The sequence below is a fragment of the Aythya ferina genome, assembly GCF_964211825.1.
Source record: "Aythya ferina genome assembly, chromosome: 7".
NCBI classification, from domain to species: Eukaryota; Metazoa; Chordata; class Aves; order Anseriformes; family Anatidae; genus Aythya; species Aythya ferina.
Window position 1 is genome coordinate 18,251,613 of NC_140302.1, and position 123,557 is coordinate 18,375,169.

Genomic DNA, 123,557 nt, shown 5'->3' on the forward strand with positions numbered 1-123,557 from the left:
AAGTCTTCAAAAGACGTTTAGATGTAGAGCTTAGGGAAATGGTTTAGTGGGGACTGTTAGCGTTAGGTCAGAGGTTGGACTCGATGATCTTGAGGTCTCTTCCAACCTAGAAAATTCTGTGATTCTGTGAGGCAGAGACAGGTGTTTTCTTCTGAAGTAGCAAGGCTTCTGTTTGAAACTGGGATTTGGCACTGATAGGGAGCATTTGGAAAGGAGTCCCCTTAGCATGTGGGGTATCACCAAGCGTAAAGCTTTCCATAAAGTCTGAAGTAAAGGTGGAAGTGTCAAAGCTAAGCAAAATGTTCAGGACTGTCTCAGCACAATTCACATCACCTGTTTCACACAGACAAAAGAGATAGGAGGAAAAAAAAAAAAAAAAAAGAAAAAAAAAGAAAGTGAGCTTTGAGAACTCTGAATGAGTAAAAACTCATGACTAATACCATTAAAGCAGAGCTGAGCTAGCTCACTTTTCCCTTTATCTCTGATCATGCCTGGCTTGATTCCTTTTGCTCGGGCATTAAATGAATTCAGTGGCTGCAGGCATTTGTGGGCTCAGAAAGTACCACAGGCTGGGGATCTTCTTTTGCTCTCCATGTTGGGTGCTGGGCAAAAAAGTGAAGTGCTTCGTGGTCTGCCTGAAGCCAGCTGATAATTGCAAATATTTGCTGATTGCAGCTCACTTGGGCTGCCAGAACTGGCTGCCCAAACTGAGAAAGCACTCACAGCCAGGACCTAACCTGGGATGACGGTGGTGGCGGAAAAACAGCAGAACAACACTGCTCCGTGTCTTAATAAATCATGCTGTTGCTCATATCAGCTTGGTGGGGTTGAAGGAGCTATCAGAGATGACAGGAACCACGCTTGCTGAAGCAGAAAGTTTTGCCTGAGTGCTGTTTCAGCTAGGCATGTGTTAGCACCGTGCTCACAAGGGTCAGGTGTGCATGTGAAACTTCAGTGATCGAGCCTGGAACGTCACCAGGAAATCTGGAAGCATGTTTCACCTGTCACAGCCTTTGTCTCTTTGGTTCAATCATTCCCATCATTGTTTAGACAGATGGTTTAGAGACTATAACCCAGGAGCCAGGCTCAAAATACCGCGTTGGGTTCTCAGCTTTGCCATGAATGCCTTGGGCTGCTTAACATGAGGCACTTCTGTGCCTGCATCAGAATTTGGGGTTTTGCCTCTTGGGCTACAGGCTCTCTCTAGGGCTGGAGCCACTTTTATGTGTGAGACTGTGTGACCTGGTTCAAGCCTTTCAGCACTTAAATGGGAGGAGTGATCATCACAGACGATGAGACTACTGGTAGTCATTAAAAAGAAGGGTCTGGATGTAATATGACTGTTCTTCCTTAGGCCTCTAAGCATCTGCTGCTGGCTGTGGTTAGTCAGAGGATGCTTCTGGTGTTACTCAAACTCATTTTGTTGCAACAGTGATTCAAACAAGCTCACGTTCTTTATGTATAATCTGGAGAAATCTGTTCCTTAAGTGGAGGCACAGACATGACAGCCCTGGAGAGATGGGAACACAGATTACCTGGAGGCAGATTCGGGGGAGGCTTACAAGGAAAAATGTTGTTGCGCCTTGCGACACTTGTTGTTTTTCCGCATTAGAAGCGCTGAATCTGCATAGTTTCCCTGGACATCAGTGGCAGCCCTGAGACATCACCTGCGGAGACACATGAAATAAGCACACACTGTAGAAGAATTGCAGGCTGAAGTGACAGGCTGCTTCTGTAGAAAGTCTAATGGCGAGGTTGTGTCTGACAGTCTGGGGTCCCCCGCCATGCGCTGAAGCATGCAGAGAAGACACGTAGGTGATGGAGCAGATGGCAGCTAGCTTGCTCTCACGTGGGACCTCCTCCCTTTGCCCTGACAAATATGCATGTGGTTCCTGTCAAACCCCTCTGCAGGGCTGGTTTTGGCTGAATTTTTTACAGCACGTTTCAAGGGGAGGAATATATTCCCCACACCCACCAGCTCCCTCTGGCAAGGATTTCACATGGATTTCAACAGACCATTTCATGGCCACTGGCTTGGTTGGTCAAAGAAGCTGCCCTATGATAACACCATCAGTCCTACCTGTGTCTGTAGGACACACCACTGATGTCTGGGTGCCACACTGTCTTTAATATGTTTCTTCCAATCAAGTGTTATAAATTCCTTTTTCCTTGTTAGCAGGAGACATAGATCACAACTTCTGTTTCTTAAAATACTTTTTATTAGCTGTTGTTATTAATAGAATCATGCTGTTATGTGAAGAGTTACCTGCTATTACTAATAACACGTTCACTTGCATATTCATTCATGCTCACTGTTACCCAGCTGGAGCAACTGTTGGGAGGCCAACCCCAACATGCACACTTGGAAGCAGAAGGTCATCCTGATGCACCAGTGGTTTCTAGGTAGGTGTTTAGAAATCCCTTTGGAGGGCACTTTGCTTCATCAGGTGTGCACATAACTCTGTAGTCTTCACCTGCATATAGCAGCCAACGCCCTCCTGGGTGTGTGAACAAAGTTATACAACCTGTTGTAGATGCTAATGTCTGCTGGCAGCTGTGTGCATAAGTTTAGACCACCATCAGGCCCTGGTGGTCTAAACTTATCAGTTCTTGCAAATTCATCAGGATTACTGGCCTGCAGAATTAATCAGTCCTTGGGAATCTTTCACATAGTATCTTCTTAGCACAATTCTTTCTTTTTGGCTTGTGATGTTTCCTTGTCGTTATTTCTCCATTCAAATGTATAGGAACATATAGAACTTACACACAAAATTGCACAAAAAGGGCTTTTACAATGCCAGAGGGCATTGCTTTACTGGCATGGTGGAAGGCAAACTTACCTGGCCAGGAGGTGGGACTAGGGAAACATGCAGCCCACTAGAAATGAAATCTGTGCTGTCAGTCCCTGTAAAATCCCCATGCCTCTGAGCTGAAATCAGGAGCATCATTGCCCCTAACAGATACCAATATGCATAGCAATCAGCCCTTGCAGCATGGACTTGTTGCCAAAGTATGTCCTTGGCAGAGTCCATGATATTGTGGCATGAGGTAGGCTTGAGTTCATTGGGAATAAGGTGGATGATAGGTAGATAGATTGGTACGTGGGCATGCCAATGCTACCATCTCCATCTTTCTGTGGATGGAGTCCATATTTATCTATTCCAGCTGGCCTCAGAGCCTCTATGCCATACCTCCTGACTCAGAAAAGCCTCCATGCCACAGCTCTCCTTGGTGTTTTGCAGACTGTTTGGGTTCCACCCACCATCTTTGCTGCCCTTTGCAACAGGGTTTTTTTTTTGCCCTGGATCTCTCCATCCATGGGGATGTAATTCCCTTCCTGTTTTACAGCCTGTACTTGGGCTTGTGACCAATCCTACTAACCTTCCTGTTTCCCCTTCTGACAAAAACTCTTTGGTTACATACTCTGAAGATGTCTAAACAAAACAAGTTCAGGTAGAACAATGCTGGTTCCTGACTTTTTATAGTATCCATGGATTTTTGTCTCCTGTCAGCATTTCAGGGCATTCCTTCTGATGATTGGGGACATGCAGGGGTTCTTACAGGTGGTCTGGCTGTCTCATATATGGAGCAATGACTTTCTTCACCAGCTGTGTTCTGTGTTGTAACGTATGGGTGCCCAGCCTGGATGCGGGTTGGATAAGGGAGCTCCTTGCAGGCTCTGGAAGGGTTAAGAGGAGCATGGTGACTACGTGGCACAAAGCAGCCAGCAAATTACACACCTGCCCTATGTGGGAACCTGGCAGAGCGAGATGGCCCAGGCCTCCAAACCCGGAGAGCTTTCTGGGATCTTAGCCATATGGCATACTGCACTGGTTCCTCGTGAATAGGTTCGCTTGGGGCTTTCCTATACGTGTGGTTAATGAAACCGTCTACTCCTTCAGCAGGTCTCAATTAGTCTGGCTGCTCTGTGAGAGGCACTGGCTCAGTCTGGCAGCTTCGCCAATGGTCTCAGTTCGCTTCTCTTGCTTTCGCCCAGAGGAGTCTGCTGCTGAAGGAGGAAACACCTTTCCTGGCTGCACAGCGAGGGTCTCCAAAGAAACCTGGGCTGTAGTTTGTGAATAGTTGGCAAGATTGAATATAATGCCAGCCAGCAAACCGGGAGAGAGGAGTTATCATCTTGGGTGTCTCCACAGTGGAGGAAAGGGGTGAGTGCTCTGCAACTCTTCTTTATTCAAGCCCTACCTTTTCCCCTCCACGGAGTCTGAACCTCCAAGAGGTTCCTGGCCTGAGCAGCCAAAGTGGCTGGGAATAAGTGTTGGGCTATGGCACACTGGAATAAAGAAGTCTGTGAGCTACCGAAGAGGCTCCTGAGCACCATCCCATGGGCCATGCCCTCACTGCTGCAGGCTAGCTTTCAGGGCGACTCAAGCAGCCAGCAAAGAGAGGAGGAACCAGCCTGCCTGATCGCTCAGCAGCTTGGTGCTCTGCCCCCTTTCATGGTCAGCTGTGCAGGAGCCACAGGGGGACCTGCATGGTGTAACCAAGAAAACGGAGGGAGTTGGGTTTTTAGAAGGAACTGGTACCGAGAAACAATTTGTGCCTCTATCAGGCATGTTGTGGTGGGGAAGGAATGACTACAGACACTTTTTTTTTTTTTGAGAAAAATGAGAGGGTGTGCTGCTGTGCTTGGCAGATAGCTGTGTAGGTAGCTGTTACCTGTGATGGTGGAGGAGAGGTCAACAGTGTGCAGGTTAACACACATTGCACATCTTTACATGGATGGCATTTTGCGGTAGATTTCAAAACTGTTCAGAAGTTCCACACAATTAGAAGTTAAAAACAGGTGGTGGCTTGCAGTTCATATGATAAAATGCATAAACTAGGAGGAAAGTGCGAAAAGGCTAAGCTGACGTGTCAGTAAAGCAGAGCCACTAGCTGTGGATTTAAGTGCTAAGATAAGTGCTGGTTGTTTCACAAAGTCAGGTTCCTTATCCAGTTATTGCTGAGCTTCCATTTGGGAAATCAGAGCCATGTGCAGCCCTTATTGACAGATCTTGCTTTGCATGAGCTATGCTAGAGTTTGCAATGCCAGGTGCTTTGTTTTTTTTTTTTTTTTCTTTTTATTTGCCTATGTCACTGATTGCCATTGCTGGCTGTGTCTATTGTGCCATTTGCTATCTGTCAAGCTCCCACCCACGCTACCCTGATGGCTCAATCAAAAGCTCTCCAGCAACTTGGTTATTTCTTGTCCTCTGCTGCCAGTTTCTCGTAGATGGTACTCTTGTAATGACTATCTTTCAGTAAGAACAATTTTGCACCAACATCCCCATCTCCCTCAGCACGAAGAGCTGCCTAGCCCTGTCCTCTCAGCCATGAAAAAGCTATTTCCAGATGCAGTAGAAAGGAGGCAGATTTTCAGTAGCTGTAAATCTGAGCTTCTGCTGAGAGGTGCTTTAACAATTCAAGCTGGCCTGGAGCATCTCAGGATTTTTCACTGAGGATGGGGGAATTATCTTGAAACTAAAGGGGTGAAGGGATTGTATTTAAACTAACACACTGTCTAAATGAGCACTGCTCTCTTTTACTGCTGCACTGGGGTCCTTCGTGACCATGGACCAGCTCTTCGTGTTGAGGGAAGCAGCCCTCTCTCCACAGTAGCTGTTTTACAGAGGGGATCTGAGGACATTTAACAGGCTAATGTGCTCTGAAGTGGGGTTTGCATGAAAGATACAATGCCTGATCCCAGCCTGACCTTGTAAATATTTACTATTTGATATGCCCTGAGCAGTCCTATACATGTGAGCATCGCAATGGGCAGCAAGAACATTTTTAAGTATGTGGGTGTTACTGCCCTTTGTGCTCAAGCTGGTGCCAAAAGGCCAGAAAAGCTATATCTGCCCTGCCTCTTGCAGACCAGAGGTCAGAGGCCATTGGCACGGACACCGTATGCTATGCCCAGGCAAACATTTGGGTTAGAAATGTCTGTATGTGCTGGCCATGCGCAATGGAGATGTATCGTTATTGTGCAACTAAAGGGCAAAGAGACTGTCCTCAGCATTTGCTGAGCTTAGCATTCGCCTGTGGCACAGCTCAGTGATGTGCTGCTGGGCAGTGCAGGAGACAGGAGGATTTCTCCAGCCACGGAGCAATCTGTTACAGCACAACACGATACCGGGACTGAATGAACCTAATTCAGCAGGGCAGGTAAATGCAGCTGAGATGGTTACTGACAACAACCTGCCAGGCGTGTAGTGATGCTTGCAGTATCTGCTGTACCTGCTCAGGTAGAAGGGGCTGGCAGTAAATGTGCTGCTGAGGAATGAAAGGCCTCCAGTTCCCGTGGCAGAGGCATTTACTGTGCTGTTCTGTTAGCTCAGGACATCCAGATGAGGATGCAGGCACTGAAGAAATATTACGAGAGCTGTACCTTGACCCATCTACCATTCAAAAGCATTAAATATTTAGATATGCAGTCAGAAATGATTTGAATCTCTCGACAGAAAACCTCCAGGGAGAGGGTGCTTTTGTTTTGGTGCTTACTGCAGTGCCCTCTTGTTGCACAGGAACTCAGTTCTGGTAAGGGTCTAGTTTAAAACAGCAAAGGATGGGATATTTTTTGAGTCCAGTTTTCCTCGGAGGCTGAGGGATAGCCAAAGGCCCTGCCTTGTCAGCATCATATAACAGAAGCAGCTGAACTCCAAATGCAGCAGATAAGGCAGAAGTTTCATACCACAGCCATAAACATCCCTAACCAAACTCTGGCTCCCCTGTGCTAGATGTGAAGTCTCTTCTCCAGAGACCACAGCAGAAAATCTAAGCAGCAGAAAAGCAGCATCTGTGCCAGTTCATGGAGGATGAGGAGACATACCCAGTGTCATGGAAGAAGCCAATGGCAGAGTGGGAAACAAATAAATGCATTAGTTAGTGACTCAGACTCCAGGCTGGCCCAGCCCAAGGGGTGTGAACCTGCGTCATCCTCCTGACCAGCTAAATTCCACCGAGGGGACCTCTTGCCAGCGGATAATGTGGTCCCATCAGAGCTGAAATGTTGCCAGAAACCAGAAATATCATCTTGAAGAAGAAAGAAAAAGGGAGAAAATCATTCTGTCCATATTGAAATGCTGTGGTTTGGGTATTTTCAAAATGAAACGTTTCTAGTTTATGCTTGGAAAAGACTTTCCAGCTGTATTTCTGTACAAAAGAACTGTTTGTATTTATTATAATGGAAGGAGTCAAAATCTAAAATTAAGGAAGGGAAACACTCAAAACTCTCTCAGAAGACAGAACTCTCTCAAGAACAACCAACCAGACAACAACTGGGAAATCCCATCTCTTTGTCTGTAAATCAATCTGAAAAGACTGAGAAGATTTTCCTTTGATTTTTCACTGTCAGGTTCATCCTGCATCCAAACGAAAGCTCTTACTGGTATATGTAAATTCTGCAAAGCAGAAAGGTCCAATTTTATGCACTTTTCACACATCCCCTTATGCTTTGCCTTCGTATGACTCAGCTGAATTGGAATTGGAGAGATTAGAGACAAAGAAAATTCTCACAAACACATAAAATAAATTCCATATGGATATTAAAACAAAGCTAGTGCATTATTAGCAGTGCTTTTAAAGAGCCTTGATATTTCCTGAAAACTCCCATGTGTCTGCAATATCTTCCACAACATCAATCCTAGCATGTTACATGGTCATTAGTCCAAAGAACATACTCATTCATTTATGAGTTTGAATTACGAGCTCTATTGCCAAAGATCTAATGTTTATTGTGTACCATGTTGGTAATTTGATGGCTTGACTTCTCAGAAGTTCGGAGTATTAAGGACAAAGCCTGGGGTAACTGAACTGGAAGAGCTGGGAGGACTGACAAGGAAGGATAGGAGTGCTGTCTTCAGAGCTAGGTGGGATCCTGAGGCTGGGATTCCAGCTCTCTGTATCCCCATGCTGTGGCTGAGGCCATGATGAGAGGAGAGGTTACAGCACTTGATAGTGGTGTGAAGCTTTCCAAAAAACCCTGTACTGTGTCACAGCGATGGTCCACCTCACCCCATGTCATTGGTGGCAACCAGAGAGGCTGTGCAGGGAGAGGGCGCAAACCTGGGTCCTGCCTGAGGTCTGCACCATCAGCCCCGTGTCCAAAAACCACGTGTGTGTGTGTCAGAGGGCACCTCTCTGCCCTTAGCAGCTGGTTATGGACCTCAGTGCCCATGAGTCTCTCTAAACTCCTTGTCAACACGCTGGTGTTATCTGCTTATTGGCAGGCAACTGGCAACATTTTCCAGAACTTTATAAATCTCCTGTGTGAAAAAATGTACACTTATCTGCTGAGCACATCTAAAATTTCCAGTTTCCTGTAATTCTTGGGGCATTTAGGACTTCCTCAGCTCACAAACAAGGGAGGTGAGTCACAGACAAAAGCCACCACTTTCAAGGGACGCCTCGGATGACATTGCTCACGCTGAGCACAGAGCCCATGTTTTTGGGGATCGCTGCTGGAGAGCTGAGGTCTCTCCGCAGCTAAAATACGGGAGTGGAACTCATCACACCAAACTCATTTAAAAGACAGGCATCCCGCAACTGAACTGGATGTCTGGATACAAAAGTTAGAGATGCACCACTAGGGGATGATTCACCCTCTCCTAACACAGGTATCTCAGATTGCTGGTATGAGTCACCCTGGGAACCGCCTCCCTGTCTCTCTTGACTATAGAAGATGCTTATTTAACCAGCGTGGATCTCATACATAAGGCTAAAATTGCTGAAGTTTGTTGAAACCTGCCCCCGCCATCTTTGCCCTGTGAAAAAAGATGCCTAAACTCCAGTCACCTTGGAAGAATTTTGGCCGAAGGGGAACACTGGGCGGGTGAGTGCAGGGCAGCCTGACGCTCCACCACCTGCTCAGGGTGGGAAAACATCCCAACCTCTCACAGCTGTAATGCATCAGGATTTTTTAATTAATTATTTTGGTTTGTGGAATGATGCAGTTCCTGGTGGTCACCCGAGAACCATGCATCTAAGTGTAGTTGCTTTGGGATTCAGGGTCAGGCTAAGCCCATTTTAGGTGACAAAACGGCAGTTAAATACTTGATATTTGGATCATCACCATTTAACTTGGCACCTCAAAAAGACAATGAAGAAGTGCAATACTATGACTGTGTAGGTCTCCTTCTTTCTGAGTGTTAAAAATCACATGGCAGGTGTCACCAGAATTGTGTCGGTGGCTTGTAAGCCATGTATTCCATATATCCATGTAAATGCTACAGCCAGAATGTGAAAGCTCTCTGTATATGAAGGAACAAGTATTTACAATTGTTCAGGCAAAATGACAATTCGGCTTAGTCAGCTTATAAAGTGACTGAAGGTCACAGGCATTTTGAAAAGGGATCGGCATTTTTTCTGTTTGAGGGCTAAAGACCAGGGTTTTGTAAAAAGCTATTTTAGGAGGGCTGAAAAAATGTGAAACAAGCAGATGTGTTTGTTACAGAGCCAAATTGGCATGTAACAGCTGTCGTCACGCTGGTCTCTGTTATGAAATACTACTTATTCTGAAAAGTGCTGTGTTTTTGCATATAATTTAAAAAGAAATAAAAGTTTTACAGGTAGGTGTTGGTTTGTTGTTTTTGTTGTTGTTGTTTTGTTTTTGGTTTTGTTGGTTAAGAATTCCAAGCAAGGGGTTGATTGTTTTCACGAAAAGATAACTTTAAATATGCAGTAACAAAAGGACCAGAGTCACAACACAGGTGGCGTTTATGTGTATAAAATCGTGATTTTGAGCCTCTCTCCCAAATCCAAGGTGTCCTGCTTTGTGACCGATCCTTGTGAGTTTATATTTATGTACGCAGGCTGAAGTATGGCCACGCGTGCCCGTGCGCACACCAGGCTGCATTTTCACCTTCTGGGCCGCGTGTGCCTCCTTCCCCAGGCTGACCCTAAAGCTCACTTTTGCAGGACAAAAAGCTGCCCGTGTTTCCCACGGCTGCAGCGCCGGGGCCGGGGCTTTTCGGTCTCGGTTCCCCCGGTACCACTCCCCCCCGGCCGGCACCGGGCGCTGGGGCCGGGCCTCCCGGGGAGGGCGCGGCGACGCCCCGGGGCCGGGGCCGGGGCTGGGGCTGTCTCCATCTCCGTCTCCGTCTCCCCGCGCCTCCGGAGATGAAAGGATTGGGCCGGGCGGCATCAGACAAGGCTGCAGAGCCGCGGATTGGCCCTGCCCGCGTCAGGCGGCTGCACACACACGGCCGGCACGCTGCTGGAGGCCGGCCTGACCGGCAGTAACCTCCGCGGAAACCCAGCCTCTTTTTTTTTTTTTTTTTTTTTTTTTAATTTTTTTTTTTTTAAAGCACCGTCAGCCTTGGAGGGCGGCCCAGCCAATGCCCGGGAGGGGTGTGCGCAGGGGCCGTGGTGGCATCTCCTGCGCGCTGCGCCCGCGGAAAGGGCTGCGGAGCCTCCACCTGGCCGCTGCCTCCCTCCCTGCGCTGGGTGCCGAACAAGCAGCCGCTTGTTTCCCCGTCCTCCCCTTCCCAGCAGGGCTGGCTGCCTCGTTAACCCGTCCCTTCCCCGGCCGCTGCGAGGTTTTTGGGGAGGCAGTGCTGGGGCTCATCGGCATGGCAGCCCTAATTCATAGATTACACGGGGAACCAGGAACAGGAATCGTGCGTGGGACACTTCCAGGCAACCAGCTCAAAGTGCTGAGCTGGCAGTGCTGAAGGGCTTGATAGTACAGGAAAACATTCTGGGCAGGGGATTTAATAACAGCCTTCAAGAAAGAGGGAGAGGCAGAGATCTGAGTTCCACTCTCATGAAATGCAGGCAGAGGGATCATTAACTTTATTTTTAGGCTTGGCTGAATAATCAAGGGGTTTGAAGATTTGCCTCCTCTGTCTTGCTTGTTTTAGAAGGGGTTGTGCGAGCAGAGCTCAGATCAAAGGAGCACCAAGGCACCAGAAGCTGCACCTCTCACACTTCAGCAAAGTATTTCTGGGACCAGCTGAAGAGCCAGAGCACTTCATGTGCTTGCTGTTACAGCTCAGGACAGCTGCACAGTACCACACTGCTCGAGCTGGCTGCTCACCTCCGGCTGGGGGAGCGCGGAGCAGCCCAGCCCTTCCTCCCTGGTGACCCCCTGCTCCCTGCCGCAGGCACCCGCTCCCACGCTCTGCGGCTCGCCAGGCTCTGGCTCTGCCCTTCCCACCCAGCGAGCTTTCAGGCAGCAGGAGCTGCAGCTGGAAACCCAAGCGTGGGCCCGTTTTGCCGAGGAATTCAGCACGCTGCGTGCAAGGGGCTGCCATTTTGCCCAGCAGTGCCTCAGCGCTGCACCCCCTTGCATCCAAAGGGAGCGTGCAGGAGCCATGCGGCGACGGCCTTGTTCACCGCTTCTTCCAAAAGCAGCGGGTGGGTGGGGGAGTGGGGAAGGAACATCAATTACAGCAATATCTGGTCCAGGGATTCCCCCCTCTCCTTTTGTTTCCCTCCAGCTGTGAAAGGGATGGGGAGAGCAAGGGCGCGTGCACTCGCAGGAGGAAAATTCCCCCTGGCCGGGGCTGACGAACCCGTGTGACGCGCTGGCGGCTGCACCCGGCCGCAGAGACACGCTGCCGGTATTACGTGTTGTGCTGCATGTACATCCGTCAGCCACGGGCCCTGGCACCGGGCCCTGACTGGAGGTAACCTGCAGTAACCCAGCGGCGCGGGCAGTTGGCTCTGCAGCAGCAGGCGTGCCCAGCCACCACCGGGCGCTGGAGTATGAAAGCCATCATAATCCGCTCATTCACCGCGCTTAAAGAGGCAGAGGTTTTTCTGCCCTTTCCTGCTGCTTGGGGAAGGGAGGAGGCGCTGAGAAACGGGATCGCGTAGCCCAGCCCGCCATGTCATTAGCCCAACACGCCTTAAAGTAACATTTTTATTATGAACAAATAAAATTTCAGATCAGCACAACCAGATGTCTGTTTCCGTATTAGTAGAAATTATTTCAAAAAGTTTTTGTTTTTTTCTTGTCCAGTACACAAAACAGAGATACTACTATGCAGAAATCCCTAAGCTGTGAAAAATCGTATCCTACTCTCATTTCAACAGTGACAGAGCTTAGACAATGTGCAGATTCAGCTTTCCAGTCCTTCCCCGAACACCCAACGCTTGGACAGCTGCTCTTCACGATACCATCAGGACTGGGAACGGTCTTGGAAAACAAATGCTTCCGCCAGCATCGGTGTGCGTGTGGTACGCCTGCCTCCTCCTGCTCCCTGCGCCCTGGAGAGGCAGGGTGTAGCCCCATGTTTCAGACAGGGAAACTGAGGCACAGAGAGGTTTTGGTTTTTTCTTTTTTTTTTTTAAGTGACTTTGTCCCAAAGCACACAGTGAGCAAGTAGCTTACCTGGGAGCAGAGCCCAGGAGAACTAGAAGCTCTAGTCATGAGGTCCCGCTGCTGCCTCATCCACTACCACCTCTCACAGACTCATTTACACTAAACATACAGACAATGCGTCCAGGATACAAACATGCCACCAAAAATATATATATATATTTATAGGTGTATATATAGATATATATATATATCAAACAAAGTTCTACTTAAAGTGTTGTATCTGTTTCTTAATCTAACAAAAATTTCTAACTCATACATTCAAAATCACCTGCACCCACAGTTCAATGTAGGCAATTAAATAATTAAGAAACCCCTCAAATGTTCATAATTCAGCAAAAAAAAAAAAAACGGCAAATAGCTGTCAATACTCCTATGTATATTAAAGAAAGATTTAAGGCACCCAGAGATATTTGCCAATCTACCTTTAAAGTGACTGGGCAAACACCAGGACTGTTTGGTTACTGCTCCTCAGCTTCCACCCTAATTCCAGATTCTGGACCCAAATCAGCACTTGAAATTTGAAAGGAACCCTTGATGTCATACCTTGCTTCTCTGCTGAGAGGATGTGGGATATTGCAGCATGTCACAGCACGCTTCTCTACTGTAGGGTACTATCACACAACACGCTAAGGGCACCAGGAGCAAGGACATTGTTCTCCTCACCTTCTCCCCCCCCCCAAAGCCCCTTTCAAATTACTGGCTGGAGCAAACTCATCCTCTCTGGAGACTTCCAGGACCTCACAGGGGTTTAGATGGAAATGAAGTTAGCCCACAGTTTCAGAGCTAACTATTTCTCCTTTTTTGAGTTTTGTTTTGTTTTTTAATGGTAGGATACGGTTCCAGCCACAGCCCCTTTGCAGAGCAAGGGGGCCGTAAGGATGCTGCCTCCAGCCAGCTGCTGCCTGCCTTCAGGATGCCAGAAGCCAAGGGGCTCCCCTGCTCCATCCTCCCATCACATCTCTCAGCCAGAGACCACATCTCTCCCGATGGCTCAGAGCCCTAAAGGGTCCTGGTGATGAGCAGTAACAAGGCTGTGGCAGGGAGGCAAAAGGAGAGGAGGACTGCTTTTCTGAGTATCAAGCTAAGGAGAGTTAAGGAGAACATCACAGAGCTGTCCTGGTTCCTGATGTGTATCACAGCAGCAGGAGAAAGCAAAGCTGCAGAGGCTTGCTCCAGCGAGGCTTGCCTGGCTGCTACGTGGCAGAGCAGGGCAGGGAACTGGGCACTTGTGCCCCTCTGCCCTGCCTGCCCCCAAAATATGGGAGATGCCACAAACCCCACTCCTGCATCACCCCTTCCTGGTCACCTCTCGTGCTTTCCTCCAGCTCCATTGATGCGTTTAAGCAAAACAACAGATACTATTGCTACAACTAATAGCAAAAAACTAAAAGTGGATAATGATATAGGGAGTTAAAAGGGGAAAAAAAAAAAAAAAAAGCACATTCAGCCTGGTGAGGGGCTCAGGGCCACTGCACCCACAGCCCAACCGCCTGAACTTCTCTGCAACTTGCAGGAAACAACACCCACAAGGACTTCTTTTTCCCAACACACCCTTCAGCTGCTTGCCCACACTGTCTCGGGGCCCTGGTGATATAACCGACCTTTAAGCTGCCTCAGCCGCCCGCGCTGCCCACGCGGCGGACGAGTGGCTTGCTCTCCAGGCTGAGGAGCGAGGTGGCGGTCGCGAGGGTCTGGGAGGCGAGCTGAGGGACTGAGGAGGAGCTGCTTTCTCTTCCCATGCTCTCTTGGGAGCGCACCCCCATCCCTTGAGGAGCTGGGGGCTGCAAGCCACCTTGGTTCCTCACCGCCTGGCTCCGTCTCAGTGTTTGTCAGGCACTTGTTAATCGACCGAGCAGAGCCCACGTGGACAGAGAGACCTGCTCCATCGGTCCTCTAAGACGTCCTCACCCCTTCCTGAGCCCACAGGCGCTCCCTCACCACGCTGTCCATGTTCCCTGCATCCCTGCACGCAGCACAGGCATACCCACAGGACACGCACGGACACCAGGACATCTACCTGCCACCCTGTGGGGACCCTGTTCCTCCAGCACATAAAGCAGCTTAACACCTTGGTGGAGCTTTGGTTTACATCCTTCTCCCCCTCTCCATTTTGGCACAGTCCCGTTTGCTGGCACAGTCTCGGTGGCGCCCAACAAAGCCACCTGAGGCTGGTGGCACAGCCCTCCATCCCCTCCGCTCTGCGGCTCTCCAAAGGGGCCGCGCGGTCCCGAGCCAGGCTCTGCCTCCAGCCCCCACGGGACATGCCAGAGGGAGGAGGCCGTAAGGCCGCTGAGGCTCCCCTGGTGGTGCCCACAGCCACCAGCAGACCTGCCTGGAGCTCTCAGAGACTCTTGGGGCTCTCCTCCCACCTGCCAGAGAGGCTGAGAGGCAGGGAGGGGAAGGCAAACTCCCCGCGCTCTACACCTGATGGCAAGGGAAGGGGATGGGGGTGCTTATCTCAGGGAGCGGTTTGGCCATGCCAAGCATCAGCAACCCATGAGAAAAGAGGAGGGACAAAGGAAGGAGGGGAGGGAGTTTTGGGGAGAGGGTCACTGACTTTGGCTCAACTCTTCAGCTGGCTGATACGGGCATCCCTCAGCTCCGTGGTACAGCCGGCTGCGATGGCCGGGCTGCTTCCTACCGGCTCCTCCACCGGGGGAGGCAGGGACAAAGTAAAGCAGAGGAGAGGGCAGAGGGGTTAGAGAGAAGAACGAAAAGGGGAGGAGGGAAAGGGGAGGCCTTGCGTTACAAAGGCAGAGCTCCAGATCTTAAATACATCACGTAAAATACAGTGTGGAAGGGGGTTAAAACTCATTATCATTATCGTAAGCAAACTGGTAGCATTATTCAGTAGTTAGTAAACAGAACATTAAACCTTTGTCCAGCGTGTTCGGAGGGGTCAGGAAGGGAGAAAGGGAGAAAAAAGGAGGAAGGAGAGGTGTGGATGTGTGTGTGAAGGGGAGTAGGAACTCAGCCACTCTTGTGACTCCCATCTCCAGTCCGCATTTTCCGAGCCAGGATGACTTCCTTGGAGACCTTCTTGCGATCACTGGCCAGCCCCAGGAGGCACATGAAGTCGATGAAGGCTGTGGTTAAGTTGAAACGCCAGCCAAACTCACTGGTAGAATAGTCATAGGGGAAGGTGTGGTGGTAGTTGTGGAAGCCTTCTCCTGCAAAACAAGACCATGGAGAGGATGTTGCAGGGCTCTAAGGTTAGGGGTTAGGGCCCCTTTCACATGGCCCAAAGCACTACGTTCCTGGAACAGACTCTGGATTGACTCTAAATTGCTTTTTCCTCTCAGCCAAATTTCTTCTCCCTGTGATCTACCCCATCTCATTTGGGCATGGTCCAGCACTGGGAGAAGCCTGGGCTGGCCCAAAAGATGCAATGACAGCCATAGAGGAGCAATGGGGCTTTGGAGGAAAATGAGCATGTTGCAAGGAACCTAGAAAGGCTCTGGTTCACTGGGGGAATCCTAGTGCCTTTTCTTCTGCCACAATGAGAAACCTCTTAGTATAGGTTGAGCTACCAGCTAGACCTGCAGCAAGTCCATGACAAGCCGGGAGAGGCCAATCAATAATCCTACAGTACCAATAATCCTAATGCCAAAATCCAAAGGGCATTTCCAGATGGCAGTAATGCAGACAGACTTCTACCAAGCAGCCTACCCTAGACAGCTACTCTCTGCTCTGGAGAGTGTCAAGGCAGGCTTCAGTGCTCACACCTTCAGTGACACTGCCTGGACTCCTGTTCTAACCCCTGGCTCTCTGCAGTTCAAATTCTTGCCTACTAAAAATCCATGAGCAGATCTTTCAGTGGTGGTAATCAATGCAGACCCACTAATGTACAAGGATGCAAAACAGTTTAGGGTTTGGGAGAACAGATCAGGGCAAATGCTGACTCTAGGATATACTTTCCTAGGTTCCCAAAACTTCAGAAAACATACAAGATCTATCTCATCCCATCCTCAAGTACCCCAAAAATCACCAGCTGCCCTAAGAATATGTCCAAATATGTGCCTGCTGTCTTTCAATACAGTAAGTCTAAGAGAGATAAGCAGAGACTGCAGCACAAGTTTTTCAGTCTGGTAAACAGGGCGGGGAGACCTTGGAGCAGGGTAAATAAAATATTGCTATTGAGATAAGGAGGTGCTAAGTGTAACAGAGCCCTTTCCAGGCTGCAGAAAGGCTGGTGGAAGCTGATAACCCCACTGCCCTTATGTACTCACTGACCAGTTTGGGAAACACCCCCACATGCAAAAGCTTCAGGGCTGGAGGGGAAGATTGCAGAGGAAATGGGGACACCTGGATTCACAGAAATTCCCATAAACACCTGCAGCACCAATGAAATGAAAGACATGGACGCTGAACGTACCTAGGGCCCCCAGGCTGACCAGGGGGTTCTCCCGTGGGTTGATGTTCTGATCATATGGCCGGTTGCCAAACATGTGAGCAGCACTGTTCACTAGCCAAGTGGCATTGAGCCCTATGGTGTAGCGCAGGATGGCTGGAATGAAGAAGCTGATGATGATGGATTCGTCCCAGAAGTACCAGGGCACTACAGTGGGCAAGGTGAAGCACAGTAACACCACCGAGGGCTTGTAGTATCTGGAAAGGAAGGGACCAGGAGAAAATGGTTCAGTGACAGAGGTGGGGCTGATTCAGTCCTCCATTTGGATGATTCACACTTGCCTGATCTATACAGGGAAAATCAAGTGCAGAAATACCTCAGCCCTGAGCCCTGCATCTTTTACCCTGAATGCACAGAAGCCATTCCTGGAGACTTCAGATTCCCATCCCTGCAGACCTGGTGACAGGCTCGCCTCCTCTGGGGATGAGCCCCAGTACAGCCGCAGACAGCTGAGACATCCCACACAAGAGGCATGAGTGAACCAAGACTGTCTTTCCCAGTGACTGCCCCTCTCACATCCCTATTTTCAACTCCCCTTTCACCACACCATTTCCAGCACACTGATGGGAGAGAGGCAGAGGCATGACCTGGAAAGCATACCACAGCTCCTCCAAGGATGGCCTGGAGGCACCCGTGGGTGGGCTCTGGGCCAGCCAAAGCAGCAGCTGGGCTGGGGGCAAGCAGGTGTGAAGGTGCTTTGTGGTGGGAAACTCAGGCTGCTGCTGGTAAGGTACTACGGGAGAAAGGGGTGTAGGAGGGCTGGCAGCAACACCAGCTCCCAAATACTTCCTGCAGGAGACGCACGGCTGATTTCTCACAGAGCTCATCCCACAGCAAAGGCTCAGGCAGACCAAAGACTCACGCTTCTCTCATGACACCCTCAATCCCCTTCATGCTCCAAAGGTGCTTGTGCTCCCTGGCCCACCCCATCCCACCCCACACACCTCCGTGCTGGGGCTCCCCCCAGAACTCACTTCCGCTGGAACATCACCACTTTGTCAGCCTTTATGTCGCTCAGGTCCAGCTTCTGACCCTTCTCTATCACATCTGGGTGCTTGCGCACCAGCAGCCAGCCGATGTGGGAGAAGAAAAAGCCCCGCATGGCGTTGTGGGGGTCTGCGTCTGTCTCGGAGAACTTGTGGTGGACACGATGGTCCCGGACCCACTCGTAGATGTCATTCTGCAAGGCAAGGGGAGCAGAGACTTAGGGCCAGGGCTAGAGATGATCCCTTCAAACTAACAAAAGGGCCTAAAATGTTTAGACAACTAAATCCTGTTGACCTGAAATTGTATTGGCCATGCTATCTTTCTTTTTTTTGTTGTTTTGCTTATTTTTTTATTTTGTTTTCTTTGACTTTTAAAGCAGGCATTGGATCTTCTTTGCTCAACCATTTTACTTGTCTTCAGAATTAGTTTATGTGGTGGGTCTTCTTTTCTCTCTTTTATTATTATTCAAAGTGATTAACTTTAGGCTTTGGTTTGCATATTCTCCACAGCACCACAGGCTCTGATGGGTCCATTTGTTCCCCCACCCCTGCAATAGCCGGTCCCAATTGGGCAGTCAATGCCTCCTCCCTCACACACTCAGCACTTATTGGTCATATGTCCCTGTCCCTACACGCTGCCAGCTGGGATTGACCAACTTGCCCCTTCCCTCCATATCGACACTTTCCATGGGTCAACCTGCCTTACTTTTCCTGGGATTGCCAAATCTGTTTAATTTGGGGGGCCTTTTTTAGTTTTCTTGGAAATCAAATTATCTTAAAAGGCAGGTCTCACTTTAGAAATAGAATAAACACACAGTTTCAGTGACAATTACCAAAAATCATCGCTTTTGGCTCCTTTACCCATTCAGTTTAATCTGCAAGATCAATACAATTTGGAAAAGGTCAGTTTTCATCATTTGTATTAAGAAATGTTTGTTATGGCCAGTTTTAAGAATAGATTCCTGTATTTATTCCTTTACACCAAGATTTTGATGTGCTCAAAGCTGGCATTTTTTTTCACAGTAAACTAGGAAACAAGAAACAGATCCAAGCACACATCTTATTTCTTCTACTACACAACCAGCTCCTTAATCTCGTAAGTGCGTAGGACTTCTATGTACCTTGCCTTCTGCTGGAGGCAGCAGGCACAAATCTGGAAAGAGATCATGTACCCCAGCTGGAGCATGGTACCTCCATCACACCATGTACACAAGCATACCAAGAGGCTCAAGGCTGAAACATCAGAATCTTGACACAAACTTTAGCTTATACCTTTTCTGCAGATCTTAGCTTGTGGTGACCTCTAACTGCAACCTTGGCTTTCTCAGATCAGCATGCGAAGCCTATGAGAACCCTCCTTGCTTGAGTGTCCAGCTACAGGTTATAACTACAAGAGCTTTTACTGTGCTGCAGCTGCCTGGTCTTGCAGGTGAAGCAGCTGACTAGATGTACAAGTCTCAAATTCTCTGAAACCACAAGTCTCTGAACAGCCAACAGGCATTTTCTGGAGGACCTCAGATAATCTGTGGTCTTCTCTGGCCTTAAAAATTATCAGTCTGATCTTGGAGCTGCTGCCACTAACAGGAATGAGGTAAATTGAAAATAAACTCTGTGTTGAGCTCATTGAAAACTACAAAAAGAAAAATTCAGGAGGAATGGTAATGAATTTTCTGTAGAACTTTGGATTAGTTCCTACTGATGCTGAAATATCTGTCTGTCTCTCATCTTTGTCTATTCCTATCCTCTATAGCAATAACTCAGCAAATTCTTTCTCCCCTCTGCCCTATAACCCTGTGAAAGATGTTTTTTTTATGGGACTGGCCAATACAAAGCAACCCATCCTGTTCCCATGCTGAGTGCTGGGCCAGCAGCTGGAATCAACAGCTTGGTCCTTCCTCTTCCACATGGAAGACTCTGGTTTGGTACTAACAGAGAATAGGAGTGTGAATGGTGTTTTAGAATGTTTTCCGAAGCTGGAAAAAAACATTCCCACACTGTTGCGTTCACACGTCAATGAGATCATATCCTTTACAGCTACACAGTGAGCAAAGAGATAATGGCTTTAAAATAGGTGGTCTCACTCGGGCTTTACTCTTCTCCCCACACCTCGACTGAAAAATTATTTAAGGGCACGGCACTGGCACTTTTCTGTGCACTGTTTTCTAGCAGAAAGTACTGCACCCTGCTGCACTACCCAGTACTTCCTACACAGTAGCAAGCCTGTATGAAGTCATTTTGAGTACAGTTGGAAGATGGAGTGCATTAGAGCTGCATCACAGCAGCAAACAGGAGAGACTGCCACGCTTTTTATGTGCCAATCCAATTGGGGTTTTCTCTCTAACTTCTTCAGGGCCATCTCTGCTACTATTTACAGTCCCTAAGGACTTCCCAATTTGTTTGCTTTGTGGATGGTGAAGTGCTCCCATGAGTGGTTAAGCAATATCCTGAGAAGCTTATCAGCTGCCTGCAGTCACTTGGGCCACTCTGAATAGGCCCAACCCTTCTCTCCTTGAAACATCACTGCCCTGGGATGACTCTCTGGAAGCCAGTGGCATGACTTAATAACAGGGTTATTCCTAACCATCACTCTTCTGAACCAAAGAAGCATCCCCCTAAATGCATAACCTCAAGTTCTTGCTCTTTCTGCAGCAGCAAATTCCACAGACTGGCTCCCCAGGCTGTGCAGATGTGTCTCCCCTTGTCAGCAGTGCAACAAGGGGAAGGTGAGGCACCAAGAGAGTACTTAGCACTTCCACACCTCCTTTACTTCACAGATCCTCCCAGGGCAAGCACAGGGGACCGCACTTGACTGAAGGGTACATTCCTGCTTTGGAGAGGTTTCCTACCCCTGGCCTTGGTGAATAGTCCTTCTCCCACCTCATTAGCAAGGTTCATTTCACAGTCACCCTCTGAAGGGATAAGGTGAAGACAAGATGGACTCTGGCACTACAGTGTTAGATAGAAAAGGCAGGTTGTTTGCTAGATTCCTCTCTCCTACTACATCTTGCTATCTTAATCTTGAACCCTGTGTCCGAGACACAGATTCAGGGGAGCACTTCCTTCTGAGGACCAGCAGCAGCACATGGAGGAGATGCTTACCTGGAAGGCCACAGAGTTTGCAATAGTCAAGAAGATCCGCAGGGGCAGCGTGGCTTTGTAGGACCGATGGCTCCAGAGGCGGTGAGATCCAGCTGTTATCCCCAGAGCGCTCACCACGAAACACAGAACGGCTGGAGAAGAAATTAAAGTGTTGGAGCAGTTAGAGCAAGTAAGCCTGCAGCAAAGTTTCAGGCGGAAAAGCAGGCCTTCCCCCACAGCTATGTATGCAAGAGAAAAACCCACAGAAGGAACAAACTAAGACAGTTAAAAAAAAAAAAAAAAAAAAAAAAAAAAAGCACTGGCCAGAGAAAAGATCTAATCAACCATTCCATTGATGCTTCACCTTCACCCCAATCACAGACTTAAAACTGCCCACAGGTTCCCATTCCCAGGCTCTTTCTGATCCCTCTTCCTCAAGGCTGCTTCATGTATTCCCTTTCCACACAGGTCAGGAGGGGAATTTCTTGCCTCTCTGAGAGCTGGTGAAAAACCACATTCTTCTCCCTCCAGATCATGTGTTTCTCTCTCCTGCCTTCCTTGGGCTTCTGGAGATTAACTTGGGTTCCAGCATTTGGTCCTAAATGGAGAAATGATCTTAATAGGGTCATAGCAACAGTATGCTAGGAAGCTGGGGCTAATAAAGAAACTGGATCTGAAAAGTGACTCTCTAGGAAGGAAGGGTCAGGAGATTTGGCAGAAAGATGGAGGGCATTCAACAGCTGATTTGCACTCTAAGCTCAGGAATCGAGAGGGAAGGGTGCACATCTGTGCACGTGTCAATTGATCCACCTTCAGTCTGCTAGGGGAAGGGACATCTTCCCAGTTCCCGTAGGAGTAACTCTGTCCCTGGTTTAAATTTGCAGATTTCAGCCATTTGGCCTGCTGCAGAAGGCACTGCACATCTCAGGTCAGCACACCTCTGCCTCCTGTCTTCCAGGGCCTCTGCAGTCCCTCGGAAGTACAATCACTGGCCATAACTGACTTCCAGGGCATGAAAAGAGATGAAAAGGAAAGCAAATGCAGCAGGATCTGGCCTTTGCAGAAGATAATGGAGCTGAGCAAAGATCACAAAACTGGTCAGACCTGGAAGGAGAGAGGGAGGGATGCTGGAGCAGGGCATTCTTTTCAGGTCTACCTTCAGCCTCACTGACAAGAAAGTACTTATTCTGGACACCTTGAAGGCCTCCTCTAGCCTGGTGATGCTGACTCAAAACCATCTCATGATTAGTTTACTGTTGGTTTTAGATTTCAACTCATTTTAAATCAGTCACTATCTACACAAATTCATCCAGAAAGCAAACCTTGAGAATGCACCTAACATTTGACTCCAATCTGAAGAACCTCAGACACTGCAGTAACAACCTAACCCACTCCTGGATGGGTCAGACACATCCTAGTGGCAGTAGGAGTGTGACACACCACCATTCTCCCTTGGACATAGGCTGCTATACCCTGCAAACCATATTTCATGAGACCTCTGGGCAACTTTATACCTACTCTGCACACCTCAGCAGCTGAGGTAAATTTTGAAGAGTGACAAGAGGTTTATAGCAAAGCTGAGAGCAGTGTCTCTCAAACCTGTGCATACTTTGTGTGTATATACTCCATGAGAAACACCAAACAGGAAGTCAATGGAAAAAACAATGGCACCTTGCAACAGGTGTTGGATCAAGGATGTGGGAGGCAACTTTCTAGTGAAGGAGCCCAGCTCTCCACTGCGGGGTAAGTAAGTGAGAGTTAATGGTGCACTGAGGACAGAAATTGAACTATGCAATCTTTCATCATCTTTAATGGCACTAGAAAGTAAATGCCAGGTTAGGAGAATACAGGCCCTATTTTATAGCCCTGAGTTCAAGCTTCTCTTTCTAGTTAACCCTCACATGCTGACCAGGAATTTTTTGATTAAAAAAGGCCTCTGGGAAGATGGGTCTGGCTGAAGGCTGTGGTATTTCAGTTTTGCAAGAAGGAAGCTGTCCAGCATCTCTTTGACACAGGCATTTCTCAACATTTGCCTGTGGATATCTCCATCCCCCAGCAAAAACTGACGCCAACAATGAACACATATCAGTCAGCACAAGGAAACACAGAAGAGACATGGTGGGGACTGAGACAGACCCAGAAACGAGATAACCCAGTACTTTCTCTGGGTAATCTTAACTGAAAGACTTTGTTACAAATCTGGAAGAGTACCCGCAGCTTTCAGGTGCTCTGGCATGGAACAGTCAGAGCCTTCATCCAAAACCCACAAGCAGCAGCAGCTCATGCTGACTTCTTAGATGAGTCCCACAACTCTAAGCCTGTGCTGCCCTGCCTCTTGCCCCTCTACAATAGCTGCAGTTTGTCTAAGGAGCAGACATATCCTGTGGGAAGGGACCTGATTCTCAGGTTCTGCATACATGTCACTCAGCCCCACAGAAACCTGAACTCTACTTGGGGGCTTTTAGCTCCACCAGACATGTAGGTCATGACAGTGAGAATTGCTGCAAAAACAGGATCTGGAATCTGGAACAGAGAACCCTAATGATTCAGAGGGTTCATTCCCACAAACAGATAACCATGGCATAGCCAAGGAACGAGTATCTCACAGGGAATGAAGAAGTAAAGCTTCTCTAAGATCATTCACTAGGACAGGAATTGGAAAGAGAACAGAGAAGGCAAGATAATGTAGCCCAGGTTTTCATAGTAGCCCCATGATGTTGTCCCAAACTGAAGGACTTGGGCACTCCATCAGCTGAGGTTTCAACATCATGTTCTGTACCGTGACATGACTGTGGCTTTGAAGTGTCCAACATCCAAAACATTGTCACCTCACAGGTGATGTTGTCAATGACCCCTTCAACTGGAATACAAAGAGTTATGACCACTAGCAGTAATATGCACTTGGTGGTCCAAAAAATGAATCCAAAAACATTTCAGTTTCAGTCATGCCTATGTGACTCAATAGGCTTCACCTCTTTGTGGCCTCGATTCAGACCTCAAGTTATGATAGGAAGCCAGGAATGTGCTAAAGGCATTGTCACCTGCATTCAACACTGAGGATGTTTACTTGAAGAGGTGTCCCTGCTCCAACAAGTGTCCTTGGGCTTCTGCTCACTGGGAGGGAAAGCCACAGCTCAGGACTGTTTCCTCCTTGCCTCCCAGTCCTCGCTAGCCAGATTGTTCCTAAGGATAACGAGACAGCTGCTGCTCTCAGGAAAAAGATACAAAGAGCAAAGAAATGCATACAGGCTGCATAAGGGGAACAGTGTTTAGAAGGAGCAATAGGAGCTACTGTTGCTAAATTTTGACTTCCCTGTCTGGCAAAAATCAGAACTTCCCCTCCGTGCTAGTAAAGCCTGGAGAGGACACTAAGAGAGGTGTTACCAGTAGCGGCCTTGATGGGAAAGCAACAACAGACTTCTGTAAACATTTTGCTGGACACATTCCTGTGGCTAGTGCTCGCTGAGATTTTCAGGCTGCCAGTTACCTAAATTATCTAGCAAGACTCTCCTTGGTCCAAAGGTGATGCAGCAGTAACAAAAACCAGTATCAACCCATGTTTCTGTCACCACTGGTGCTGCAAGAAGTTATGGTATTGTCAGAGCACCAAGCCAGGAGGATCTGTCACTGTTTTATAAACACTGCTAGCCAGACCAATAGGGGTTTACACATATATTATCTCTCTGCTGCACCTGAGGGCCAGGAAGACACCCTACAAATCGTATTTTGTGTGAGGCCGAGAGCAGTGAAAGAAGAAGCTGTCAATCACCTTTGCATTCTGCCCTTCCAGGTTCAGTCTGGCAAATGACACAAAATCTGCTCGTGATCCCTGAAGAGAAAGAGAATGAGCCAGACTTTGTCAAGTGCAGTGGAGATGAGAGTAAATAAAGATGGGAGCTGGCTTTCTAGCCAGCTTAGAGAGCTCTCGATATGGTGAGCTTTCACCTGATCAACAACCCCAGCTCGTTCTGGGAAGCTCTGTACCAGAAAGAGATCAGGGGATACAATGCACACAGCAATGCAGAACAGCAAACAATGATGAAGGCAGGGCTGGAGAGCTTGAGAGACAAAGAGGAATTAGCACACAGAGAAATGAAAACAAAAGAGGACACAGTCACCAATATAACTGGTTTCAGAGGGACAGAAACATCAAGGAGACAGTGGCCTAGATGAAGAGGATATAAAGCAGGGAATTGCTCCTTATAAAAAATACAGTAGGTAGATCAGCTACCAGGCACTACAGCTGCCTGCAGCATCACAACAGAGAACATCTGGGGCCATGTTGGTTTTACATTGTATGTACACAGCCTAAGGAAGAAATGGTCTGAACAAACAAACAAAAACAAAACCAGCAGCTCCAAAACTACCACTGGGAGAGCTGCTCTGCCATGAACCCATAGCATATGGTCAGGAGCAAAATAAGTCCCTGCTGTTCTATCCTTGTGTGTTGAATGGGAACTGTAGTCCTCTTCTCACTAGCTCAAATGGGAACTGCAGTCCTCACTAACAGGGGGTGCTGGGAAGGTAACAGCAAGTCACTGAAAAGACAGTCACAGAGGCCTGTATGTCCCAAAGAAAGGAATCAGCTGAGAAAGCTGTGTGTGTGCTAAATGGTGGTCCTTTCCCAGAACAAGTGACCTAGGACAGGGAGCTCTCTTGTGCTACTGCAGCTCTGTTAACACAGGATGGATCTTCGGCCAGTGCAAGACAATGCAATTCCCCAAACTCCATTTCCTTCTCCCCATCCCAGGGCAATTGTCACTTCAGAAACCACTGAAGAATCATGCAGTGCCTCACAGTGGCCAGACAGCCACTGGCACTTCACATCAGATTTGGCTGAGGGAGGGGAGTGGGAGGGACGGGAGCCAGGAAAAAAAGCAAGGCAGATTCCCAAGAAGTGCCATGGGATGCCATGCAGATATCCCAAACTTGCACGTGATTGCAAGGACACTGCTTCAGAGATCATTTTTTTTTGGGGGGGGGGGGGGGGGGGCGTAAGACATCACTAATCTTCTGGATCAAGATGCTTGAGCCCACTTAAGTATCGCTGGGGAGCTCAAGAGAGAAGCGTTCGATGGATTTGGAAGTTACAGAACATTTCAGCAGAAATAAAACCAGTATGCCCATCTTACCCTCTGCCTCCTCCTTGCCCCATAGCCCTGAGGATATTTGGCTGGGGGTTGGATGACCCTGGCTGCCAGCACAGTGTGTAAGACAAGTCAGCAGCCCCTGCCTGAAGCTGTGAGCCCGGGAATGGGACTTCCCACCACACAGGCAGCCCAGAAACACTTTTCCAAGGCTGTGCTGAGGCTGAGTGTTTTGCCCAGCCTTGCCAGCCCCAGGGAAGAGCACAGCCCGTCCTTGGAGCCTGTCAAATTTTCACAAGGGAAAGGTCAGCAAAGTTTTCTTTCATAACGGCCCTGTGAAAGGCCACAGTGACTGTGTGGGAAGAGGGAACACTGCCTCTGTCCCCGCTGATGCTGTAGCCAGCATCTGGGTCCCGTGGCCTCCAGTGATGCCCATCCCCAGGCCCCTGTCTGTGAGATGTTCTGGTGGTTGGAGAGGAAACCACCAGCTCTCAGTCTGGCAGCCCAGAAAGCCATCTCCTTCCCGGCCCAGCTGCAATGCTCCTAGCTCACAGCTGTCAGGAGGACAGGCTTTGAGACCATGACTGTCCCAGGGTCCCATCCAGCAGGGACACCAAGGCAGAGCAAGAGACTCCAGGAGGACATCTCTGAGGCCTGTCACCACACCAGGCTTCAGCTCAGCACTTTGCAGGAACACCACTGAAACTAAAATCACTGCTGCCATGCCAGCAGGTCTCAAATGTGACTAGGGCTTTTTATTTCAGGATGCCCTGCTTCACAGAAAGGCCAGGGCTGGATGCAGTCTCTAGACCTCCCCATTGGGAAGAGTTTGGCTTATTGAACCCTCTGGGAGTCCACACAAAGCCTCATGGAAAGTGAGGCTCCCCAGCAGCTCGGGCCCTGGTCCCAGCTGCCATTCAAGCAGTCAAAGGAGAATTTTGGTTCCTGCCCAGGGCAAGGTCTCACAGAAAGGGGAGCTTCTCCTAGCTACCTTCTGCTTGGTTGTGCTTTCCATTGGAATTTGCTGCCTGGAGAGCCACTTATTTTTTGAAAGTTGTCAGCCTTAATTCTGGGATGATGGGGGCCAATCTGTGCTTTTATAAGAATGGTACAAGACTGGACTTCACACTTAATTCTTGACTTTTACCCTCAGTATAACTGTATTTTTTCCTCTTTCTCCTCACACACACATGGAATCTCTGCAGGCTTTATATCCTCCCTTGGTAAGGGCAGGAATGGGTCTTATTTGTGGCAGCAACCTCTCACCAAATTCCTTGTATCTTGCATTCCCAGACGCTCTCAAAAGTGCTCTCGCTAGTATCTTTCTTCCTAACTTTCTGGGACTGTCACAGTGCTCCATCAAACATTTTCTGTGCTTCACCTTGGTAGTGGCTGCATATTCAGGTATGAGCTACTTCCAAACCTAGCTGACCAGAATTGCTTCATGTCAAGATTTTTTTTCCACTCAGTGTCAGGAATATTCCTGAGAGGGCTGCATGTACCAGAAAACCAGGCCCCCACCTCTGCCAGCTCCCATTGTAAAAGCCAGTCAAGCAGAGGACCTCCATGAGACTGCAAGGATGCTGTAAAATAGGAGGAAGGATCTTTACCACATCTTGTCTAATGCCTATGCACCAAGTTTACCCTTTATGCAGCCAAGCAGTCCCCTGCCGAATTCTTCCCCCTCATGACCTTATAGAAGACACCAATATGCCTTCCCACAGCTTGCTATGAAGCTGTCTGAGCACCTCCTTCTAACAAAAGACCTCCAATTCTTTCTCCTCCCTGAGTCCGCAGGCCTGGAGGAAAAAAACATCACCACCCAACAACAATATTTGCAGATGTCAAGAAACAAGTGGAGGAATGTGCTTACCCCATGCCAAGGTCTGGATCTTTGCAGAAGGTATCAGTGTCAACCCGAATATGGCCCCTAGATGCAGCAGGCTCATGAGGATAATATTCCTCCAGACGTATCGCAAGGGAGGCTTGGGGCCCTCCTTCTCACGGTAGGTCTCATCAAAGATGTCATCTACCATGCCCCGGGCTGCTGCCAAGTCCTCATGACTGAGTAAGTCCTTCTCCATGACAGCATCCCCATTCTTGGTCACCCGGGAGGTGACAGTGCCGACGGTGGTGGTGCTGGAAGCGGAGGAGAACTCCTTGGAGAGGTGGCAATGGATGTGTTTGAGAAAGGAAAAAGGGGAAACAAAACAAGAAATCAGTGGTTACAAATGCAGGAAGCTGAAAGGTGGATGGGTAGGCTGGCAGTACCATGACTCGCAGCCTGCAGTTTCCCTGGCAGGTTCCATTTGTTCAGCTTAGCCCCTGGCACAAACAACAGCCACTCTAGCCCTACCAAGGGATGGCCTGCAAAATGGAGACAGCCTGTTCTTTCCTGGGGGAGGAGGTGAACAGCAGACACCATGCGGAAAGTAAAGAAAAAGTCTTGAAAGCCAGTCTTCTATCCACCAGTTGCTTTGGTGAGCTCTTTTGTAGGCTGCAAGGATTTTTATTTTCCTTCAGTTTTATTAGTGGGCGTTTTTAAGGTGGGTTTGCAGTCTGGGCATGTGCACAAGCAGACAACAATAAAGGAAACCTTGTGAATGAACAAAGAGGTGGGAGAGAAATATGATCTGAAATATGATTTTATTTTCAATTGTTGGGCTGCTCCTGCCCTCCCGTGTCTTTGTGTCACCCCACTAGGGATCACAAAGGAGCATTGGGAAGCATCCATGGAGGGTTTCTCTGGGGGGCTCTTCACATCCACGTGCCTCACCACCCGGGCTAGGATGCGGCAAGACCTGTGCATGGAGACCAGTCAGACCTGCAGCTCCTATTTCACAGCTGCCGTTGAGCTTCTTATCCCTCTCCCGTTTTTCCACCCACAGGCAAACTGAGGCAAGGGAAGGCAACCCCGTGAGCCAAGGCCACCAATGCAGGGATAAGAAGTTTTAAGGAGCAAGCTCGTTGGGTCTGGCTCCCGGCTCCCTCCTGTAACCATGACACAACATTCCCTCTCCACATGCTTGTTTGCCCTGGCGCAGTGACAGCCCGCCCGAGCAGGCACGCATGACGAAAGGCGCAGGCAGGACTGACCCTAATGAGACAGGTCACTGAACCCTGAATCACCGATTTCCATCTCCATCCTGACAGCCGCGTGTTTGCTGGCGCTTTCAGCCCTTCCTCGGGCCAGAGCCCAAGCACACGCCTGGGCTCGACCCCAGAGGTGCTGGGCATGTGGGACGTGGCTGGTAGGGGCATGCTGCCCCAGCCTGCCTCCTCCCTGAAGGCCACGGCCCTGCGCTGCCTGCTTCTTCGGGCAGCCGGGCTGAGAAGCCCCCCGGCAAGAGCAGGAGAGACAGGGTGGGGGGGGGGAGGCCGCGGCAAAGCCGGGAGCCTGCAGCCAGGGAGCTCCTTTCCAGACAGAAACCTTTCCCAAATCAAAAGCAGATTGAACCCCAGGCACTCGGGATTCGTGAAAGACCACCGCTCTGCCATGGCCTAGTTTCCTGAGGGAGGCATTAAAATCAGGCCAGGCAGCTTACGTGGCCACCCCAACTCCTCCCTTTCCCAAGGGTAGAAACTAGAGGGTTACAGACATACCTTCCTACAGGGAGGAGCTGGTAAAGCTGGGAGATTCCCCACATTTGGGAAGTAAAACAATTGCTACACGAGGAGCTCTCTAAGTTTTTCCTTCTGGAATCGAATTTATCCCAGTTAGAAAGGAAAAACCCTGGATACTACCAGGCATCCTGATGTTTCCAGTGAACTCAGGCACCGCTGAGCGTGGGACCAGCCACCTCGGCATCCCAGCTACGGGCCGTCCCTCCCTGCTTTTCTATTTAACGTCGGTTTGAGGGCGTGATATCTCCAGCTGCTGGAGAATTCAGCAATCGCCCCAAAAAGAGCCATGAGAAATGGCTTCTAATCCGGAGAGCATAAGTCCTGCCTATTCCAAAGTGTCAGATATTCTCGTCTGACGTTTTGGCAGGAAGGCACAGTTTTCTTCCTTGGCTGGGAGACAATCTACCAAAAAACCTAAGGCTTGTCTATGCAGGAAAAATTCCCAACAGAGAGCTGGTGGTATAATTAGAAGGGTAACGCTCCCCATATGGACATGCTGCTTCCAGAGTAAGAATGTGGGGTTGGAGATGCATTTTTTCTCCTCCGTGATAGCTTATGTCACTGTCAGAGTTACACGGGAGCAGAGGAGGAGGAGGGAGAGTGCAAAGGAAACAGCAGAGAGGAAAAAAAAATCATTCTTCCAGCATCGCAGTAGCCACATGAGGAATTTTACCAGCATGCCTTTGCTGCTAGAATTACCCTGATATAATTGAACTGGTCATTTCTCACATGTAAACTAACCTTAAATCAAAAGGGCTATAAAACAGCTGTGAAATACAGCTCTACCTTTACAGCCTTGATGAGGGGGGAAAGGGAGGGAGAAGTGGGCAGCTATTTAGCTGGAGACCAGGGAAACAAGGAGAGAAGAAAGGATTTTTATCCCCTTATGGCCACAGTAGCTCCAGCAGCTCCTACCAAGGAAAACGGGATGGGAATTGATCTGGGGTCTACAGACGAGAGGGGGAGGGAGCCAACTAAATCATTTTCATGAGCTCTCCCTCCTTTCTGAATGACTTGGCAGCTCTCATCTGCAGAACAGATGTGCTCCCCCATCTCCACGCCTCCCCACATACCCTACCCAGCATCAAACACTCAATAGGTGATCCTGGCAGCCAGCCAGCACTACAACCAGCTGCAGCTCAAAGGCTCCAGTGCTGGGTTCAGCCTAGGGGCCCCAGGGCACTGAATCTCAGGTCCACTATATTTAAATATGCCCAACGTGACCCAGGGACAGGATTCTTCCCAGCCTCTAGGATATGCCCCAAAGTACACGTCAAGACCAAGGAACGTGGTCCAAGCACACTGTCCTTGGCATCCATTTCGGGTGGTGAGAAGAATACAATTATTTACATCCCAACATCCCTGGAAGGTCACAGCACCTGCACAAAAGGATGGGGAGAGACCCTGTCTGCTGGCGACAGGCAAGGCAGCGGGGCTGTGGTTTACCTCCCACTCTTTGGCACAGGCAGAGGTGGAAAGGATGAGAACACAAGAGCAGGAGCATCAGGATCAGCCCCTGCTTCCCCTCGGGCAAACAGTGATAGCCAGGAGGCAAAATATAAAAATAATAATACAAAAAAAAAAAAATCTCTAGAGATCCAACAACTCTACATCTCTTCCTGTTGCCAGGTTGTTATTCAGCCTGTCTTATGCCAAAAATGGGCTGTCTCCCCATTGTATGTTTGCTTGGCTCTGGCACTGCAGACACAGTCATTCATTTCATCTGGGCAGCTGGCCACTTTCACCTTGCGTCTGTCCTAGAGACGCTCCCTGCTGCAACATTTGGCTTAAAAACGCTGTTAAGTAAAAGCCCTTTCTTTCAGAAAAATAAATAAAAATCACAGCCTGAGCACTACCACGACCTCACGCCACAACGGACCTTCCTCAACAGCCCCGACCAGCAGGCTTGGATCGTTGTTTTTAAAACAAGCCTGTATTTTCTGCCCACTTCATTTGAGGGTGCTCCCCATATCCTCGAGCCCCCTGCGAGGAGATAACCCCAGCGGCGGATGCCTCCGCTCCCCCCGCCACCTCCCCACGAGCCTCAGGCGCGCACCGATCGCCTTCGCCCGGCGATGGCCCCGCACATCGGCGCCCATCGGAGCGCGCACGGACACGCGTGGCTGCCCACGCCGGCAGCAGCAGCAGCGCAGGAAGGAGGCTGCGAGGAAGGAGGCCGGGGCGAGGCCGAGACAAAGCAGCGCAGCGAGGCGCGGGGCCGCCCGCAGCTCCGCGCTTACCTCCTCCTGCAGCAAGTGCGCAGGCATGGGGCAGGGCTCGGTTCCTCGGCGGCGGCGGTGCGCGGATGTCCCCGGCGGCTGCGGGACTCTTGCCTCCTGTCGGCCCCCTCGCCCGGCGAGCTGTGCGGCTGGGGAGGCGGGTGCGGAGCTATTTAAGCGGGGCCGGGCTCTCCACGCCCCGGCCTCCCGGTGACCCCCTGCCCGCGGCGGAGATGCGCGGGGTCAGCGCGGCGGGCGGCGAGGCGAGGCGCAGCGGGGGCCCGGCTCTCGGCGTGCCCGGCAGGGGAGGCGCGGCGGGGCGGGGCGGGGGGCGGGAGGAAGGATGCTGAGGAAGAGGAGGATGGCGAGGGCCAGGCAACTCGCATGATGCCTGGCTGCTTTTTTTTTTTTCTTGCTTTTTTTTTTTTTTTTTCCTTTTCTTTTTTTTTTTTTTTTTCATCCTCCCTCCCCCTCGCGAGCCGATTGGCTGCGGGAAATTTGGTGCCACCTCGGCTTGCCCTCGCCATTGGCTGCCCGCAATCTGCTGTTCGCTCCCCGCGGCGCGCACCCTGCGCGCCCGCTGCTGCACGGCTCCGCGCACGGCTCCGCGGGGAGCGCGCCCCGGCCCCGGCCTTACTCGGGGGATGCTGCGGGTCCCCCGGGGATCTCAGCGCCTGCAGCCGCCCCCCTTTGTGTCCCTTCCGCTGGTGCACCCGAGGGGCGCAGGGCTCCCCCGTCATCCCCGGCCGGCGGCAGGGTGCCGTGGGGAAAGGGGCTTCACCCCAGAACAGCTCCTCGGTGTAGGGATCTCTGCGGGGAGCATTATGTGTATATATATATAGTATGGTTTTTGCAGAGAAAAGCACATTCGCAAATGTGTGTCTGGATGGGCATGTATATTTGTATGGGTGTTTGTCCTGACATGCACAAAGAGTCGGAAAAACGTTGGCTGTAACCTTTAAGATGAATCCTGGCTATTTTCTGCCAAAAACAGTCCCTTCTGGTGGAGGGTGGAAAAAAAAAAAAAAAAAAAAAAGCGCTCAGTTTCTATCAGTTATTTTCCATAACAAGTTTCTCACCAGCCCCAGTAATACCAGTAAGAGGGAAACCCAGGCTCTTTCCCAGGGAGACCTTCCCCATTAAGTGAAGAGGAGGGCAATTCAGATAAAACCTTGGTGGCAGGGCTTGGAGGCAGCTCTCCCAACCCCACCAGCTGGACACCATGCCAGGCTCCCTGAGATGTTTAGCAGCAAGGCCTGGGGTGCTTTAGTGCCATTACCCCAGCCAGGACACGCTTCAGCTCCTTCCCCGAGTCATGGTGTGTCCCATGCTCAGTCACTTCCCACCCGTGGCACACGAGTCACACTGGAACAGAGATGTCAAAAGCCATACTGAAGTGTGCCCATATCCCCTGAGCCACGTCCTATGCAGGCAGCTATCCTGCGGCCATGGAACCGACCACACAAGGTGCAGACACAGCCACGTCCCTGCAGAGTCCATCCCCGGGCTGATCCTGCTCACACACAGTGGGGCTGATTCAGTGGCAGCTGTCAAAAGTGAGCTGCATTGTAATTACTGGGAGGGAAAAGTGACGCTGAAAAATAACAGTAGGCCAGTTGTTCTCCGTTCTAGAGGTGTCCGGCAAAGGGGAAAAATGTGTCTCTCCTTTTTCATTTCACTGTAATGAATGTAGAGGTCTGAGAGGGGTCTGTGGTTTAGTTTCACATTAGAAAATTGAGTCTTGCCTACCCTCAGACACAGGACCGAAAAAGAGAGCCCACATAAGAAGACACTCCTAGACAGTGAAAGCTGGCATGAGTCAGAAAGGGAATTGTAACCATGTCTTAAGACTCTCCCTTAAATGTTTGGTTAACAGTGCTGATGGTTACTGAACACTGGGGAGAAATGATGTTTTAGTTAAAGATTCTGCTTTCTATATGAGTGTTGGAAGAACCATAAACAGTGATAAAAACTACCCTAAGGAAATAAGACTCCTACTATCGTCAAGGGAAAGAAAACAACGAGAAGAACAATAAACAACAAAACAATGAGATAAATATAGAAGAAATGAAAAATAATAAGGTGGTGCTTGTTGATTAAAAAAGTATATATAACACCTCATGCCCCGTGGTGAAAATAATCTCAATGCCACGAAGCAAGGAGAGAACTGGAAATGCTGCTGGTTGATGAAAAGGAGGCTTCTGGGGATTCCAGGGTTGTGATTTAGCAGATACCCGGACCCACTGGGGCCTTTTCCTTTCCCACCAGTTCCGTTCTTCAGAAGCGGACCATGGCTAAGGGGAATTTAACAGGGAGAACAGACTTTGCCTCTAAAATCAGCTCTGTGCCTGCCTGCTCCCAGCCGGCAGGGCTAAGTTATCTGAGCAAACCACCAAAATTATCCTTGCCAGATGATCCCGGGAGGTGACCATCACATCCTTTTCTTGCCTCCCGATCCCGATGGCGAGGCTGGAGCACGGACACCTTGGGGGGCAGATTGCCCTCTCGTGCCGTGCCGAGCCGAACCGTGCCGAGCCGTGCCGGCCAGGCTCCCCCTGGCGGAGAGCTGCTGCCTGGAGGAGGGGGGGCGAGGACAGGGAGATGGGGCTGGGGGTCCAGCTGGGGGTGGAGGCCCCCCATCCCCTGCCCAGTGCATGTGCATCTCTGCCACACCGAGCTGCGAAGTGGCCACACGAGGCTCATTGATGGGACCTGTTGTGCTGGAGCAGCTCCGCTGCCTCCCTGGAGCGGGGTCTGGGGGCAGGAGGGTCTGGGTCAGGGAACTCCCATCCATCTACAGGCTGGTCTCTGCTGCAGGTTCTGCCTCAGCTCTGCTGCTCAAGGCTTGAGACAAAAGGGGTGATCAACGGGCAGCCCAGGTGGTAAAACAGACTTTTCTAGCACACGTGCAGCAATACTGCGTAAACCAGGCTTTTCCTGCACCAGTTTTGTATCTCTTCCCCCCTCCGAGGGAGAGCTGCCCAGCTGAGCCTTCAGTAGAAGCATGTCACTGGTGTTCACCAATGCTTCAGGAAAGATTCAGCTTTAGTCATTGTCCCCAGGAAACTGATTCAAATCTTCTGCATCTGGTGACTGCTGCCTAAGGTCATGGTCTTCTATAAACGCGTTGATGCAATGCCAGAGCTGGGGCACTGGGCAGTGAGGAGCAGCAGCTGTACCACGGGCAGCACAGACCCTGAACTTCAGCACAGACTTTCTTCAAAACTGTGTGGTGCTAACGTGAGGCTGCTTGCACCTTCCTGAGAAGTTCTCCCCATGGAGGCCCAGTCAAGGCATTGTACTAGGGAAAAGTTCTTGCAGAGTACTTTTTGTCAGCAGGTCTCAAAGTGGGTTGTCAAGGCTGGGGAAAGAGAAGCACAAACCATCAGCAGTGCCACCAGTCACAGTCTGTGAGCAGTGCCCTTATGAGAAAGTGATTGCATCTCTCTCATGGGATGCGCTATCCAACCTGATTTTCCTACCACAGTGCCACTGGCAGGATGCAGAAAAACATTTCGTCAAAACATTCTCCTTTCCCCTCAAAAAAATAAAAAATATATATAAATGTATTGCTTTTCCACACAGCAGTAAATTTTGCAAGAAGAATCTGTCTGGTGTTGACATCTTGGAAATTTTGGTGAATCTCCTCAGTTACCCCCTCCAAATGTGTTGAAAAATCCACACACAGCAAAACTTGCTGCAAGGGCTTTGCTTTATTTCATGTTGTTTGTTTATCTTCTTTTACAGCATTCCCTGCCCCCCACCCCCTTTTCTTTTCTTTTTTTTTTTTTTTCTTTTTTTTCTATTTCATCACTGGAAGTTGAAAAAAAAAAAAAAAGGAAGAGAATCAAAGAAAGAAAGAACAAGCTGAAAACTGGGGAAGAGTTGACCCATACCCCTTCTCCTCTGCCAAAAATAAAGGTTTGCAAAAATTATCCCAGGACTATTTTCTGCATCTCTTGCATTGTTTTCCTGAAGAAGTGTGAAGCAAGCTTAGGAGCTTTTTTTTTTTTTTTCTTTTTTTTTTCTAGGGATAGGAGAATTATGCCAGGGCCTTTAATCCAAGGAGAAGTGCAGGGGTTGTTTATTGTCATTTCATCAGTTCTGCTTTCTTCCTTCTCCCTCCCCTCATACAGAATCTGCCCTTCAAAGGCATTGAGCCTTCCATGCAGAATGGATGGATACCAGTGTGGTTCACTACCGGCTGCCAGCAGTTTCATGGGTTAATTGTTCCCCAGGTATTGACAGGGGTGCGCAGTTATGTGTTGCTGGAAATGAGGTAATGGCCCCCAGCTACAGAATGAGTTGGGACAAGAGTCCAGTGTGAACACCTGTGTGAGGATAAGGTGGTGGCAGCAGCTGGTCTGCCAGGATTGTCAGCTCCAAGAGCTCAGAACCAGGAATCAGACCCAGCTCGTTGGGTTGCCATCCTGGTTTAATGTTGCTCTCTCCCCATGTGCTCCCTTTTGGAATCTGGTGTCCCTGGCTTGTATTTACACATACCTACTCTTCCTTGGCCAGGAGAGGTGGCAAATGGCCTTCTTCTTTGAAATGGAAAGCTAAGACTGTGTATTCACCTGGCTCCAGAAACAGGGAATTGAGGAGTCTAATATCACGGCATTCCTCAAAAGTGAGATTTATGTTTACATGGGCTGGCATCACCTCACTTGCTTGCTTTCTGTCAAGTTTGCCCTCTCCTTAAAACACCATCTGCTGCTCCATAAACTCAGTGGATCCCACAGATCCCTGAAGATCCCCTGCTCCATCCTCTCCCTTCAGGCATGGCAATGTTCAGGGTCTGTTAGCTGGGCTCTTTAGCTAACAGCTGCTCTTGGTAGCTCCCTGAAGAGAAGCAGTGGCCAAAGCTCCAGCTGCTTTCCCACTACAGCCTGCAGAAAGGCTGGGGCTGAAAGAAGCTGGTGCTCACTTTGCCACCCTGCTGTGGCTCAGTGGGGGATGTGAGGTTAGCGGGAGGGGATGACGTCCCAAAAATCGCTACTGTCTGATTGCCAGGGTCAGAAGGGAAAGCAGATTCAGGTGCTTTCAGGTGATGGACCATGCCTCCAGGCTGTGACTAGGTTGGCTGAATTCCCTGCCATTGGTGCAGAAATCTTATCAGCACTGAGAATTAGGCTGATAACAGGATGATGACTGTGATAGGGTGCTTATCTCTGCACTTTGTCCCATCCCTTGCCACCCGCCTTGGTGCCAGCCCCCCCGCCCATCCTCCTCCCCTCCTGTTACCCCAAACAGGCTTTGCTCCCAGCCCTCGGGCTGCCAGCAGCAAGAACCCAGCCGGTATTGTCTAAACAGGGCCGTACAATGGGCAGCATTGTTGACACTGGATTTTTGCCCTCATTAAAGATGACCTCACAGCCCACCCCTTGGCCACTTCAGCCAGCCCCTCGGGACTGTAAGGCTGTCTTTTGAACTCGGGTAAATAAATTGGGAGGGGAGGGGGAGAAGGGGATGGGGAGCAGAGGAACACAGCAGCCTTTGTGCTGCCACCCTCTCCTCAGCACTGGTGCTCTCTGGTGTCTTTCTACCCACACCACACATGGCAGGCCAGGTGCCAAGGAGCCAGCATGCTGAGCGCCCTTCTCCACCCTCCCCAGCCTGCGTTCTGGGCAGTGACACCCTCTATGATCCTGCAGCCTCCTTTCTGGACATTTTCCGGACATCTCTCCTTGCCCTGGTCATTTCAGCTGTCCTTTCTCCTCCAGCCTTTCCGTGCCTCCCTGCCCACACCTCCTGCCTCTTCTCTTTAGGGCGAGACCATCCTCGCAACTATCTCCTGCTGCCAGCACTGTGAAAGTGCCAAGAAAGGACCGGGAAAATGCCACCTACTAGTGGCAGGTCTTCTGACCCAGCTTAGGTAGCGTGGGCCACATTGTCTCCATGGTCCTTCTGGAGACAGACTCCTGGCAGGGGAAGCAGACATACTCTCATAAAGTGAAACTGGTGGGCTGCCCTGAGAACATATACACGCTGCCAGGATGAGGAGCAGGAATGACAGGGAGTGAACCTGCTGGATCCTCATCCCATTCTTCCTCACTCTATGCTTGGAAGTAGCACTCGAAAAAAAACAAACACCCAAACCTCAAAGATGGGGTGTGCCTCTTCCTGTCTGCCACCCTCAACTGCCTACATCTATATTTCAGTTTCCTTTAAAGTGAATGTTTTGTTTCCTCTTGGGCAATGGGACTAGAGCAGAGACCTGCCTTTATATTCCTCCAGTGGGCAGCCCTCATGCCCTTCCTCTGTCTCTCCATTTATCCCGGTGAAAAGCTATGTCTTGGGAGCAGAGGTAGGAAAAGCTACTGTCTCGACACAAACTCTCCAGAATGCTGCATTTTCCCAATATGTGGTTTTGTTACCTAGAGTTGCCTTTCCTGGAATATTTACACACATACAGCATTGTGGCTAGAGGAGGAATAATCTTGGTTTATCCCAAGAAGATATTCAGACCACAAGTTTAATGCTCTTCCTTTCCCCACCCAGAGGATGAGGGCCAAAATGGCCTTTAGACCATTATAACATTATTTGGTTGTGAAATGTGACAGCAAGTGTCAGCATTTGGCCACCAACTTTGCATTAACCCAACACTAACAAAGCTATGGTGGGACCCCACAGGTATTTCGAGGATTAGAGAAGTGTCTTGATTTATGCTTCATTATCTCTGTCCACACCAACTCTTTGGTAAAGCAGGATAAATAAAAGGCATCATTCCTCACAGCCAAACAGATGACTGTTGTTTCAAGGTACAAAGTCCTCATCTGCTTCCAACTGGTCAGCACTAACCAGGCTTCAACCCCATGACTAGGGTGCAGCTGGCCTTCTCCACAGCCCTCAGCTACTCCCCAAAACAAAGCTTAATATTATAAGTAAGGAGAGCACAGATGAGCCCTGTCAGAGCAACCCCAAAGTTGTGCTCAGCCAGCATAGGCAAGTGGCTGCTCTCATCTTTTCTTTTGCTATTTTTTTTTTTTTTTTACTGCCTATAAAACGGAGGTGGTACTCATGTGCTTTGTCACATTCACAGCTGAAAATCCCTGACAGTTCCCACCTGAGCAGAGTGCCTCCCCACTGTGTCTTATGTCAGGCTGCAGCAGTGTGCACGACTGCCCACGGAAAGGACATTCAGAGTCCTGAAGGAGAGAGGTGCTACAAGCTGCTACATTTCTGTCCGGGAACATTTTTAGGTTTGCTTGCTGGGAATGAAGCCCTTACCTGCCTGCCTGGTTTTGCTGCCTTTCCAGGTCTTTGAAGAACCTGTCTACCCTGTCTCCTTTAAAGAATGGAGCTGGAAAACACACTCTTCCCTTTCCACATTCATTTCCTCACTTAAAGAAAAGGGCTGCAGACATGTGGGATCATGTCAGTTTTGGAGGCTAAAATGCCCCAAGTTAACTCGTTGATTGTGTTCTGAGTGTTAACAGGGGGAGAGATCTGTTGCAAGTGTAAAAGAAATCCTCAACAAGTAGCACTTAAGTGACTCTGCAGCCCATTATCTACTCTCAGTTATTTCTGATCACCTTTTTAAAGCCTCCTTGTTTTGTCTATTAAGTCTTGTGACAGCATCAAGATAGAAGTCCCATTCAAAAAGTCAAATTTACAAATACCTCTCACAAAGTCTGGACCTTATGGCACTGGAGAGCTGTGGCAGATGACGGACCACCACATGCATTCACACATTCACACAGTGTGCATTTGGCACGTTCTGGAATACTTTCTGTTTACTCCATGCTTTGTTTGGGTCATGTTTCCATGGGATTCAGGTATAAACTTCAAGAACCCATATGGGCACAGAAATTACTTTAACTTTCTCTGTTAAGGACAGGCCTTTTTATCCATGAGTCTTTGACAAAACACAGCTAAAGGCAAAGTAGCAGAGTTGCTCTCTTCACTATGACTTTTGATGTAGAGTTACACAACATTGTCACAGCTATTCTTTCCCTTCTAGCTTTACCTAAATGAAGATGGTTTGCTGAGGTTTTGGGAAAATGTGCTACGAGCCTACACTTACAGGTTGCTGGAACAGCACGGGGATCCCAAACCACAGTAGGGCTGCTCAGTTTTCCTACTGACGTATGTGATAGAAGATAGATCAAGCTTCCTACTTCTGTGGACTGTACTTAACTAGGAAGAGTGCAAAACATGTTGGAGGTCACTCTGCTTAGATTTCCAATAAGATCTTGGCAAATGTGATATGTGAACTGAAATAAATAGGATGAAACTCACTAAACAAGTACAAAGTTCTAGCTTGAGGGGGAAGAGAGTCAACTGCCCAAACCTACACTTAGAGGGCAATTTGGTGAGGTAGCAGTTCTAGAGTCAAGGGTCTGGGGCAACAGTAAAGCATGTGTTCAAAACCTCATGCAACTGGGAGCAGAGCAAACTGTAGATGTAGAAATAGTGGCATAGGAAAGACACGTGGAGTAACCATCTGGTTCTGCTTAGCACTGGGAACACCTTAGCTCTGAGGTTTTGCTCTGTTTATCCATTGTGTCACTGCTCTTTTTCTTTTTAAGTCTGCTGGCTCTGCGCTGTGTCTTGGGAACAACAACTCTGTAAAAGGAATTACATATAAAGATTAACCTTCCTGAACACACACACACAACAAACAAACAACAACAACGACACATAGACAGAATTCAGGCAAACTTACTCTGTCCTGCCCCAGCCAATCTTCATTTGCACATGAGACATTGACATGAGCAGCTCTGGGAGATGCCTGTCACGATGGCACCACTCAAACCACTAGCAAGGGACTGCAATGTTCCCCCACTGAGAAAGTTCCCATCTAATCACAACTTCTGAAATATTCTGAGACCACCCCAAAGGGACCCTGGGACACCAGCTAACAGGTCTGAGTGCTGGGGTAGGAGGAGTCTGGAAAATGCTGGAACACAGATAACAACCAATTGGTGTGCCAACATGCAGTGTTGCCAGTGCTAGGACCCGGACTCCTCTTTCACCACCTCTTTCTCAATCGGTCAAGAGCTGGCTCAACCAGGTGATTGGCTTATCCCTGAATATTAAGCACATGTAGCATCTAAGCCTAACAATGATGCCAGCCTCTGGCTTATTTTAAAAGGCACTTGAGCCCTTCTTATTTTTCTACCTATAAAACAGGATACTTATGGATTATATGGAATTACATGATTGGGAATGAATAAACATAGAGTACTGTGCAACACAGGACTGTGAAGGTGGAGTTTATGTTCTGTGGAAAAATGATCTTAATCTAAAAAATATTTTGGTTAGAGAAATGGGATGGACAGAGGTAGAAAGGTGGTGAATCATTTGCAGCTTCTGAGGAATCCACTCCTCTGCTCTCTCACCACGACTTGGCCAGCACCATCAGCTTGAGAATCATGGGAGTGAGCTCCTCAGGACATGCTGGGATAGGACTAGAGCAGCTCTTTGGTGCCCAGAGTCCCTGCCTCTGTTTCCAAAGGTGCCCGGATTCCTCATTCTGTATTTCCATGCTGGGGCTTGTTGCTGGATCTCGGGATATCACTGTACCTTAGGTGCAGGGACCCACCTCTTCCCTGGTGCTGCTGGATCAATAATAGCCATTTCTTGCACCCCTGGGGACTGTCTGTTACTCATCTTCAGCATGTGGGTGCTAACATGAGTTTCAGCAGGGGGGAATAAACAGCACCAAACTGTCAGCAGGTGACACCTGGAGGAAGAGGAGAGAGACAATCCTGAAGCAGGTGTCAGAGACGCGTGAGATTTTGCTCTGGAGGTCCCTGATCTCTGCATATCTTATCTCTAAAGCTTGCTCTGGGCATGACAGGAACAGGCAGGGGTGGGTTGCCCTAGCCAGGTGAGAGTTACGCGATAGCTAACCAGTGCTGTGGATGTTAGTTTGAATTCTTAATCCAATTTTATCCCCCCAGTCCCATCCCTTGTGCTACAGTATGTGAATGACGTGCAGGGAGCAGTAGCCTGCCAGAGAATGTTTTCCCAGGTGGAACAAATTGCATTTGCTTCACCCCAAACACTTGTGCTGATCCTCAGAGACTACTGATAGCCAAGTGCTGTGCCTGGCTCTTGCATAGGATTTGCTGCCTTTCACATCGTTGGCAGATGTCTCTGTAGCTCTGTCCAGGCAGCGATAGGATGGATTTTGCTGGCTCTGCCCTTTATTAACCAAGGTGATAGAGTGGGTAATAATTGAATGAGTTTGGCAGAGGACAATGCCAAGCTGATTTGGGGAGTGAGTACTAGTGGGGTCGTGGTTCCCGGGGCTTGTGGCTGCTGTGAGCTGCGGTCCCAGGCAATAGGAGCCAATTGAGAAGAGGGCCATGAAGGCAGGAGCAACCAGCTGCACAAAGGGGACAAGTCTGCAAGTGCACAGGCATCTGTTCTGTGCTGCCTGGCCCAGGAGGCCTTGTGGAGCCACAGCTGAACACAAGTCAGCAGTACCAGAGGGTTGCTAAATAAGATCATAAAGCTTGGGCTGTGGCACTAGGACCACCAAAGGTCACTATGTGGAGTCATTCTGCTATTGTGAAGGTACCAGCTGAAGAAATGTGTCTAACAGTGGGCACCACGCCCTCAGAGAGAGTGAGTTTTGGGGACAATCCAGGAGGGAGGGAGGAAAACAGGAGGGGATGCAACGTGTGTGGTTAGCCTGAAAGGGCCAGCAGGTGGTACCCAAGGCAGAAACGAAGGAAGGCAAGGACAAGGAGGCAGAAGGAGACAATAATCAGCCCATCTGCCCCTTTTCTTTACTGAACAAGAGGGAAGGGGGCTATGTTGCAGCACAACAGGATTGGACTGTCCGTGCTAGGGCGGCCTCAGGTGCGGGGCAGGCGGCCGGGGCCCTCAGAAGCTGCGGCGGCGGCGGGAGGACGGAGCGCGGCTGCCCCCTGCTGGCCGAGCCCCGGCGGTGCCGCCGCGCCCGACCCGCTCCGGAAAGCCCCTCAGGTCAGCTGGGATGCTCACAGAGAGCTTCAGACTTCGGGGTGGTGGAAGGGAAGAAATGGAGAAGCGTATTTAGCCCATTGGTTCTGAAGGGTTGCCAAATCCCAGCAAAAAATGGAAGTATGAGAGCGCAGCTCTCAGCGTCCCGTGGGGATTTCAGTTGCTGATTTGCACCCCGGTCAGGGAGCAAGTGTCTCAGGTAGTCTGGACCCAGATTGCTGAGGGATTTGAACACCATCCTTGGAGAATGCATCCTGAAGGGCAGAAAAGGCCTGATGCTCCCACTGAGCTTTCTCAAACAGGGCAGCCCTGTGAATGTAAGATGGTCTCCTGGCTCAGCACGTGTCAGTTTGTAGGCAAGAGTTGCATGCCGTAAATTTTTTTTAGGAGCTGCCCAGCACAACTAGGTTGTCACAGTAGTGAGTATGAGAGCTTTACTGAACTCTCAAGCATGTAATCAGTGAGCACTATAAAAACAAATGAAGTGCAAACAATAGCTAATGAAACTACACAGTGTTTTAATGTAAGTTTTACTGTAAGTAAACTGAAAAGAGTAGAGGCCTTACCTGTACCTCAGACTAAATGCTTGAGTACATCTGAAGGTGGAAACACCAGCAGAAATGCAATTGAATAACAAAGCGAACAACATCACAACAGAGATGTTTTTACTAGTTTCTCATGATGTGCATTACTCCATCAGGCAACTGGATGTAACCCTGTTTTCTGTCATGCTAGCAAAACTGATGGCAAGTCCCAATCCCAGCTCTTCCTACCTCTGTAGATTTCAACTGCTCCTTGTGCTACCTTATCATAGAAGCATACCACATCCTATTAGGTCTTACAGAAAGATGTAAGTCTTCATGTAGGAGCTTGTTGATGTTGCAGTATTACTGCTGGTCAAGTGGCCTTCTTTGTGGAAGCTTCCCTGTGTGATGAAGCACAGAGAGTAAGACAGCAAGTTGATGCAAATGGGTGGGATCTGGTCAACATGCAGGTAGTTTTCGGGCAGCTTTTCGATTATCAGAAGCACGGAGGCAATTTTAGCTTTGCCTGTGTGGTGCAATTTAATTGGTGTAGAAAGCTAATCAGCAATGGGCTTTTGCAAGTGTTACTGCCGTACATTTAGAAGTAAGAAAGATGCTAGAGCTAAACCATCAGAAAACACACAGTCCTATAAGCTACGAGGTGGGAGGGATGTGAAATCTGCTGCCTCACAGCCTTTGAATGCTCTGAGTGCTTCCCCTCCCAGCCCCACAACACAGCAGATGGTCAAGACTTGTTCAAAAGTAAACGCTGAAGTGCCTCAGAGAGGGTCGGAGGCAGGAGGGTTCCAAAGGGAAACACCGAGGTACCTCAGAGAGGGGATAGCGTCAGGGGTGCTTCAATGGGAAATACTGAGCTACCTCCGAGAGGGGGCAGTACCGGGGCGGCATTAGCTGGAAGCACCGAGGTGTTTCCACAAAACACAGAGACGGGATGCCACTGGAGAGGGAGAGTTCAAAGGGAAATGCAGAGGTACTTCAGAGGGGTTGGTGGGGCAGAAGCCCTGAAGCACCTTAGATGGGTCAACAAATTGTTTTGGATAGAAAATACTAATGTAAAGTATGGGAGAATGGCAAAACTCTGATTAGGCTTCCTAGAATGTATGTAGAATTGCAGCAACTCTGCTTTGGGAAAGAAACTTTGAGGAAACTCTACTTTGGGAAAAGAAACGCACACCTACAATATAGCCCTGCACATGCAATTTTAACTTTGCAGTTCTTGTAGCAGTGTTTGGCTTTGGTGAGGCTAGTGTGTGTTCGTCAGCAGTTGCTGTAGGGTGGACTCTTGAGGAGAACGTGAAGCTTTTCACGCAGGAGCTGGTAGTGTTGTTCTGGAAGTCCTTATGCAGGTGTTTGTGGATGTTGGAGGAGTACTGCAGGAAGAGTGGCTTACTTTGTGACTGCTTGTCTATGAGATTCAGTAGAGGGTGTAAGAGCAGTTTAATGCGAAGGAATGAAATCTGGTGAGTTCCAAGGTAGGTCTTGAACTGTTGTTGGTTGGGCAGTTGTTGGTGTGCGGGTTAGGTGTAGCATAGGGTGCAAAGTTGGCTTTGCATGTGTGGTGTAATTGTGTAGGTGTGGAATGCTAATCAGAAGTGGGCTTTTGCAAGTGACCCTAAGACTTATAAATCATCTGGCTGCTTCAGACCTTTTCCCTCACTGTAGTAGGGCTGAGGAAGCCAAGGCGTGGTTGTAGTGTTACCAGACCCCATTGGAGTACCACACTGCAAACTTGAACATCTCTTTCTGGAGAAAGAAAAACAAAGGTGGGTAAACCTGGTTTCAAATGATAACATGCCTATATGGATGGTGAATTCTCCTCTGTCCAGGAAGACCAGAGTACACATGCTATTTCACCTATTTCTAAAATTACATTTTTGACTGTATTGCACATTATCAAAATAAATCTTTTTTTTTTCTTTTTTTTTTTCTTTTTTTTTTTTTTTTTTTTTTCCCATGCTTAATTCTTATCACATGATAGTAACTAGAAATAATAGAGACACTCAAGTTCATTCTAGCTGAACTGAAAGACAGGTAAAAGGGGTGTGGACTATATAGTGAAAACAAAATCAAATGTACCATCTCGTTACCTTTGAGAGTGTTTTAGTCTGTTTAATTCCTTCTCAATGTACTGTGTATAATAAGGCATTTATGTTTAGAATGTCCCTCTCCTCTCTGCCAAATTAAAGGAATCCAATAAGTTTCCTCCTTTTATCATCTTAAGCCTACATTACATTCTCCTGCTCCCAATGTTAATGGGCCACCTTTCTCCCAGTGAAAAAGACACAGAGATTGTTGTGTCCTTGGGTAAGGAGGGGTGTGGAGTTGACAGAGGGGCTGGACTGCAGACACCAGGCAAGGGGCTCTTGAGGTGCCCTAGAATCGTGGTGTGAGGTACGTAAAACAGGCCACCACAAGCCAGGAGTGGGGCCAGTTCCTTCCTTTTGAGGTGGGGGGGCTGTGGCCATAGTATTTTGAGTTGGGGTATGACCTCAAGCAGTGCTGCCATGGGAGAGATACTGTTTTTATTAATGTCAGCTTTAAAGTCAAGAATGGTGAGAACCTGACATCCACTGCTAAAGTGCAAGAATCTAACACTGATAATTCAATAACAGAAAACGTTCTTTTTACAAAAATTGTTCGTTATCTTGGGTATCTGCTATGCTGGAGGATTTGTTTTTTAGGGAAAGAGAATACCAGGAAATTAAATAATAATTGAATTGTGGTGTTACACGCATTCACTCCTCTTTTCTCTACTGCATACTATTTATAGTTTTTGTTGTTGTTGTTGGTTGGTATTTTAATTTGGATTGTTTGAAAATGAATGCTATTTTAGCTCTACATAGGTAATCTGTTATTCCTTTATGAGGTCCTTCTATTTCAGCTCACTATCACGTATCTGTGGCAGGATGTGATCATCACAAAATTAGCTGTATTAGATGTAATCATGGCAAAATTAGCTGTAGCTTATACTTCTATAAAACAGTTCAACAATATATTGATTTTGGCAGAAAATAACTTCACGGTGGAAAATTTGAAGGAAACTACTGCTGATAAATTTAATTGTTAATTGAATTATTTAGGGACAGCAGAAATCCCTACTCTTTTATCCTTTGCTGTGCAGAAGGTGGTTGGACTTTTGCTTTGCAATGAATGAATGTTATAAAAAAAAATTATCCCCTGTGAAGAAGCAGGGTAGATTTATTTATGCCATATAAACACTTTATATTAGCTATGTAGAGAAACAGCATTTTTTAAAACAAAACAAAAACCTTCAAAGGTCCCTGCATACCTCTTCTGTATGTGCTATGATGCCAATTTTCTTGAGAGCCTTTGACAGCTTATTTCCTTTTAGTAAAAACTAAATAATATATATATATTTTTAAAGAAAACTAAACTGTATTGTGCCAATGAAAGAAAAGTATTTTACTACCCAAATCAGCTTAGTTCACAACTCCATGAAAAGCTAATGAAAAAGAGGAAGTTTGGATCAGGTTCAGAGATTGTTTATGGGCTCATGGTAATGCACGTTTAGTATCCACAAATTTGCATTGCAATTGCTAAGATAGTCCGTGAGCACTAGAACTGTACCTGGCATGTGTGTTCATTTCCTACCATCACAGTCTTTTCTGTTTCTGGACGTCTTTGCAGATGATTGTTATATAACTATTTCTGAGCAGAGTTTCAATGCCTGCCTGGCTGCTGCTAAACTACAACTGTACTTAAAGTTAAACTGTACTAAAAGTGTTACAGAATTTGATGGTGTTGGAATAGTAGTGATAGCTGTTGATGATCCAACTGATGTTGTTATAACCAAGACAAGGGATGCAAGGAAAGGCAATAAATTGTATTAAGCCAGAAGACATTATTAGGAAAGACATTTTCAGAATCATAAGCCTTTTCTTGTGAGACTTGCAGGAATATGAGAGAGGGTTTATGCATGCAGAAATAGGCCAGTTGTTTTCCAAGTCCACCACGTGGCCTATTAAAGAACCTTTAATAGGTTCTTACAGACTTTTTTTTTTTATTAGCAGCAGCATTAATTACTTGAAGTATCTTTATATTTTATTTTGTTTAGCACTGATCTTCAGTGCTCTCTGACAGGAGTTGGTGGGGATCTCGACAGCAAATAATAGTGGTATGTGCAAGTGTACCCCAAGGTAACTAGTCTTTTTTTCTTAATCATTTTGTTTCAATTTATCATTTAAATTAGCAATATAAATAAAGCCAAAGCACTGACATTATTCAAACAATGCACCATGATTTAGAAAATCCAACAACTAACAATATTCTTCTCCCTCCTATGATTCATCTTTTAATCTGTTTAAATAATAATAATAAAAAGGAGGAAGTCATATTTCTTGCCCAGACTATGTGTGTGCGTGTACATGCCTGGCAGCGCATATCAACAACACCCAGTGTTTTACTTTGGTCTCTTGCCAGCCTTCTTGCTAGCTAGCATTGCTCTGTTATTCATTGAAACCGGCCTGTGGCCACAGGCTGTTAAAGAATGGAAGCTGTGGCAAGGCCAAGAGAGCATATTGCCAGTCCCATGGGGGAAGGGAAGCCAGCTGAAAGGCACTGGCCAGCAGCGTGCTGCTGTATCCTGCACGAAGACTTGATGTGCCAGGTAGGAATAGCTCACGGGCTACCCAACGAAGCAGCTGGCCAGCTGACAGAGAGCTCATCTCTGAGCTTCACCTAGCCTGCTCTTAACAAATTATCCAGCAACAGAGAGCTTATCCTCTCCCTAGGTGAACATTTCTGTGGCTTTGTTCCTCTCAACTGCTCAGTGGAATTGTGTGCAGCGAATGAGTTCAGGAACCACTCTGCCCCACAAGGTGTTTTAAGGAAAATTCTGGGGCTGTGCTTTTTTGTTCCCCTACCATGCTGAATCCCACTGTGAAGATGGTTTCTGGGTTTAGGAAGAGACTCTGCCTGGGTACCTTTGAAATGCTTCTTGTAGGGCTGCTGAAAAACAGACTTCACCAGAGAAAAGGAAGGAAGGAAGGAAGAGAAATCCCATTTGCTGGCTTTCAACAAGATTGGCAGATTGGTGAATAAGGCCCAAGGTCAGAAAGGTGCCATCAGACAGGTGTGATTCCAAAACCAGCAAATACTGTACCAAACTCAGCCCAAGGATCCAGCCCTGACCAACAATAAACTTCCAACCTACTAAACAAATTACCAGTTGCTGCCCTCTCACTTCTCTGTAGCAGATGAGGTCCTGCCTCACTGTTATTCAAGCATTCTCAATGCCATCGTCACGTAGGTGAGCAAAGGGGACATCCATGTCCAGCTGTATGAATACGATAGTCCAGAGAAAATATCCCTATTTGTACCTTTGAGCCCTGTGGTCCTACAGCTGCAAAAGTCATGTTGCTTCCCTGGGTAATGTCAGGAAAAATTGCTGTCACGAGTACCTGTGGAAAAACACCTGCTGAAGTTATGTATTCAGTCTTGAGGAAGGGGCAGGTTCAGACTACATCTTCCTTTAACATCTTACCACAGCACCTATGAGGCCTGGGACTATTTTGCAAAAAGCGGATGAATATTGACACCCCTTAGCTGCTATTATTTCCAGTTTTGCCTGATACGATCCTGGTTTGCCTCTGGGCAAGCAGACCCTGCAGGGCTTATGGAAATCCTACGGAAGCTGAAGAGCTCAGCCTCTGGTTTCCAGAGCAAGCACGGAGTTTACTCCTGCTCACTACTCCTGCCTTTAACAATAATGTAGCAAAGAGAAAGCTGGGAAAACTCTCGGGGATCGCGTTTAAGGCCAAACCCCGGTGTCTAACCGAGAGCAGAGGCGATGCCTCCTGGTTTTCCAGAGTCGCAATCCCACAAGCTAGGCTCCAGGGGCGAGCTGCCAGCGCCACCTGGTGACCTGCCCGGCCCGGGTCCTCACCGCCTGCTTTGAGGGGGGAGAATTTCTGCTCTCTGACCCTTCGCTGGCCACTCGAGCCATCCCTCAGCTTCAGAGCAAAGGCTCCGCGCTGAGCCGAACGGTGTTTGCTCGGGCATCCTGTGCCAGCTCGCTGCTGGAGCTGACCTGGGCTGCGGGTAGCCCGAAGGGTCCAAATAAATCCTAGCCTCCCCTCGCAGCTCGGGGGCTGTCTCCTGGCAGCCTCCCTTTCCCACAGCTCCAGCTGGGTCTCTTATCTCTGGAAGCAGAGACAGTGTCCTGGCCGTGTTGGTGTAACTGGGACTGATAGGGCTGGTGGTGGCTCTTACAAAGGGCAGTGCCACCCTCCCATTCGTGTCACCAGCTGAGCTGGTATAAAGCAGGGGGAGGATGCATGCTGTCTGTGGGATGCTGCTGGTGCACCCTCCTTCAGGCTGCTGAGGCAGACATGCTGTTTGGCATTGACTGATTCCCTCTCCGCTAGCTTACAACTCCAGTCTGAGCAGGCTACATCTACAATTCCAGCTAATTAGCACTTTTGCTGTCAGTGAATAGCCATGAGCTCTTCTCACCTAAACAACAGAGCTGAGAGCCACTTTCGAGCCCCAGAGGAACACGAACTGGAGACTGTGGGGAAGAAAGCTTGGGATAATCCTGTTTACAATGGCTCTCCCTCTACCTCCTTGAAGATTCGAGCCATCTACAACCCCAAGTCCATCCTGGAGAATCCCTATGAGAACTTTGAAGAGGTGGGAGATCCACTGCCCTACCAGACAGAGCAGAACAAAGCTGTGGATGGAAAGACAAGTCCTTTCCTCAAGTGCTGCTTCTACATCTTCAGAGGCATCCGAGGTAAAGTTCTGATATTTCAGTAGAAAGGATTTACTAACCATTGGGAAGATATATCTTATATATAAACTTATATATCTTACATATCCCATTGGGGCGGGGGGGGGGGGGGGGGGGGGGCGTTTGTGTGGACTGCAGGGGTGCAGAAGGTAGAAAGTACATAGTATCTGTGTAGTACGGGAACCTGCTCACTACAGAGCGACATTATTCTGAACATCATCTTTAGCTGATCTGAAAGGATCATCCTCTCGTGTGTCTTGCTGTGCCTCCTGAGTCTGTACTGTCATCTTTGCTACAAAGCAGGAGGTACAGAGAGAATGGGACTATCCTTCAGTCCAAATGTCGTGTTCAAAAGAGATGACTTTGACTTTCCAGGCTTCCAAGGTTGGAAGGTGCCAAAGGAGACACAGACGGGTACATACTTCATGTATGAGGTGGTATATTTTTCATGGCATGTTTTCTAAAGAAATACCTGAAATAAAACCTCAACTGGTATAGTTTCACAATTACAGGGTGCAACCTGAATGATACTGGACAAGACTCGTGGTCCTCCAGGTATAATTTTGGTCCAGTTTCTGAACCAAATTTTCAAGGATATTTGAGTGTTGCTGCATTCAAATATTCCTAAGTGCACTTTTTTATTCCTTTGCCTCTTTGCTCAACATTTGGTACTAGGGGTTCCCTGCCTCATGGGGTGTTCGTTCACAAGGACATAGTTCCATTCCTTTAAAGTACATTTGTTGCACTGGAGTGCACTAACATCTTATAACTGTGCTTATAACACAAAAAATGAGAATAAGATTCAAATCTTCAGGAGCCCAATGACTACAATGAGCTTTGTGCCCTTCTCTGAGCAGCTGGCCTTTACTATATACTGAATCAGCCTTAATGTTACCACTTGCAGTAATGTCTCTGCTCTGTTGTTACCCACTGTTTTTTGTTTGTTTCTGTTGTGGAGTTTTAACACCGGCCACATGCTATCCTCCTGCACTAGAGTAAAGCCACATCTTCTTTAGGCTCTTGTTTCTGTTTCTGGTCTATTGCATGGCCAGAGCAGTCTGTTGATTTGTCTGTCCAGGAGTGAGGGTGGATGCCATCATGAGTGAGGGTGGCAGCCATCATGGCAGCAAAAAAGCTCTCTACTTTGTTGAGATGCCAAAGAGTTATCATTAGGACAGGAGTGAATGTGCGCTTTGGAACAAGCAAAAGCAAAAAAGCCTGTCTCCTTCCTCTACCTGTGATGACTTGAGATGTGTGGCCTTTGATCCCGATTTGCAGGGGGATGATAGTTGTGCACCAGTGGGGATAGGTATCAGGGCTGAGCTCTCTAGGAGGTGCAGAAAGCAGGAAGATTGTGGGTATTATTGATGCCAATTCCATCACTAGGCTTTCAAGTGGAGTTTCTTATGCCTTTCAACTTAAGGAGAGATTCTGAAAACACAACACAAAGCCATTACAGCAAGAACAAGTAAACAAACTAATGGTGTTAGGCGGTTCATCAAAACCAAAATATTGAGGCTTCTTTTAAAGAAAGTGTTCCTGTCTTTTTGATCAATCCTGATGACATTTAATGAGTTGCTTTTACTTTGTGAAGGAATCAGAACATTAGCTGGTATAAATCTGCACTGAAGCCAGCAGAGCTCCATTGATAGACATCCTGAACACGATTTGGCTCTAAATTATATGCTGAAAATATTGAGTTGGGCTATTTGATTGAGTCTTATGACATATATCTTCAAGTATGTGAGTAAGCAAGGGACAAATATTTGGAGCTTGATAGCTCAGTATACATAAAAAGAACTAATAGCTGTAAAGCTAAAATCAGATGCAGTTCTGCTATGGAAGTCCTTATCAGAAGGTCAGATGTTGGCACATGCATGACTGAGATGAAACTATGACATTCCAGGAATGTGACAAAGTCTTGTGACAAAGACTGAATTTCTGCAAAAAGTAAGCTGAAAAACAGAAATAAATAAATAAATAAATAAAATCAGTCCATATTGAAGTCTGGCAGAAAACTGAAGAGTGATTTAGCAAAACATAATGGTCAACAAATTTCAGTTTTGGCCAGCCTCAAATCTTTTGTTCACACTGGAATTTTTCATTTTAGAGGTTATTTAACAAGTTTTAGTAAAGTTTTGAGATGAAAAATAGTTCTGTTTTGAAAAGTTACAAAAATCTAGCAACTCACAAGAGTGTTCTTTGGGAATGGGACTCCTCCTATAGCCTTTGAGAATGGCCATAAAACTTCTCAATTTTTTTTTCTTTACATCTCTCAGGTCTGTGGGGTACTACGCTCACTGAGAACACAGCTGAAAACAGAGAGCTTTATGTGAAGACCACACTGCGAGAGCTTCTAGTCTATATTGTGTTCTTGGTGGACATTTGTCTATGTAAGTACATATCATATCTCATAGCTGTCTTTTCACGCTACATGAGGGGAAGAAGGTGAGGTTTTATTATTAGACTTCCTCACCCTGTTGTAGGTGTTAAACTGATTGTACATATAATCACTGCAGCAAGCAGGTGTGCTGTTGACTCACAGAATAGCTGCTGCACACACAAGTAAAATGGCTGACTATTGCCCTAGACTGAATTGTTACCTGCTAGATTTACGTAAACCACGATATCAACTCTGTTGACATCACAGTCCTGGAAGAATCTGTACAGCAAGATTATTTTCACAGCAAATGTTCAAACATCAGACAGCAGCTCTAGAAACTTCTTGGGATCAGAGACATGGGGTTCAGAGAGATTTTTTTCTCTGAGGCTGATGAGGTGCCTGAGGTGATAATGCAGATGGCAGCTTGTGTTGTTCTTGGGTAGATTTAATGCAGCCCTGTACTGAATGCTAATGGCCTTTGTGTGGTTAGAACAATGACTGTTTGTTTTTTGGGAAGGTTCATTCACTATCACAAATGAGCACCTGTGACATAGAACAGTGAAGAGGATTATATTTCATGGACCCTGTAGTAGGAGAGATAGACAGACAATACCAACCCAAGTTACTATCACACTGACCCATGGAGACCGTCCTTCCTGAAGAAGCAGGGCATGCACACAGACGTACATGCAGTCTGACTCATCTAGAAGTCTTTGGGAGGTGAATGTTGAATATCTGCTGCTTTATTTTCACAGTATCCTTTCAACAGTAGGACTTGTTCCTAGTGATTGCCGTGATGGATGCTCTTCTGCAGGGAGGAGCTCTGGGTAGTCGAAACAACACATATTTATTTGATTTTTTTTTTTTTTGGTAGACAAAAAATTAACTGGAATTTTCCACTACAGGTTAGTCTCTATACTTTCATAGCTTTATATCAGAACAAAGTGCACACAAAATACAGCTCATGAATTTTGTTATGAGAAAGAAGATTTCTTTTCCCCCTCAGAAAGACAAAATTTCTGAGAGAAAATGTCACCCAGGATGTTCAGTTGCATCATCCAGTGGTCTTCTTTGGCATTTAAACTCCTAAAATATGTCATTTTGACAGTTTAAATTCTGGAGGATGCAGAAAATAAAGTTGACCTCCCTAAGCAATCAAGAAAGTAATGTGATTAGAGGTTTCAAGGTTTCTTCTCTTCTGCCCTGCTCAGCTTACTTACGACAGTAGAAGCTATGCAGAAAATGAATGTATATACCAGGCTTTGATATTTAGGTGTAAGAGAGGACCTTCCTTTTGTCTCTTCCCTTAGTGACATATGGAATGACAAGTTCCAATGCCTATTACTACACCAAAGTGATGTCTGAGCTCTTCTTGCAGACCTCTTCAGACAGCCGTGTTTCTTTCCAGTCCATTGGCAGCATGTCTGACTTCTGGGTGGTGAGTACACATCTGGCCTGGCATGGGGAGCCCTGGAAATCTCAGCTAGGGTGGGATATTCAGTTACCTCTGAATGTGCTACCTAGTGCTTTCAGCAAGCCATTCTGCTGCTTGCCAGCTACTAGCAGTAGATATGGTATCATTTACATGCAGAATACACACTGATTTAGAACATTATATATCCCTTTGAGCACTGTGGCCAGAATACTGACTAGGCTAAGTATTGTGTGCGTCCAGAAAAGTCCATTCCAGGCTTTCTTGTGACAGACATAGCTTTGAATCCTGCAGTCTAATGTCTTCATGCTGGTCTCTTAGTAATAATTTTATCTCCATTTTCATGGGCAAAATGGGATCAGTGTAGTTAACTTGTAATTTATGCATGGCCTGGCCTGACCTGTACATTCTTTATGGAGAAACTGGATTCAAATTTGCACTGACTTTTACCAAAGAAAATAAAGAGGGGAAAAAATGTTGGGATCTGTCACATTTTTATTAAAGAACTGGAGAAGGAATAATATGGTCCACAGTGAATGTCGTTGAGATATTGCAACCACATACCTCTAATGGCCAGCCATAAATTAATGGTCCGTTAGCTTTGCCTTTTTTCTGATATATTAAAAAAGCACAATGAACTATGGCACTATTGTTTCCCCCACTGTTTACATGGAACTAGTCCACCTTGTTTTAATAATTCATACCTTATACCAGGACAGTTCCTCCAGACTTGTGTTCCCTGAAAAGGAAGGGACAAAGAGATTGTAGGGCCCCTGTCTCCTTGTTAGCATAACGAGGTGCAGCAAGCACATTACAGGCCTGAGAGGAGCCACCACACTACCCTGCTGCCCAGCATCCCTCTTCTACCCTGCAGCTCCACCCAGCTCCATATGGGGGCTCCCCTCCTTAGCATATACGCAACGCGAGCTCTACTAGTAGAGCAGTGTGGGTCAGGTCTTATCTCAAGCCCAAACTAACAAAATTCCTCTGATATGTAGGCTATGAACCAGTTGCTTTCTTCTCCCTCTCACGCAGTATGCACAAGGTCCTCTTCTGGATAATCTTTACTGGACAAAGTGGTACAACAATGAGTCCCTAGCAGCACACAATACCCAGTCGTACATCTATTATGAGAACCTGCTGCTGGGTGTCCCACGGATGCGACAGCTGAAGGTGAAGAACAATTCCTGTGTGGTCCATGATGACTTCAAGGAGGAAATCTCAGGCTGCTATGACGTATACTCAGAAGACAAGGAGGAAAGAGTCTCCTTTGGACTTGTCAATGGAACAGCGTAAGTACATCTTCTGCTGTTTGGGATTAGAATATTTGTGATTTTTACATTTTTTAAATTGCCCCAAATTAGTCTCTTCTGGTTAAAATAAGATATGCTGAGCTGCAGAATGAATTAGTAGGGGTGAGTTTCTCACACAAGGCTGGAATTCCCCTTGCAGTTAGAGGCAGCAAGTCCTTTGCATCAAGACTCTTTGAGGAAAGACGGACTGAATGCTGGAGTGGAACCTGCTGAGAAAGCCATGAGAAATCCAGATGAGAATTAGGTAGACATTGTTTGTCTGTTTTTAAAGGAGTGCACCTCTTTCATCTTGAAAACCTATTCCCAGCTTTTTTTGCCTTTTTTTTTTTTTTTTTTTTTTTTTTTTTTTTTTTCTCCAGACAGAGGTGTCTGAACTATTTTCTTAAGACCCAGATTTCTTAACTTCTAATTCTACACTGAGATGGAATATAACATGTAAAATCACCGTCACACTTGGTTATTTATTTATTTATTACTGATGATTCATGTAACTGATGTGGATTTTCCTCTATAATAAAGTGAGGCAGCTGCCATTTAATGACCCCTTGCTTGCTGCTTGAGTCTTGATCTGTGAAAAAAAAAGCTATTGTTCATACGGAAATTTGTGTGCAAGAGCGAAGAGCGTTCTAAGCAGAGAACTGCGTGCAACATGGTAGGAGGCAATACAACAGACCCTGTGAATAACCTTAAAAGCAAACAGGGCCATGGCATAGCCAATGAGCCTGCAGAATTTTCCCTCCATTTGTGTTGTGTCACTGCTGGGAAGCACTAGATCAGAAATCTATCAACAATGAAAAACTGGTGTAAGCTCAGAACTGGAGTAGGAGCTATGTGCCAACTCTTTGATTAAACTGCTCTGTCCTTTGAAGATGAAAGGTTCTGACTGCAAGGTTCTATCCAAGGCTGTGGGTGGTAAGTGATGCCTTTTCTCATGGCTTGTCTGTTGCAGGTGGAGGTACCATTCTGAGGAAGAGCTGGGTGGCTCATCTCACTGGGGAAGACTAACCAGTTATAGTGGGGGAGGATACTACATAGACCTCAAGTTGACCAGAGAAGAGAGTGCTGAAGCCCTGCAAATCCTGAAGGAGAAGTTGTGGCTGGATCGGGGGACACGAGTTGTCTTCATTGATTTCTCTGTGTATAATGCAAATATCAATCTGTTCTGTGTTCTGAGGTAGGCTGAGTCCCACTGGAAATTCTTCTGCCTCTTGCTTGTTTCTCAATGTCACAGATTCTTAAAATGCAAAAATAATCTGTTCCACTATGGGGTGTAGGACTGAATGGCATCAGTAGATATTGTATGGATTAGCAAGAAGACTTGGTCTTTCTGACACAAGTAGACACACTTCTTTTGAGCTTTCATGCTTTTCTATCACAAGTAGTGAAGCAGCAGAGAGAAGAATGCATAAACACACGCACAACTCTTCCAGTCGCGATTTGGTGGATAGCTCGTGCTCAGGTTTGATGCTTCCATCCCACTATTTGTAATTAACAGTGTTTTCTCATTCCCTTCAAGGTTAGTGGTTGAGTTTCCAGCCACTGGTGGTGCCATCCCCTCCTGGCAAATCCGGACAGTCAAGCTTATACGATATGTCAGTGCATGGGACTTCTTCATTGTTGCCTGTGAAATCGTCTTCTGTGTCTTCATCTTCTACTATGTGGTGGAGGAGATTTTGGAGTTGCGTATCCACAAGCTTCAGTACTTCACCAGCATCTGGAACATCTTGGATGTGGTTGTCATCCTGGTGAGGATGCTTGCACGCTTTTTTTTTTTTTTTTTTTTTTTTTTGGGGGGGGGAAGGGGAAGGGAGGGAAAAGGGCAAAGGGGTACAAGACACAGCTAATGAAAGAATGGGGAAACTGGTCTAGATAAGACGAGCTGACACGTGTTTTGCTCCAATAGAAAAATGGACTGGCAGAGTAAATGGTCATATGCTTTTCTATCAGGTATTAGAAGAAAATTCTTCCCTTAATGATGCTTGAGAAGCTGTGAAGTCAGGTCATCACTCAGTCCATTAGGGCCTTATTTCCATCCCCCACCAGTAGAGTGTAGGTATGAAGTGTGATACCACGTAATTCTGTGGCACTTTAATATCTGTGGACACTTCTACACTCACTGCAGACCCTTCTTTTTCACAGCTCTCCATTGTTGCTATTGGATTTCACATCTTTCGCACCATTGAGGTGAACAGACTGTTGGGAGAGTTGTTGAAACACCCTGACACCTATGCAGACTTTGAGTTCTTGGCATTCTGGCAGACTCAGTACAACAACATGAATGCAGTCAACTTATTCTTTGCCTGGATCAAGGTATTGTAGGGGATCTGGGGGGTGCCTGGGCTCCAGTCTCAGACCTGTTCTGTTGGATATCCTGAGGGCTAACTCCTCCATCTCTCGTAGTGAATGAGGATAACACCTGTAGAACAGGGAAGGATTTCCTCAAGTGTCATGTGCTCTGTTTTGTAGTAAATCCAGGCAGCTTTTCACCTTCATAGCACTCCCTCCTTTAAATTTTCATTTGACTCAGGGAAAAAAGTCATATATTTATGACCCAGTCATAAAATGGTGGCACACCCAGGGCAAACAACCTGAACTCTAGGCCTCTATTCCCCCAGCTTGGTTGTCTCCTCAGTGCTTTGGTACCATGGAGAAACTTTGTCTTAGTAAGCAAGGACATGTAGGAAAGAGACTGATCTAGCTGGTGGTTTGGCCTAATTTTGTCCCTGTTCTTTCTTCTTGCAGATATTCAAGTATATTAGCTTTAACAAAACAATGACGCAGCTCTCCTCCACACTGGCACGTTGTGCCAAGGACATCCTGGGCTTTGCCATTATGTTCTTCATTGTCTTCTTTGCCTATGCCCAGCTGGGTTACCTTCTTTTTGGGACACAAGTGGAAAACTTCAGTACCTTTGTTAAATGCATGTAAGTGTATTAGTTGTAACCACATTTTCATCATTACCAGCTGTCGTCAAAAGAACTTTAACTGCTTTCCAACCTATCCACAATTGCAAATATGGATGTCATTCAGACACCTGTTGTATTTCATGTGATAAAGTCACTATGGCTAAAAAGTTGCTCACAGTTCCACACCTATAACATCCTCGTGGACAAAAGAATGTAGTGAGAAAATGGAAGGTTACAGACAGATTTTTGTTTGTCTGATATTTGTAAGCAGCCCGTTGGGTCAAAGGAAAGCCTAGCCTTTTCAGGCTGAGAGTTCAGTTCTGTTTTGTTGTAGTCTAGGCAGCTTTCAGCTAATGTGGAGTTGTTAGGCACACCAAGGACGCTTTGCGTGCAGTGTAGCATATAGTCATTCTGCAGAAAATTATTGTAGCTGAGCTGTTAATATAGTTTGTGTTCACCAGATCATTATGTCTTCTTCTCATCTGCTGTGAGTCCATAAAAGAGGTAGAATGGTTTTGATTGCTGCTGAGACCTTGGCAATTGTGTTTTTATACACCAGCAGGTGGCTTTTGGTCTACTTAGGTTCAACTTCTCTAATTCTGGGAGTAGGAACTAAATAACTCAAAATAAGTCTTCTGAGGTAAGCTCAAAGTGTTTTCTCTTTAATAAGGAAGAGGTCTAGATAGAAGCTCTGGAGCTTTGAAATTCTCTAGCTTCTAGATAAAGCCACAGATCACATCATTTCAGTGTACAATAGCTGCTTGAAAACTTGTCCATTTTTCCTCAGATAGTGCATTTTAATAAAAACAAAGATTTGATACAAATATTGTTTCTTGCTTCAGGGCTTTCAAAAGAAAGATTGGAAGTAATGCATTTATCAATATTTAGCTTTAAACACCAAAATGGAAAAAGTCAAACTGTTTGTTATTTTTGTTTTATATAAAACATTAAATATAAAAAATAAGAGTGTTGGAATTAATATTGAATATATAAAATTAAATATAATAGTAGTTGATATTTCACAACTATGCTTATCCAATTAAAATAATTATTTTATATTTGATATATTTTACATTTATATCTGATTTTAATATAACATTTCTGCCTCAACATAAGAGGTCATTCTGAAAGTTGGTAGTCATTTAATATGCCAATTATAACACAAATTTAACACAATGCTTCCTAAATTAAGCCATATAGTATCTTAAAGAAGGTAAGATAGACATTTTCAAAGGAGAACAAATATAAATAATTTCTTACCAGAAGAAGACATTTCAACATCACAGAATTGGCACAACTTGAACCAAAGAGGAAGCAAAACCCTATTCTTCTCTCTTAGACATGAAAAACATTCCCAGCTCTCTCAATAGATGAAAAGTAAGGAATCCAAAATGGAGCTTTGCCTTTCCTAGACAGGATTTTCAGACTCCAGGATGTCCAGACCCTTTTCTCTGAGCTTCATGGTCTGTGTGTCCCTTTCTGTCTCTATTTTCCTTTTTTTTTTTTTTTTTTTTTTTTTTTCCTTTTTAATTGCAAAATATTTGTTTGTTGGTTCGTTTGTTTAACAGAGTCACCTCAGTGGCCAATTTCCAGAGAAGCCCCATAAATAATGATCAGGATACCTTAAATGGGGGCAAGAATAGCGGGTAGATGAGTACCCTAGTAAGGGTGTCAGGGAAGCGAGTTAAGAAGGACAATCCTTCAGTCCACGTGCCCAGTCAGGCAACACGTGATGCTAGGGAGGCATATGCTATAGCAGTGTTTTTCAGCCTGTGCTCCATAGTCCTCTGGCATCTGGTCCTGTGAGAGGTTACCTCTCTCTCTCACAGGCTTCCGCCTGTGACCATTCAGGCTGCAGGTGGGTTCAGGGTTCTCCTCAGGACTATCTTAGGAGGTAGAATAAATGTATGTGCCTTTGTGTGACCTTGTGCTCTACCTCTCCTCCAGCTTCACCCAGTTTCGGATCATTCTTGGTGACTTTGACTACAATTCCATTGACAATGCCAACAGGGTCCTTGGGCCTATTTATTTTGTCACCTACGTGTTCTTTGTCTTCTTCGTGCTCCTGGTAAGTAAGAAAGGCCTCCTTGCCTCTGTTTTGACAGCAGTGCTGGAGATACCCGTCATAGCAATCCCTCCCCTATGTTAGGTGCAGTGCAAATGCTTAGAGAGAAAGAAAGTTTCCTTTACAACAGCTTTGTGGTACAAATAGTCCAAAATAGACACAGAGCACATCATTGCATTTGGGGATTTGATTGATACTCAGGGAGATTAAGGGCCATATTTCCATCATTTATCTTGAAGACTAAAACTGATTGGGAATGCCACTTGTGTAGTACCTGAACTCAAGAGGATCAGTTCAGCTGTCTTCCTAGGCAGTGGACCCAGAGGGTTGTTCATTATGTTAAATTCTGAGTACCAGGGATTCAAAAGTAACTTAAGATCTTGCAGGAGAAGCTAACAGAGAAGGTGTTAGACCTGGCAACAAATGTATCTTAGGCCATTGTTCTAGCTGCAAAGCTTTCCTCCCTGGTCCTTCCCTTTGCCCACTTTAATTTGCACAAGGTATGCCCCATGTGAAAACAGATGCTTGTTTAACTAAACTCTGCACATAGATGTCTGTCTCTTGCTGCCTCAGCTGCTGGAGCAGGCAAGGTGACTCAAGCTAATTCATCTATTTTCTTCTCCTTTCTCTAGAACATGTTTCTGGCCATCATCAATGACACCTATTCAGAAGTCAAGGAGGAACTTTCAAGCCAGAAGGATGAGCTGCAGCTCTCGGACATCTTGAAGCAGGTGATGAATAGCAAAAGCTGTGCTACTTTCTAGCCAAATCCTGAAACATTTTCTTGGAGTTCTTGACCTATGTGGAATGTATTAGAGAAAAAAATGGTTGCCAGCTCCAGGTCCACCTTTCTAACATGCACAGTAGCAACAGGAGTCACAGTTCCCTTTGGGATAGATCAAGCTTACAGGTGCTTTGGCAATTGGATGACGATAAAGCAAAGGTTGGGGGAATCCTGTTGCTTGAGAATGCTGGTAGAGTTTTTGAGTGACTTCCCTTCCCTGGATAGTCTATTGACAAAGCTTCTTCAGTCCTTGATATAGTTAATATTGTGCACTTTGATCAATAACAAATAAAGTGACAGGTTCTGCTTTGATGAACTGAGCATTTTACAGTGATGCAAATCTGGTGGGTTACATCTGGATTTCCCATGGACAAATTCCAGAAAAGGTCCTGAAAGTTCACAAGTGTCTATGTTTTAGAACCAGTATTTTGCAAAGAATGGTATTTGAGACATTATCTTAAGCAGTGGATGAGTGGAAGGTCAGGTAAATTTTCTCATGGAGACTGGGTACCATGTTGGTGTTGCTTTGGAGAAGTGAAGCTAGTTTATACTTTATATATAAGTATATATAATAATATATAACATATATATTTATATACTTTATTACATTGTATCTGTACTTCTGGAAAGCTCAACAGCTCCTTGCATTACTCAGCATCTGCTCCACCCATATTGTGTTTTCAATTCTTTCTTGTTTTTCACTCTTCTGCCTACATGATTCCATACCCATTTACACCTTTATTAACAGAGTTACAACCGGACACTCATGAGGTTGAAGCTGAAAAAGGAGCGAATTTCCGATGTGCAGAAAGCACTGCAGAATGGAACTAAAGAACTGGACTTTGAGGACTTCAAGAACAGTTTGAAAGAGTGAGTGAGTCAACTTGAGGGGTAACCATTTATCCCTTTCAGTCACACTTGTAATTTAAATTCTGTGGTACTCAAGACCTAGAGAGCAGTTAGCTCAGACTGGGGCAATGCCACATGCATGTGCGCACACACACACAATAGTTCTTATCTTTCCTCACATGTTTAATCTCCTGATCTAAGTGGGGTTGCATTGCTGTCTCCTTCCTATATGGGATATATAACTATCCCTTGCAAGAGGCAGCAATACACTGATTTCAAAAGGGGTGTTCCTGTACAGTTAGAGCCTACCTGTGTAATTCAGTGCCTTGAGCTTTCCCTTTCTGTTCTTCTGCAGATTGGGCCATGCAGACCATGAGATCACAGCAGCTTTCTCCAGATTTGATAAAGATGGCAACCACATCCTTGATGAAGAGGAGCAGCAGCAGATGAAGCATGACCTAGAGGCAAAAAGGGTAAAAGAAGGGCAAGGAAAGAAACTTTCTGTTTGGTAGAGATCATTCCTAAGTGGTCACAGGACTATTGGGGTTAGTGGTGTAAATGAAGCAGGCAACACAGCTCCAGTTTTGTCTGAATAGCAGCTGAATATGTGACCTGCCTGTGAAGCCGTGTGTTATTCAAAGTGAAACTGTCACGCAGCTAATATCCAGTTTTGTAGGAGTAACTTTATCTATCTTCCAGGTTGCTCTGAATACAGAGATTGAAAATTTGGGGAAGTCCTATGTTGGCAACAACTTAGATGAGAGTCTGACCTATGTGGAAGCAAAGAATAACCGTGCCAATAAGGCCAGCTGGGTCTCCAAAGAAGAGTTCCAAGTGTATGTTGGTGCTGGTATTAGTTTAACCCCTCTGCAAATAAAAGTCTGATCCCTGCTGCTTTCTCCCCTGATGTAACTATTCACACTGGTGCTGAGCATTTGCAGTAAGATCTTGTCCTTTTTTATCTTGCACACGTGTAACTGCTCATGTCAGGAAATAATCAAGGCATTTCTTGTAATATGTTTTGCTTGCTCGCGTAAAAGATCAGGCTAAGATTTTTTTTTCTGCTTCTTGAAAAAACTCTGCAGCTGTCAGCTAGCTACAAGCAATACGCTGTCATGTTTCAGGTCAGAAAGTAGCTTGGATAACCTGCCCAGGGAAATTTGATACTTTTACAGAGTCCCTGTGGGAATAAACATCCTTGGTTTATAGCCTAGCTAAATGTCATCATCCATGCCAGAGAATAACACGTGGCTGCTTGTTCCAAGAGAGGAGCATTGGATAAATACAGTACAGAGAATCAGGGTATCCCAATTCTGCTACTGAGAAACACTAAGCAATTCACATAGGGGCACATGAAAAGAGAAGAGGGTAAAGCATTAAATAATAGTATGATTATAAGGTGTCTGGACTGTAATCAAACTGGTTGGGATCCATCCCCTGCAGAATCACTGATCACAGATGAAAATCCAATGCAGCAGGAAGTTATGTGCTCAGTGAGTATGAATCAGCATCTCTAATGTGGAGCATTCATTCCTGATTGAGATCTGGCCCATTGTCCATAAGATACCTGCTGCAAATCTTAGTGTTCATCACAAGAAAAGAAGTTGTAAAAGTTCTTCATGTCTTCCCCAGCCTCCTGCAACGTGTGCTGCATCTGGAACAGTCCATAAACAGCATTGGCTCCAAGATTGATGCAGTTGTGAGCAAGCTCGAAGTCCTGGAAAGAAACAAGCTGAAGAGAAAGGACCTGATGGGCAAGCCACTGGATAGTGGTAGGAAGGTTGGTAGTGCTCCACCACTCATTTGAACCAACTTCAGGGTAGGTGACCAGCCCTGCTGTGCAAATGGGCCTGGTATTATCTTTGTATTTCAAATCCCCATTGATTTAAGACAAAAAGGGTTGGGCAGGGTCAGAATTTTACATGAACCAGCCTCCTTTGGTCACAAGAAGTGACACAGGATTTCTGTGAGCATTCTTTTAAAGGACAAAAAGGAATATCTCTATTCTCATCTGTCTAATACTTGTTTTTATATTAATCAAAGCATTGCAGCAAACAGTATATTGGATCTTTAACAATTTTTTTTTAAGTATCATGTACAGTTTGTCTCTCTCCTGGAGTGCTGCTAGACTTCTCGCTATGTTACTAACAAAGAAGGTCACAATTTCTTCTGGTTAACAGGATGAAGAAGCCAGTCCAGAACTGCTCCACGAGAACCTAGACCAGCTGGTGAAAGAAGAAGCAGAAGGCTGGGGAATGGAATGTCTACAGGGAAACAACCCAAGTGACAACTCTTCCCAAAATGGGGTCTGCCCCATCTTGCCCAGATCGAGTGTACCAGGGTCTCAGGTGCCCAAGAACATCCAGCTGCAATCTGACGTGCACTTCTAGTGAACATCCCAGTGCTCCCTGTCTGGCTCCTGCAGTGCTAAGTCACTGTCAGCTCTTTTCCCCGCTGTTAGAATAGTAAGAACAGCTGAACGCAGACACCACTCTTGCCAGGGACTGATGATGGGAAAAATCAGGGATGCTCTTTACCAGTGTAACAAAGTGTGATGTTGCAAACCTGAAACTTCTAGCCCCACTGTCTCTGGACTAGGTGGAAATTTGGAACCAGGCATTGTATTAGGTTTTTGTCTTTGAATAGGACAACTTAAAGTACTTTTACCTATACTTTTCTGACATGTAAAGACCTCAGTGCTCTGGAAACACTTGGATCCAAAGTGGGAAATTGCAACTTGTTCTCTACAATGTATGGTTACTGTTAGAATTGTCTACAGGAAAAGAGGTGGTAGAAGTGTAAACATGGCAGAATACAATCGTTAGTGTGAGACAGAAAGGAAAGAATAGTTATTTGCATCTACCTGGTTACCACCAACTTTCTTCTGTTGGTGTTTGTTTCCAGAACACATTGGTAACCTTCTCTGTACCTTAGATTCAGAATTTGAGAAAAGAGGATACAAACATCTAACTCAGGATAATTAAAATGAGATTTAACTCCCAGAGTAATTAGGAGGAAATCTGACATACAAATGGAGAAACATCTGTTACTGGTAAAGTCCTAGGTCTGAAAGTTAGGGAACAGACTTCATAGTTTCTAACACAGGTGTTGGCACCAAAAAAAATATCTATATGTTGTCTATTTCACACTCCTTGTACTGCATTTCAAGGTACTGAACAAAACTAGCACCATATTTACAAAGTTATGACACTTCCCATTTTTGTCAAAGTAATGATTTTGCTTGCACTTGTGGATGTTGACACCAATTTTGTTTGAGGAATATTGTGAAAGATGTGATGAACATCAGCCTCTCAATCCCATGCAAGATGCTTTTTTTCCAAGCATTTTTCACTTGGAGACTCCTCTTTCCTTGCAGTTGGGGCAGATATTGCAGCTAATACAAGTCAGCACAGCATTTGAGGAATGTGTTCTAATTTACACCTTTGGAGAATCTGGCCTGTTGTTCTACATTCCAGCTCATCAGTTCAGTTTTGTGTTGTCTATGTTATTGTAACCCTAACAAGCACATGAATGGTTAATATATTTGAGGAATGCTGTCACAAGATCATCTTGTGAAATGAGCAGGGGCAAAACTTTACTTGTTGGTTACACTATTTTCCACTTTTTATAGTAAACTTCATCCTCAGGCTGCTGTGAAGTTTAGCTTAGAGATCACTTCACCACTGAAAGGCAACCACCGACAGACTGAAAAAAAAAAAAAAAAGAAAAAAAGTCATTTGGGGAAAAACTTCAGGACAGGACCACTGTCAAGGTTATTTGAATTATGTTAACTGCTGGTATTCCACAATAGTTAACTGCAATAGGTTCTGTAGGCTTAAAGCCAATGGAAATGTGAATTGTACCAGACCATTGCTAACAAGTCAGGTGAATGCTGCACTATTTAATGTGCTATGCAGTGTAGTGAAAGGCTCAGTGGGGATATTGAGCAGTGGCAGCTTGTATTGCCATGCTTCCAAGATGGATGTGTCCATCTGTTCTGGGGGAAAGCCTCCCTGGGAGTGTCTGAGGGACCTCAGGAGGATCAATGCTGTCCCCAGATGGTCCAAGCTCCAGTCACAGCTACACAACATCATTGACAAACTGAAGAAGAGGGTCATTCATCTGCAAGAGCCCAGCAGGAGCTGTGAGACCTTGTTACTCAGCCCACTTGGTGCTTGGACTTCTGCCAGGAGCTGTGGATCCACAACCTGCAGGGTCACACAGCTCTAAGTCCCACCAGCTACTACTGGGGATGAGATTTCCCTGTGAGACATTGCCATGGTTCTTGATTCCCAGTTCCATTCAATTCAGAATTGAGCAAGAGCTCTTTGCTTTCAGCTTTTCCAGCTGAACACAGTGCAAGGATACTGCTTATTTCTTTCTACTCTCAGCATTGAAGCTATTGTCTTATTGAAGCTATTGTCTTATTCAGGAGAAAATGCCCTATGTCAGAGACCTGAGAAACTCTTAAAAATTTTAATTAAACAGAAAGTCTATTTGCAAAATTATAATCCATCAGAAGAACTATGTGCTTCTAATTAGAATGTTTGTGACTGCAGGTGGAAAATTTGTGGTTAATGAACTGGGTGCTCAGCATCTCAAGAAGCAGAGAGGAAAGTTCTTCCTTAAAATTATTTGCTGGACGTTGTCTGAGATCCTGCCTCAATAGCAGACAATGATTACTGAGACCTAACTGAAACAAAAACAAACAAACAAGCAAAAAAAACACCACCAAGATGTTCCTCGAAATCTCCAGAGGGGTGCCTACCTCCTCCAGAAACAGAGAATAGCAGGAGAGGGCCTGGGTCTGCATTACTGCGCAGATATAAAATAATTTGGAATTCGTGAAGAACTAAGCTTGGCACCATGGAAAACATCCAAGCAGCAAATGTCTGCTTCAGGTGGCTGATGCTGTGCTGGCAGAGTCAGTGGAAGATATGTTGTTGGATGAGGTTCTGCTCCTCAGCATAGCAATTACCATGAGGACCACAAGATCCTGCATCCAGGTCCCACCAGAAACAAGAAGGTGAGGCCTTGCTCTAATTAAGTCTCAGATTTCTCACAGGGAGAGTGTTTCTGCCCAGCAGAGAAGCTGGCACAAGACCTCCTTGTTTATTGGCACCACCCGGTGTTCCTGTTTCCCTCCTGCAGCTCACCCACAGGGGCAGGGATGCTGCAGCCACTGCAGGGCAGCACGAAAGCCCTGCTGTCACTGCACACCAGGAGCCAACCTCTCCTCTCTTTCAGAGACCCCTGTAAATGTCAAGGAAGATAGGTGAGGCAAAAAGGTGATGGTGGGGCAACAGGGCAGGGACAATTGTCCGCAGGCAACCAAGTCATGTGTAACATAGGCTGCTATGTAGGGCAGTAGGCTACTGGAGGAGCAAAATGATCATGTTTCACTGTTGTGTTTGTTCATGCTCAGGACCTGGGAAGGCAGCTTTCCCTGCAAAGTGAGTGTGGAGTCTCCATACTCTTCTGCTGAGAAACTTTGATCCGGGTCTGGCAGGGATCAGATGAGAACCCAGGGTCTCCTGGGTCTCAGCCAGAATCTGGTCAATGAGCTCCTTTCTCCCTGCTTTTAGTCAGAAAGGCCACTCTGCTCACCATGTGCTGTGATTTTGGTTGTGTAAGTGTCACTGGGTGTAAAACCAGCTCTTACTATTAGATTCCTGTGCCTGTATTGACTTCTCTTACATGTACACCTCCATGCAATTGTGTCTGGTCTGTTCCTTGACATGCTGTCATGTAAACAATGTGTCCTAGAGCAGAGCAAGGCAATTACTTGCCCCCAGCAGTCACTCATGTGTAATACTCAATTGTGTGTTCAAGCTGGTTGAGAAACAATATAAATACACTGAATGGTAAGTTCATGTAGTTGCTGTGTTCAGATGCATGTTGTCAGGCCTCCAGCAGCAGCTGGTATTATTTAGATGACACACGTCTCGTGAGGAAAGTAAAGTGTTTTTTTCCTCGATAGTGGGAGCACGGATGTGTTTTGTTCCAATTTGGAGGGTGCCCCATACAAACTGCAGCATCCAGCTGGGGAGCTCCTGTCTCACAGAGAACTCACAGAGAACTGCTGTGCATTAGGGTGGTTAAAGAGCTCACAGAGCCAGCCAGGAGGAGAAAGCAGTGTCACAACCACAGTGTCAAAGCATGAGCGAGGCATGGGGAGACTTCTTGCCTTGCACAGGGGGAGGCAGAGCAGCAGTGTCTGAAAATGGACTTGGGCTGCTGGCAAGAGGCAGCCCCAGCCAGCAGTGGCCATGAACGAGGGAAGCTCTTGCAGTGTCTCTTTGCTGTGTCTCTGAGGAATATGGCATACATGTATTTGCCTCACCAATGAGCAAGTCCAACTTGGCACATTTAAAAGGAACACATGACTCCCCATACCCTGACAAATACAGCTGAGCTTCTGGAGATACCATAAGAAAAGTATTTGGTGTTCCAGCAGACATCATTCAGCACCATTAACAGAAAACACCTGCAAACTGTTCTCAAAAGACCTCTGCTGCAAGTGTTATGTTTACCTTACTGAGGCAAACTGAGGCACAGAAAAAATGACTTTCTCAGTGGCAAAAAGACAGAAGCAGAACCCAGGGTTCCCAAAACACACTTTATGATACCAGGTCTTCCCTCACACTTCCCACAAACACTTCATAGCAGAAGCTGCTTGGAGAGTAACACTAGGGGACAACTAACAGTATAAAGCTACAGTTTATTAGAGACCTGGGAAAAGGGAGGCAAGAAGCTATCATCATGCGATGAGCCAGCTGATCACAAACCCAGATAAAATGCCAGTTAGGGCCTCCAAACCTGAACACAAGGAGCCAGGTACTGGGAGAGCAGTAGAAGGAGGAGGAATTTCAGTGTGTGTGAGGCCCAGCCTTCCTCCTGAGCTCAGTCATCAAGGGGGGCATTAAAAGGAATGCACTGGATTCTGGAGAGGACTTTTGCTGGACTCTTGAACAAGGACACTGCTTGAGAAACCAACTAGGAAGCTTCACTGGTAGCCCGGGTTCAGAGGTGGGAAATGCCAGGCATAGCTGACAGCCAGCCACACAGGTACTGTGAGCTGAAGCAGGTGGCTAAAGGGTGCCGGCCCCTGGGTGCGGTGAGCTAGGGCTGCACCCCGCCTCTGAAAGAGGAACACCAAAGTCAAGCTGGTAAAACAAAATGTAGAGTTTGGTGGCAGGTCTCTGGCCTCAGGTCACGCTTCAAAGCCGGGCTTCACCGGGGCATGCCACGGCACGTCACCAATAGAGCCTGCACACCTGGCGTTGTGACAGGGCCCTACAGCACAGCGTGTCCCAGACCAGCTCTGCCTGGTCATGTATCCTGACCACTGCCATCCCCTGAGGACACCAGCCATTTCTCAGCTACCATGCTTGCCTCCAGGGGCCAGAGGGCACAGCAGCCTGAAGAACAGCCCATCAGAGCAACAGGTAAGGCTGAGGAGCCTGAAGATAACCAGGCTTGTGCTGCCTGAGAAAGGGCTGAGAAGCCATCCCAAGCAATCATTTCTGTTGGCTGTGATTACTTTCAGGGTCCCCTTCTGTGAAAGGCACCAGAAATAACAGCAAATGGCTTTCTTAGAGATAGAGAAACTGCATATGCACGCGCACACATGTTGCCTGAACATGGCAAAAGATTGTTCAGACACATCCGGAGTTAGCTGAACAAAGCAAGATTTGGATCTGTGCACAAAGATTTCTAGGACAAACAAAAGGGCAGAGCTTTTCCTTAGTTTCATAAGGGATAGACAGCAGTTACATAAATGGGAGATGGCAGTCTTTCAGAATCTTTTCAGGAATCAACCCGTCCTGCCACAGCAGGTTTTGTCCTGTACAGCCCCAGAAGAAGCCCTGCCACAGGCCTGCATTCTTCACCGCTGCCATATGGTGACAAAGGCAGTGGACCAGCTGAAATGACAGAGTGCCAGGGTCTTGCTCCTGAGCTGCTTACTGGATCACGCTAAGGTATGTGACAAGGAGTGTGCCTTTAAAAGAAGAGGTAAGCAGTGGTGGAAGGAAATGGTGGAAGGAAACTTGTGGCATCCAACCCACTTCAAGACTTTCCAGAAGCATTAAAGGAATGCAGAGCCTTTGATGAAAGCCTTTCCAGCTCTGCTTTGCTAGCCTTGTCATGTTTGTCCAAATGGACTGTTGGCTGTTCAGAATTTGAGCACCGAGACTTGTGTTCAGGTGATGTGGTAAGGGGTATCCTTGTTGATGACAGAGAACAAGGAATGACAGTTGTCAAGTTCTCATATCTCCTGGTTTCCTCTTAGATGAGTGAAAATGGTTGGTCTTGCAGGTGCATTTTCATAACCATGCCCTTAAGAGAGATGATAGTGTTCAGTTTCTTATCTTGTCATGAGTCATTAATGTGAGTCATAAAGATATTGTCTTGTTTCTCTCCCAGTCTGAGTGCCCAGAGAAGCTACACCTAGATGTGTTGATGTCCTGATGAATTGCTAAGCTCAGTGCCATCAACACCTGTGACCCCTCCTGGTGTTCCACACTCAGACTCTCATTTACTCTCCATTCATATCTATCTTAGACTTCCTGATATGTTTCTTTATTCTCTCTGCCTCTCTTGAATTACCGTTTACTGCCCTAGGACATCCAGTTGCCATTCAGTGGTCCCTGGGTAGCTCTGGGCTCCCTCTGCTCCTTTTGCATGCATCCCCAGCTGCATAAAGGTCATCCCCAGCTGCATAAAGGTCATCCCCAGCTGCATAAAGGTTTCCAAAGTAGGAGAGAAAATTAGGTCTGGAGAGGAGCAGAATGACACTGTCAAAAAAAAAAAAAAAAAAAAAAAAAGTTTCAGTGGCTAAGACAAATACCAGACAGTGTCTTTAATAGATAAAATTGTTAAGTATTGAGATGCACCTAGGACATAGTAGGGTGTAACCAGCTGGATCAGCCAGAAGGTAAGCATAAAGAGATCTGGGATAAGTAATGCAGGAGTGTGGAGCTCTTTCCTGTGGCATATCTGGGTGAGCTCTGCAACCAAGTGCTTTTTTCTTTTTGTTCTCCCCTTCATCCATGTCACTACCTTCCTCTTGAAGTCAAACATGTAACCTGGTCCACTGCTTTGGATTCTCTTTGACAACATGTGCTACTTAGTGATTTCTTGTCTTTCTGCCTTGGTTTTCATGTTGTTCTCCTGCAGTCTGCACCAGAGCAGAGGACAACTGTGATTTCTGAGTCTTTGCACTCTGTCTTTTTCTGTCATCTAATGCAAGGCTCTGTCCTGTGTTGGAAGGATGTAGTGCAGTACTCTGTCAGGGTCACAGAGCACTGTCAGGCAACTAGGAAAGTGCGAAAGAAGGGAGAAGCTATAAACAAACCAGAGCTGGTTTTGTTTCTCTCTCCTCCTCCTGCATACAGGCTGTTTACTGTCATGCTGTCTCACATTCTGCTGTTGTGCAGCGTCCCTTCGGGGAGAGACACCGCGCCTCTGGGTGTATAGCACCTATTGAAAAAAAAATCAAATCTGTCCAGGGCTGCAGCAGCAAATGCTAATGAATCAGGACATAAGAATGTATAAAATTTAAACTGCTTTTAGGAACGGCTGGTAGGGTGGCCTGGACTTTGCTCCTGAGGAAGGACATGAAATGCCTACGTAACCTTGTGTATGTCAACATTCATGCCTAGGGACAGAGCAGACCTCTGGAGAGCTAACTTTGGGCAGATAAAACACACTGTAAGCCTGTAAACTGCTGTGGGCAATGAAGCACTCAAACGGGAAGCAGAACTGCAGAGTGGCCATGCCTGACTTGCAAATGGCAACATGAACTGCATTTGAGGAAATCCTGCCCCAGGAGCTCTTGGTGAATGTAGGAGAATTTGTGTGCCTGCCTCTGCTTACCTCAGGTCTGCTTCGCCTCCTGGCAGTCTGCAGTCCCAGGCCTTGTCCTAAAGATGTAAGAGCATGCAGCAGTCATGGCTGGTGTCTCTTCATACCTGCTTTTTTAGAGAGGACCTGGGGGCTTTCTTTCTTAGCAGGCTCTCAAAATTTACCCACCTCATAGCTGCTATTCTGCATGACTTAGAGATATTCCTGGTCTAGATTGCTATGTCAAAAACTTTACATTTTCTGCTCCTTCTACCTATTTTATCTCCCTCTCATTTCTCATCATATCTCATTTTTCTAGATGTGGGGGGGAGGGGGGAGGAGGGAAGGAGCATCTCTCTGTGTTTGCATTATACATCTTATGCTAATCTTAGGTTCTCTGTAACCTCACTAACAGCAGCAAGTTGGTGCTGTAAATATCTGTAAATATTTATGATATTAGTGTTTTATCTACCAAAGAAGTGGAATGGTGGTTTATATCATCTAGATACTTTAGACTACAGATATTTAATCCTTGTCTACCTGCTTTATCCAGATAATGTCTATGTGTGGTTCTATTGATCCTATTGTTTAGCTGTTCTTGATTTTTGTCAGTCAAGCCAGTGATATCTGAATGTAGCACACCAGTTAAAGATTGATCTTCTTTACTCTTAGATTTGTTTGAATCCTTTCTTATCTTTAACCTATTGCCACTGTAGCACTACTAGGTATTCAGATAATGGACTAAATGATTAACAAAACTTGACAAAATCATATTTCTTCTACATAATCTTCAAGTCTTGCAAAAGCCAAGACTGGTTTAGTTTTATCTGGAACTTTTGGAAAAGAAATGCTCCTCACTCATGCACCATGTCTGATACTGCTGTCTTCTTCACTGTTCTCAGAGCTGCTTTTGCACTGTGAGCATTTGGGATCTGCTTCTTGCTGCATTCAATAGAGAAGCAAATCGTACTCATCAGCATGCAATTCCTCCCGCACATGTTTTTCATCCACTCTCTTGCTGGCTTGAGTCCCTGAAATGTTTTACGAGCTTTATGAAATTCAGCATTAGGTGGGATTAAAACAACCTGGATCCTCAGGACAATGAAGGCAGCAGCCCAAGGAAAGCAATGAAGAAACAGACCTGAAAAATTTCTGTCTGGCAATTCTGCTAGACAAAGCTGTTTCTGAGTTAAGTGGTGGCAAGCCGAGGCCCAAGTGTAAAGCTGGACTAGAGGGAACCCCCACCACCCTCTTCAATCAGATGTTTTTGCAAACCTGTGCCTCAAGCTGCAGGAAGGAGGGAAGAAGAGGCCAGGACTGGACCTTCAACAGAGAGATGAACACATAGTACTTGGCAACATCTCCACTCTGTGTGCTGGGGCACATGCAGGACATGTCTAGTGTGACCAGATCCCCTAAGAAAGGAACAATGTTTAAATTAGCTTCAAACGAGAATAATTCTTTTCAGCAGGACTCCTCTAAGCCTGACTTCCTGCCAGGTTCCCTTCCCCATGTTCAGGATCAGGGTCTCTCCTGCTCTGCAACCTTGTAGTAACAAACAGGTCAGAAACTCAAGGCAGCATCATCTAAGAAGCAAGAATGAAGACCCAAAACATGTGCTAAAACCTGCATGGGATTTAACACATGGCCCAGGCTCATCTTGCCTTGCTGCCATAGTGTATCAAGGCCAAGCTTGTAGCTGAATTTAAAATCTCTCAGTAAAAGTGACAAGGCTTTGTGGCTTGGTGCTTGCTAGAGATTTATGCTGGGCTAATAATACCTTGGTTGTCTTTCTTTGAAGACCACATCCTTTAATCAGAAGCAAAGACTGAGAATTTGCAAGGCAAATGCCCCTCTCTGTGGATGAGCATCAGAAAGCAAAAAGCACCAACCTACAAGTGGTTTGGTGAGAGAAAAATACAGTGTTTGATGTGAGGATCTCCTGGCTTGCTAAGCGTATTTGTCTCAAGCCACCACTCTGGCCAACGGTTTCTGCTCCTGTGTGGACAGAAGTCTGCCTCAGCAGTGTTGTGATTCAGATCAACTGGGTCAGTAAAATGACACAGCAGAAAAATTCTCCCCTCCCTCGTTTCTTTCCTGTTGCTAGCTTAATTGCAGCCAGACCCAATTCCTGTGGTACAGTCAGATGTAAGAGGGCAGCTGAGGCACAGCCTGTGTGTGCACCCAGCAAGGGAGAGCTTTTGTCCTCCCCCAGGCTGCCCAGCTGGAGATGAAAAATTCTGAGGATCAAAAGGCCCTTGAAGAAGCCCAGAAGACTGTCACTTCAGGAGTGGGCTAGAGGAAAGCAAGAGCCTCCAGCCAGATGCTTTAGTTGGCAGATCTGGTTCCTCCCCATATCTCAGTTCTGCATTTCTATGCCATTGGGATGTACTTAGGCACAGGGGCAGAGAAGTGGTTTGTTTTGTGTTTTTTTTTTTTTTTTTACATTCCACGAAGTGAAGGGAAGCAGCACCTCTGCCTGAAGAGCAGCCGAGTAACTGAAACCACCTGTCAAGAGAAACCCAAACCTCTAATTGTGCTGCTTCAGAGAGCGCTTCTCCTGCACCACTGTGCAGGCACCATGTGGAGCAGCGAATTCGTGGCTCAGAAGAAGACTCCTGCTCCCAAGCACACCGGTTTCTTTTCTCACTGTCCCAGGCATGTGATGAGAGGGCTGTCACCGCAGCACAGGGAGGGTGAGGGAGCGTTTATGATGGAAATACCCTTGGACACAGATGTGCATGCTTGGTGAAGCACTAGGACAAAAGTCTTCAGTGCACACAAATTTTTCTCAAAGGGGGAAGTTAAAGTGCAAACTAAACATGAACTTGAGCTGCTTCTGCCCCGCAGAGTGACTGCAAATAACATCCTTATTCAGCAAGCCTGAATCTTGAGTGTATCTATGGCAAAATTTGCCCTCTTGACAGATCTCTAAAACTGTTTCAGAACCCCCACAATCCCCCCTGTTCTTGACTCCTCTCAGCCCTGTAGAGCATTGCAGCTGCATGGAACGTGAGTACCTGTTTTGCTTACTGAGTCAGCATGTCTGCATACAGGTGATAAAGGCATGCATATAGGCAAGTATGCAGATAGGTGAACCTTTGGAGTTTTTTATTACTGGTATTTATTGAGTAGCTAGAGGCATGCTCCTGCTTATCTGACCCTCAAACCGTCAGCAAGAGCTGTTGTTAGGAAAATGCAATTCTGTACAGAGCTGCTGTGCAGAGGGTGGTCAAACCGGAGGCAATTGATAGCGTGACTTGACAGCGCTGATATAAATTATCTTTATAAACCAAAAAAGCAGGCCTTTCCTGCACTTGTAACTCCAAGGAGCCTGAGCAGAACAAGCTTATTTATAGTAAGACAATAGTGCTTGGGAACAGGAGGTTGAGGAGAAACTGTGACAGCAAACCAGCGGAAACCAATCTTCCTGCTTTCACACGTTCTTGGAGCCGGGGACACATGGCAGCGTGATGGATGACGGGTGACCAGGGAGGGCTGCCATGACCCCCCGGGGGGGTCACAGGGCCTCAGCAGGCGTGCGGCTAGGTGGTATTGTCTCAGTGTGGCACCCTCGAAAGGTGACACTGCCAGGACCATCCCTGGCCCCAGCTGAGGATTTCCAGAGAAATCCCCCCTGGGAGCAATGAGCCTTCCAGAGGGGTGAGGGAGGGAAGGAGGGAAATAGGGGGCTGCCCCCCACCCTCCAGCCGTTCCCTTCGATGGATGTGCATGGGCCGTGGACCACGTACCGGCCGCACCGCGGCGTTTTGGCAGCTTCCACTAAGAAAGCAAACCCTCGGCATCCCGGCGCCGGGGGGCTCCACCGCTCCGCCCCGCACCGCCGGTTCCCCTTGCGCGGCCCCCGGAGCGGGGGGCGGCCCGGCACGGCGGCACCGCCCCGGGACGGGACGGGACGGGACGGGACGGGACGGCTTCGCCGCCTTTGTCCGGGTCCCGGCGGGGGTTGCGTGAGAGCATCGGGCACTCCCCGCCACCGCTTTATATAACCCGCCGCCCGCACCCGGTTATAAAACGCCGCCGAGGCAGCGCCGCAGCCAGAGCCGCGTGTCCGCCGCCCGGAGCGCCTGGCGGCCCGGAGGTAACGGGCAGGGACCGGGAGCGGGGCAGGGACAGGGACAGGGACAGGGACAGGGACAGGGACAGGGACAGGGACAGGGACAGGGACACGGACCGGGAGCGCGGCAGGGACCTGGAGCGGGACCGGGACCGGGACCCCGAGCCCCTGCGGGCGGCGCTGTCCCCGAGCGTTTTGGGGTGCGGTGCCGGTGCTGGTACCGGTGCCGGTACCGGGGTCGGGGGGTGGCTGCCCGCGGGGTGCTGCTGCCCGCGCCCACCTGTAGCCTCTGCCGGGCCGGCTGCATCCTTCTGTCATCCTCCCTCGTGCCCGCAGGGCGCTGGCAAGGTGGAGCGGTGCTTATCGGTAACCCTGCAAAAACACGTATAGAAGGGTTCATAAAGTGAGCCTTTACAACCTCTGGGGTTGTAAAGGGAGGAACCTGGCTATCCGAAGCACATGTGAGGTTTACAAACAGTCGAATGTTCAAAAGTCTAACCGGGTCTTTGCCCTTGCTGTCGTGGTCATCTTTTTTTTTTTTTTTTCCCTCGAATGTGTTGTGCAACCTTTATATATAAGCCTTCTCTTGCTGATGTAAGCAGCAGATCCTTTCTTGCTTCCCACAGGCAAGGCTTTCCCAGGGGTCACCAGCCACAGGATGCATCCAAGTTAAACAACCCTTCCTCTTCTCCCCCCTGTCACTCTTCCTTTACTTATAAAGAAATAAAAACTACTACGATTTCTTGAGCTTTCATAGAATGATTGATGTTGGAAGGGACCTCCGGAGGTCATCTGGTCCAACCCTCTGCTCAGGCAGGGCCACCAATAGCTGGTTGCCCAGGACAGTGTCCAAGCGACTTTAAGTGATAGGAAAGGGATAGTTTCTGTTTTCTGTTTGTTTGTTTGTTTTGTTTGTTTGTTTTGTTTTTGTTGTCTTTGTTTTTAACCTGGCTCTTGGAGTTTCCATTTCTTAAGAGTGAGACCATCTCACCTCCTGAGCTATCTGTTGCTTCTGCAGTGATTGGTCCTATTGGTTTTCACCATCTCAGTCCTGGAGGGAAAATGGTGGGAAAAGGGTGTTTTGTGGGTGCAGATGGCAGGAAAAAGATCACTTGTGGAATACATCTGCCTTCCCATAAAACTCAGATAATCAGCAGCAGATGTCTTTGTGCATGGTTCTTTCTCCTCATTCATTATCCTGGTGACAGTCTTGGCTTTCCACACAATCACAGTAACTTTTTAAGCTTTCCAACAAACACCTTTGTGCCAGCAGCTAAAAGGGAAGTAAATGATTAGACTAGTTTGTGTTATTTTAACCCGTTCCCTTCAGTTTCTGGAAAGGGCATGTCGTGTTTCCCATCTTCCTTGCTGTGATTGCCTGGAAAGGGGACAAGAAGGTTTTTGGTTGTGAGGTCACCTGGATAAAAGGCAGGGTGCAGGCTAAGCTCAACCCTTGCCTGGGCTGCAGAACGTGTGGACTGCAGGGTTTCCAAGTTCTTCCCATGCAATGTCAAGACAAGAAGTTTAAACCTTTATTTTTCTATTTTTTAAATGAGTGAAGGGGTTCAAACTTGGTCTCAGTCATTTACAGCAGCAGAAAGTGAAGCACCCCCTTGACAAAATAGCTCTGTTGCTATGACTACTGAGGGAAGCAGTGTTAATGGTTATGGCAGTATTAATACTTTTCCTGCTGTGTAGGTGCTGCTGCATGGGCAAGGAGAACAGCTCTTTCCCTTTGCTGGTCTCATGCCCTTCCTTCCAGGTGCTTCCATCCTGCGCTACAGAAGCAGCTTATCTGCTGGAACTGGGATGGCTTATAACTTTCCCCATGATTTCAAACAGATACCATATTTAATTTTCCGTAATATACCCACTTATACCCTTTGTTTCTTTACTGTGGGATGTACCTGTGGGAGAAGGGAATACTGCCATTCTTCAAAATGAATTGTGCTTGCAGACAAATCCAAGCTTCTCTTCCTCCTTGTAGCTGTGAAGCATCTTGATACTGGCATCACTGAAACATGCTAAGCGATATGTATAACTGCATTTTAATCAAATTGATATCACTGAAACAAACTCGTGCCAGCAAATAAGGTTTTCTCTTCTGTCTTTGTGGGGGTATGAAGCGGATTAAGCATGTTCTACCTGATGGAGGGGAGCTTCAGTCTCTTTAGCTTAAGCATAGCGGCTTGCATCTGTAGCCCCCACTGTGTCAAGCAAGGCATTGACCATCACAAACAGGCTTGGTTTTTACCTCATCAGATGTTCTTTGAACTAGTGTCACTTCTTCAAGAACATCCATGTCTTGTTCCTAAAGGCTGCGTGCATTGTTCTAAGTGTTTCCATGCCTTTGGGGACTACTGGATGTCTTCCAGTGCGGATGTCCATCCTTTTGGAAACTTGGCACTTGTAAGAACTGGAGTGGTGTGCATGAACGTGCTTTTTCAGGACACCTTCTGCAGACCTCTTTGCTCACGTGTCTTCTTCCCTGAGTGTTTTTGTGTTCTTTGTCTCAGTAGATGGGAACTGCCCAAAACAACAGCAGCCCCAAAAATCTTCATGCAGTGGAGTTTGACCTGTGCAACAAGGACACAATGGCAGACACATTTGATCACAGCATCATTTCTGTTGGAGAAGAGGAAGGAGCAGGCAATTTCCAACGTTCTCTTCCAACACGGGAGTCCCTCCGATCCCCTCGGGGCTCTGTCGTGAGTTTCCATAACATCCAGTACTCCGTTAAGCAGTCCAGTGGATTCCTGTGTAGACGGAAGACTGTGGAAAAGAAGATCCTTCAAAATGTTTAGTAAGTTCCTAACTAGAACTGTCAAGTCAACTAACTAGAACTTGACCTAACTAGACCTAACTGACGTAACTAGGAATTAATCTGCTGCTGTGAATCAGTGACCTGAGTGTCACTTTCCAGATTCAGCTGTACTGTACTGTTGTACTGACTACCCTCCTGTCTGCCGTTCATGTGAGCACTTGCTAATTTGCCTTAGGCATAACAATTAGGATATAACTGGAGCAGTTTCAGATCTAGGCAGATTAGGACCAAACTTGTGTGAACTCTTCTGCCAGAAGATCTGAAGGTTTCCTTAACTATGGACTGAGCTGTGGTGGGAGGAAATAAGTAACAGAGGGCAATTGTTTCTTCTTTTCCAGACCCAGCTCAGCTGGGAAGATGCATAATTTGCCTTTTGTAGGTTGCTCTGCATGTCCAGCTCTGATTTTGTTCTGAGTGGCAGTTTGGGACAAGAAAGGAAAATGCTTACTGATTTCACATTTAAGGAGAAGTTCCTAATAATCTTGAATTTTTTCTTTCAACAATTCTGAAAACGTCAATAATTTTGTTCACATCTGACTTCTACTATGAGCTGCATGTGAACAGTCCTGCATTTGGGAATAACTCTTTCCTTCTTTCAGTGGCATTATGAAGCCAGGCTTGAATGCTATCCTGGGGCCAACAGGGAGCGGTAAATCTTCGTGAGTACTTTCTTTTGCTCTTTAAATGGGCAGTCAGCTGCTCAAAGGGGTTGTGGGACTGTTAGGGTTGGGGAAGATATGAGGGAGCCCCAAGCTTAGACTTGCATGTGCCTGGGAGAAATCTGGAGATGCAGCCAGACCTCCTGTCCCTTTGATGTTGGCTTTGCTCGAGTTCTAGCCCTGCAGTGGTGTCACGCCCCTCATCTGCTCCAGCTGACGATCCATATTACTGCTTTCATCGTTAATGGTGGCCAGAGCGAAGATACCAGGCTGAACTGGGGTGACTGAAGCTCAGGTGTAGGCTTTGTCCCAGACCTGCCCTGGGGTGGGGATGAGGGCAAGGTCCCTCAGGGGCAGGAGGGAAGTCAACCTGGTGATGTTGCTGTAGCAAAACTTCCTCCAAGATGCAGGGTCAACCCCCCCGACTGCCAAGAATAGGGTAATGTCAGGCTGTAGGATACCTGCTGGGGATCATCACCCCAGCCTGGCTGTGTCCTGGTGGTGGGAGTGCACATGCTTGAAAACTTTGGATGAAAGCACTGAGAAGTACCTTGCAGGCTCTCTCCAGCCACTGCTGATGCTGTTTTCTCTCCTGTATAAAAATGTTAAGAGAGTGCTATGTCATTCTTCCTTTGAGACTGTCTTGGACAGGCAAATATGGCCAGGGTTCATGCAGGTGTGTTGTTGTGGTGACCCTTGATCTTCCCCTCTAAGGAGACTGCCAACTGATCAGGATGTTTGCAAGAGCCAGACCTCATTGGTATTTACATAGCTAGTAGACAGTCTGACCTCTAATTTGCAGTAAGGAGAAACCAGAGATATGTTAAACCAAAATGACTTTTTGAAATTAATCTTGACTGTAGTCTTGTTTATACCAATTTGGATTAATTTGCTTGAGATCAAAGTAGTTTCTTCTGTGCTCTCCTGGCTGGAGAGCAGACAGCAGCTGCTTGGCAGGGTGCTTTTGTGTGCACGTCTGAGATTAACTGTTAGCGTGGAGGCTGAGTTAATGTCTGTAGGGGGCTGATGGCTCTGAGGGTCTGTATATTGCAATACTGCTGTGGCATAGCTGGCACTTGAGAATCCTCCATCTGCATCAGGCTTTCTGTACAAAAAAATGAAGCCCCCAGAGCAGAGGAAGCCCCTTTCAGTGCCCTGTGTTTGGTCTGGAGCGTGCCATGAGCAGGCTGTAGCTGCAGTCCTGAGTGGTGGCACTCACCCAGTCAAACATAAAAGCAGTTGTCATGGCAAAACCTAACGTCTGGTGTCTGTCTGAAGTCTGCTAGATGTGCTGGCTGCCAGAAAGGACCCGGCAGGCCTGTCTGGAGAAGTGCTTATAGATGGCATCCCACAGCCTCCAAATTTCAAGTGCATCTCAGGATATGTCGTGCAGGTGAGTAAATGCCTTCAGCGGAGGCCTGGGAGACCTTGGGAGGGAAGAGCATAGGTTTTGGTGTAAAGCCTTTGAAAAGTGTCCTCCATGAGAAGAGGTGTATGTGTGGGGAACACATTGGATGGAGCTCACCACTACATGAATGAGAGAGAGTGTGGTCTTCCCTGGTGAGTGAGTAGGTCTGCTGTGGGAAGAGGAACAGCTTCTCAAAAAAGGCAGGGCTCTGTTGCATAAGATGAGAAAAGCATGGAGCAAAGATGAGCAAAAGCATGAAAACATTAAGTAAGGTAATGTTCAATGATCCCTACAGAGTCTAATTTGATAATTCAGGTGTTACAGTGTTGTCCTGTAACACTGAAAACAGAGGAGCAAACTTTTTGCTCCAGCCAAGTAAAGCGTGGAGGTGTTTGGCTTCCCAAACCTGCATGGGTGCCCAAGCCACCCGGCTACTGTGGCTTGTTTTTTTTTTTCTTTGTTTTTTGATCTCCTGAAGTTCCAGCAAGAGTTCTAAAAATAAAAAAAAATAATTAAATTTAAAACAGGGATTGGTTGGTGGGAACCTCTCAACACCCGAAATCTCCTGTTGTAAAACTCAGTGGCAGTTCTAGTCAGCAGAGGTACCTTCAAGCTGTCCAACAATAATTCTAGGAAGTAAGCAGATCCTTACTGTTCTTCCTCTGATTCTGGCTGGCTGGGGCAGAGCTTCGTTCCACTCAGACAGGAAAAGCTGGCTGAATCTGCGGAAGTGGGTGGAGGCCTGGACCAATAATAGACCCTCACAGCCCTGGGGGAGCTGAGGAGAAGGGGATTCTTGGCAGTTATATGAGCCTCTAAATCTGGAATCCATCCAGGCTTCTGCCTGCAGGCAGATACAAAATATGCAGCCTTTCTGAAAGCTGACAGCTGGGGGGCTTTTGAGAGGATGCATGTGACAAGACTGGTGATAAATCTTGGTGCTGCAGGTTAAAGATCCCCAAATCCTCATAAATGGCCAGGAAGTTTCTTGCAAGTGTTCCCAGTTTGAGACATCTGTTTCTCCAATGTCAAAAGCAAACAAATGAAACCTTGAAATGATTGGCAACTGGGCAAGACATTAAACAGTTGCTCTCCCCTCCCACCCCTGTGCACTACTCCCTATATTGATAAAAATGACCCAAAGAGTCATAACAAACTGAAGGCTAAATGCATACATATTTAATGTATTATCTATTCTATGCAGATGGGTGTGTAAACCTGCTAAGTCATGTGTTATCACTATTAAACTGCTAATGATCTCTGCACTCACATCTTGCAAATGCTGAGCACTGGCAGCAGAAACAGCTACCTGCTCTGCCTCACTATAGCTTGTAAGGAAAGTGCACTTCCAGAACAGTATAGTACCATCTGCACTTACACTCCTGAGCCTGAAAGCTGCATTCTCCCTTTGACTTTTGAGTGGTCTTGAATTCTGTGTTCTATATGCTTTGAAGCAGGAGTTGTCACTCAGTCCAGTTTCCCCCGTGGTCCACAAACAGCTTATCCAGTAACTGCCACCACAGGGACTCCAGTGCCCAGTCAGGTAGCTGAGAGTGAGGCTTTTCAGCTGTCAATTTGTGCTGCTTTCAGGATGATGTTGTCATGGGCACCATGACAGTGAGGGAGAACCTGCACTTCTCAGCTGCCCTGCGACTCCCCAGCTCCATCAGCTTTCAGGAGAAGGAAGAGCGAGTCACCCAGATAATCAGCGAGCTGGGATTGAGCAAAGTGGCTAATTCTAAGGTGAGCAGTGAGAATATCCATTTTAGAAATCTTGCTACCTCTGGAAATTAAGCTACTTGACTCTGGGCTGTATGGACTATGTAGCATAGCTACACTAAGCTAAGCAGGAATCTGAAAAGATCATAATACACACAGGAAATCACTCCAGCTCAGGAGGTAGCTTGGAAAGAGGTATGTGTATTTGTTACTAAACAAGGAAGATTTTGGGCCACATCCAGCATGTTGTATAAGCAGAGGGGAAAAAGTTGACTAGTCATAGCACCTTGGAACGCTGCGTGGTGGCTTCCTGGCTTTGTAGGACAAGACAGGGGAATTGTTTTTACCATGCTGAACGCTATGCGGGTGGGAAACTGGGCTGTGATGGAGGAGTTCTGTGCAGAGCTTGCTCCTCCCAGCTGCATTTGTACTCTTATTTTAACTTTATATTACTTATCCCCACTTACTTGGGTAGCAGGTGAGCTACCCATGCAAGGCATCCCCGATTACCAAAGTTGCCTCTGGTTGTTCTGGCCTCCTCATGGCTCTTGTCAGTGTCATCTTTGTTTCCCGATGCCAAAGGTGTCTGGCACTACTAAAAATCACACTGTCTGCTCACTGCTACATGGTCCCTCACAGTGCCCTTTGAATCAGACCCATCATCTGCTGCTGGCTCTGAGAGTCCACTGATGGGAAACTGAAAATGAAAAGGTCTGCTTTTCATGGGTTTGGTGAGCCTTGAATTCCAGAACAAATAGTTGCAAATGCCTGACTTCTTCTGCTTGTAGGTAGGAACTGAATTGATCCGGGGAGTGTCCGGAGGGGAGCGGAAGAGAACCAACATTGGGATGGAGCTCATCACAGAGCCACCAGTTCTTTTTCTGGACGAGCCAACAACTGGCCTTGATGCCAGCACAGCCAACGCTGTTCTCATCCTCCTGAAGAAGTAAGAGTTGATTCCTCAGGGCTCTGCTGAAATTTCTTTGCTATCTCATTATTTAAAAAAGGAATGTTGCTATGACTTAGTAGCTACAATGTTTGTGGTATGTGTTTGTTGTTTTTTTTTCTTAAAGCTAGACTAGCAGACTCAGAAGTGGTTGTAAACTCTTTATCTGGGTCTTGTCCAAAGCTTTTTGAAGTTGATGGGAATCTTTCCACAGCAAGCATTGGACTGGAGCCCAAAAAGCAGATGTAGCTTGGACAGCTTCCCTTTGCCACAGAGAGGGGTGGACTGTGAGGTCAAGCCTTGTAATCATAGTTTATTGGCCTTCCAGCTGAGCCTATTACAAAAGCTTTTCCTCTGTTATGACAATGGCCTGTAACTCAGATCCAACTTCACCTGCATTTTTGCCCTCAGTGCTCCCTGTTATCTGCTTTGGAGATGAACTATCTTCTGCTGCAAAGAGGTCCAAATGAGGCTCATGTAATGAGAATGAGTTCCTAACACTCCTCCTGTGTTTGTGGCATATTGTCTGATTTTGTCCAGGGGTACCTCTTACCCTGCTGCTTGTGGATAGAGGGTCTTAATCACGGGAGATACTTGTTGGGCATCAGTGACAAAGCATTGAAAAAGCATCTGACAAACCTGAAGAAAAACTAGTTTTGACTGCTGTAAAGAGTACGTCCTCAGCAGAAGAGCTAGGAGAAACCTCAGCTGACCAGACTTCAGCAGCCTGCTGTGTAAAGCCTGGCTATGCCACTGAGTGCAATGGGACCTTTCCTGTTAGTCACGCTGAAACCTGGTACAGAAAACTTATAACGAGGATTTATATACAGCTGTGGTTAACCTTTTTGCTTAACCTTTGCTAGCCACAGACAACATAACATTCTGCCTACCTGGACTGCAGCAAGTCTCTTGTAATGATGGGTGCTTGAAGGTCTTGCATGCAGCATCTGACATGGTGAGAGAGAAGTAGGAACTAGAACTTTAATGGATTGAGACTCTAGCAAGCTGACAAGCTTTTGTCTTGGATTTGGATGCTTATATTTTGCTTCAGCTAATATGACTATTTTGAATTGCAAAGTGTGGTGTATTTGGGAGAATTTTTGTTTCTATTTCAGGCTCTCTAGAAGAGGCCGAACCATCATATTTTCCATCCATCAGCCCCGCTATTCCATATTCAAGCTGTTTGACAGCCTGACGTTACTGGCCTTGGGGAAGGTGCTGTACCATGGTCCTGCAAATCAGGCCCTGGACTATTTTAGTTCTATTGGTAAGCTTTCTGTGCCAAGAGTAACATTAATCAGCTACCAAGCTTAAACTGTCAGTAGGTTCTTACCCTTGTGCTTGATAAAACTCTTGTGCTATTTTATCACTACAATACTGTAGGCTGTACATAGACAATCCGAATAGTGTTGGGTTAGAATTAGAAAACATGAAATAATAAAAATAAAAAAGGTAGAATAGAGCACAGCCGTCTCTTGCCTTTGTTTTGACTTGTACCAGGCCAAAGAAACAAAATTGCTTGGACATTTAGAAGCATGATGCACAACAGACAAGATGATGCTCCTAGTTCTGCCAAGCCTAGATGGCAGACCCGGTCAGTTTTGAACCACAGCCTGCAGATTGGCAGCAATCTGCAGAGGCTGATCCAAGAATCTGCTCTAGTCTGAACGTAGGTGGGTGACTGAATGGGCAAAACCATGGTGTGACTTAAGTTGGATTAATAATAGCAGTGTTGGTTGGTTGTCCCCTCTACTGATAAGGAGGATGAGGGTTTCTGACTATAATGGACAGAGAACATGGAGTGAATTCCCAGTATAGATGCAGTCATGGACATTGGATTGCAAGCTTTGATTGCAAGCTTTTTTCACTGGGAAGGAGCCAAGAGTTGTCCATGCTGAGCTCTGTAGAAAGAAGCAAGCTGAAGATTTCTCCTTATCTGAAATCAGTGAGGAATAAGCAGCTCTGAAACTCTGTATAGATACCTCAGTTTCACCATCTGCCAAATCCTGCCCATTCTACTGTTGTAAACTAATGTTCATGAAAAGCAGTGAAGCAGTGGTTTTCTCTCATAGCAGGGTGATATAGTATTAAACCTCACTTTTCAAGCTGTGCTCTGTGTAGTACAAACATGTTGTTGTATGGGTTTTGTTTATTTATTTATTTTTAAGGATATGAATGTGAACCCTTTAACAACCCAGCTGACTTCTTCCTTGATATCATAAATGGTGATTCAACTGCTGTAGCAGCGAACAAGGAAGTTAATGAACCCGTGGACACAGGAAAAGGTAACTTGTCAAGGAGAAACCCACCTGGGTTAAACGTAGTTATGGCAAGCTTTCATTCTCTGTGTTTTCTCCATTCTAAAGACACTTTACTATCTTTTTATTTTTCCTACTAATAGATATACTTTGCTTTGGGCTTGTTTCAAGATCTCAGAAGACTTAAAAGGGATTTTTTTCTTCCTTCAGTAATATAGGAGGACAGTGATAGATATTAGTTGTCTGCAAAATGTAGGAAAGACAGAAAAACTAGAATTGCTTAGTCTCAAGAAATAGCTGAGAAAAGAAGACAAGCTTTCAGTCATGTAAGGGGCTGCCATATGGAAGAAGACAGGCCTAAGAGTAATAGATTTATGTGGCATCAAGAATGATTAGATAGAACTACACGTGAAAACAAATTCTCTAACAATATTGTGAGTGAATGTTGGAAGATTTGTCTGGGGATGCTTTAGCATATCCATGACTGAAGGATTTTGAGGGAACAGTGTTCATAGTGGTGCCTTTTGGGAAACGGATCATGGCAAATCATTGATTTCCCAAAAATCCCATGAAGGTTTTCTAATGGCTTATTCTAAGACTGTGGCCATGTTTATGCCACAAAGAACATGCAGATGATCCAGGCTGGATTAAAACTGCAAGGAAACCCTCTCACTCAAGCTCTTCTCTTAAGCTCAGAGCTACAGTTTGAATTATTCAAATTCTCTGGCTATTCCTGATCATATCTTTGTCCAGCCTCCAGAGCAGACCCATGTTGATGGGCCATGTTTGAAGATAGGGGTTCATGGGGAATCACAAGCCGTATCTTGTCTTTGCCACTTAGAGGTAAACAGTGAAAATGGAGCAGTGGAACAGAATGTGGTCAGCAGTGTGGTGGATGTGCTACACCAGAAGTACCTCAACTCCAGCCTGTACCAGAGCACAAAGGAAGCGCTGGCAAAAGTGGAGCTGGGACGGGGAAGCAATCATAAAATATCCAAGCAAGGGCACGAGATTACCTATGCAAATGGATTCTTCACCCAGCTGTACTGGGTGTCCAAGCGTTCCCTGAAAAACCTCATCAGGAACCCACAGGCCTCTGTTGCACAGGTTGGTAACAATTGTTAGAAGTCTCAGACTTCTGATCTCAGTCCCACAGTCTGAAGTTTGTTGAGCACACTTCTGTTTTCAAAGTCAGGGGAACAGAAAAGTCATGTGCCACTACCACTCAGGTTGTTGCCTTTGGAAAAAAAAAATAGCAGAAGGACTACGGCACTGAATACTGGGGAGTGGGGGAAATGCTCCATTATCTGGTTCCCATGGGGAGCTTCGAGGGAGACATAGATCTTGAGGCTTACTTGACATTTCAAGCTGGGATGTTCTTTGAGTGTGCTTCTGCTAGCTTTTACGAACTAAAGATCAAAGGAAGGAGAAAAGGGAAAAGGATAAACCATGACAATTTGGCTAAAGGTTTTTAATTGTATGTGTTTTATGTTTACATGGATTCACACTGCAAAGTTTTAGGTAGGCATGAATGTTAAGCCCTGTATATACCTTAATGACCATCTAGTGCTTTGTCCCTGTTTGCCCATCTGAAGGACTCCATTCTCCCTTTCCTCTTTTCACTTCCAGATTGCAGTGACGATAATTCTAGCCTTGGTTGTGGGGGCCATTTTTTTTGGTGTAAAACTGGATCAAAGTGGTATTCAGAATCGGTAAGTTGGAAAGATGCAGCTTGCTCATTTCTGTGCTGATAGACCACAGGTTTCAGCCACAAGAAAGGCTCTGGTCTCTGCTTGGACCACAAAGGCGGCTTGGGTTCACCAGCCTGAACACCCTGCAGAATGGTACTATCAGAGGTCCTAAAGGACCCACAGTTCCATTGGGCTTCCACGTGTCTGAAGGAGATGTGCAGGTGAAGACAAAGGAATAAACCTGACTTTGCAGCTAAGATCTACAGTAGCACAATTAAATCTCTCTGTTCTATGGACAGAGACAGAAAAGTGCTGACTTGAACTTGGCTGTTTCTTCACTTCTTGACTTCTGTTTTGTCTTTCTAGTGTTGGATCCTTGTTTTTTGTCACCACAAACCAATGCTTTTCCAGTGTCTCTGCAATTGAGTTGTTCATCAGAGACAAGAAACTATTTGTGTAAGTAGAGATGTTCTTGGACTGTTTCCTACCCTGCAGTGAGGGGGGGAAATATCTTAAAAGCTAACAAAAAATATTTCTACCAACGAGGACTTGAGAGTTGATTTCTTCTTCCAACATCAGGATGCAACAGTAGTGCTAAATCAGTCAGTAAAGCAAGGAGCTCAAATGCTAAGAAGTGAGGGAAGGAAGGGAGAAGTAAAATGCTTTTACTTGCTTGCTGTATCACGGTTTACCAAGAAGTGCTTTTTCCACTTCTGGTAACAGCCTGTTCTTGAAGTCTGCATGTGAATCCTGAAGATTGTGAACCCTGCCTGCCCTCTTGCTGGCCTGGTTGAAACAGGGTTTTGCAGTGGTCCCAAAGTGGTAAGACTGTGCAAAGATGAAGGGGGAGTTCTTATAAAATCTTCTCAAAGGATGAGCAGAAGAAAAGGGCTGCTGACTGGCTTACAAGATATTTTTAACAATCAAGTATATCTGTCTATATACATATGTATATTAAATGCATATATAAATGTGTGTATGTATATGTGTGCATAAAGAAGTGTGTATATATACATGTTGAAAACATGGTTTGGAATAGCCTCCAGCTCATGGGATGAAAGGGCAAAAGACATGCAGTAAAAAGGAAAACAGAGATTTGTGCCTGGAAAATGAGTGTTGTGTTTTTGTGAGGCACTAGTTTAGATGTGCACATGACCACTGGCAGCTTACTCAGAACTGCTTAGTACTACCCCTAACAGCTGCTCAGGAATGAATCTCTGACATTTCTTGCTAGTCTGGCCTGCTTACTCTTGGTGGGGATTCTGGCACCTCACCACTTGAGTCTTTCCATGAGCTCCATTATGCAGCAAGGCAATCATAATGATATTTAATTGCCCTGTGAACTGGAGGTGAGTTAATGTCCTACAGGTGTTTTCTCATTCTTGGCTATCATTCCTTCTCCCTTAGAAACAGTTGTATGAGATAGCTGTGGATAAACTGTTCCTCCAGTTAATCTCATACTTTCCCCTGCTCTTGTGTTTAGGATCATTCTCTTTGAACAGAGCTTTAGGAGCCTTTTTCCAATATGCTATTTAGTAGTCTAAATCATTCTCATTCATCTTCTCAGAGTGCTCCCAGCATTGCTGCAGGGCCTGTGAGATAGATCAGCCCTTACTTTGGAGTGGGAAGTGGCAGCACAGAGAAAATAATCAACTTGCATATAGAGGAGTCAGTGGTAGAAAGAACAAACTGAATCAGGATAAACCAGACACATATACCGAACCTTTTTCCTAGATAACCTCTAAACCTGTAAAACTTGCCTCCTTCCTGTCCTCACAGTCATCAGTACACCAGTGGATATTACCGTGTGTCTGCCTACTTCCTGGCCTTGATGATAGGAGATCTACTGCCCATGAGAACTGCTCCAGCCATAATATTCTCATGCATCACTTACTGGATGATTGGTAATGAACTGATGCTTTCATTGAACCTGTCGTCTTCTAACACGTTTGATTTCTGACTTAGCCAAAGTTTATTTCGTTTATCTAAATTGAAACTGGTTGAACCCTCAGCTGATTTTAAGTGCTTGGCATCATAACTTCTGAAGACTCTGGAGCAGGGGCAGAGACACCAGCAATCAGAGATGGGGACCTGCTTGTCCATGTCTTTTGGTACTGCTTTAGAGCATTCACAGTTGCTGCCAACTCCAGACTCAGCCTTTCTTCCTCCTTTTCATGTCTTGTGTAGGAGCCCGAGGGTACCTCTCCGAAGTTCGTGATGTGGCTATTAACTGGACTTTTTCTTTCTGCTTTTTGACAGGATACCAAGCTGTTGCAGGCCGATTCTTCTTCTTCATGCTGGCGCTGATACTGGTGTCGTACACTGCCACAGCCATGTCTCTGGCTATCAGTGCTGGGATGGAAGTGGTGGCTGTGGCGAATCTGCTCATCACTATTTGTTTTGTCCTGATGCTTGTAAGTACATAAGATGCACAGATGGATTTAGGAGACAGGCTCTCTACAGGAATGGGTCCAGGAGCTTGTTACTCTCTGCCTGCAATTTTACCGATGCTGTAGTCAGACTTCAGTCAGTCTGCTAAATTGTAATCTAAGGGTCAAACCTTTGCTCAAATGCAGTTCTGTAGGTGTGGTGTCACCAGAGCTGTGCTAAAAGTGTGCCTCAAAAAGGTGTTTTTGTAAATTGTCCTTAGAAAAAAAAGGACAGTATTACAAATCTAAGTGATCAACTAGATTGCTTAAAAGGAAAAAGGTTGAAATAAACTTTAGATTAGCTGATTTTGTTGCAGTAACTTGGCTGCCCAGTGGGGTTTGCAGGAATGACATGGTTTGCAGTAAACTGTTTGTGACTCATCAGTCTCTTTTGTTCTCTTTCAGATCTTTTCAGGTCTTCTAGTAAACCTCCCTTCTGTAATGGGCTGGCTGAACTGGCTCAAGTACTTCAGCATCCCTCGATATGGCCTCACTGTGAGTAGAATGTAGCATTGGTCTCCTGTGAGTAGTGGCTACCATGCTGCATCCTGGGGAGGTTTTGTGTATAAATGCAGTTCTCTTAAAAGTCTAGCTTGGTTTCTTTCCTCACATGAACATGGTGAAAGAACAAACCAGCCATCCTCAAAACGGAAGAAAAGTTAATCTATGTAAAAGGTGAAAGCCTTAAAGACTGAACAATTAATTTGTGCCACAATGTTAGTACTGTTTTGACAGCAGCAGAGCAAACTGCCCAGTGAGGCGCTAATTCCTAACCTGAATAGTTGACTCCTCCTGCTTCATAGTGCTGGTGCTGGGGTGTCACTATGCAGCCATATGGTTTTCTGGGAGAGGAGATTGACTCAGATAAAGGTGGATAAATGGGGTCTTGTAGCTGGCAAGACAGAAACCCATGGCTAAATCACTGAAATATAACTCTGAAGTTACAGATTCAGACACCAAATCATCCTGCATGTAGACGTTGGAGCAGTTCCTTGGAAAGTTAGTGGTTAAGAGATTCAGAATAAGTGCTGAGAAGTAACTTTTCTGGGCCACTCAGTTCACACCTAAAAGTAACATGATTCCAAGAGTGGTGATATATATCTTCTAATAATCAAGCACCTTGAAGGTGTTTCAGCTTTAGCACCCCAAGTCACTAGTTCTTTGTAAAAAACTGCTGTCTGCCTCTTTCCCTAGGCTCTTCAAGTGAATGAGCTTAGGGGTCTCTACTTCTGTGGTGAGAAGGGTCCAAATGTTACAGTGTCTGTGGGAGATACAGGCAGTTGTCCTTCAGTTACTTCAGGAGAAATGTAAGTCTTTACCTTATGACTGTTCTTGGGTCTGAATTGTAATGGCTTGCTAAAGGACAAGTCAGACTATTTCAGAGCTTACAATTACCCAGAGAATAAGTGTTTGTGAGAGTAAGTGAACTGTTTCTATAGCTTTTGGGCCCCAAACCCCTGCTGTGGGCCTCCAGTTACTGATGCATAAAACTAAATATTTTTATATGTATCATAGTCTGATGTGGTTCTGAGGCTTGCTCATAAACTGCCAGTTATCCGTAAGAAACAATTATGATGCTATCGAATCATCTGAAAAATTATGAGAACAAAAGATCCAGATTTGTCCCTTAAGCTTTATTTTTTCATGGTAAGTCACTCTATTTCCATCACCTCTGTCTTGCATAATTGTGGGTAGAGAAATCTTTGTATGACGGGAAAATAAAAGTAACCAACTGAAGACTTACAGTATCTTGCACCAGATATAATAAACTTCTGTCCCATGCTTTTCTGCAGGTGTTCTGGTGAAGCATACCTGTGCAGCCAAGGAATTGCACCTACCAACTGGGCAATGTGGGAAAACATAGTGGCTCTCTTCTGCATGACTGTTATCTTCCTCATCATTGCCTATGCCAAACTACGGTTTATGAAAAAGTTCACATAGATTCCTGCACTGCCTTGCTCTGCAACTTCTCAGGTCTTAAAACAGCAAAGCTTGTTAAAGCCTGCTGGAGGTTGCCAAAGATTTTAACTGACTCTTTAGTGGACTTAAGATGGAAATCCTGTCCCAGTGTTTCTGGACCATGATCTCCATATAATTGTATGATTTTGTTTTTTAAGAGGAAATGTATTACTGTAAGATTGCATAAATGATTTTTTTTTTTTTTTTTTTTGTAAGGGAATGTATTTGTCATAATTCTTAGGTGCTTATCAAACTGTTTATTATAGAGCTTCATTCTTCTGTGGCTAACTTTTACAAATATACACAAGGAAACATTTTCCTTTGAAAGTGTGAGCTTCTCCACCACATGGCATAAAGTAATGATGACATTTATGTGTCGATATGTTGCCTCTTGTTGGTGCCTGTCACACCTGAGGAGAGCCAGAAACCAATCAAAATGAGTTGGAGATGCATTCAAGGTTGACGTCTATACAGGGAATGTGCTCTCAGTGCCAGGCAAGAATTATACTTCTAGTAGCTCCTCTGTGGAAGATACTTGCAGAAGCAGCTTTTGCTGATGGCATCTAAACAGTGGTATAAGCCATGGAACCTAAGAGTGAGAAATATGATAACAGTTGTACTGTAAAAATGAATTCTATATTACTTAAGAAGGGATTTTGTTCCCCTCTTTTTTAATAAGTGAATAAAAACCTGTATGTATGGTAAATCTTTTTAGCAGGCTTCCTGTTTGGCTGTGCCATTTCTATATAGAGATGCATATATATATATATACTATATATATACTATGCTATACTATATATATACTATGCTATACTATATATATATACTATGCCATGCTATATATATGCTATATATCAATGCTATATATAGTATAGCGTGTGTGTGTATATATATATATATACTATATATGATACTATGCACAGAGTAAGACACAGAGCTCCTGCTGTGCTAACTGCAGCAAAGCTTGACACAGCACAGCCTGCAGCATGCCAGCAGCTGTCCCCTTACAACCCCAGCTTTGAGGCTGCACGAAGCCCCTCACACGGCAGCGCAGCTGCTACGCCAAGGAAAACGCTGCCAGCATGTGCTGGGGACGGCTGTGCGAGCCGCAACCCTTGGAACTGGGCTGCCCTGTCAAAGTGCAATAAACATTCGCGTCACGGTGTCCTCGGGGTACGCGGTACGGGGCCGGGGCCTCCCCTCACGCCGCGGGGGCAGCAGCGCCCCCGCCGGGCAGCGCCCAGCGCTGCGAGAAGGCCGCGGCCCGCCCCGCTTCTCCAGGGCCGCGCCTGCGCCGCCATGGCGAGGGGCGGGACCGCGGCCTGGGTGAGGGCGGCGGCGGCGGCGGCGGGGGCCGCGGCAGGGGCCTGTCGCCATGGCGACCGCGGCGGAGGGGCTGCCCGAGGCCGGCGCGCAGCCCGCCAAGCGTAAGGGGCCGGGGGTCGGGGGGGCTCCGTGGCGGCGGTGGGGCCGTGGTGGGGTGCTGCCTGCTCCCGGGGCTGTCTGTCCGTCCGTCCGTCCGATGGCAGCGAACTGCCATGGATCTGCGATCCCCCTACGGGCGGGGACTGGGCGTCTCTGCGTTCGGGCCGGGCAAACGCTGTCACAGGACAAAGAGCAAGCTGCCAGGTTGTGGGAGAGCAGAGCAGGGGCCGAGCGTGGTGGAGATGGGTTTCGAGGAGGGGAGCGCTGATCGTCGTTTGCCGTGGATGGCAATCCGTGTTTGTCCCTTGTGAAGCGGGCTTGGGGCAGTTTTTGTACGTTAAGGCAGCGACTAGAAATAAAAATCAATGTAATTGTGCACAAAGTTCTTAGAGGCGACGTCCCGCAGAAGTTCTCCACATACTCCTTTGAGGCAGGGCTGATATTTGTAAATGCAGTCAGGCCAGGTGCCTTCCCCTTACGCATTTCCCAACGTATTACTAAAAAATAATCTTGATGTTTCTTTAAGGAAAAGGCTTGGTTTGTTCTCCTTTTGTGCAAAGTAGACAATTTATATGGAAAGTAGGCATAGTCAACAACAGCAACAAAACAACACCAACAAAAATAAAGCACTTGGACCTTTTCATTTTTATGTCTTGTTTCTGTACCTGCTAACCTTCTCTAACTCTGTAATGTGTGTGCCCTGATTAGAGGATCCTGCTGTTGAAACAGCAGAGGAAGCTAAGGAGCCCGCAGAAGCGGACATCAATGAACTATGTAAAGATATGTTCAGCAAAATGGCCACTTACTTAACAGGTGAACTGACAGGTAAGGCACTGCAGTACTGACAGGCAAGTACATTTTTGTTTCTTTTCATATTTTTTCCAGGAACTCTGTTGTGTTGCTTGTATAAACTATACCTATTTTATCATACCTGACAATGCTGGCAGTAACTGTTCTGTTCCTCATAGGTGCTTCACACACGTATGTTTTAAAAATCAGCAGTCTTGTCCAACTGCTTTGAGCCTGTATCAGGCAATCATGTAATTATATAGGTTGGAAGGGACCTCTGTAGGTCATCTAATCTAATTCTGCGTTAAAAGCAAGGGAAACTCAGCCGTTAGGTTACTTAAGTAGATACCTGTCTAGCTGAGATGCTTCATAAGGTTGATGATCTGTCTGATATGATCATCCTTTCACATTTCTGTGAATGTGTAGAAGATCTCTTATCTCTGTTAAACAGATAGGGAACTGCAGGAAGTGGAAACTTGCTAATTTATCTTCTGAATTTCACTGGATTCTGTCTTGAAAATCTGAATGAAAGTGACTTTGGTAAAACAGGCAAGGAAGTCTGTGAGACTGAAAAAAATTCAGGGATTGCCCAAAGCTCTATCAACCATTCTGATCTTTGAAGCATTCTTCCTTTATATGTTTTGCTGAATTGGAGCCTGTCTTTGGAATGACAGTTTCCTTCCACCTGAAGTTTCTCAAGTTTGCTTGTTTCTTGTTTGTTTGTTATTTTTTTTTTTAGAAAAAATTCATGAGTCCAATTGATTTTTACATTTCACAGAATGTCATTTCTTTTTGCACATCATTATACTAATGCCTCTACTACCACCTAAATTATTCTTCATTATATTTAGCTATTGTTTTGAAATTTCTTGTTCTCTAGAAGAGTCTGCATCCAGTTCAACCTGCATGAACATTAAAATGTACTCTGTTGTTTTTAAGCCACCAGTGAAGACTACAAACTCTTGGAAAACATGAACAAGTTGACTAGCTTGAAGTATCTAGAAATGAAAGATATTGCCATAAACATCAGTAGAAATCTGAAGGATTTAAATCAAAAATGTAAGTAAACCAAATAAGGGAGGGGTATAATTAACTATAGACTTGTATGGGTAATTAAACATCTAAGATTTGATAGTTTACACTCCAATAGGCTCTCAGGGAAAGAAAACTCACTGAAATATACATGCTGTTAGACAATGCCAATCTTCTGTATATCTTTACAAAACTACAGTCTACATAGACTAGCATAAGAGAATTTATGTCCTGTTCTACCCCAAATTTTGGACTGATAGGGATTAAATAACAATTCTTTTGCTGCACATTGTTTTTCTATTTGTGTGGAGTCTAGCCAGTAAGCTTTTTCCAGTAATCCAGTCTAGCCTCTTAAGCTTTTTGTAAGTTGCTGGAATATGGCTATCAGCATCACCACTCAATTTTGGAGTAGGAAAAGGAAGGAGCTTTTGAAGTATTTTATCTGGAGAACATTATGAGAAATTCTTATGTTTGAAGTATGAACTGTTTCCTGGAATTGAATTAACAAGAACTAACAGCTTTGCTTTTTTTTTTTTTTAAAGATGCTGCTCTTCAGCCATATCTGGAACAAATCAACCTAATTGAGGAGCAGGTTGCAGCTCTGGAGCAAGCAGCTTATAAACTGGATGCATATTCCAAAAAACTTGGTAACTATTATCTTCTACTGTTACTACCTAGCAACATATTCTCTTATAAGGAGATTTCCCAAGACAAAGTAAACTCTTACTTTATTTAACAAGTCTGAGTGGCAGAGTTGCCCCTGCAGCATAGTGTTGATCCACTTCCAGTTAATGAACATTAGAAATGTGTGTGAAGTGGTAAGAGTTGATAAAAGATTAATATATCAAATTACATGGAGATAAAATACAGGTATTATTGAACTACAACTTGTTAATGAAGCTTGATTTCTTTTTTGCAGTGTGCACTGATGCAAAGTTTAAAGATAGATATTTAATCCCACAAATAGAGATTTATTAAGTTCCACCAGGCACCCAAGTCTTCTTGGCTTAAGTTAGTACGAGTTGTCTGACTTAAGCACCTAGATCTTGACAATCCCATTTTTCAATTAGATTTGCCTAAGTACTTTAGGAAAAAATGGTCTCAAGTGATTTCTTTAAATTAACTTGGTTGTAAGATGTCTTGTATTGCTGCATACAAGATTTAAGATTTTTACCTATTGAGTCCTAAAATACTGTTATTTTTCCTCTTGCAGAAGCCAAGTACAAAAAACTGGAGAAACGATGAAATTACAACAATCTTTAAGTTGGATTTTAAGTTGGACTTAAGTTGGGGTTTGAGTCAGACTGATCCCTGCTTAAGTTACACAACACCAGTTTTATATGTTGACAAGGATTTGGTAACAGCTAGCATCGTGACTGGTAATCTTTTGTATCTATTGAATACAGTAGGCTGTATTCATGCTTAAGGCTGAATGGTATTTTCCTCTTCTAAAATGTTTCTGTTGCTTCCGTTGTTACACGGTGAAAAGTTGAAACTTGTCCCTAACCCGTATGTTGATACTGGCTATCTGTGTTAGTCCTATGTCTCACATGAAACATTCTACCTAGGAAAAGCTTTGAATAACCTATAAAGATGTTTTCCCATAGTAGCAGCAGGTTTATCCTAAACCTATTTTTTTCTTTCATTGAGTTCTGCATAAAGAAGATTCCCTGGCCTTTGGAGTTATAAATGCGATACTGAAAATACTTGAGTTTGATATCCATCTTTATCTGTTTGCAACAGAGAGACTAGTTATGATAAATTTACAATAAAACAACTTGCTGCATTTGTCTCTCTGGAATCTCAAATTCCTGTTGGAAAGACTATGTAAGTTGTCCTTTTATTTTTCAAAGGGTCTGTTAATAAAGACAAACTCTTTCCAGTTACTGGAGATTATACAAGAGAACATGCTTTAAACTCTGTGTCAAGTATTTCTTCACTTATATTCTTTACCTGTCCTGAACTCAGGTGGAATTCTTGTATCACATTATCACATGCTTAGCAAACTTAGCATATCCTTTCTCTGCTTTCCCAGTGAAGTTTTGTATAATATTTTGATCCTGGTAGTTTTTGAAGGGGCATGCCCAGCAAATAAACCTCCTTCTATACAAGATTAACAATGCTCCAAATTGCTAATTTAACAAGGCCCTTTTCACTGAACAGAAACTCCCACTCAAAATTTGTGGGTTTTTGGTTCCTATTGACTTATACTAGTTGAAGCTGGCTTTTGAGTGAGTTGCAGTAGATGATACTACAAATGCTGATGTAGGAAAGAGGAAGTTCAAACTTCTTACAGACTATTTAGAAGAATGATTAGTCAGGTGACAATATGGTAAAACTCATAATTCTGTGTACAGCCACTGATTGACAGTTTTTCCTAGTGCTATGTAAAAGCAGTGAAGCAAGACCTCTGAGAGCCTTCAGCATCACTTTAAAAATCCTGGGTGTAACATGGTAAATACTATTCTAGATGGCCTTGACGTAGGATTTGAGAAGGCCAAGTTCACTTTGAAAGATTTTCTTGAATGAGTATCTTAAGAACAGGGTTAAGTCTCCCAGAGGCATCCATGCATTTGTGTCTGTCTGCTTTTATCCGTAGTTAGCTACTAAACACATAGCATCATTATCAAAGCAACATCCTCCAGTCCAACAGGAAGAGATACCAACTGATGAGTTATTTCTGTGTTGGAGGAAATCATACCATGTATAACAGCACGTGTTTTAAAATCTCACAGATCATAATTTTAGGATTCATGCTGTGTTCACAGTTATGCTAGACAAGAGGATCTTCACCAGGCAGATCTAAAATCTTCATTCCTAGAGACTGGCATGAATGACAGCTTGGACAGTGGCCTGTTTGGTGATCTCTGATATGGGGAAGTATAATATATCAATGGCAATAAGACAAGGTGGTAGAGAGTCTACAAGTCCTGTGTCTCCAGGGTTTCATGCACTTTTAGATTATACAAGAGGTGGACATGATTCAGCCAGACTCACCAGTGTAGTTGATAGTACTGTCCTTTTTCTTTGCCATTATGGAGGAGAATCACAGCTGATGATGTAAAATCTCCTAAGGATAAGATGCTGTCTAGAGCATTGTGATCATGTTTATGCGATAGGGAAAATACCAAGCACAAAGTGCTTGTCCTATCACTATGCAGCAAGCTAAATACATTCTTCTGCTCCTGGCAGATAACCTGCCAATCAGGTATTGAACTGAGAACATGACCCAGACAGGCTCCATACTCTAATAGCAGCATGCTTTCAATTTAGGTGCAAATCCACTCCCTTCTTGGATCTGTGCCATGTACTAAGATCCTCAGTCGGAGACAGTCCACAGAACCAAGCTGGGTGCAGAACTGGATGCATGGCAGCCCTGCTCTGTCTTTAAGTGTTGCAGTCACCATTCAGTTTTCCTTAATACATACATCCACATTCCAGTTAAGATGCCAAGGCTCATAGTGTCGTGAATAAGAAAAATCCTCTGCTACTGGGATCATTACAGCGGCCTTGCTGTGTAATCTGAACTGACTATGAAGAACAATGCAGGTCTCCTCTCTGTTTTTGTTCACATCCTCTAATACTTCCTACTGCGGCTGCTTTAGTAGGGCACCTGCTTGTCTTGAGGCCATGGGGAGGCACACAATGGTGAAGAAGTTTCAGGGCTACAAGTCTTTCGTAAAAGAAAATATGAGACGCTTGTGTTTTTCACCCTCAAGTAGTGTTCAATGTACAAAGCTCATCCTGTGCCAGCAAGACTTTCTTTCCCTAATGTGTGCATGCAGCATCATATATTGCCAATGGTAGCTTTGGACATTATGGCAACCCAGTAGGAATTTTTCCAAACACAGGAGTTGGATACAAGTATTGCCAGGGTGTTTAGATAGAAGAGACTGCACTCAAAGACTGTTGCTAGCTAAACAATAACACATTGTCAAGGATACAAAGGCTAGAGTTTGTCCTCTGCTCAGCAGATAACTGGAAAATTTTGATTAAGCAGATTATGACTGTACAGAACACCACTAATCAGCACCTTATAGGGTCTCCAAAGGCATGTCTGAAAGCAGAGGATTCTGTCAATGTCACAACTAAAACTGGAATGAGAATCCTGGAAACTGGAATCCTCTAAACTGGAAACTAAGCTGGAATCCTCTAAAGAGAGCATCCACACTGCTGGTGTTAACAGGTACTGCTTCTCATCTTTTAGGGCCGAGTGCATCAAGGGGACAGAGTGACAGTGGACAAGTAAATACGCTCCCATGCAAGCAAAAGCCGTTTTATCTTGTTACCTCTGCATTTACCTCAACCTGGAGAATGCTCAGTCTGCATGGAGCTTCCCGGCCTGCCCTATCCTATCTCTTTATAGTCAAAGGTCTAGTGTCTGATTTGTGTCTTTACAAAGAATCTTTTACATCCTTTTAGAATTCTTAACTAAAATTCTTTTAATTAAAATTCTTTTTACAAAGAAGGCTGAAGAATAGGTTTAAATATACTGCAGTGACACTCCTGTTTGGATCTGGTTTAGTAGAACTGCTGGCTTAGCCATGGCTTGTTTTACTCACAGGTAGACTTGATGTGGTAAGATCCACTCACCACATACAAACCAGAATGCTGTTGGAAGTTCTGGGAATCTGTATGATCAGGGCATAGAAAATTTCAAAGAAAAATAATACAGCATTTTTCTGCTCATTGTCTTTTCTTGACAGGATTGCAAGATGGCCACAAGGGGGTGATGTGTCAGTAGAGAAAACTTCGCCAAGATAAAGCAGTTAAAGCAGGAAAAGTAAGAACCAATATTGTGTTGAAATAATTGCTTTTCTACATGTAGAAAATACAGTGATATTTTACAATTACAAAGATGAACTCTTTGAACTCTGGAGCCTCAGGAATTCTGAAGATGGAAGTCTGTCTAGCCATGGATTTCACGTAGTGTTTTCAGGTAAGAGAGCTAAGAAATAGCAAACTCTTTCACAAACGTTTTGAGTATCATATCTCCAGGAACCAGAGATGGGAAGAGGAGCTTGTCCCACAAGTGAATTTTTACTGAGGAAATTTTCGAGAATGGGTACCTGAGTGTTTATATGCCAGTGGTAAGAGCTGGCAGCTGCTTTCTCAGTTCTGTCTCTAAATGACCATTCCCTTCTCTGCCTGAGGGCCCTCTGTGTGACTGGTAGAATTCAAATCACGGCAAGGTTGGCAGGTCCTTGAAAAGCAGCACCACAGAAGAGGCATGGAGAAGTGTGTGTGAACAGCATATTACTAGTGAACTGTATAGTCTAAAAGCCAAGGCACAGCTTGGTTGTTGCTCAAACATTTTTCCTAGAAAGTCCATTAGACATCTCAGAGGAGACACAAGGGATATTAAAACATCATCTCTTCTCTTCTGTGGCATTTCCTGGTGGAAAAGATAATAAGAAAGCAGCATGTGCTCGAAGGGAAGAACATGGAAGATCACACAGGGAAGAGGGGGCTGACAAATAAAAGTCAAGGGACAAAGTATCTTGTCAAAGTGGTTTGTGCAGCTGCTTTGAAGCTGAAGCAGTTCTTGACAAGTCTGTAGTTCTTGACAGGACTGTAACTGCAAACCAGGGACTAATAGCCTAGAAAATACAGCTCTTTAAGCAGAAACAGAAGCGTTCAATTCTAGAGAAGGATTTTTTCCCAAACACCCTTGAGGCATTTCTACTCAGCTGCTCCAACAGGTTCTTCAGAAGTTGGACTTAACAGTTGGATTTGATGATCTTGGAGGTATTTTCCAACCTAAATGATTCTATGATTCTGAGTCTGATCCAACTTTCTGAACAATATTCTGTGGAAATGTCCAGAGTATTCAGGATGGGGTCTTAAATCATTAATGGAAACTGCAATGTGTTCAACAGCTGAAAAATAACTCTTCTAGAATGGAGTATACTTTTTTACATGCAACTCTTTGTTCAATAGAAATGTTAAAAGATATCCAATGGGGTGCTAATCACAAATGTATATTGGCCTGAAGCTAAATATATAATTATTATATATGTTGTTGTATGTGAGTGTTACATCTGAGAAAAAACATACAAGCAAAAGTAATAAGAACACAAACATGATATTTAACATACAAGCAAAAGTAATAAGAACACAAACATGATATTTAAGTATGATGAAGTTTGTTAATGATTAGTATTTGTCCCTGCTTTCTGATATTACAGTAGAACAAAGTTGAACCTTGACAGAGGTCACCAAAAATAACAAATTAAAGCAGTTCATGCAGGTCTGTCAGCAGCCAGTGATTTTATCTAACCAGTTATGTTTAACCTGGAAGAAATTAGATCTATTGATTATCTTTTCATTGTTGTTTTTACCATAGGCTACATAAAGTGAGACTTTCAGGATGCAGCATCAGCTCTCCTTTGATCCCACATCTCTGCTTCACATTGGAACAGAACCCCTGGGAGCCACAACCATTTCCTTGCTATTTTTCATTGTCTGCCTCCTTGTCTCTTCAGCACTGGAGATGTCTGAAACAGGGAAGCTACTTCCTGGGCCATTTCCTTTGCCCTTCATAGGAAAAATGTTGCAGCTAAAGAATAACTAAAAGAGCACTTTTCATTTCTATGTAGTATGACTTGCTCATGTTCTTGTAATTATATGGGTGTAATTTAAAAGTTCTTTTTTGGTAAATTGTTTCAGCTCAGTAAGAAGGATGGTGTCATGTTCACAATGTATTTTTGGGCACAGTATGTGCAGTGGTGTTATATGGATGTGATGTTGTGAAAGTGGTTCTGATTGACAAAGAGTCTGGTGGAAGAGGACATATTCCACTGTCCTAGTAGTTCTCCAGAGGAACATGTACTTTCCTGACAGATTCTTGCTGGGTAGAGGAGGAGGATGTAACTGCAAAGTCAGAAAAGGGAAGAGCTGATGTTTCATTTAGTACAGGAGCAAAACCTGTCTGAAGCTGAACAGACCTTTGGCTTACAGGCATTAAATGGTCCCATTCTCTTGCTATTGTAGATGGTGTCTGTTGCATTTTGCAATGTCTGGGTTACTACCTGGAAAACAGGTGGCAGTGTTGTCATTCTCACCCAGCTTTCCACACTAGGAGCTGGGTAGGTCATCTCTATGGGACAAGTATTTCCTGAAACAGTCAGGACTATTTCAGTAGTCAGTCTCAGTGTTCCTTTATCTCTAATTTCTGCTCGGTATCATGGTGGAGTCTCTGTGAGCTAAAGCTGTTTTATTGCTGAATTGTACTGGCTGCCTGCTCTATTTATTCAGCATGGATGAAGATATCTGGAACAGGGAAGTTGCCCCTTAGGCCATTTGCTTTGCTTATTTTAGTCATGGAACAGCTGAAGGGGAAGTACAGAGTGCTTTTTTTTTTTTTCTCCTGCCGTGAAGTCTCCTAACAGTTGGTCCTGGTTGTATATGGTTATAAGCTAGATTATTTTTTTTACATTTATATTTCTGTGATTCTGTAATATTTTTTGCTATGGACTGACTTTGTAATGCCATGCTAACAACTCAAGGTATATCAAACTAATTAATACTTCAAAAGGAAAGATGTTTTGGCTGCTTACATGAACAGCTAATGCCATTGTGGCAATATTACAATTGCTGCATTGTTCCACATAGCATAGTTTCAGCTCTCTGTTGTCACTGTAATCACTATAAGTTATACACTGGTGGAAATGCGATCAAGTTGGGAAATCTAGTTCTACATTTGTACATCTATGCTTGGCATCTCATGTAAACTCCTTTTATCTCTTTCTGCCTAATGGTTGTAAAATTGCTTTAGAGATCTTTACATACTTCATAAAAGTACTGGGAAGATGTAAGCTGCCATTCAGCTAGTAAATGACGTCATGGGGATCCCAGTATTATTTTATTTGTCCTCTTTTGCACAATGGTCGGTGCTGTAATCACAGTTCTGGTTCTGATAGGTCTAATAAGGCCAATTGAGCCTTCTACCACTTTGTTACTGAAAATATAAGTTTTATAGGTCATTGTAGCTCAGTCTTCAAGCTGTAAATCTTTTCATATAAATGAGTGAAATAAAAGTCAAATATGTACAAATCTTGGAAAACATTTGAGAGTCTAAGCTTTGTGTAGAAAGGTTTTCTAGTAAAACATGTCCTTCTAGGATCTTAACAAAGCAATTCAGTGTATTACTTGCTCTTTATTTTGCAGTATAAGTTCTAATTTTACAGATCTTCATTATAATCACACAAGAGAGGACCCATCTGCCCAGCCATCAGATTAACTCCATCCCCATCATATGAGAGGATTTGTACTGGGGCAAGATTACAGTAGATGGTCATCTTCTAACAGAAGAAAATCATTCCATATTGCTTTATGCTTACAAGTAGATCACAAACAGACTGAAAACAGAGTAGAAATGTACCTCAAGCACGGTCTGGAAAAAGCCTCTAATGCAAGCATCTATTCCTGCTGTGCTGAGAGGAGCAGGTGACAGAGACAGCAGCAGCTGGACTCTCACAGCACTAGTCCACACAGCCTGACACATCAGGATGTCAGGAACCAGATAGGAACCTGAGCTAGGCAGAGGAGACCCTCTATCGTTCAGCATAGGGAGTTTTTGCTAATTGCTATGCAGTTACCTACTCTGCCTCTGTTTAGAGCTGGCTGTGGTGATTATCAAAACATCATACAAATTTTTTTTTAAAGCATAATATTTATCTCCATAAAGAATATAACAATGATCTCAGTCTCATCAAGCTGGGAAATGACTTCAATGCAAAAAGAATTGTCTTCATTGTCTAACGGGGAACAAAACCGACCTGATAAGATCGGGGCATATTTGCCAGACTGGTGATTATTGGGGAAGTGTCAATGTCCTTCCGATCCATAACAGGTTTCAAAGTAAAGTTCTGCAGAATGGATGTTAGAAATATGAATATCTCCATCCGGGCCAGGCCTTCGCCTGCACAGATGCGTTTTCCTGCAAAGAACAAATAATAAAAAAGGAGGTGATTGTAGAGTAATTTTTCTGGTAACTTATTTTAACCCCTGTTCCTTGAAAGTTCAGACATCTCAGAATAGATGGGCAGCACTGGAGCTTTTTTTGGGAAGTGAATTGAATTAAACTAGGGGTTCAGTATCCAAAATAATGTGAGTGCACTCAGTGGGGAAAGGCAGTTTGAAAGCTTCAGTTTTTCATGTTCTGCTGCTGTTTGATGGTAAGTCTGGAGAGAGAGAAGTGGCATGGCTGTGAGTCTCACCTCATGCATCCCTTTGTGTAGAATGCATAGGGTGGTCTTTTGTAACTACTAAGAAAGTAAGCCAACTGAAACTCTAGTACAGGGGTTAGGGTTGCCCAGAAGTGACTCTTCTATTCTACATCACTGTACAGACAGTGGTGACAGAGCCCCCAAAATGTTTGGAGGTTCTAGCAAAGCACAGCCTAGGATCTGAAGCAGAAAGAGCTCTTACCTGCAGAAAATGGCATGAAGTAGTCGCTCCTTTTAAAGGTACCGTTTGGATTCAGGAAGTGTCCTGGGTCAAATTTTTCAGGATTTGGAAATTCCTTGCTGTCTTTTAGGACGGGAGACAGCATAGGGAATATCATAGTGTCCTGAATTAGCAAAGAGAGAAGAAAATTCAAGTGGGGACATGCCAAAACACAGCAGTATTGAGCAGTTCCCACAGCTGAACAGCATGGCACTGCTTTGGTTTAAATGCTAAGTAGTCTCAGTACATATAACTGTCAGAAGTAGCAAAACTAAAATTTCATGAGAAAGGCTGGTAGAACTCCTCATGAGCCATAAGTGGGTTTTTGGGTGAGATTTAAAAGGTTTAGGGAAACAGGATTTTTTTTTTTTTCCTGAGGAAAAAACTTTCAGAAGAGTTGACTGAGATCAACAGTACTCATTCATGTATAGGAGTTAACTGGCTACATTCCTCCAGAGAAGCAGTTCATTCAATAACAATTATTTTTATAATAAGTAAAAAATCAGGAGGACTATTTCACAAAGGGAAATAAAAACTTAGAGCACTGCATAATGCTTAATGCATAATGATACCTCAAGAGGACCATATGCATCCTCTAGAATGTTGAAAAATAAATTCTCTTGTCAACTGTATCAGCTTTGAAATCATTTGTTATAGAAAGAGAAGCCAGTGCCAAAGTTTGTATGGAGTCAATATCCTGATAACCCTGAAGACTGGAATAGGAAGCTCCAGCTTTCATTTATTTAATTCCCCAGTAGTTTTGGCCTGGGTAAGCTCTGTGATCATCACACACATTGGATGGAAAGCAACAAGGGAAAACTAAGCAGACCTCTGGTCAATCCCAGATCTCTGTATACCTAAGTTTGCACATGCACATGGGACACAAAAATTCTGATGATACAGGAAATTGGTAAAAAGAATCACTATTTAACCCATGTATGCTATAATAAGGTTAAAAGCACTCTTTGCCTAAGCAAAAGAGCACAGCTGGAAAGACACTGTAACTGAAAAACAATTCATGATCCTTTACTCCCCTACCTCTTTAAAAGGTAACAGAACATATTTTATCTGAGTCAGCAAAGTTTGACCAGTTTAAAATGAGTATTTAATAAATACAAATATCTGCTATAAGTATGCTAAAGATGTTCTGTAATGAATTTTAATAGTAAGGTTGATTCGAGTGTTTAACATTGCTTTTAAATAAATTAGAACTTTGATTGTTCATGTTTATGTGAAAAATAGAAAGCTCCATCTCCTTCTCACAGAGGATGGAAAGGTTTTTTTCAAATACAATGGAGGGGGCTAAACTCAATAACTTTCAGGATACTCTCCCATACTAAATTATTCTGATTCTATATATTATTTCTCTGTGTTTGAAAATAAGCGAAGTAAAAGATAATGAATAGAACTCATAATTGTTTTCAAGAGATTATGACCTTTCTCAGAAACAGTGGAACAGACCTTGGGGATAAAATAGTCTCTGAACTTGGTGTCTTTGGTCACAGCATGTGGGACATTAAGTGGAAGGAAATCAATGAATCTCTGGATTTCATGAATCACAGCATCTATATAGGGCATCTGGCTCCGGTCTGCCATGCAAGGACTTCGGTCTCGGCCAATCACACGGTCAATCTCCTGGTGCATTTTCTCTGTTAGGAAATAAGTAAGTGTTGGATGGTCAAGTCTCTTGTCTGTTTGCCTAAACCTCTTCCTAGAGCTACAGCAAAACTTTTAGAGCCTCAAGAATATATGAACAAACTTAGTACTAATGCCTCTCTCCTATGAATAGAACTAAGACTGACAGACATCTTCCAGGGGACCATTGCCACCTGTGGCAGTGACAGGAATTGTACAAATTGCACCCATGTCCTATTAAATTTTTTCCAGGTATTTATTCCCTTTCTTTTACCTTCAACATGTGGGTGTTTTTGGAGTATCAGAAGTCCATATCTCAAGGCAATGCTGGTTGTCCCTGTTCCTGCAAGGAACAAGTCGAGCGTGGTTCTGGTCAAGGTTTCAGCGGTGAATTCTGAGTGATTGTTCCCTTTCTCCTAAAGGAAGATTTAGCAGAATTCTTTGAATAAGAAAGCTAAGAAGCTTGTTTACAAAGGAAAGTCTTGTTCCTGTAACATATGTTTTTAAGTACATCTAATTTCCTTTTGAAAATAAAATGATCTCCAGAACACCAGCAATTACGGTACTTCTACTGAATGATGTGAACATTTTTGATATGGGAGGAATATAATTCAAAATTACATCAGTCAGGTTTGTCACCAGCTGTCCTAGGTTTGCCTAGTGCTGTATGCCAATGTTAGTTCTGTGTTTAAAAATCTTTAAAAATAAAATGGAGAGGGTAGAATGAAGGTGAGCATAGAACAATGGTGCCAATAGAAGTGTATTCCTCTCTGTGTTTGCAAAAGCCCAGTGACCTGCTACAACTGCGAGAAAACACAGGGATTCAAACAGTGGTATTCTTAGTATCCAAAACCTTCTCACTCTGACATCCAGAATCCTCTCACTCTTACATTACCTGTTCCATTTTGTTGATGAAAGCATCAATAAAATCTCGAGGACAACTGGGATCCAGAGATTCCTGGTGTGCTGTTACTATTTCAGAAATAAATTGATTTATATCTTCAACATTTTTTATGAGTGTCTTATGGGGCCCAGGTAAACGTTCCATGATATTTGGGATGAAATTGTATATCTGTAAAAATAAAATGATGCAAAAGCACATTTTGCTCAATGTAGATACAATAATTTTTTTCCCCTAACTATTACTACAAAAATTAGTAATTAAATATTTTGGAACAGTAGGCCTATATTATTTAAGTGGATTTTAATGCCTTTTACATTATGGTTTCAAGGATAGACTCCACTTGAGCTACTTTTGCAATGATACCCTTCTCTGGGCAAACAATTTGGAGTCTGTAAATTAAAAGAAAAACATATAAACAACAACAACAACAACAAAAAACCACCACACAAAATCAGGACTTGATCATTTAATTGACTTTTTGGCCTTCTCCATATTTAGGAAAATTCTTCTCCACATTTAGGAAAATTTACCCCAATAAAAAATGAATAATGTGAATAAATATTCATTAAAATCATAATAATTAATTAATTTACTACTGAAATGAAATTGCACGTACCTGTGTCTGTACGCTGTTCTGGAGCCTGTTATTTTCTTCCATCAACTGAATTAAAGTTAGAAATTTCTTGTCCTCATAATCAAACCGATCCCCAAAGACAATAGAGCAGATGATGTTGGAAACAGCATGGATTAAGAAACAGCTAGGGTCAAAAGGTTTCTCTGCAACAAAAATAAAACGGTACCTTGCTTTCAGTATTTTGGTCATTATTCCCTCCTCCAACACTATGGGGAAGTTTTGCATCTACTATGAGTCTTTGAGACTCAGAGTTGTATAGTTCTCTGAGAAGCTGGTGGAGGGCTTATCCAATTTATTTTTCTCTACTTTAAGTGATCTGATTTTCCTGTCTAGGTGGTTTAAATACCTCTTTTTTCCTGTTCTCACCAGAACACTGGTCTGAGTGGCTTGGTTCCTCTTCAGATGATACATGCCTCTCTGCATTATAGACTATTAGAAACAGCCTGAAGAATCCCTCCAAAATCTAAGGAAAATTTTAAGGACTTTGCATTATCCGTGTCTTTAAGTTATTGCACCCTGTGTACAAACTCTATTAGCATAACCTCAGTTGTCTAGCCCTCTCCTAGGGGTTCAGATACCTATGATCAAAAGTAGAATTTTGATAACATAACTGAATAAACTTCTTAGAAAATTACCTAAGTGTGAGAAAAAGTGGTATTAGACCCACGAAAGACAGGAAATATAAAATTGCAGACAGCGGTACATATCAAGGATGGAAGAGGAGAAGCATCAAGATGAAAAGGTATACAATCTTAAAGGAAAAAAAAGGCAACAGAAAATAGCAACTTAACAGCACTGAGGAGCAGTCTGTTCCAAGGAGCACTGCAGCCGACCTTTCTCTGCCTGCCTGTCTGATGACTCCCTGTCCAGCAAAGACCCATCCAGAGTCCCATTAGAAGTGGTGAGCATAGTAACCCTAAGCCTAGTAGATTAGTACTCCTAGCTATTTATTGTTAGCTTTAAGAATAAATATGCTTTATACTTTTCATTTGCATATATCTTGCTTGCGCAACATTTTAGTACATAGTAAAAGATGCCAGAACAAAGTGACCCAGAGATGAAGGGTCACAATTTCCTAGAGGCTCATAGGAAACAGTGATTGTCATCTATTTAGGTCCATCTGCTTTTCCTCCCTTGCTGATTATCACTCATGAAGGTTGGTTGTGCAAAGGAAGCCTGTAGTCCAGGGTGGTGCCACTCTCAGGGGAGGTACATAAAATAAGTAGTCTTAATTTGCATACTACTAAAAAAATGCATTTGTAGGTTGAAATAGCAGAAACAGGAGCTGTATACCCACTTCCTGGGTCACAGGTTTGGCGAAGCAGCCCCACTGCCCTCACTGTCCCATTGCAGATTCAGTGTCCTAGCAGGCACAAAGTCCATGTCCTACCATGTGTGTTCCTGAGCCTCTCCACCAGAAAACCAGCTTCCTCCTGGATTCGTGCCTCAATACTCTTCTTCCCCATCCCAAAGTCACGCAGAGTGGTGAGGGCAAATCGTCGGAGCTGCCTCCAGGTCTCCCCATTGCTGGTTACAATGCCTGACAGGAAGGAAAAACAGAAGAAACAGATGTTTTCCCCCCTAAATAGGTGTTACGTGGTAAATTCTCAACATGCAAATATGCCTCTCTGTGGAGTTCTACCACAATCGCTGTACATGTATGCCCCCAAATCTAACTTTTCTTCAGTTCTGGAGATGACAAATCTGATCAATGTGATCACAGCACTTTGAGTAAAATAGAATTTTATTCACAGAATAAGAGAAACTACATCAGGATGTAAATAAGAAGGCACCACTGGTACTAACCTGAACTTGGCCACCAGCACATGGCCTTTGCACTGAGGTAACTGACCAGATGTTCAGCTGTGCACTTTCACACAATGTGTGATCCCTTAAAATACCATGGAACATAAGTACTCTGGAATAACCACTTATGTGGTTAAATGCCATACTGGGAACTGTCCTAGTGAATGGGCCCAGGGCCCAATCCTGAGTGTGACCCTTACAAGGACAGACAATATTAGCTTGTTGCTATTATGCTCTGGGATTTCCTCTTGCTGGCTCCTGAGCTGTGGGTATCTTCCCAGTATTTTCAGAAATGGGAGAAAGACAGTAAGATCTTAGAGGCACGTTTCATGAACAAGATTTTAACCAGAATTAGAAGAGTGGTGGAAATAGAAAGGAACTGACTGAAGCCAGCCTGGGATCTTAAACAGTTCTCCAGGGGTTCAGTTTACTCAAAGGTGCAGGGCTTTTAATCTTTTCCTACTATTTTTTATGTATGAAACTAGTAAATGAAATCCACCACTGCCCTCTCAGCTGTATTCCTGAAACACTGACTGCCTGGGCTTTGCATGCTGACATTACCAGGGACATACCTGTGCCTTCAAAGAGTTTTTTAAGCAATGGCAGACTGCCTCTTCCGCTGAAGTTATCTGCCTGATCGATCAGGGCTTCTTTCACAGCTTCATAGCCATACAGCACCACAACCTTTTGGGGGCCTAAATGTATAGTGAAGACAGGACCATACTTCTTGCTGAGCTGTAGGAAGAAAGAACACAAAGACCACATCTGGATGTTAATCATATTAAAAAAAAAAAAAAAAAATTGTAGCTAAGAGATCAGCATCACTGAGGCACGACATTGATTAGCAGCAGTGCAGAGATCTTTCGCCTATGGAGTACACCTAGAGGGGAATTGTGTGAGAAATAGGGTATCTGAATAGGAACAGTTATGTGTCAGGTCCAAATCAGAGATAAGGAAATTAATCTTCACGAGGCTGGTAAATGGTCTGAAACACCTTCCTACTGTATGTGGTAGATAGTAACACTTTGCACGAGCTCAAAAAACAATTATATACACTTGATAAAGCAAGTTCCTAAAGGGTTTTTGCACATAAAATACTACAGTTGTCTCTAAAATCCACAGATCTCTGTAAATTGGATGAGTACACCAGTGAATAGTCACTGCATCCTTGTGCTTATCATGTACTCTTTCCCAAGCATCTGGTTTTAGCTATAGCTGCAGAAAGATTCTTGGGCCGTTTGGTCTGAACTGGAACACCTCTTCTGACGTTCACTTTTTAAGAACAAGACAGTTATAGTCGCAGTATTTTTGGGAAACCGAGTGACCTAGGGCTCTGAAACAATGCAGGGTGCTTGTGATGCTCAACAGTCACAAGCAGCAAGACAAAAAGAAGCTCATATAGGTATGGGTGCATCTGCTGATGGACATGGTGATGCTAGCCATTGCCACATTTTTTTCCAAAGTGAACACTCAGAAGTGGCTTGGTCAACGCTAGCCTTTCATATGAAAATCTTTTTTTTTTTTTTTTTTTTTTTTTTTTTTTTTTTTTATCTCTGGAAACACTTGAAGATCCCACAATACTGTGACAGACAAAAGGTCTGATATGCACCAATACATGGAGCAGCTTAACTGCACCCCAGCTAGAGGCTCAGTGTCACTCACAGTGTGGAAGCTGGGAGTGTGCTTTGATTCAACAGATCCTCATCTCACTTAATGCTAAGGGTGTGTGAAATTAGAGTTGGGATAAATGTTGATTCAAGCATATTTAATCCACAAGGGTTTCTTTTTAACAGTGCCAGGCACTCACACCTTTGAGCTCTCCAGAGAGGTGTTTCGAGGAATTGTGCTGCTTGTATGATGTTGCCACACAGAGTGAAAATAAAAGAAAGCTGAACGAAAGAAACAGTAGCAGATTGCTGACAAGAACACTGAAAAGTCTCCTGTTGCATAACCTAGTGATTTGGTCACCTGTGTTACTGCTTGACCTCCCCTGTATTCGTATTTGGCAAAACACTAGAGTATCACCATTTCATACTACTGTTAAAACTTGTGGATTCACTGGGGCTGGATGTGAAGCCTGGAGGTTCTCAACTGCCTGACCTCTCACAGAGATTGGGATTTGCCCCAGAGAGCCTTCACCCTGTGGACGAGAGCCCTGCTCAAAGTGTCTGGAAACCCAGTGACGACTCAGCCCCTTCCCATCTATCTACCACCATCCCCTCACAGTCCCCTAAGGAACAGATACTACAGCCAAACTGCCCCCATCAAACCCCTCCCAGGCATTACAATACACCAGTTTTGTTTGACAGATGCATGACAATAGCCAGGGGAGGGAACGGACAGCACCTCCAAACTCCTTTGCTTCAGCCCCTTCAATTACTGCTTCCCCTCCTAGGAGATTATACCTATAGGACAAGGAGCAGAGGCAACAAAATAGAGCAGGGTCTTCCCTCAAACAAGGCCAGACCCTGCTGCCAGAGTGGTGAGGAGTTGGACACAAAAGGAATGTGGTGAATAGTGGAATAACATCAGAATACTCATAAAAAATCTATTGCAAAATGCAGTATAGCCATGAGGCCAGCACAGGACTCGTCATTAGTACAATTACTGTAATACGCAGTATAAGACATCAGAAGCATACATTTCTGGGAAACCTTTCCTATTCAAGCTTGATGTTTGGTCAATGCAGCATTGACACTAGTGAATTAAACTGAGACTGTCTGGACTGCGCTTTGTATTACAGGCAATGGAGACAACACAGGAAAGGAGACAGCTTTTTACCTCCTTCAAGCTTTCAGCCAAGTTCCATGGGTTCAGCTGGAACATGTTTCCAATGAGGGGGAGGGACATAGGACCTGGAGGCTCCTTCTCTGTTTGTGATATCCTTCTCCATGCTGCAAAGAGAAGAAGACATGAGATGCAGGCCAGCAAGATGATAGTAGTCAGTCCCAGGAGCTCCATGGTGGGCTGACAAAGAGATATCAAGTTTCATAAGAGTCTGAGGTTGGACCTCCAAATCCATCCTTAGTTATATGCTGTAGTACAAAAGCACACAGATGAAATTAGCCAATAGCACCTCACTATTCCTGCTGAGATAGGAGATTACTTATTAATCTGTCCACGATAAGAATGAACAAACTAGTGATGAACTCTCTGTTTGTATACTTGGACTTTTTACGCCTCCAGCTTGTGTCCCTTTAGGTAATCATTCATGTAGTATTAAAGAAATCATGGTCTAATGCTGCCAAACAAACTCAAATGCAGAAAGACTAGAGTCTAGCTGCTATGGGTATGCTTAAACTCTTGCTGTTGCCCTTAAGCATAGAGCAATTCCTGCCAGTCACTCCAGTATCACTCCAGTATGTGTCCACAATGGAGGGAACTGAAAAAAACTCCCTCCAAAAAGGACATAATAAATAAATAATGGAAAGAAAATAAGGACATAATCCCTAGTTCTTTGATATTTCACCTCGATTTCTGGAGTAAAATCTGTTTGTCATAATCTGTTTTAACCAGACAAGTCATGCTATCTACAGCATTTGCATGATCACTGAGGAGTTTACAAGTTTTTTACAAACCAGAGTCCTAAAGCAAACTGCTGTGTTTTTCATTTAATGATGTTTCTAGAAAATAGCTGAAAATCCATAGAAGATGTGAAGAGCCATGAAAGTTAAAGGCTTCCTGATCAGGGAATGACATAATCATTGTCTCTATTAATAGTTAATACAACATTTATGTAATATTTCACTTATTATCACTTTATTATTTTATAACAATTGCTATATAATAATATTTTATTAATGTTTAATACAATATAAAAGCTTACATAAAATATTATGTCTCACTCCTCCTCCCCACAGGAATCCCAAAACCTATAAACAGGATAAGAAATGTGTATGTTTTCAGGCAGAAAAGTGGAGCAAAACAGTGAATCAGCTACCTGATACCAAAGAGTTAATCCCAGGACTCCGTTGCCAAATCTTGTCTGTACATCATGCACAGTGTCTCTAAAATGCTAGCAATCTACTTCAGACACTGTACTCAGACCCATCAGCCTCTTGGGTCCAACATGTTTCTTCCTTCCATTCTACCCCAACTACAAGGCATGGCATTATGCCATGTATTTCCTTTTCATGTGACTTTTTATGTGATCCTGTCCTGGAACATGTTTAAACACGGTGGACAAACCACTGTACAAAAGGATGTGAAAGGGGTTGCGCATCAGCCAGTACTCAGGCTCTCTGTGGGCCAGGACTGAGTGGACAATGCCTTCCAAAAATAATGTGGGTATGGGAAGGAGTCTGAATAATGGGCACCCTTTTCCTAAACTAGACACATAATTGCTAAAACTCTCATGACTGGAGTGCTGCAATGCCTGGCTATAAGCTCTTCAGAAGGGACAGGCAGCACAGAAGGGGTGGTGGGGTGGCTCTCTATATTAGAGAGTCTGTCGATGTTGTAGAACTCGAGGCTGGGAATGACAAGGTCGAGTCCCTTTGGGTTAGGATCGGCAGGAACAACAAGGCTAGTGTCCTGGTCGGGGTCTGCTATAGACCGCCGAACCAGGATGAGGAGACTGATGAGGAGTTCTACAGGCAGCTGACAGAAGTTGCGAAATCGTCAGCGCTTGTACTTGTGGGGGACTTCAACTTCCCTGAAATATCCTGGAAGCACAACACAGCCCTGAGAAAGCAGTCTAGGAGGTTTCTGGAGAGCGTGGAAGATAGCTTCCTGACGCATCTGGTTAGTGAACCTACCAGGGGTGGTGCCCCGCTAGACCTTCTCTTCACAAACAGAGAAGGACTGGTGCAGGATGTGATTGTCGGGAGCTGTCTTGGGCAGAGTGACCATGAAATGGTGGAGTTCACTATTCTTGGTGAGGCCAGGAAGGGGACCAGTAAAACCGCTGTCTTGGACTTTCAGAGGGCTGACTTTGAGCTGCTCAGGACACTAGTTGGTGGAGTCCCTTGGGAGGCGGTTCTGAAGGGCAGAGGGGTCCAGGAAGGCTGGGCGCTCTTCAAGAGGGAAATCTTAATGGCGCAGGAACAGTCTGTTCCCACGTGCCCAAAGACGAGCTGGCGGGGAAGAAGACCAGCCTGGCTCAACAGAGAATTGTGGCTTGATCTTAGGAGAAAAAAGAAGGTTTATAATCTTTGGAAAAGTGGGCAGGCCACTAGGGAGGACTATAAGGATGTAGCAAGGCTGTGCAGGGACAAAATTAGGAAGGCCAAAGCTCATCTGGAGCTCAATCTGGCTACTGCCGTTAAAGATAACAAAAAACATTTCTATAAATACATCAACACAAAAAGGAGGACTAAGGAGAATCTCCATCCTTTACTGGATGCGGGGGGAAACTTAGTTACAAGAGATGAGGAAAAGGCGGAGGTGCTCAATGCCTTCTTTGCCTCAGTCTTTAGCGGCAATACCGGTTGTTCTCTGGATACCCAGTATCCTGAGCTGGTGGAAGGGGATGGGGAGCAGGATGTGGCCCTCACCATCCACGAAGAACTGGTTGGTGACCTGCTACGGCACTTGGATGTGCACAAGTCGATGGGGCCAGATGGGATCCACCCAAGGGTACTGAGTGAACTGGCAGAGGAGCTGGCCAAGCCACTATCCATCATTTATCAGCAGTCCTGGCTGGCTATCAGGGGAGGTCCCAGTTGACTGGCGGCTAGAAAATGTGATGCCCATCTACAAGAAGGGCCGGAGGGCAGACCTGGGAAACTATAGGCCTGTCAGTTTGACCTCAGTGCCAGGGAAGCTCATGGAGCAGATCCTCTTGACAGTCATCATGCAGCACTTGCAGGGCAAGCAGGCGATCAGGCCCAGTCAGCATGGGTTTATGAAAGGCAGGTCCTGCTTGACGAACCTGATCTCCTTCTATGACAAAGTGACGCGCTGGGTGGATGAGGGAAAGGCTGTGGATGTGGTCTACCTTGACTTCAGCAAGGCTTTTGACACCATTTCCCACAGCATTCTCCTCAAGAAACTGGCTGCTCTTGGCTTGGACTGGCGTACGCTTCGTTGGGTTAGAAACTGGCTGGATAGCCGGGCCCAAAGAGTCGTGGTGAATGGAGCCAAGTCCAGTTGGAGGCCAGTCACTAGTGGCGTCCCCCAGGGCTCGGTGCTGGGGCCGGTCCTCTTTAATATCTTCATCGATGATCTGGACGAGGGCATCGAGTGCACCCTCAGTAAGTTCGCAGATGACACCAAGTTAGGTGCGTGTGTCGATCTGCTTGAGGGTAGGAAAGCTCTGCAGGAGGATCTAGATAGGCTGCACCGATGGGCTGAGGTCAACTGCATGAAGTTTAACAAGGCCAAGTGCCGGGTCCTGCACCTGGGGCGCAATAACCCCAAGCAGAGCTACAGGCTGGGAGATGAGTGGTTGGAAAGCTGCCAGGTGGAGAAGGACCTGGGAGTGATGGTTGATAGTCGGCTGAATATGAGCCAGCAGTGTGCTCAGGTGGCCAAGAAGGCCAACGGCATCCTGGCTTGTATAAGAAACAGTGTGACCAGCAGGGCTAGGGAGGTGATTGTCCCCCTGTACTCGGCTCTGGTGAGGCCGCACCTCGAGTACTGTGTTCAGTTTTGGGCCCCTCGCTACAAGAAGGACATCGAGGTGCTTGAGCGGGTGCAGAGAAGGGCGACGAAGCTGGTGAGGGGCCTGGAGAACAAGTCCTACGAGGAGCGGCTGAGGGAGCTGGGCTTGTTCAGCCTGGAGAAAAGGAGGCTCAGGGGCGACCTTATTGCTCTCTACAGATACCTTAAAGGAGGCTGTAGTGAGGTGGGGGTTGGCCTGTTCTCCCACGTGCCTGGTGACAGGACAAGGGGGAATGGGCTAAAGTTGCTCCAGGGGAGTTTTAGGTTAGATGTTAGGAAGAACTTCTTTACCGAAAGGGTTGTGAGGCATTGGAACGGGCTGCCCAGGGAAGTGGTGGAGTCACCATCCCTGGAGGTCTTTAAAAGATATTTAGATGTAGAGCTTAGGGATATGGTTTAGTGGGGATTGTTAGCATTAGGTAGAGGTTGGACTCGATGATCTTGAGGTCTCTTCCAACCTAGAAATTCTGTGATTCTGTGAACTATGTGTTTGACACATAGTAAGGAAACCTACTTTTTAGTAAGGAAAGAAGTAGGCAAGGAAGGCTGGATGGCTATTACATGTTTTGATGGGGAAAGACCTTCCTGAACTCACGAAGACTGCAGATCAAACTCCAGAAAATTATCAGCTGCATTAGCAGCACTCCATATAGACCAAGTTTCCCACCTTTCCTTAGCCATTACAAGGATAAAGTCTTTCTGCCCTTTCTCTTTGCTAGTCAGAGGCTGGGAGTTGACTGGGAGAAACAAGGCTTGCATCCACAGTGCACTGCAGCATCCTCCCACTCCTGCTGCTGTGGGGGGCAGCACCTAGGCAGTGAAACATGAAAGCAAGAGGCTTGACCAGTGGTGGAGTCTGGAAGTTTACCAGCAGCCTTAGATGACGTCACATACTCTTCATACTCTTTGTTTTTTAGCAGATTGATTTCATGGATGAGGAGACTGTGCCAAACATTTTACTCATTGTGTTTTCCTCGACTGTAGGACAGATACTAAGGGGTCTCTATGTCAAGGAGGAGGAAAAAAAAAAAAAAAAAAAAAAAAAAGGCTATAGTAGACATCTGTGAAACTGTAAGGGTTTTGGAGAATGTAAGAAGGGAATACATATTCTCCTCCTGTACAGAGCACTAAAATAGCAACTGGCAACACTTAAACAGTCAAAAGAAGGTGGATCTTCACACATCACTTCCTTGATCTGTGGAACACCATTTAGCAGGATGTAGATTATTAGATTTTATGTGTTCAAAAGTAATCAGGCAAAGACATGGCAGAAAAATCCATTGAGGATACTCAAACACAAAGATACAAAGTATGGCTCAGGAATCACTGGAGGCTGGAGAGCAATCTGAAAATGATTTGTCTGTGGTTGCCTTACTCTTATCCTATTCCTTGGGACCTCATTTTGAGCCACTGTGAGCCAGGATCCTGGGTTGGCTTGGCTATAGTCATGATCCAGTATATCCATCCCCACGCTCCTCTCTCTTTACATTAAAATCTGGCATTTCACCAAACATTTGCTTTTAGTAGATTAGGCTGTGGAAATCATCTTGCCTGTTCTACTGCAAATAACATCTCGGCTGCTAAAATACCATTTTCAGGGAGGACTCTTGTTTAACACCTTGTATAAAATCGCAGTGTTGATGTCTGCTTTTCTTCTGACAGGAATTAGACAAAGGCTCTGATGTGTCCAGCATATATTAAGGTTCAGCATTTAAAAATTTACATAACATGTTTATTTGCAACATGCTACACAGGCAGTGCTTGAGATAAGATACAAACCCTACCACTGTGTTTCAGATGACCGCAGAAATGACCTTTGATCAACCAACTCAAAAGATTTGGTTAAATATTTGTATCTGAACTCGTCCGACCCAAAACACATATCAAATGACTTAGGACCAAGCCAATAAAACAGCTTCTGTTCAGCAGTCATTTGCAATATGTAGCAAATTTCCAAGCTCTTGTTCAGGCTGCAAAAGGGCAAGGAAGTCAAGGTCGTATCAGCCTTCGTGTGACCTGTGTTGTGACTCCAGCAGTAAATTGCTGTGTAGCTTCTGTTTCTCATCATCTTTTAATAAAGCCACGAGGCTTAGCTCTAGATTATGGTCAGCATTAAATAAGAACAGGCCTTTCCCCGATCCAGACAGAAAAAATGTCAGGAAATAATACAGTAAGTCCCAGTGTTACACCTGGTAAAGAAGGCTAATGAATTGCAGGGAAGGTCTGAGCTTAGTAGCGCTCCTGCATTATGGGGAGAGTGCCCACCATGCTTTTCCAAAGGCCAAACAGGGAATCTGCAGTAGAAACAGGACCTGAACACCGATCCGCTGAAACCTACACAAGGCCCTCACCAGGGCACTCTGCAGTTTTAAGAAGTTGCTTATCACCATCACAAAATATAAGAGAAATATGTCACCAATAGTTTACATGCTCTGAAAACAGTGCATATCATAAACAAAAATGATGACAGACAAATTCTCTGAAAGACGATTTTAAAGCCAAGAAAATTTCAGCAATCAATAAGTAACAAAACCTTTGGCTATGCTTGCAGATATTGAGTAACTACAATCATAAATAAAACAGATGAAATATAATTTATTTAAAACACAAAGAAAAAAAGTTAATTGACACTAACACCAAGTGATATAATATACGCCTTCATTATGCTTTTCAGTCCTGCCGGAGACAGAAGCAGACAGGTAGCAAAATGGTTTTGGAAGCCAAAGGAGGAAAGCAAAGAAATGGAACAGCCCTAAAAATGGTGCCACCACAGTGGCACAGCCAGCACTGGACCATTTTAGCAGGAGGACAGTCCTTCTTCACTGTGCTGACACCGTCTTCCCATCAATTGTTTAGAAAGTCTGGATATTGCAATTTCTTCAATATCATACAAGAAGCCCATAGTGTGATACAACACAGATGTCTGTAGGGGAACACACTACCAGTTATTCTTCTCATCAGTCTAATCTTCTGGACAAGTTCTCCCAGATGGATTTACTTATTTTCTTACTGTCTGGGAATTAGTTTTTGCATGGATAATATTGCAGAAAACAGTGACATTTTAGTACTGTGTTTACAGACATGCATATCTGTCACATTTCCCAACTTCAAACACTAACCAAGGAGATGTAGAATAACTTGAGAAAGAAGTCCTGTGTCAGGAAATGGAAGGAGATGAGGGAGGTGTACTTAATATACTTCCTGTCAACAAGCAGTGCAGAAGGCACAGGACAGGGCGGAGGGCACGGCCAAAAGCATCCTTTTGCTGTAGAAGTGAGTGCCAAACTAGTGAGCAAGTGTACACAGTGTACAAGGACAGAGGCAGGTGAGATGGTGCACTAGTGGCTGCCTTGGCTGAAGACCCAGAGTCATTTCCTATGTGAGGGTTTATGCCAGCTGCATGGTGACAGAGGGAAATGGAAAATTTGGGAGTTTCTGGGACATCTTTTCTGCTCATTGTGATGGGAGCCTGTTATGAAATGCTCTGGCAAGGAATGACCTGACACAGCCTGACTGTCTTTGACCTGCATTCCATCAGGAGCAAGAACTTGCATGAACTCACTGGGGCAGGAGATGACAGACGGTGCATTACCGGCAGGACACAAGCAACAGTGGCTGATGAACTTATGAATGAGACAAAACTAGTATTTAATTGATTAAGGCAAACATCTGTGTGCTTTATGCTGAAGTGAGATTTTTTTAATCTAATTTTTGTATTTCAGTTTCATTTAGTGTTTGACAGTGATTGACCTGTTCTGTTCTGTGGCAGCTTTCCTCATTTGAGTGTTGATTCTCTTGCCCCATCCCACAGCCAAAGCACGCAACAAGCTCTTCCAGTCCTCCCCCACTGTGTTTCATGCAAGGCACCACTGGGTGAGCAATCACAGAATCATAGAATCATAGACCAGCTCAGGTTGGAAGGACCCTTAAAGATCTAACTCCAACCCACCTGCCACAGACAGGGATGCCACCCACTAGATCAGGTTGGCCAAGGCACCATCCAGCCTGGCCTTGAACACCACCAAGGACGGGGCATCCACAGCTTCTCTTGACAACCTGTTCCAGAGCCTCACTACCTTTACAGTGAAGGATTTCCTCCTAATGTCTAATCTAAATCTATCCTCTTTTAATTTGAGACCATTTCCCTTTGTCCTATCATTATCTACTCAAGTAAAGAGTCCTTCTCCACATTTTTTATAATACCCCTTTAAGTATTGAAAGGCCACAATGAGGTCTCCCCAGAGACCCCGCCTTCTCTGCTCCAGGCTGAACATCAGCCTTTTTTCGTAGAAGAGGTGCTCCAGACCTTTAATCATCTTTGTAGCCCTCCGCTGGACTCGCTCTAACAGTCCCACATCCTTCTTGTGCTGGGAGCCCCAAGCCTGGACACAATACTCCAGGTGTGGCCTCACAAGGGCAGAGCAGAGGGGCACAATCACCTCTTTCCCTTGCTGGCCACCCCTCTGGTGATGCAGCCCAGGATGCAGTTGTCCTTCTGGGCTGTAAGCATGCACTACTGGCTCATGTTGAGCCTTTCCTCCACCAGAACCTCCAAGTCCTTCTCCACAGGGCTGCAAGTCCCAGAAAAAGACTCTTCTGCAGCTGTCATTCCTGCCTGCTTTAAGTGTGAAGGGTGGCTCAGCTCCATCTCCTAGCCAGCATCATCTACCATATATGTCACGTCCTCTGGAAATGATGGTGCCTAATACATTCTCTGTTGAACATGACAGATCTTCCCTATCCTTTGGCTTAAGCTCATTTGGAATAGTGGAAAAGGAAGACATCAACTATTATTTATTTTCCCCACTTGAGAGGTATGAAAAATATGACATTTCAACAAAACAAAAAGTCAAGAATAATAACAAAATCTGTTTATGTACTGTTGCTTTCTTCCAATGTGACTTTCAGATCAAGTCATTAACTGAAGTAAATCTCCTTGTAGTGCTAAGGCAAAAGACACACAATGATCCATATGTGGTACAGTACAATATATGCTGTTGGCATGATATAACAAAACGAAGTACAAACAAGAAACAAATCAGACATACTGCACCACCTCCCTGCTATTTCATAAGGACTTGGCAAGAAGGATATTTGATTTGTCAGTGCACATATGTTGGTTAAACGTTTCCTGATGAACTCAGTTAATCTAAGAATTGGCTGAAAAGATCTAACATAAGACTTTCTAAATAGCTCTTATTGAAAAGTAATCTGAACTTCCATTACCTCTTTCAATCTACCTTTTAATCTACCGTAACATTGTACCTTTCAGTGTAAGGTACATTGACTCCTCGGACTAAAAGCTATTAAGGAAGGACTCTTACCAATATTTAACTCAGGTGTACTTGAGGGCACCTAAAAATTAAGTATAGCTGAAGGCCTGCCTAAGAATACTTTACACTTTATAAAGGATAATTATAAAATAAAATTAAAATAAAATAAAATAAAATAAAATAAAATAAAATAAAATAAAATAAAATAAAATAAAATAAAATAAAATAAAATAAAATAAAATAAAATTAAATTAAATTAAATTAAATTAAATTAAAAGCATCACCCTATTCATTTTACATAATAAGATGTTTTTTCTAAGTCTGAATTGAGTTTTCCCAACTCAGGAATCACAGGTGAGATGAACTACACCCTTGCAATGACTACTTCTGGCCACTCCATTGATGACCATAATGCCTGAAACATATTTGCATGGAGACATTTTTGATTCTAAAGGTAGAGTTCAAAACCAAATAGGCACCAAGTGACCATGTCACTTTGAGGTTAACCTTTTTTTTCCTCACTTCATTTTACTGTCTGTCAGCAGAATGCTGCTGCTGGGAGTAAGCCCTAAGGTAGCACAAGTCATACACCCACAGCCAATGGTACACATCAGAAAAAAAAAAAATCTTTAGGGAAGCCTGCCCAGATTTTTTTTTCCGATATTGTCTGTTAGTTGTGTGGAAGAGTTTGGAGTGATGTCAGCAGGCTGCTGTCCTTCTTCTATTTCTACCTGCAAGAAGAAAGGACATCCTTGCAAAGCATCAATGTGAGACCAATCAGTCATGCTATGAATATTAGCTTCCCCTATCCTTCTTTTTGTTCCCTATAAATTCCAAAAATATTTTTTACATTCTAAGCAAACCAAAACAATAAATAAGAAGCCTCGGTGACAGGTGACATAAGGTGACATAAGGACAATACAACATATTTCGGGGTGGTAGGCGAGCCCTCTCTCTGCCCACCTCACCTTCTCATCTACCCTTAAATAATCGATATGAAGGACTAGAGCAAGACAATCTAAATGACAAAGTAGACAAAAACCCGTCCCAGTTGGAGGGGGCGCCTAAGACAATGCGACCTACATGTCGCATTGCCACATCATCCTTCAAAAAAGAAAGAAGGACTATTGTTATGGGGGGCTCCCTTCTGAAAGGGACAGAGGGACCGATATGCCGACCGGACCCAACCCGCAGAGAAGTCTGTTGCCTCCCTGGGGCTCGGGTGAGAGACTTTGCCAAGAAAGTCAAGCGCCTGGTACGGCCCACTGACTACTACCCGCTACTGGTCTTTCAGGCTGGTAGCGATGAAGTAGCAACGAGAAGTCCGAAGGCGATCAAAAGAGACTTTAGGGATTTGGGGCGACTACTTAGAGGATCAGGGGCGCAGGTGGTGTTTGCCTCTGTCCTTCCGATAGGGGGGATCGAAGCTGAAAGGCGTGCTGTTCACATAAACTCGTGGCTTCGAGACTGGTGTGACCGGCAGAATTTCGGTTTCTTTGATCACGGGAAGGTCTACGCTACACCGGGCCTGATGGCACCTGATGGGATGCGCCTCTCTCGGAGAGGGGTAAGGATCTTTGGTCAGGAGTTGGCAGGGCTGATAGATAGGGCTTTAAACTAGAGTCGAAGGGGGAAGGGGCTAAAACCAGGCACGCCGGTGAAGACCTAAGGGATGGTACGCTAGAATCAGAGGGGCTGTGTGCCAGTGAGGTCCTTCGGTCAGATCCACAAGGTGCTGAGTGTAAGGAGACGCACTTGAAATGCTTTTACACAAACGCACGCAGTATGAGGAATAAAATAGATGAGCTAGAAGTCCTGGCCCAGTCCCGCAACTACGACATCATCGGCATAAGCGAAACCTGGTGGGATGAGTCCTGTGACTGGGGTGTTGCGATAGATGGTTACAGGCTCTTCAGGAGGGACAGGCAGGGTAGGCGAGGTGGTGGGGTGGCGATGTATGTGAAGCAGGGGCTGGACTGTGTGGAACTTCAGGTCGGCGATGGCAAAGTTGAGAGCCTCTGGGTAAGGATCAAGGGACGAAGGAATAAAGGGGATGTCGTTGTGGGAGTCTATTACAGACCGCCTGGCCAGGACGATAGCGCCGATAAATTATTCTTTACAGAACTAAGAGAGGCCTCGAGATTAACTCCCCTTGTCCTTATGGGGGACTTCAACTTGCCGGACATTAACTGGGAGTGCCACACGGCTGACACGAGCAAGTCCAGGAGATTCATGAAGCACCTAGATGATAACTTCTTGGTGCAGGTGCTAATGGAGCCAACTAGGAAAGGTGCCCTCCTAGACCTGTTGCTAGAAAACAGAGAGGGTCTGGTGGGAGATGTGGTGATTGGTGGCCGCCTCGGTCATAGCGACCATGAAGTGGTTGAGTTCAAAATTTATGGTGACAGAAGGAAAAGTGTCACCAAAACCTCATCCCTAGATATGGGGAAAGCAGACTTCAGGCTGCTCAGGGAACTAGTCAGCAAGGTCCCC

General features: G+C 45.4%; 5 protein-coding genes across 12 annotated transcripts; 3 read left to right on the forward strand and 2 right to left on the reverse strand.

Moving 5' to 3' along the window:
* Positions 1–15,119: 15,119 nt before the first annotated feature.
* SCD (stearoyl-CoA desaturase) lies at positions 15,120–31,956 on the reverse strand. The gene is made up of 6 exons (XM_084526564.1): positions 31,752–31,956; positions 27,761–28,046; positions 20,822–20,952; positions 17,711–17,916; positions 16,701–16,933; positions 15,120–15,495 (listed from the first exon to the last, which is right to left on the reverse strand). Exons 1-6 carry the CDS (start codon positions 31,776–31,778, stop codon positions 15,296–15,298), a joined length of 1,083 nt encoding a protein of 360 aa, XP_084382690.1. The 5' UTR covers positions 31,779–31,956; the 3' UTR covers positions 15,120–15,295.
* Positions 31,957–42,200: 10,244 nt separating this feature from the next.
* PKD2L1 (polycystin 2 like 1, transient receptor potential cation channel) lies at positions 42,201–67,673 on the forward strand. 7 transcript variants are annotated; one of them, XM_084526069.1, is made up of 18 exons: positions 42,290–42,308; positions 44,876–44,976; positions 47,965–48,051; positions 49,805–49,967; positions 52,244–52,357; positions 53,658–53,785; positions 54,815–55,071; positions 56,042–56,266; positions 56,609–56,837; positions 57,232–57,402; positions 57,835–58,016; positions 59,946–60,066; positions 60,696–60,794; positions 61,596–61,717; positions 62,052–62,169; positions 62,396–62,532; positions 63,329–63,476; positions 63,877–67,673. In XM_084526069.1, exons 3-18 carry the CDS (start codon positions 48,022–48,024, stop codon positions 64,084–64,086), a joined length of 2,454 nt encoding a protein of 817 aa, XP_084382195.1. In that variant the 5' UTR covers positions 42,290–42,308; positions 44,876–44,976; positions 47,965–48,021; the 3' UTR covers positions 64,087–67,673. The 7 variants fall into 7 exon arrangements, with proteins under 7 accessions (XP_084382193.1, XP_084382195.1, XP_084382194.1 ...); XM_084526068.1 differs by lacking the exon at positions 42,290–42,308 and adding an exon at positions 44,089–44,183; XM_084526070.1 differs by lacking the exon at positions 42,290–42,308 and adding an exon at positions 44,193–44,685 and having other exon boundaries at positions 44,857–44,976.
* Positions 67,674–75,457: 7,784 nt separating this feature from the next.
* On the forward strand, positions 75,458–92,219 carry LOC311439855 (broad substrate specificity ATP-binding cassette transporter ABCG2-like). 2 transcript variants are annotated; one of them, XM_084526076.1, is made up of 16 exons: positions 75,458–75,644; positions 78,137–78,423; positions 79,044–79,103; positions 80,382–80,496; positions 82,102–82,254; positions 83,019–83,176; positions 84,292–84,443; positions 85,345–85,461; positions 86,276–86,541; positions 87,064–87,146; positions 87,492–87,581; positions 88,905–89,029; positions 89,385–89,539; positions 89,960–90,049; positions 90,749–90,861; positions 91,348–92,219. In XM_084526076.1, exons 2-16 carry the CDS (start codon positions 78,140–78,142, stop codon positions 91,493–91,495), a joined length of 2,109 nt encoding a protein of 702 aa, XP_084382202.1. In that variant the 5' UTR covers positions 75,458–75,644; positions 78,137–78,139; the 3' UTR covers positions 91,496–92,219. The 2 variants fall into 2 exon arrangements, with proteins under 2 accessions (XP_084382202.1, XP_084382201.1); XM_084526075.1 differs by having other exon boundaries at positions 78,140–78,423.
* Positions 92,220–92,788: 569 nt separating this feature from the next.
* Positions 92,789–96,676, forward strand: BLOC1S2 (biogenesis of lysosomal organelles complex 1 subunit 2). Its single transcript, XM_084526078.1, has 5 exons — positions 92,789–92,940; positions 93,647–93,763; positions 94,667–94,786; positions 95,302–95,406; positions 95,973–96,676. The coding sequence occupies exons 1-5, from the start codon at positions 92,889–92,891 to the stop codon at positions 96,002–96,004; spliced, it is 426 nt and encodes a 141-aa protein (XP_084382204.1). The 5' UTR covers positions 92,789–92,888; the 3' UTR covers positions 96,005–96,676.
* Positions 96,677–101,842: 5,166 nt separating this feature from the next.
* LOC311439856 (cytochrome P450 2H1-like) lies at positions 101,843–112,216 on the reverse strand. Its single transcript, XM_084526077.1, has 9 exons — positions 111,970–112,216; positions 109,761–109,923; positions 108,773–108,922; positions 107,365–107,525; positions 106,740–106,916; positions 106,119–106,260; positions 105,671–105,858; positions 104,192–104,333; positions 101,843–103,700 (listed from the first exon to the last, which is right to left on the reverse strand). Exons 1-9 carry the CDS (start codon positions 112,147–112,149, stop codon positions 103,519–103,521), a joined length of 1,485 nt encoding a protein of 494 aa, XP_084382203.1. The 5' UTR covers positions 112,150–112,216; the 3' UTR covers positions 101,843–103,518.
* Between the last annotated feature and the right edge of the window lie 11,341 nt (positions 112,217–123,557).

What these genes read in the sequence shown, in the direction of transcription:
- SCD (XM_084526564.1), bottom strand. Translation starts at nt 31,778, where the DNA reads ATGCCTGCGCACTTGCTGCAGGAGGAG. An exon ending in GATCCAGACCTTGGCATGGG is followed by an intron (nt 20,953 to 27,760) that starts GTAAGCACATTC and finishes TTTCTTCTCCAG; the next exon opens with CCGTTCTGTGTTTCGTGGTG. An exon ending in GTGGTGATGTTCCAGCGGAA is followed by an intron (nt 16,934 to 17,710) that starts GTGAGTTCTGGG and finishes CTTCCTTTCCAG; the next exon opens with ATACTACAAGCCCTCGGTGG.
- LOC311439855 (XM_084526076.1), top strand. Translation starts at nt 78,140, where the DNA reads ATGGGAACTGCCCAAAACAACAGCAGCCCCAAAAATCTTCATGCAGTG. An exon ending in CACAGGCCTCTGTTGCACAG is followed by an intron (nt 86,542 to 87,063) that starts GTTGGTAACAAT and finishes TTTCACTTCCAG; the next exon opens with ATTGCAGTGACGATAATTCT. An exon ending in TCCCTCGATATGGCCTCACT is followed by an intron (nt 90,050 to 90,748) that starts GTGAGTAGAATG and finishes CTCTTTCCCTAG; the next exon opens with GCTCTTCAAGTGAATGAGCT.
- LOC311439856 (XM_084526077.1), bottom strand. Translation starts at nt 112,149, where the DNA reads ATGGAGCTCCTGGGACTGACTACTATCATCTTGCTGGCCTGCATCTCA. An exon ending in GAGGCTCAGGAACACACATG is followed by an intron (nt 107,526 to 108,772) that starts GTAGGACATGGA and finishes TTTTTGTTGCAG; the next exon opens with AGAAACCTTTTGACCCTAGC. An exon ending in GAGACTATTTTATCCCCAAG is followed by an intron (nt 104,334 to 105,670) that starts GTCTGTTCCACT and finishes TTGCTAATTCAG; the next exon opens with GACACTATGATATTCCCTAT.
- BLOC1S2 (XM_084526078.1), top strand. Translation starts at nt 92,889, where the DNA reads ATGGCGACCGCGGCGGAGGGGCTGCCCGAGGCCGGCGCGCAGCCCGCC. An exon ending in GAAGGATTTAAATCAAAAAT is followed by an intron (nt 94,787 to 95,301) that starts GTAAGTAAACCA and finishes TTTTTTTTAAAG; the next exon opens with ATGCTGCTCTTCAGCCATAT. An exon ending in TGCATATTCCAAAAAACTTG is followed by an intron (nt 95,407 to 95,972) that starts GTAACTATTATC and finishes TTCCTCTTGCAG; the next exon opens with AAGCCAAGTACAAAAAACTG.
- PKD2L1 (XM_084526066.1), top strand. Translation starts at nt 49,673, where the DNA reads ATGAGCTCTTCTCACCTAAACAACAGAGCTGAGAGCCACTTTCGAGCC. An exon ending in ATGACCTAGAGGCAAAAAGG is followed by an intron (nt 62,170 to 62,395) that starts GTAAAAGAAGGG and finishes TCTATCTTCCAG; the next exon opens with GTTGCTCTGAATACAGAGAT. An exon ending in CACTGGATAGTGGTAGGAAG is followed by an intron (nt 63,477 to 63,876) that starts GTTGGTAGTGCT and finishes TCTGGTTAACAG; the next exon opens with GATGAAGAAGCCAGTCCAGA.